This window comes from Electrona antarctica, assembly GCF_951216825.1.
Source record: "Electrona antarctica genome assembly, chromosome: 2".
Taxonomy (NCBI): domain Eukaryota; kingdom Metazoa; phylum Chordata; class Actinopteri; order Myctophiformes; family Myctophidae; genus Electrona; species Electrona antarctica.
The window spans coordinates 42,516,060-42,626,059 of record NC_136807.1 but is presented as its reverse complement, the minus strand read 5'-3'; the positions used below and the strand labels follow the sequence as shown (position 1 = coordinate 42,626,059).

The 110,000-nt window shown below is 41.2% G+C and overlaps 10 protein-coding genes across 12 annotated transcripts in view; 6 read left to right on the top strand and 4 right to left on the bottom strand.

Moving 5' to 3' along the window:
* Positions 1 to 26,173: 26,173 nt before the first annotated feature.
* Positions 26,174 to 35,300, top strand: spsb1 (splA/ryanodine receptor domain and SOCS box containing 1). Its single transcript, XM_079513327.1, has 3 exons — positions 26,174 to 26,394; positions 31,347 to 32,229; positions 33,742 to 35,300. Exons 2-3 carry the CDS (start codon positions 31,536 to 31,538, stop codon positions 33,867 to 33,869), a joined length of 822 nt encoding a protein of 273 aa, XP_079369453.1. The 5' UTR covers positions 26,174 to 26,394; positions 31,347 to 31,535; the 3' UTR covers positions 33,870 to 35,300.
* Positions 35,301 to 44,279: 8,979 nt separating this feature from the next.
* slc25a33 (solute carrier family 25 member 33) lies at positions 44,280 to 53,004 on the top strand. Its single transcript, XM_079526485.1, has 7 exons — positions 44,280 to 44,649; positions 47,434 to 47,613; positions 49,440 to 49,517; positions 50,406 to 50,506; positions 50,995 to 51,061; positions 51,722 to 52,002; positions 52,158 to 53,004. Exons 1-7 carry the CDS (start codon positions 44,609 to 44,611, stop codon positions 52,355 to 52,357), a joined length of 948 nt encoding a protein of 315 aa, XP_079382611.1. The 5' UTR covers positions 44,280 to 44,608; the 3' UTR covers positions 52,358 to 53,004.
* An 8,087-nt stretch (positions 53,005 to 61,091) lies between these two features.
* LOC306917887 (uncharacterized protein) lies at positions 61,092 to 66,385 on the top strand. 3 transcript variants are annotated; one of them, XM_079496002.1, is made up of 8 exons: positions 61,092 to 61,482; positions 61,896 to 61,931; positions 62,039 to 62,350; positions 62,511 to 62,819; positions 63,216 to 63,530; positions 64,145 to 64,294; positions 64,462 to 64,540; positions 65,009 to 66,385. In XM_079496002.1, exons 1-7 carry the CDS (start codon positions 61,449 to 61,451, stop codon positions 64,503 to 64,505), a joined length of 1,200 nt encoding a protein of 399 aa, XP_079352128.1. In that variant the 5' UTR covers positions 61,092 to 61,448; the 3' UTR covers positions 64,506 to 64,540; positions 65,009 to 66,385. The 3 variants fall into 3 exon arrangements, with proteins under 3 accessions (XP_079352128.1, XP_079352129.1, XP_079352130.1); XM_079496003.1 differs by having other exon boundaries at positions 64,993 to 66,385; XM_079496004.1 differs by lacking the exons at positions 64,462 to 64,540; positions 65,009 to 66,385 and having other exon boundaries at positions 63,216 to 63,535; positions 64,145 to 64,290.
* Positions 66,386 to 66,625: 240 nt separating this feature from the next.
* LOC306913871 (uncharacterized protein) lies at positions 66,626 to 72,041 on the bottom strand. Its single transcript, XM_079490684.1, has 7 exons — positions 71,750 to 72,041; positions 71,312 to 71,410; positions 70,762 to 70,799; positions 70,615 to 70,640; positions 70,472 to 70,522; positions 70,314 to 70,367; positions 66,626 to 67,492 (listed from the first exon to the last, which is right to left on the bottom strand). The coding sequence occupies exons 1-7, from the start codon at positions 71,832 to 71,834 to the stop codon at positions 67,258 to 67,260; spliced, it is 588 nt and encodes a 195-aa protein (XP_079346810.1). The 5' UTR covers positions 71,835 to 72,041; the 3' UTR covers positions 66,626 to 67,257.
* A 304-nt stretch (positions 72,042 to 72,345) lies between these two features.
* LOC306935637 (uncharacterized protein) lies at positions 72,346 to 73,467 on the bottom strand. The gene is made up of 5 exons (XM_079518742.1): positions 73,257 to 73,467; positions 73,028 to 73,097; positions 72,867 to 72,936; positions 72,673 to 72,774; positions 72,346 to 72,551 (listed from the first exon to the last, which is right to left on the bottom strand). The coding sequence occupies exons 1-5, from the start codon at positions 73,447 to 73,449 to the stop codon at positions 72,447 to 72,449; spliced, it is 540 nt and encodes a 179-aa protein (XP_079374868.1). The 5' UTR covers positions 73,450 to 73,467; the 3' UTR covers positions 72,346 to 72,446.
* A 2,373-nt stretch (positions 73,468 to 75,840) lies between these two features.
* dnase1l1l (deoxyribonuclease I-like 1-like) lies at positions 75,841 to 77,636 on the bottom strand (the record flags this gene model as incomplete). Its single annotated transcript, XM_079490741.1, has 8 exons — positions 75,841 to 75,945; positions 76,154 to 76,250; positions 76,412 to 76,569; positions 76,721 to 76,833; positions 76,922 to 77,043; positions 77,122 to 77,208; positions 77,305 to 77,393; positions 77,493 to 77,636. The coding sequence occupies 8 exons, from the start codon at positions 77,634 to 77,636 to the stop codon at positions 75,865 to 75,867; spliced, it is 891 nt and encodes a 296-aa protein (XP_079346867.1). The 3' UTR covers positions 75,841 to 75,864.
* Positions 77,637 to 81,219: 3,583 nt separating this feature from the next.
* On the bottom strand, positions 81,220 to 88,317 carry traf3ip3 (TRAF3 interacting protein 3). The gene is made up of 14 exons (XM_079527748.1): positions 88,208 to 88,317; positions 87,146 to 87,593; positions 86,646 to 86,796; positions 86,424 to 86,547; positions 86,285 to 86,312; positions 85,785 to 85,814; positions 85,471 to 85,566; positions 84,627 to 84,698; positions 83,708 to 83,848; positions 83,441 to 83,578; positions 83,224 to 83,359; positions 82,647 to 82,798; positions 82,293 to 82,418; positions 81,220 to 81,587 (listed from the first exon to the last, which is right to left on the bottom strand). The coding sequence occupies exons 1-14, from the start codon at positions 88,225 to 88,227 to the stop codon at positions 81,387 to 81,389; spliced, it is 1,863 nt and encodes a 620-aa protein (XP_079383874.1). The 5' UTR covers positions 88,228 to 88,317; the 3' UTR covers positions 81,220 to 81,386.
* A 1,311-nt stretch (positions 88,318 to 89,628) lies between these two features.
* On the top strand, positions 89,629 to 95,068 carry LOC306918141 (ATP synthase F(0) complex subunit B1, mitochondrial-like). The gene is made up of 7 exons (XM_079496032.1): positions 89,629 to 89,787; positions 90,398 to 90,434; positions 90,735 to 90,880; positions 91,183 to 91,346; positions 92,996 to 93,121; positions 93,561 to 93,740; positions 94,840 to 95,068. The coding sequence occupies exons 1-7, from the start codon at positions 89,760 to 89,762 to the stop codon at positions 94,906 to 94,908; spliced, it is 750 nt and encodes a 249-aa protein (XP_079352158.1). The 5' UTR covers positions 89,629 to 89,759; the 3' UTR covers positions 94,909 to 95,068.
* Positions 95,069 to 95,508: 440 nt separating this feature from the next.
* Positions 95,509 to 104,946, top strand: eps8l3b (EPS8 signaling adaptor L3b; the record flags this gene model as incomplete). Its single annotated transcript, XM_079515562.1, has 19 exons — positions 95,509 to 95,538; positions 97,447 to 97,486; positions 97,588 to 97,652; positions 98,096 to 98,254; positions 98,616 to 98,765; positions 99,114 to 99,211; positions 99,315 to 99,448; positions 99,579 to 99,703; positions 99,921 to 100,047; positions 100,291 to 100,370; positions 101,061 to 101,135; positions 101,472 to 101,617; positions 102,455 to 102,665; positions 103,223 to 103,263; positions 103,418 to 103,511; positions 103,825 to 103,941; positions 104,332 to 104,438; positions 104,544 to 104,676; positions 104,821 to 104,946. The coding sequence occupies 19 exons, from the start codon at positions 95,509 to 95,511 to the stop codon at positions 104,869 to 104,871; spliced, it is 1,983 nt and encodes a 660-aa protein (XP_079371688.1). The 3' UTR covers positions 104,872 to 104,946.
* A 2,864-nt stretch (positions 104,947 to 107,810) lies between these two features.
* The window catches only part of LOC306933354 (cohesin subunit SA-3-like), a gene marked incomplete at its 5' end in the record, with an annotated part of 27,682 nt that continues 25,492 nt past the window's right edge, over positions 107,811 to 110,000 (top strand). The window contains 4 exons of the mRNA XM_079515546.1: positions 107,811 to 107,836; positions 108,981 to 109,077; positions 109,177 to 109,386; positions 109,838 to 109,934. Of these exons, the coding sequence (XP_079371672.1) occupies positions 107,811 to 107,836; positions 108,981 to 109,077; positions 109,177 to 109,386; positions 109,838 to 109,934 (430 nt within the window). The remainder of the gene's footprint in view (positions 107,837 to 108,980; positions 109,078 to 109,176; positions 109,387 to 109,837; positions 109,935 to 110,000) is intronic.

The following is a 110,000-nucleotide window of genomic DNA, read 5'->3' as shown; positions in this document are numbered from 1 at the left end:
ACCTCTGGTTCACTCGGGGCCAGATCACAGCGCAAAGCGGACTTTTTTTCAAGGTCTTAGCACAGTTACCTGAGGTGAACTCAGGTCTGACCCACTCTGCACACACACAGGCCGAATGACCAGGCCCGGCTCATGATCCTGTCATCCTAGATGCACAGTACAATACTCCATGTTAATGTAGCTGTGAGAGTGTAAGATTGTACCCAAATTTACCCACAGTCGCGCAGTTTCAGGGGTCCATGTCGATAAATATGTATACTACCAGAGTTAAATGAACGCAGAGGATTTAACTCTGCGTGTTTCACAACACACCTCAGCAATTCACACGTACAGTATTATGGTTTACTTATATAAGATATTCGCCATCTTTTATGTGACCTCTTAAAGGTAAGTCCTGGGCCCGGCGGTGCAATGGCGGCGCAATGGCGGTGCAATGGCGTAACAGACAGACTGTCCTAATATAACAAAGGGCAGGAGAGTTGATTTCGCAGAGACATAATGTCTAGAATAAGAATTGCACTGAGATATATGACTCACTTTCTATTGTTTTGTTCATTAACTCAATTTTAAATACATTTCTAAGAAACAAAACATTCACAATCAACTGTACTGCATGTTCTGCCTCTCGACATCTGTCATATGTTTTTTTCCCTCTGTCCCTCTCTTTACACACACCTGCACACAAATAGATTGTGTGTGCCACTTTGTGTGTCACTGTACATTTTCTGAAGAGCTGCACTTTGCACTGTCCCAGCATCCACTTTTAGGATCGTGGCAAAGTACTCCCCCTCACTAGAGCCCAACTTCATGACTGCACCATTGCTCTGTCCTGTCCCATGAAGGCCACAGCATAGCCTAATTCCTGTTTGCTCAACTACGCACTCACACAACACACACAGGAACCTGAGTGGCCCAACCAGGACAATTCATGTCCTTACCAGCATCAAAGATCATCTCCAGTCAACAACTAAGACAGAGAAAAGTAGAGAGCTCAAGGACTTCTGCTCTCTCCCAAAAGCCAAGTCAGCAGAGAAACATAATAATATACAACTCTTAACACCCTGACTGGACTTTATGTCTTTGGTTCATTTCGTCCTATCAACCAGCTGTTATCTGACACGCTTGAGGCTATTTCCAGCCTGTACTGTGCGTTAAACATGGATGAGAAAGCAGTGGAAGCTGACTGCAAACTGACTGACTGAAATGACTGTCTGTCTGGCTGGCTGTTTCTGGTGCAGGGAAGCTGACACTGATGAGACTGAAGCAGCCGGGGGCTCCCACACTGCAGGCATGCATACTGACAGATAATACTTTATGGCTCAACTACTGTATGGCACGCTTACAAAATACGTAAAACAGCATCACTTAAAAACAAAATGTAGACATGAAGCAGGATAAGATGAACAAATGGGTAGATGTGGATAGATAAGAGAGACATGTCTACCTTTTGGATGAGTCCTGGAATGCACCGTAGACAGCCAGAGAATAGGAGAGAAAACTTCTATGCACTCACTCTGAGCTCCTTGGTCGCCGGTGATGTGCCTTCATGGCAGCGGCAAAGTTGACTGCAGCACTGCCTCCTGAACAGAATGACATTGTTTGCACTCTCTCTCTCGCTCTCCCTCACTCCTCCTCCTCTATGCTCTCGCTTCCCTCCTCCTCCTCTCTCCTCTTTGCACGCTTGCTGGCAGCGCAAACTGCACAGCTCAGCAGTGTTCCCCCATTGCCGCAGCACATCCTGCATGAGCTCTGCGTATCTGAGTGGGACGGGACTTTTAAAGGGGAACACAACCTCCAGGGTCAGCGTGCATGCGTGTGTGTGTGTGCGCACACCGTCAGTCCATCCCTCTGCTCTCTCCTCTCCTCCCCGTTCTCTTTATAATACCCTCCTCTGTCCCCTCCCCTACCCCCCCTCGAGAGACCCAAGTACCATTGGGGGTAGAGCACTCCTCACGAGAGAGAGACCCCAGACCCCCCCTCCCCCTCGAATCCCATCTTATTCTTTTTTACAGCCCCTAGATGTGACAGTGTGCTGATCTCAATGGGGAGCACACTTTTCTATAGAGATGTCAGTCTTCACATATAGGAGCTTATGTCATAATATCTACAAACTCTAGCTGCACCTCCTTTGCAGGATGTCTCCACGTGCAGTGATATCTATCTATCTATCTATCTATCTATCTATCTATCTATCTATCTATCTATCTATCTATCTATCTTCACGCACTGCCATATAGGTATGTACTGTATATACAGTATTTATTTATATGTATAGTATATACACGTACAGTATATACAGTATTGTGTGTGTGTGTGTGTGTGTGTGTGTGTGTGTGTGTGTGTGTGTGTGTGTGCGCTCTTGCATGCGTGCATTCATATATGTGTATAACGTGTAAGCTATATACAGTGAGGCCAGATAAATGTAAAACAAATGAAGAAAAACAACAACATAGAATCATGTAAGTGAAATAACAGCAATCATGGAAGTTGGTAGAACAAAACCACGTGGACAGTCATCATTGATGTGTTAGTACATTGTACATACATTGTTCATATATTTTGTAGACATAAAAAATAATAGGCAACAGAAAAGGAGCAGTGCAGCACAAAATACACAACTCCCTCCCACCCATGTCACCGCCGTATAGTTTAACTGAATCAAGAGTACAATAATGATGTAATTATTCTGTGAATGGGACTTCCTGCTCATGTCCTCAAAGTCTCACACCACCCATAGGTGCGAATCTCCCTGGACACAGAGAAATGCCCTTAATCTGCAATCCCTGTCACCTACTGCTCATTACCCACCATGCACCACTTTACTGGTGCTATTCTGCAGTGCGCTAAAATATAGAAATTACTCTTTTGCACGTTGCACAACTGTGTGAGAGAGACCATCCATCATTTAGTCAGTCAATAAGGTTACACTTCTCTCCCTGCAATGTGTTCGCTTCACAGAACACACTTGGACACACATGTACGGATATTCCTTCATGTATTCATCTGAGCTGCAGAATAATGAGATTTGCAGTGCTCTGCATGGGTTCTGAGAGATAATGGCGGCTCCATTAGAATGCCTGTGTGCTTGAGCCAGCAGCGGCTTGGCTCTTTGCTGCAGCAGTGCAGCGTATCCCTGCTTCTCGCTGCAGAAGTGAGGCTTTTTCACATTGCTTTTTTTTCCTCCCGGGCCCCCAGTTGAACCCTGTGAACCTCCCCACTCGACCGCTGCTGGGAGCTGCACGTGTCTCACAGTAATCCTTCATCCATCAAGACAAGGTGTAGACTTACCTGAAATAGCATATCGGCATTTAGAATGTCATATGAAGGCCTTTCTCACTAATTAACGTGTATCACTCACTACCACTTGCATTTACAAGACGAGCCTGCATTGGTCCAGTTTGCCGAATCAGCAGAACTCCCATAACGGTTGTGCGGTCAGCGTCAATGACTATTAGAGGTCAGTCACATGTCAGGCATACAGTGCATCCTGCAATAACTAGTACAGTGGGCCAGATACCATTCAACTAAGAATGAAGCCAGGACACATAGGGACACCTTGGTTTCAATTCTGTTTCTTTATCTGGCTGATCTGCATGCAGTACTGCCTCTGCATCAGTCTCCCTAGCCTTGCCGCATCTGTCTTGTCCGCTGTACTCTCTGACACCAGGGAAAATGCCCCCGCCAGCAGGTCCCTCTTATGGCCCATGCCAGTAATGGCATCCCCTGTGATGAATAAGCCATGAGGAGGGGCCCATTTACGTGTCCTATCTAATTACCTCCCTAAGCTTACCTGCGCTTCTGTCACTACATTGCCTCTGGCTCTCCTCTCTTTTTTTTAATATTCTCCCATTTGAGCGACACCAAGGGCATAATGTGTGAATTGTGCAAATGCTCACAGCATAAGAGCACAGTCAATGCAGTTCACTAACCAAGTGTTGACACAATATGGTGGCTCTCAATTGTGCTGATGCCATCCATGGTCGTGCTTAAAATAGAAGTGAAGGGAAATTGCTTACACAGGCATGTTATTCCTACAGCTTGGATACTGTATGATTGACAAACGGTAGGCCATATCTGTTGATTGGCTCTATAAGCAGGACGTCAACACTGATTGATTTATTAAACTAGAAAGTGGTCAATACCAATGAAGAAAGGATACCGTACGTGCCTTGTACTCTGAGACATCCAGATAGTAGAGTTGAGCCTAACCAGAATGGCTGTTGAATTCTATTTGCTCTGTCCCATTGCTCGACTCCATTGATCCGACCGGAAAAGATAATAGACACATTGATTCACGGGCTCAGCAGCTTGCTTGGTTTACACATCAACCCAGGCACAATTTCAATAGTCCTCAGTAGTCAGGGAGAATTGCCTTGACTGACAAACATTGTTGAATTAGAATGCAGCCTGTATTTTTAACACAGTGTTGGATGTTATTTTCTTGATTTTTCTGTCACAACTCAAAAAACGTAAGTGACATAAAAAATAATGCAACCATGGTTATAATTAGTTTTTCCCCATATGTATTTTAGGCGTAAACAAAAATGTATCACTCAAAATGTGACAAAGCTGAAGAGTAGTAATTTGGTTAGAAAGACATTTTCCTCAGAGAAAACCTGGCATTGTTAATGAAATGTAGTGAGCAGGCAACGAGACAGTTGCAAAGAGACAGTTGCAGCGAGCGTGTGTTAAATGACCATCACTGAAACCTACTGCCTGAGGACCCCCCCCCCCCCCCCCCATCTTCAGTTCGATCAGTCACACTTGTATAGAGATGAAGTGAATGATGGGCTTCTGACTTCAGTTCAGCAAGGCGCGCGTGCAGTATTTCACTGCACCAATGCTTCTTTGCTGACCTCATTTTGTAAAGCTGAGCAGATTTCTCCCAAGGCCAAGTAGACTGAAAAAAAAAAGCGATACTGTCAAAGACAAATGAGGTCAAATGAGGTTGTACAAGGATAATATTTTAGGATGACACAACACTACAAGCAGATTAACCTTTTTTTATTATTTTTTATTTTTTTACAGTGAATCCAAACAGAATGGGATATCCATGCTGTAGCTTGGTATTCTTTTCTCACTGACAGTTAAAAGGGTTGTCCTTTGGCTTTGAGGTGTTCAGTGAGCTGGAGGCACCAGAAACAAATAGGCTAGGTCTAGGCTACCTACCTGCCTCTGTTTTAGATACAGAGGTCAAGTACTAATCCGTAAACTGTGTCTCCCAGTGTGGAGAGAGGTAAAATAAATAAATGGTGCATTTATATAGCGCCTTTATCCAAGGCACTTTACAGAGATTGTGCATTACATTCACCCATTCACACACACATTCATACATCGATGGCGGCGGAAACCATGCAAGGCACCAACCAGCACATCAGAAGCAATTAGCGGTTCAGTGTCTTGCTCAAGGACACTTCAACACTAACTCTGGGGGAGCCCAGGTTTGAACTGGCAACCTTGCGGTTACCATCCAGCCACTCTACCCCTGAGCCACCAACGCCCCTAGGTAATTGCAACAATGGCCAAACTACATTGGCATACATTTTGTGTGATGTAACAGTATATTCATAATGTGTAGTAATGTTATGAAGATGAATGCATGTTGTGTATTCAATAAACTGATTTAAAAAAAAAAAAAATACGTGGAATTTCTTCCTCTGCCTAGTGAAAATGTGCGTGTATAATTTCACGGAAATCACACGCTATGTTCATGATTTGTGGCATTGTTTTCGAAACGGACCAATCATGCGAGCTTTGGAAGCCAATCTTAGCCAATCAAGATGGAATATGGGAAATGGGCCAGATCTGTGTTGATCACATGACTATAGAGATAGTGTGTACCGATTTGCGTGATGTGTGGATAAAATATGTACGAGTAATGTAATGAAATGTGTTTAGCAAAAATCGGCCTCATGGTGGCGCTATAACAGGCCGTTCTGAAGAATTTGTGGCAGAGATTAGTCGTTGGCATCCAGGGAGTGTGTGTGCACAGTTTGGCATCGGCCAGGCCAACGGTGCCGGAGATTAGCTGTACACGGACACACACACACACACACACACACACACACACACACGGACGGAGTGCAAAACATACTCTCTCCCCAGGCCTTCGGCATGGTGGCAACGGATTCATATGTTATCACTGCATTAAATACACGAAATCAACCGTGCTGGTGGAGACAATAATATAACACCCCCCATGGGGAACAACTATAGCAGAGCCCACTGGTGGTGCTGCATGCGGTGGGAGTAAACAGGCGCATAACAACAGTCCAGGGACAAATGACAGCAGGAGGATGACAGCAGGAAGAACAGAGACTGAGGTGAGCTTAAACAACCCGGAAATTGGTCAGCTGACTACCACGTCATGGCGTATGGAGTATGAATCATGTGTAGTTATGATTCATACGCACGTATGCGCCCATGAGCATAACGTGAACCCCTCAAGTATACCTGACTGAACTAACTCTGCAAGCTACGTATCATTTATTATTATTATTGCATACATACTCTAAGACAGGGGTAGGCAACCTTTGGCACAGGTGCAAACAAAGGAGGGTGATCAATGGCACACTGGCATAAGAGTGAGAGAGATAATTCTACATTCATTAAAACTGACTGGAGAGGGAGTCTATTAATTATAACAATGTGAAAGAAAATATTTAAAAAGAAAGGAAAAGGTTATATTTGTGGACAAGTGGTTACAATTAACTAGACCGGTGCCCCGCTGTAGAGCACCGAGTCGGTAACGATGGAAGTTGGAGATCCACCCGGCTATGCAATACCCGTTGTACCCATGTCTGAGTACCCATTCCATCCATCTGTCTGTGTACCCGTCCCTTTTATACCCATATATGGAGATTTATGTATCTGTCTCTCGGCAGAGGACTTTTGTGGCGCTTCTAGATGGGTCTGACCGACTCGACACCAAGCACTGCACTTATAATATTGTCAGGACCTCTTTATAAACAACATTGCTGAGAAACTGCCACTTGTTTGTCTCTTCATCTCGAGCAAGAATACGCAGCCTGCTTGATTTGCCAACCCTACTGGCCGCCACATAGAACTGGCCATGGCTGAAAGAAGTCTCTGGTGCAGAAGACCCCAACACGTTGTAGTGTCTGGTCCTGAAGACCCCAACACGGTGTAGTGTCTGGTCCTGAGCTGAAGACCCCAACACGGTGTAGTGTCTGGTCCTGAGCTGAGACTCTCGTGCAGAAGACCCCAACACGGTGTAGTGTCTGGTCCTGAGCTGAGACTTATTAAGACCCCAACACGGTGTAGTGTCTGGTCCTGAGCTGAGACGTATTGACAGAAGACCCCAACACGGTGTAGTGTCTGGTCCTGAAGACCCCAACACGGTGTAGTGTCTGGTCCTGAGCTGAGAAGACCCAAACACGGTGTAGTGTCTGGTCCTGAGCTGAGACTTATTGACAGGCCATGCGTGCAGTCGCTTGCCTGTCACTCCGCTCACATGTGTGCCGTCTCCTCCGCCCTCATGTTAGCAATGCGTGCAGCATCGCTTGACTGTCGCTGTGCTCGATTGTCCGGCGTCTCATTCTGTCATGCACATCTCTGTCGTGTGATATCCGCAGCTAGGCGTGCATCTCGTGCTTGGTCTGACTCAGCTGCACACTGTTGTGCGTCACGCATCCAGTTGCGGTAGGCTCGGGTACCTTTGGGCATATTGGCATGTAAAATAGGTGATGTGTAACTGCCATCTATTAGCTAACTTATCATTCTGTTGAGCTGGTCAAGTCATCGTGATGTCCGAAGTGTTGTCAGCGGTATCCTTTTTTATGCCCATATATGGAGTTCTTTGTCAGGCATGCCCAAATATGGAGTCTATGCAGATGTCAGAAGTCGATGGGACGAACCCGTATTTAGGCATGCCCAAATATGGAGTCTGGCCCAGGCAGAGGCCTTGTGATGTCAGCTGTTGCCCGGGCAGAGGCCTTTTGTGGCGGTTCTGGACAACCGTGGGTCCAACCGACTCGACACCGGCACTGCACTCCCTGTGGGGGTGTGGAATGTGTGTGTCGAATTTGAAGCAGGTGGGGCGAACAGTTCTCGAGTTACATGGATTACAGACGTACACACACACAGAGACTTGGTGCATTAGTTAGAAGAAGATACTAGAGCGGTGGCCGTTGGGCACTGGCCTACTTGGAACGATGCAAGTTGTAAATTCATGCCCCATACAGTTATCTCTGTGTCCCTTTTATGCCCATATATGGAGTTCTTTTCAGTCATACCCAAATATGGAGTCTATGCAGATGTCAGAACATCATCGTGATGTCAAAACAGGCCAGCTCCATATATGGAGATATAGGGGTGATCAGGTCCAGAGCCCAGGCAGAGGCTTTTGTGCTGGTTCTGGACAACAGTGTATCCGACGGACTCGACACCGGGCACTGCACTCCCTGTGGGGGTGTGGAGCGTGTGTGTCGAATTTGAAGTTGGTGGGGCGAACTGTTCTCGAGTTATACGTGGATTACAGATGCACGTAGAGAGACTTGCCGCATTTATAGATAGATGTTGACATGGGACACTGACTATCTAGAAAATAAAAACATGGCACTTAATTTGAAAAAGGATTCAGACCCCTGCTCTACCATATAGATTGGTTAATTGATTAAATAAGTCCCATATTGTATCTGTATCTGTATAAATATTGAACGCGCTTTTGACTCTTCTTATCCTATAAGGCCCAAACCACACCAATGATTCGCCATGCAACTCCTTGAGACCAAGCGTGTGCGAGTGCATGTAGTTGGCAGTTGCAAGGAATTGCATTGGTGTGACATGTCCTTAAAACTGTTTTGTTGCAAGGAGTTGCAAGGAGTTGTGACTAGTTGCATTGGTGTGGTTAGGGCCTTAGGCAGAAGCGTAGCATCCATTGGGTCACTGCTAGTCTAGCTTCTGAAAGACGTAGGCGGGGGGAAAAAAACAAAACAACAAAAGATACATTGGCAGCCCCTCGCCCCTGTGGATGCAAATGTCTGTTGTAGGCAAGCTGCCTTTGTTTTAGATGCCCCCCATTAGCAAGTCGGAGTTGCACAAATGTTATCCATACTACGCGCCTGGCCGTAGGTAGCATTATCGACGACACAGCTCACTGTGATATTATATAATCTCTATATAAAATATATAAATAAATATATGTGTCGGCAGCCATGAGTTTCTCACTCGGTATTACAGGGATTGGGATTGTTTTCCATACAGACCGTAAATGAAACCTATTTTTCAGTGATTTCAAATCCGCCATCTTTCTATATCCGGTCCCGGAATGGAACAGAAAATGAATGCTAGTGGCTTCGTGATATGATGTCCTGTCTCGAGTTGGAGATGTTAAGGTTTTCAATTGCCGGCTCTGAGAAAAAGTTTTACAAGACCTGGGGCCCGTTTATGACATTCTACCACAACACACAAACTGCATAGTGTGCCGTGCCTATGCCTCGGCCAACGCCAAACCACAACAGAAACAAAATCTGCTCTGCTATGAAAAATCTGCATTTTATTTTATTATATTTTTATTTTTTGTAATTATGTATGCATGTATTTTGTGTATGTGTATATATATATATTTATTTTATTTCCTCCAGACTGTTTTTCCGACTATCCTTGGGATTGTGGGTGGGGGGAGGGTGGGATAGGGGATTGAGTTTTATTTTTATATTTTATATGTCTGTTTAATACTTGCCCCTGGGCTACTGTTACAAAAACCTGAATAAAAAGATTTTGAAAAGAAAGAAAATGAATGCTATTGGTTGGGTGAGCCCACCCCTCACACAGCATTCCCTATTGTATCATCACATTTTAAATGAATGGGACAATAATTTACCAAAACGCATATCATGGTGATTGAAAAAAAGACTTTAAACTAGCGCCTGGAAGCATAAAGTGTAACACAATGTTTATTAAAGTAATAAAATCAAGTGTAAAGTTTGTCCAAAAACCCATCCGCTTGAATAGAGCGTTATTGCTTCTAACTCCAGCAGGGAGGAAACGGCGAGACTACCATAGACAACATGGAGGCAAGCTTTCCCTTTAGTCAGTCTTTTGACTACAATTTAATTTAGTTTTAGTCATATTTTAGTCATCAGAAATGTGCTGGTTTTAGTCTAGTTTTAGTTGACTCAATATCCTAATCTAAATCTACAGTTGATTTTGTCAACTAAAATGTATTTTGGCGGGCCTTGATGGCGTCATAATGCCTGATTTTACACTTACAAATCACGCAAGTGAGATCTACAAGCTCACAATGCGTCACAGCTTGCTATTTTCAGAGCACAACACCTGAGCGCAACGGAACATAAATTGACCTGTCTTTTAGTTGTACTGGATCTCTTCTGCATTAGTCTCTTCCTAACATTTTAGCCTACTTTATTTTTTTGGGCTAGCACCACCATGAGACAATATTGAAGAATTGTGACAGAGCTTTGCACGCCTACTGGGAGTCAGTGAGTGTGCATACAAACTAAAGGTTCATGCCGGGTGGACTGCACGCTGGTCCGACCACCCGTTAATCCCACCTCCCGTTAGTCCCTAACCTGACTCCGCCAGATGGGGCAGCAGAGAGTACACTGGGTTCCCCCCTCCTGCTCCCATCTGGGAACTCTCAGGCAGACTTGATGCCCGGCCACAAAACGGCCTGGCCAATCAGCAGCAGCTTCTAGCAGCTTCTAGCAGCAGCTTCTAGCTTCTAGCTGCTGCTGATTGGCCAGGCCGTTTTGTGGCCGGGCATCAAGTCTGCCTGAGAGTTCCCAGATGGGAGCAGGAGGAGTGTACTCTCTGCTGCGGAGTCAGGTTAGTTAGTCCCACCAGTCGGACTAAAGAGAGCTCCCACCAGTCCCCATAGCCCGGTCGGTCCAGTGGTGCCCGAGATTATTTATGGACAGATAGACCTACCAGACTCACACGACCGAAAACATTGCCTTTGGCCGTTCCGGCCTGGCGGGGATGAAAAGAGGATTGTGTTCTGACAACAGAATTATGCTGTACCTCATTTGAATGTTGTGTGTGTGCCATTTTGATTGCAAACCCTGGAGGAGGCTTAATTGTAGTCTCCTGTTCCTTACTGCTGTCTTTCTGTCGTGTTTTCTAGGTTCTTGGATGTGTGCTATATGCTTCCCACAACATCCCCTGTCATCAGGAGCTATGTTTTGACTCTTGGCCTACATTCAGCGCTGCCATTTGTTACTGTCAAAAACAGGTATGGCACACAGGGACAAAGATAACTTATAGCCTCCTCCAGAACAGCTGTTGATGGCTGTATCTTTATTCTTTTTATGGGAGCCTTTCAGTCGCAGCATCTCAAGTGTGTTTCCCAACATATCATGTGCTGTTTTCAGCAAGGCGCTGCACAGTAAACTGCCCAATGTACATTTAACGCAGACGATTGTACAAATGGAACCAACCAGTGTTGTTTTTGGCAGCAAATTTTGATTTTAGTTTTAGTCATAGTCTCTTGAATAGTTTTCATTTAGTTTTAGTCACATTTTAGTCACCCGGAATGTTTTAGTATTAGTCTAGTTTTAGTCGACTAAATATCATAAGATTTTAGTCGATTTTAATTGACAGTTGATTTAGTCGACTAAAATGTTTTGTCGGGCCTTGATGCCGTCGTAATGACTGATTTTACATTTAGTTTTCGACAGTGAAAAAAGGTAGTCGACGAACATTTTTCGTTTTAGTTTTAGTCGACGAAAACAACACTAGAACCAACTTACTTACTTAGTCCTCTTGGTTCCTGGTGGAACATAAGGCTGTGACTGTCTGCTTCCATCTGGTCCTATCCCGTGCAGCATGTTAGGTTTGCCATCTTCCGTTCTGAGGTCACAGTTCTTCGCCAGGTTGGCCTCCCTCGTTTCCTCTTTCCTGGTGGGGTCCATCTTATAGCATGTCATGTAGACAGCACAATAATTGCATTGTATGTAGTCATAGCACATCATAGTACATATGTATAGCATAGTATAGTATATATGTATAGTTTATATGTATAGTGTCATTATATATATGTTCTAGTTACGTTCTTAGCTTACGCATGTTTCATGATAAATGCATTTTATATATGTGATGTATTCCCATGCTTTTGTTCTTGCCTAATGTAAGTCACTCTGGATTAAGAGCGTCTGCTAAATGCCTAAATTGTAAATTGTATCTCTCAAGGCTGCTTTTTAGGAATGCTGTTCTGATCCATTCGGAGGACATGTCTGAGCCATCTCAGCCGACAGTTTATCTTTTTGTGGAAATGGAACCAATTAGCCCTTAAATGAGGGGATTTCTTTAATTGTCCACACCAACGCATGATGAGAATTTTAAACTGGGAGACAGGATGTACAGTAGGACACTCGGATGTGATGTGCTAAAGAGTGTAAAGGGTTGAATAATTGATTTGAATATAATTGGATTTAAGCATTATAATATAATATGTATAATTTGCTCATATGTATCTACTGTATAATATGATTTAGCAACCATTGGCACCAGTGCCAACATTGGCACAAAGGAGGGTGATCACTGGCACACTGGCATAAGTGTGAGAGAGAGGATTTTTGGTTTAAAATAATCTATTTAAAAAACTTTTGTCACACATTTGTGTCTAAATTACATCCTGCACATAAAACAATAATGTTGTTTTAATTAATTTAATAAAACAATGTGTAAAAAATAAAAGAAGGGAGAAGGTTTTATTCGTGGGCAATCTATCTACGACAGAATGTTTTGATGTGGTGTCATTAAAATGAGTGTTGACATGACATGCTGACTCTTCATTTCAAAAAGGTTGCAGACCCAAATCTTTTTCAATCCGCTTAAAGCAGATTGAAATGAACACAAATGGTTGATTTTCAACCTTTTCTATCTAGTGCAGATCATTTCATAGTTCGGCAATACAGGTCTGCCTGCCAGGAAATCATCAATGCCTAAGCGATATAAATCATCAATGCCTAAGCGATATAAATCATCAATGCCTAAGCGATATAAATCATCAATGCCTAAGCGATATAAATCATCAATGCCTAAGCGATATAAACTACAACAAGTCAAAAAGTTGACTTTCTGAGGATATCGTTATTTACACTAACTGGGCAGAACCTTTTAGCAGGGTGTAGTCTAGTGTACTACAAATGACTCCTAATCTGAATGTATTCTGGGACCAAGTCTTGTAGGAGCCGGTCCGTCCCTCTGATACACGCTGAGCAGCTTTGTTTGAACGAAAGACCCCTAATCTGCAAATCACCTAAGGAGACTGCATCATCCACCTGGGACCCCTCCCTGGAGGTGAGCTGTTTCAAAGCTGATTGCCGCTGTGTTTTAGCAGCAATGCACCATTCAAGTCTGCAGGCAACTTGACAAATGAGCAGCGATCTAGGCAGAGGGGATGCTTCTACACTGCACCACCCGCTTTATCCCACCCCCCTTCACTGTCCCGCAGTGGTGCACCTCTCCTAACTGATGCCCTTTCCTCACTTTTTCCATCTTTTGCACACTCAGATATTGGGACACAAGCACGCACGCACACACACACACACACACACACACACACACACACACACACACACACACACACACACACACACACACACGCACACAATACACACGCACTGCACACACGCACATACACACGCACATACATACGCACATACTGTATACAATGTGACAGCAAGCACACGTTCGCCAAAGTCATACAAGCACATATTAAGTACATGCTTGCTGACGCATGCACATACAGTACAATAAAAGGAGGAACCAAAAGGAGCACATAGACAAACACAATCCTCTTATCTCAACATTATAGCACTTGAACATTTATACCATATTTTACAAACTGCCTATACAGTAGCATATCAGTGCATATTATAACTGTGTTAATGTTTTGATCTTCCCTCTGCATATATTATAGATTACTGTAAATTATGATTTTATTGTCCGTACACTCCGGAGACAGTTTTTCAAATGTTTATTAAAACCACTCGCAGTAAGAACAGGTTTAAATACATTTGGGATTTTATTCCATTGTTCCTCACCCGAATAAAGAAATGTACTTGTCCATAACCTGTTTCTTAAATTGGGCAGTTTCAGGTGACACACATTAGCCCTCATGTTAAAGCTATGGAATATTCTAAAACTTCAACTCTTTAAAAGGGTTTGGACTGTTGTGTGTTCTTGGGGAAAGCTAAAGAACTACCCTGATTATTTTATTCTATGCTAATCTAATTCTGCGCTTATTGGATCTTGTTTTTTTGTGTGGCTTTCGCCTTTATTTTATATTTTTTTATGGAGGGACAGACAGTAGGCTGACAGGAAATGGGGAGAGAGATGGGGGGAAGACATGCAGTAAAGGCCGTCGGGATCGGGAGTCGAACCCGCGACACGCTGCCAGACTGGATTACCAGCCAAGGTGCCTGGACCACTGAGCCATGGCCCAGGCTGGATCTTGTTTTTGTTTAAAAAAGAAAAAACACTTTTTGAGGGGCTCTAGACCCTCCAATGCATGGCTTTCCAAAATGACGTCATAGACCAGCGAAGTCTATGGACTTTTAATGTTTGTTTAGCCTTTAGCGCCTTATTATAAATTCCCCGTCCCCAGCCACGAGTGTGATTTTTTTTAAAACATCTTTTGTTCCTTTTTTGTACAATATACAAGTACAAGTATAAGGCAGACCAGCTCAGTGATCTTGTCGTTAGATTGCCCGTCCCAAGACTGAGAGGTTAAATCCCTGGATGAGTCATACCAAAGACTAGAATGGTACCCAATGCCTCCCTGCTTGTCTCTCAGAATGCTAGTATACGAATACGAGACTGCTCGCCCCTTTACCAACTCGCCCCGGGCGTACAGCCAGCGGAACAGCGCGGCCTGGTATTCCTAAAGTAATCTAAGTAAATTATGCTTAAACGGTTAAACCTAACCTTATTCCTAACCTCAACCTCAGTAAAACGATGCCTAAACCTAACTCATGTTTTTGTTTTTGTATTGTCTTGGTGTTATGTGCTCTGTGTTGTTTTTGATGTGGGTGTTGAACAGATTGTGAAGACAAATATCCTTCGGGACAATAAAGATTATTATTATTATTATTATTAACCCTATTCCTAAACTTAACCCCAGTAAAACTATGCCTAACCCTAAACTTATTTATAACCTTATTCTCAGTAAAACAAAATAAAGAATACAAGAACCGCCGCACCGAGCTGTCGGTGTGAGGTCGGCGGAAAAAATCTGGGGCGAGATGGAATTGGGGTGACCTGACCTGGTACCCTAGTATACTAGTGTCAGGGGCTGTACTTGTACATCAAGCTGTCTCATGCTAAGGAAACAGAGGATTGGTTCTTGACCTATGGGCCACATGACTTTGGAACTGTTGGCTCCCCCAAGGCTACTTAGTTTATTTTACTTATTGTACCAGTGTAATCAATATGATATTGAACTGATTATGTAGAAGCTAATGTCCTCAGGGTATCTTTATCAAGGAAATGTGATACTCTTCCTAAACATTTAGATTTTGAATGAACCTTCCCAATAACAGAAATGGTCATAGATACACATAGATATAGGATATTGGTCCAGCAGGTCACAGGGAAACATAGAACCCGGGAACCATAGAACCTGGGGAACATGGGGATCTAACAACCCTGTGTTTAGACTCAAAACATACCATTTGGATTAGGGAGTGTCTCCATTGCAATTAATCACAAGTAAATTCTACCCATACAATTGTACAATAGTACTTGGTGTTCCACTGTATCAATTGCCTTTTTTTTTAAATCAAAGCTGTCAAATAAAGTAACCATTGATTGATTTAATCAAATGTTTTATTGAAGAACTATTCTTATAGTACAGCATTATTGTTTCCATATTGTAGTCCATTAAACATTCAACAATAAAGAAACTGGACAAACGACAATGCAACAAACAAACCCAATGAAAAATATCAATACCAGTACATATAGCAGATATACAAATATGCAAATCTCCGTTGAAGACTTATCTCAAACCAGATTGAATCTTTTTTATTACATTGGTTAAAATATTAATAAATTAGAAGTGTTTATTTTTTATTATAAAACACTTAAAATAGACACAGGTCAGTAGTTGCCTTTTTCTGCCTTACTGCCTTTTTTATATAGAGCAGTAACTCTGATGCCCTTACGGTTTTATATTACAAGCCACCTACTGAAATATGAGATGGCAGCATAAATCTATTTGAATGCTCAAACTGCAGTACAATCAAAAAGATGTAGAGGTGTGTGTGTGTGTGTGTGTGTGTGTGTGTGTGTGTGTGTGTGTGTGTGTGTGTGTGTGTGTGTGTGTGTGCGTGCAAGTGTAAGAGAGAGAGTGGGGGAGTGTAATGTAAGCCGTTTCAAATGCAGCTCCACTATGATCTTGAGATGCACCTTTACGAGTCAGCCATGATCTTTTCGCTACCTGAACCTAAATATAAGTAACCTCACCTCCTCCCGGTTGCCCTGCAAAGGCAACTGTCAGTCGGAAGCGCAGGGGAGAGGCGGGGGCAGCACCCAATCCCCGGTCCTGCACAGAAACTGCATCTCAGAACAAGTAAGAAAGTGTCTGACGCAGCACGCAATCATTCACCTTGGCTGTGTGTGCTCTGCTTTGACTTGTCTAGGTGCCACCGTCCACACACGCTCCCCCGTCCCCCAATAGAAGCTACCAGCCGTGGAGTGGGACGTAGCCTACTATCGATCCTGCTGAGCAGCTGAAATGATGGTTTCTAAAAAGGCAGGCAGTAAGCATGTCTATGCTCCCCCTCCCGCCCACCCCCATTATGGAGCGGCCCAGAGATATCACCAGGCTCAGCACATTGCACCATCACCACCGCACAGGAAAATGGGATTTTCACTGTGAGACAGCTGAGGGGAAGGTAATTCAAGTCGCCGAGCTATGTTCCCCGGCAGCGATGTAAAGTGAGCCATATTACCTTCAGCCGCCTCTCTCTGTGGACAAATAAGGTCATTTTGAACATCCATTCATTTGCAGTCTTTGTCAGGAAAAGAATGTAAAGCCTGTTAAGCCTTTAATATCAGATGGGAAATATTAAATCAACGTTTAAGTTGTCCAAATATGATGAAGATGTGGGTGCCTGGTGGCTCATCCAGTTAGTACAGACAATATCCTCTTTGTGAGCATGGGGACCATGGTTTGTCTCTCTGCACTGGAAATAACAAAATAAAGTCTTAGTAAAATAAATAAATAGAATCTAATAATAAATGGGTGTCTGCTGGTACAGAGGCCTATACTCTTGTGAATATATAAGGACCTGGGTTTGAATAGGCCTACAACACAACGCCTCTCTGCCTTTTTCCTGACACACACACACACACACACACACACACACACACACACACTGGAGGAGACCATGCAAGGCACCAACCTGCTCATCGGGAGCAATTAAGGGTTCAGTGTCTTGCTCAAGGACACTTCGTCACTTACTCTGGGGGAACCCGGGATCGAACTGAGAACCTTCCGGTTCCCAAGCTCTACCTCCCGAGGCACCGCCGCCGCTCTGCACTTTCTGAAAATACTTATTTAAAATTTAAAATGAGGATGTTATATGAGCTTTGAACTTTGGTCCAACTAAGCAAAACTAACTTAGAGGATATTGGCTCTTCTGACGTTTGTATGTGCTGTACGCTTCACTTATATGTCAGTTTGCTATACATACAGTAGGCCTACTTCTAACTTCTAAGCCATTCTAAGTTCTATGTGTAAAATGACAAAAATACAGGACAGTGCAGAGTGGGACAGAAGCTGCCAGAACCTTCCCTAAAACATCCGGGACAACACTCCACTCCACGTGTCCCAGACTCTTCTCCCTTCTGGCTCCTGTCCTGTCTCAAACTGTAGAAAGAACTCCCCCATTGCAGAAGACTCGCCTCTTCAGACTCCACCTTAGCCCGTAGTAGCACTTGCCGTAGCACTTGCCTTAGCTTTGACGACCTTGCAGGCTTATGCAAAGACTAAATGTAATATGTTATATAGCATGTTATGTTGTAGACAGATATGCCAGTTCATTTTGTAGATCTGGCATCCTATAATGTGTATAGTTTCAATGTACATATTATAGATTTTTTGATATTATAGGCTACTATTTAGACTGATGACCTTCTTTTTTTTTTTTTAACTTTGTTTTTATTTCAAAAAATGAAACACGAACAATGAAACAGAAATCAAACATAAAAGTGAATGCAAGAAAACAAAAATACATAACAAAAACAGAGACAATAAAATAAATCCTGATGACCTTCTTTGTTTACCTATAATACTAGATTACTATTTCTATGCATTTGATGTATTACCTCGCGTTTTCCTTGCTTACTGTAAGTGGCTCTGGATTAAGTATAGTGTATACTATAGTGGGAAACTGTGGGATAGGGGCAAGGGGAAGCTTGTACTCTACTGTACAAAATACAAAATTGCAGAGGCACTCCAGCACCACTAGATGGTAGCAGTGCATTAGTATTTTACTGACGAACATCCACATTCTGTTATGAACTGTTTTCTTCTACAGTGTATCCTGAAAGTATTCACACACTTTCCACATTTTGTTTTGTTACAGCCTCATTTCAAAAGGGATTAAAGGACTTGTTTTCCCTCATTAATCTACACACAATACCACATAATGATGAAGTGAGTATTTTTTTCAAATATTTTGTTAATTTATAAAAAATAAGAAACTGGAAGAACACATGTACATAAGTATTCACACTCTTGATTTAGTACCTTGTTGAGGCACCTTTTGGCAGCCATTACAGCCTTAAGCCTTTTTAGGAATGCTGCTACAAGCTTGGCACACTTGAATTTGGGGTATTTACTATTTTCCCATTCTTCTCTGCAGATCCTCTCTGTCCGGTTAGACGGGGAGCGTCGCTGCACAGCTATTTTCAGGTCCTTCCAGAGATGCTCAATGGGGTTCAAGTCTGCTCTGGCTGGGCCACTCAAGGACTTTCATAGAGTTGTCCTCAAACCACTCCTTCGTTATCTTAGCTGTGTGCTTGCTGCTTGGGGTCGTTGTCCTGTTGGAAGGTGAATCGTTGACCAAGTCGGAGGTCCTGCGCGCTCTGGAGCAGGTTTTCATGTCGCTGTACACTGCTCCATTCATCTTTCCCTCTATCCTGAGTTCCTGACAAGTCCCCCAGTTCCTGCCGCTGAAAAACATCCCCACAGCTTGATGCTGCCACCACCATGCTTCACCATAGGGATGGTATTTGCCAGGTGATGAGCGGTGCCTGGTTTCCTCAGGACGTGACGTTTGGCATTCAGGCCAAAAAGCTCTATTTTGCTTTCATCAGACCAGAGAATCTTGTTAATCATGGTCGTTTAGGTGCCTTTTGGCAAACTCCAAGCGGGCTGTCATGTGCCTTTTACTGAGGAGAGGCTTCCGTCTGGCCACTCTACCATAAAGGCCTGATTGGTGGAGTGCTGTAGAGATGGTTGTCCCTCTGGAAGGTTCTCCCATTTCCTCAGAGTGACACTGGAGCTCTGTCAGAGAGTGATCATGGGGTTCTTGGTCACCTCCCTGACCAAGGCCCTTCTCCCCCGATTGCTCAGTTTGGACGGGCAGCCAGCTCTAGGAATAGAACTTCTTCTGAACTTCTTCCATTTACGAATGATGGAGGCTACTGTGCTCTTCGGGACCTTCAATGCTGCACAACTTGTTTGGTACCCTTCCCCAGCTCTGTGCCACGATGCTGGAGGGTTCCTTGGACTTCATGGCTTGGTTTTTGCTCTGCCATGCACTGTGAGCTGTGGGGCCTTATATAGACAGGTGTGTGCCTTTCCCAATAAAGTCCAATCAACTGAATTTGCCACAGTTGCACTCTAGTCAAGTTGTAAGAACATCTCAAGGACAATCTGTGAAAACAGAATTTTTGAGTGTCATATCAAAGAGTGTGAATACTTATGTTATGTACAGATTTCAGTTTTTTATTTTTAATACATTTGAGAAAAATTCCACTTTGTGATTATGGGCTATTGTGTGTAGATTGATGACGAATTTAATCCCTTTTGAAATGAGGCTGTAACAAAACAAAATGTGGAAAAATAGTGTGAATACTTTCCGGATGCACTTGTATATCCCCTGCCTCCCAGTGTCAGGCTATAGGGGAATTCAGCTCATGAGGGTGCATTCTAAATGTAGCAACTATTTTATAGTTCAATCAAAAGCATAAAAATGTTCTCGTTAATAAGGTTATACCTAGTTGTTAAGACATTACTTGGAACGGTTTGTATGTTACTTGCTGCAATCTGGAAGCATGCATGATTGACTTCTTGTCATGATGAGTAGGCTTATTACACTGCAGTTGTCACTTCCTGGGGGTTCAAGAAAGCGTAGGCCTTCCTTGAGTGACCACATCAAACACGAGGTGGATACTGGAAAATACCGTGGCATGGTCATGCTGGACCTCCAAAAGGCTTTTGACACCGTGAACCACTCCATACTGGTTAACAAGCTAAAAGAAATTGGTTTTGATAGCAGTTAGCTGGATGCAATCCTACCTGGAGGGGAGAGAACAGATGGTGGAGGTGAACGGAACACTGCCCCCCCCCCTTCCAGTGAGCTGTGGCCTTTATATTCCTAATATATGTAAACGACATGACTTGTGACTGCAACTTGTTCCTGTTCACAGATGACTCAGCACTGCTGGTCTCGGACAGGAACAAACTGCAGGTTGAAAAGGCCCTCAGCTGAAAAAATATATATATAAAAAAAGAAAAGAAAAGGCCCTCAGCTCTGAACTCGGTAGAATCTGCACCTGGCTCACTGATAACAAACTATCTTTACACCTGGGAAAAACTGAATCCATTCTTTTTGGATCAAATAGTAATCTCAGCAATGGCTTGATTGGTTAGAGTGGGTGACAATATTATCACACGAAAAGATGAAATTACCTACCTAGGTTCCATCCTGGAGGCAAATCTTTCCGGTGATAAAATGGCCACCAACCACGTAATGAAAAAAGTCAACCAAAGAACAAGATTCCTATACAGGATCTTGTCACTGGTCAACAAAAACACCATGAAGACCCTAACAGGAGCCCTTGTACAAGGTTTCTTCGACTATGCATGCACCTCTTGGTACCACAGCACCTCAAAGGCCTTTAAAACAAGGCTCCAGACTTCCCAAAACAAACTGGTCAGGCTGGGCCTCACCCACCGAACCCACCTCACCCCTGCCCACTTTGACAGGCTGGAATGGCTTAGGGTTGACGACAGAGTACAGCATCTTGCAATGGGTCTGGTCCACAAGATTTGATACACCACCAAGATACCCATGTACCTGTCTAAATCCTTCCTTAATGTCAATGAAGTCCACACCCACAACACCAGAGGGAGTTCAACAAACCATGTGCAACCCAGATTCTGCACAAACAAGGGAGGGACTCAATTCATTTCGCTCCTATGCCACAAAAATGTGGAACGCCCTACCAACTGTCATTAAGACATGTGAATCCCTTGACTCCTTCAAAACCGCTCTCAAAGGGCACCTACGGACGGCTGCAATTCGAAACTGGCCCCCGTAAAATCTGAATCCCCCACCCACCCATTTTCCCCTCACTGTATATGTTTCTTTCCCCCTTTTTACCTCCTTTATGATGATTTCCTGCATGTTTTTGGCTATATAATGTAGAAGTGTATATTTGTACGTCTCTCAAATGTTATGATGAATTGAAAACGGTGGACCCTCTTGTAAACAAGTGTAATGCTTTATGGTGTCGTTCACTCACAGTTAACAGTTTTTGAGTGGTGCAACCACTCCAAGGAACAGCAATGTCCGTGTCCGTGTGACACCTATGTGACTCGTGTTAACCTATGTTTGTGTGTGACTCATGTGTGACTCATGAGTACCAGTAGGGGCGAAACAGAGAGAGAGAAATAGTGCTGCACTGTTGCCTGCTAATGAGAGCAAGAGAGAGAGAGAGGGGGGGGGGGTGTAAGGGGGGGAGCTGCACCACTCAGTTCACACGGGTGTGAGTTTTGTATTGAGTTGTGCTTGAAATGTAATTCTGTAATAAATACTTCAATCAATCAATGACCCTGACTCTGGAATGTGATTTTAACGTAATCACTCAGGGAAGCCCCAGTCCCACGGTATAAATGAGTGCACTCTGCGCCTCAGGACTGGAGTGATCAGAAATGTAATGACTGATGCTGAGGCTTTGACCTGATCGTTAACATCATGGTTTCAAACATGATAAGAAACTCCACAGTATGAAAGTCAAGTTGAATAACATGAACTGCCAATGTGGCTTGAGTGATTGTTAGTTCACGGGTTAGATGTAGTAAATTAATCGACACTCTCGAATCACACATACTGATAAAATGTCCTTTTAACTTTTTTCTTTTCATCCATTTTTCCTTTTCCTTTTGTTTTGTTACCTTGCTGCTTGTGAGCTGTCTGCTGTTGGGGGAATACCTTTATGACTTCCCACGGGCCGTGGGCCACGGCTAAGCACAAATGCATGTAGGTAGGCAATTCAGAATTTACCAATCCGCTTCCTACAAAGTGAGAATAGAATGTCTGCATATCTTATTCTCTTCAAATAAAACATGTCCAAGTATAATTATCCAACGTGTACATTTCACTAAAGTAAGGTTATCCAAAATATATGGTGATATATTGATCCCCTGTGTGATAGATGCCGCTCGGCCCCTGCAACGTATATAGCCTACATATGTTTTGGGCATGCCCTTCTTTGAGTAGATATTGGACTGAGATCTTTGACACCATGTCGAGGAATTTTGGGATACCATTTGAACCAAATGTAATGACGGCTATTTTTGGAATTTCTCCCCCTACTCTATCACTGCCAAAATACAAAGCTCACTTGGTGGCCTTTACCACTCTTTTAGCTAGGTGTCTAATTTTGATGAAATGGAAGCTCCCCCATCCCATCTCACTGGATTAGAGATGTACTCCACTTTATTCAATTACAAAAAATTAGATGTACCTTGAGAGGCTCTGTATCCAAGTTTGAGGACACACAGGCTCCCTTCCTCGCACTGGTAAATAACTTACAGTGAGTTTAAACCTGAATCTGAGCATGCTAGACGTGATCTCCGACGCAGCTGGGTTGTTCAGTATATTTATTATGAGGAACTCTATGTGTGGGTGCACTGCTACGTCCATTATGTTTTTGAGGGGTGACATGTTGTGTGTTGTCTTGTCTTGTCGTATGTTTGTCTTGTTTGTTTTGTTTCAAAACTTGATTCAGGTTATGCGGTTTGTAAATGTCTTCCCTGTTCCCTTTTTCATGCTACCACACTATTTTGATATGGTGTTGTTATTTGATTTACTGTATACCCTGAAATCTTGAATAAACAAAACTGTGAAAAAAAATGTCCAAGTATGAATATGAGCTATATATTGATATAGTGATATCAATGGTGGATATACTGTATGGGTAACAGGTAAGGTGGGCACCAAACCATCTGGGCACTAGGGGGCACCTGGACGAGTGGCACCTAGGGGTGGAGATAACTGCTCACCTGGGCTGGGCACCAGTGTTGTTTTTGGCAGCACATTTTGATTTTAGTTTTAGATGGCATCATGGCAACAGTGAGGAGTTTAACATCTTGGCTGGGGTACTGCAAGGGGACACCCTAGCCCCCTTCCTCTTTGTCATAGTCCTGGACAACTCGTTAAAGAAGGCCATCAATGGACGAGAGCAGGATCTTGGCCTCACCATAACACCAAGGAGGTCGAGACGACACCCAACAGTAGTCCGGACTATGCGGATGACATCAGCCTGCTCTCTGACCACGTGGAACAAGCTCAGGAGCTCCTGGCCAGAGTGGAATCAGAGTGTGCCAAGGTTGGCCTCCGGCTGAATGCAAAGAAAACTGAAGTTATCACCTATAACATTCCATCAGAGCATCCACCTCTGACAACAACAGGAGGCACTGCTTTGAAGGAAGTCAAGGACTTCAAGTATCTGGGCTCATGGGTCAACTCAACCGAACAAGACCTGAAAGGGAGGAAGGCACTTGCATGGAGAGCCCTAAACGGCATGGCCATGAGACTAGCAGGACACTGCCAAAGACACCAAGAGCTGCCAGCCAGCAAACTAGTGCTGTGGGAACCAACACGCGGGCACCAGTCACGAGGACGTCCCACATTAACATATGTGGATGTACTCAAGAACGACGCAGGAGCGCAAAGCACCAACGAGCTGGCCAGATGTATGGAGAACCGGGATGACTGGAAGCAACGATGGAGGGCTCGTCTGAGGACGACCTAGAGAGATACTGGATCTCTTGTCCACTAGTCCCTTCCTAACATTTTTGTTGACGAAATCATCATAGCTTAGTTTTTATTTAGTTCCCATTTAGTTTTCGTCAGTGGAAAAAGGTAGTCGAAATCAACACTGCTAGGCACCTGGACAATTGGGCACTAGGGACCTGGATTCGTGTCCACTAGTGTTTTTAACATTACATAGCATGCTGCTTTGATGTTGGTAAATTATATTTTTGATTGATTCAATACTTTATTAACAGTTTGAAAAAATCACAATAAAGTACAGTTCAATACAAGGTCTGCTAAGAGGAGTTAAAACCCAAGAAAGCTGCTTGTTTCAATTCGGGTCCTTCATATTCAATTCATCAGAACATTTAATGACATAAAAAATACAGTACTATACAAAAACATCATGTAAATGGAAATCAAAAATAAATAATATACAGTAAAGGGGGGGACTTTGACATTTTACTGGGGCCAGTTTCGAATTGCAGCCACCCGTGTGCTCTTTGAGAGCACTTTAGAAGGAGAGAAGGGATTTTCATTCCTTTACGACTGTTGGTAGGGCGTTCTACATTTCCGTGGCATAGGAGCGAAATGAATTTAACCCCTTGTTTGAGCCAAATCTGGTTTGAACGTGATAAGTGGAGCTCCCTCTGGTGTTGTGATTGTGGACGGCGTTGACGTTTAAGTAGTTTGACAGGTAGTAGTTTGTCTTTGTGGTGTTACTGGTGTAGCATAGCGTGTAGACCAGGCCCATTGCACGTTGCTGTACTCTGTCATCTACCGAGGTTAGGATGGCTTAGGGTAGACTCTACCCTAAGCCATTCTAACCTATCAAAATAAGTAGGGGTAAGGTGAGTTATAGGAGTAAAAGTAAGACCAAGCAGTTTGTTTTGGGATGTCTGGAGCCTTGTTTTTAGGACCTTTGTATATGGTACCATGAGGTGCATGCATAGTTGAAGAAACCTTGAATGAGTGCTCCTGTCAGACAGCGTGTTCAGAGTATTCTTACTGACCAGTGAGGAGATCCTGTACAAAACTCTTGTTCTTTGGTGGACTTTTTTTTATTACATTAGTTTTATCACTGGAAAGATTTGCCTCTAAGATGGAACACAGGTAGGTAATTTAATCTTTTCTTGTGATAACATTGTCACGCACTTGAACTGAAGCCGTCGGCCTTGATGAGCTTTCTTTCCTATTTGACCCAAAGAGAATGGATTCAGTTTCACCCAGATCTGATAGTTTGTTATCAGCAAGCCATTACATAATTCACTGTTCTTTAAACCCCAAAACGCAACACAATAACGAGGTCAAACGTGTGTGTGTGTGTGTGTGTGTGTGTGTGTACTGTGTATATATATAAAATAGTACTGAGGTCAAAGGTACATTATAACAGAGTACAATATAAGAAACTCTTATATTGTACTTTTGACCTCGTTGTTGTTGTGTTTGGGGGTTTAAAGAACAGTGAGTAAATACCAACAACAAAGCAGCATGCTATGTGAAAACAAAAACAAACAAAAAAAACACTAGTGATGTCAACTCGTCCAGGTGCCCATATGTCCCTAGTGCCCACTCATCCAGGTGCCCACACGACCAGGTGCCCATATGACCCTAGTGCACTGCCCACTCATCCAGGTGCCCACATGTCCCAAGCATAGGTCCCAAGTAGTAGTGCCCACTCGACCAGGTGCCCACATGTCCCAGGTGCCCAGTAGTAATCCAGAAAAATATGGTTCCCAGTCAGATGTCCCTATAGTGGTGTCCACCTGTCTTTCATCATTATAAGAATTAATAGATCTACAAACGTAACAACGCGTTGCTTTATAGAGCAGTAGTTTGTACTTTCTGGCGAGGAGCGGCACCGTCGTACGACGAGGAAGTAAACGCTGGGAGGTCCTAATCTAGCACACAGCAGCTGGGAGCGATTTAACCACGTGACCCCGAGAGATGTTAGAGAGAGCAGCCATCATTTTACCTAATTCATGTCCAGCCTAAAATGGAATGAGGTAGAGGAGGCAACGAGGGGAGGAAGACGTTCACACAGGCATGGAGGAGTATTAGGTCAACAACTCGAATCCTCACCTTCCCTCGACCGTTCTGTTGTTCTTTGATAACACAACAACTTCGTAAGGTGAGTTTAATGTCTGCTCTTTTTTTTTTAAAGAATATACCACCCAGCTCTTGTCTTAACCCCGGCGTGTTTAGCTTCCCACGGTGTCTCTTGTTTCGGCTTTTTTACTTTGGTCGCCCCTTTTACATAATTCTTATTTTAATATAACCGAAATTAAAATGTAAACACCTTGTAACGCTCGAAGTAGAAGTGTTGTCTGGTCTCAAGAAGAAGCGTCTGGTTGCCATGAGTTTAAACGTCGGCAGTTATTATCTTTGTGTTGCTTCGCCGCGCCTGTGTTGTGTTGCTGAAACGTTTGGTGCTTCCTGACTGTGTGTCACATAACAAAGTAAACATAATCCAGCCTGGAGATAAGAACCTACATTTCTGTTACATCAACATTATTATGGACACTGTAACGTGGCGCGCTGTTCGTATGTTCGACCTGGGTAGACCCCCAGACCACATGCAAGATGGCCCACTATCATAGCCAATGTAAAGCTTAGTCTGGATTTACATTAGCTAGCATTACATGCTAAATGGGTTAAGTCTTCAGTGTGGGCCTGCCATGTACCCATTGCAACAAATCACGGAAAAGTAGACTAAGTACTGCCCAAAAAGACAATCTATTAAGTACTAAGTAGCCTAAATATTACTGCACAAAGCTATTAAGTAGCCTAAATGTTAAGGCGTCTACACAATGCAGGCTTACTTCGTTATTAGTGTGAGTTTTATAGAGCTGGACAGGTCACAAAACTGGTGGAGGCTTGAGTTCAGGTGGGACCAGTTACCACTGGGTCTAAATTGGACCTCACAAAAGAGACAAGTGTTTCCTTGGCTCAGCAAATCCAGGGACCCCCCCCACCCCCACCCCTCCTGCATTTTAATCAGCACCAAGCACAGGGGCCCAGGCACCCCAACCATGCGTAGCAAGGACACCAGCACACAGCAACACAACTTGCAGCATGCCACCCTCACGCAAACAATGGAGACATTTGAGTTTTGAAATCCAAGGAAAATCTGTTAAGACCTTTTACTGTTTAAAATTGTATTTATTTCTGGGTCCTCTTGTGTGTGCAAATAGGGAGGGCAGCCTGCTGCCAAGGGGCGAAAGGGGAACGGTAAAAGCTTAGTACAAAGAGTGTGCAAATTAACATGTTTCACTCTCCCTGAAGGCTGGACAGGCATTGAAAAAAAGATTCAGATGCTGGCCACCCGCTGCTTGCTTTTTCTTCCCTCCTGTTTTGCTATCACTGAGGAGACATGACCCATTTAAATGGTTGTTTACTTGCATTAGAAAAAGAGCCAAAACACTTCTCAATGAACTCTTGTCTACAATTCAATTAGAGTGGCCTTCGCAACAGCCCTTTTTTCCAGCATACACAATGCCCTGCAAGGCCTTGTGGCAACATGAGCAGAAATACAAAAGCCAGAGTTGGGGTTATCACACCTGCACACAGGAAACAACCTGTTCTGCCTGTTGAATTATAATCGCCTTTTTAACGACGATTCAAGGGCATATCCTGTAGCAGTAGCTGTGTACATTTTTTCCTCTGACAACTGCTACTACAGAATATATATATATATATATATATATATATATATATATATATATATATATATATAAAATATTAGCCAACATGTCATGAATCCTGTAATGCTGTTCAATCTATGTATGTCATGGAGTCAATGACATTACCTCTCCAGTAATTAAATTATGAGTGCTATGGTGTCTGGGCCAGCCCTTTGATCTGGATTTTAAATGTAGTCTATTGTAGGCTATAAAGTGAAGTGCATCAGACTTTTACTGTCAAGTTTCTGTGGTCCTGAGCTCTCCTCTGTCCATTGAAAAAAAGCTGTGGTCCGGCAGTGTCTCCCTCAAACAAGACAAGCAGCATGTTTTATATTTTAAGCCAGACGTTTTATTATTGCTTTTCCTGTTGCCCTTCGACTAGACAACCATATAATAGGAAATGGCTGGAGTTTTTCCCCTCTTATTTCCTATTTTTGGAGATTGTGGGAATTTCTTTTTTGTTTCAGAATAGTTGTGTGAAGGGATGGCAGTGTTGGGTCTCACTACTGCCTGTCCACTAAAGGCCTGTTATACAGCTTTTTCAGGGCTGTACTTTGGGATTCCCACTTTAGGCCTGATGTGAAGCAATAGCCTTGTTTATGAGTGGATGATTATGTCGCATATTACGCATAACCATGTATGTCTCCTGTTCATTTCTTGGTATCTTCCCTCATTTATAAAAGGCTCCTTTGTTTCCATGTTCAGTATTCCTTGTAGGACTTTTTTGTCATTATTGCACACAAATATGTTTATATAGTTACTTTAAATTGAAATTGCATGCAAATCTATATTTGTGAAAAGTTTTGTGTTAATGTATAACAAGAAAAAAATGCAATGCTTGGAAGCGCTGTGGTTACTAGTAGACATAATTATCAAGTAATTATCAACAAAATTCTGTCAAGTGCAACATCATGTTATTGTCATTATCTGAAAGATTATTTCATGCAGGAAAAGCTGGAGCCTGGAACTAAAGTTAACATGAAATGGATAGCTAACTAATCACATTAGATTTCCAGAGTCTATTTTCAAAGAATCGGTACACCATAATGTGGAGCACATAATACCAGAGAAGAGAGCTTTGCAAGCTGTATGCAATATGCATGTCATGTAGGAATTGACAGGAACATGCTAATCAAAATGAGCCTAGGTTCCCTAGAGCAGCACTGCTTTTCACTCTGCTATGGTTGCCTTGCCCTTATTATACTTGCAGAAATATCAGTTCAGTTCCTATATGTAGACCCATTCATTTTTACACTTATGGAATGTGACCCATGTTGCCATCTGGTTATGTACTAGGATTTGTAGTTGTTTGGGATACTAACGAAAAGTACACACACACACACACACACACACACACTATGTAGTATGTGTGTCTATGTCTATACAAATTTTCTGTTTTGGTATTTCTATTTCTTGAGAGTAAGGATGATGTCTGTCACATAGGTCGTGAATCGTGAGTGAGCCAAATGAAAGCCCAATATGTTGTGTATAGAACTGTGCCTATATGTCTTATAACCGATTGAGCTTCCAGGATGACCTAGAGCTAAATGGAATATAGCCTAGAGGCCTACCACATGTGGTGTTAATGCAAATATACAGCTAGTATGTTTACTCTACATGTCAAGTAAGCCTACATTATATAGCATGTGCATTTGTACATTTTGAGGTAAATCAAAATGAGCTATGAAAGCTATGACAAGGAAGAACACTGTTCTAGCCACTATCAATTTGGATAGCCAGGATTGGATTGGATTCATCGAAATGGGGATTTCTAGAGTGTAGAAATAAAATAAAATGTTGTTAAGCTAGTTAGTGCACAAATGAGTCACTGGATCAACATCAAGTGGTGTTTTTAGCACTTTGTTTTTGTCCTCCTAGAGCTAGACCACTTTATAACATTTGTTTTGAAAAGTATAAATAATGGGTTAATGCATACCCCAGTGTTTAGTTCATACATTTTTATTTAATTCAAAATGACTTTTGGGGGGGAGATACTGCCATACCGTCGGTAAACAGTGATTTAATATTGACTAAAAATATTAACTAAAAATCCATAATCCCAGCCATAGGTGTAACACTGTAGAGGAGGTCTGCATAAATTACATACATTTTGTATTTACTTACCAATATGTTAAGCCTTTTTATGTGATGATCCTGCCAGAAATGTGTAATGTTTAGATGAAAATGGCTGAATATCAATTTTAACTTGAATGAAAATAAATTGTTCTCCCTTTTTATTATCGGATTCGGGATGTAGCTTGACATGGGCCATCAGATCTTGTTTATTACTTTGTGAAATTAGATTATATATATATATATATATGCCTTTTCTTTTTTCTACAGTTGATTGTGCTGCTGAGCACAATCTGCTGTGAGTGAATCTAGGTTATCTCAACATCTAGGTCCTGGAGATAAACTAAATGTATACCGTCACCTACATGTAGACTACGTAAAATGTCTTTACTCTGCAAATGGTGCTATGAAGACACTGGGGAAAAGAAACAAGTCCCTGGTCAGCTCATTTGAGCTGCTCTTATGTAACATGATACTGTCTGTTATCAGTTGAACCTAAAGGAAAAAAAATCACTTGCTCTTTTATGACCTGCCTTAAGAAAATGAATATACCGGTACAAACAGAAATTCACTAATCCGTTTACTGTTGGGGTCACATGAACTCAAACCACTGCCACTTTGAGGGCCTGTGAGGGTCTGCTCTTACTATCAGATGTGGTCCATTGACTAAAATGACTTGGGGTTAATGCACTGGCTGAACCACTTATGAAATGCAAACATTGACTAACGTCAGCAGCATGATATGATTATAGCACTCAATGTACAGTACTATGCTGCCATCAGAGATGGGGATGGGACTATTAACTGTTTTTACTATTAACCACGATGTAAAGCATCACAATTAATTAACTGTAGAGGCTCCGTCCGTATCATCAGAAAAACATTATGTTCAAAATACTATTTGATCATCAAAATCCATAATGCATGCCGGGAAACATTCCTGTAATGGAAGGAGAGAACCTGCAATTTACAAAAAGATTTTGATTAAATTCTTTGATCTATCATGGTTGATTTTATTATCTTCTGATTAAGGTGTCAAAAGATGTTGTAGATGCAATTCTTTTTTGTTCTCATTTTAGGGTGTCTTGTGTATCTTGTCTTTTTTTTCTTGTCTTTCAGTATGTCTTGTATGATGCATTGTCAATAAATAAATCTCTAATCTGAGTGCTAATCGGCGAGCAGAGTAAAGATTTCACACCCTTTAACCACAATGTTCCTCAGATTTTATAACATGCAAACTATCTGCTTCAAAACTGAAACTAAGCTTATTTGCATATTAATTAAAACACTTACTTATTCTGCTTCATCTTTCCCATTATCTCTCCAGGTGGACTTTAACCAGCACCTAGTCTGCGAGCAGTGAGTGACACAGGACATAAGCCCTCTCCCTGATTAGAGCAGCACTGTGGCGGAGGAGGGGGCTTGAGGCTTATTTACTCTCCCCCTTTTTTCTTTTGATTAGTCGGAGGAGGGGAGAGGAGGAGAGGAGGGTGGTGCCGTTATAACCAGCCAGAGCATGGGGCAGAAAGTTCCAGGTGGCATAAAAACCATTGACATGCGGGACCCGGCGTTCAGCCCCCTCAAGCTGGAGCTGCAGGCCCTAGACCATACCAAACCATCGCGCCTGGACCTTCTGCTGGACATGCCGCCGGCCGGCATGGACGTGCAGGTGCAGCACTCGTGGAACAATGACGACCGCTCACTCAACATATTTGTCAAAGACGACAACAAGCTGGTGTTTCACCGGCACCCTGTGGCCCAAAGTACGGACGCCATCCGCGGCCATGTGGGCTACACGCGGGGACTGCATGTCTGGGAGATCAGCTGGGCTATGCGCCAGCGGGGCACCCACGCCGTGGTCGGGGTGGCTACGGTCGATGCCCCGCTGCACTCTGTGGGCTACACCGCACTGGTAGGAAACAATGCTGAGTCTTGGGGCTGGGACCTGTGCAGGAATAAACTCTACCATGATGGCAAAAACAACGCGGGAAAAACGTACCCTGCCTTCCTGGAGCCAGATGAGACCTTCATAATACCAGATTCATTCTTAGTAGTGTTGGACATGGATGAGGGGACTCTAGGGTACGTGGTTGATGGACAGTATCTAGGGGTGGCATTCAGAGGACTGAAGGGCAGAAAGCTGTACCCCGTGGTGAGCGCTGTGTGGGGACACTGTGAAATACGAATCCGGTACATTAATGGACTTGACCGTAAGTACCAAGCTTTGCCACACTTGCATCCTAAGCCACTATTCATTCTGTCTCTCTTGGGGATAAGGAAAACTGGTTGTGTCTGGACAATAGTGCAGACACGTCTAGCAGGGTTTCAGACAAAGTCAAAGTGTTTATTGTTGCAATAAACCAAGTTGTAACATTCTACGGCTGGTCAAAGGGGACATATTAGGGTTACTTACTGTAGAGCAACACTATGGTTTACTGACTAGATTTGGGTCAGTCGGACCACAAATCCAACTATTATGTAAAGGAGCCCGACACATCTGATAAGGTGACATGACATCATTTTTCCCTTTGCCCTATATCCCAGAAACTGTGAAATGTAATCATTAAACTCCCATAATCATACTTTCCTCGGAGGGAATGATGTTGTTGTGTACTGTGTACCATCTTGTAGCACTGTCTTTTTAGATTTTAATGAACAAAGCAAAGACATCTGTACACCGTTTACCACTTAAACCCTATACGTATAGAGTCCCCCAGGGCTCTATACTAGGTCAGCTAGTATTACACCAAATGGCTGATCTACAAGCAGCTTACAATGTGTTATGATTGTACATCTGATATTTTTGATGAACCTGTGATGAGGCCTCAGGCTCTCCAGCATCAATGCAGATCGCTTTGAAGTGTGAAGTCTGGTCCTTGTCCATGTGTAATTTATACAAACAAGCCGCTTGTGATTTTCCAGACAAATGTCAAATTACTTCCAGTAGACTCTCCTCCATGGCTAAAGTGTGAAGGTTCATGTGCCATCACTAAGAAAAATGATTGCATCAATGTTCCCCGCTTCAGTCATTGGAAAAGTCTGGTCATTTAATATAGAACTCTATACTCTGTTTTTATTGCTCGTAGAGCAAATAATTCATTGTCCACATTGATTAACAACAATGTAATCATTATACCATTTTCTTCTCTCTAGAAAGCCATAATTGTCAAGGCTTTTAGTTTTAGAAATTTGGGCAACAAATACTATAGTTGGTTTCACTGTACACTTTAAGCGGAAGCCACATACTGAAATGTCTTGTTCCGCAGCTGGCGGGAAAATATTTAGAAATCAAAACTTTATTTATAAAGCACATTTAAAACAACCGAGATTGACAAGTGCTGTACACTGTACAGAATGAAAAACAGCATAAACATGTACACGTGCGTTCACATAGAACAAGACATACAGTTCTATGCAAAATCTATTTCTATCATATCGTATTTTTATGATTTGTATTCATATACACTTAATATATGTTTAGTTGATAACTTGATAATCACAAAATGTTGGCAGATTTGCTATTTTGAAAAAATATTTAATTTCTAGCAATAGTCTACACTACAGTATTATTGAAAACCTATTTTTGTATTTCATGCCGATCTAAGAGAAATGAAGCTTCTCGTGATCATTACTTTAGATCAGACAATTCATCAGTCTTAACATTTTGGCCACATTTACTGGGCCCTCTGCTTACCACTCTTCTCTTCTTCTCTTCCTACCAGCGGAGCCCCTTCCTCTGATGGACCTGTGTAGGCGCTCTGTGAGGGTGGCTCTAGGAAGGGAACGTCTAAGCGAGATCCATGGGCTGCCCCTGCCGGCCTCGCTTAAGAACTACCTGCTCTACCAATGACCAATGACTTGAGCTGATAATCACGCATAGCACACACCCTCCTCTATCGTATGTCTCTGGGAATCTTAACTTGGGTTGAACTGGTTTGACCACATCACTCCAGCCTGTAGAGAACTGACTCAGCCCCTCCCAAAGGGCCTTTTCAAAACGACGCCAATCAGCAGCATTATATTTTACCTAAGTGGGAGTCTATTAGAAGTGTCTGGTGCTCCTTTTGGCTTTTCTAATCCTATTTTTTTAGGACTCATCTCAGTTATATTGGGGGACATTTTTAATCAGGATTTGAACACTATGCAGACCCGATGGTGACCCAGGTGCACCACCTCTAGGCAACATGATGTGAAGTCGGATGAGTTTTTTCGGTACCTCTGCTTTGACCTCCAGACCTCTTGATATTAATTATGATTTGTTTTTTCTCCTGTCTCATAGCCTTTTTAAAAATGAATTGAAATTTCATAAATTGATGTGGTGATGACCACAGTCTGCTGTACTCGACTCTTGGCTTTGAGGTTGTAGTGCAGTTCTGCACTTTCTGTCTGACCACAAGGTGGCAACATAAACACATTTCATCATTAATGTCCCCTGTCTGTACAACAAGAGGAAATCCTAATGGCTTTTTAGAAATCATTGATTTTAACTAGTCTATAGATAAAAAGTTACTGCTCACAAAACGGGAGGAGATGTTGACCGCTACACTGTGAGTCGACGATGCAGTGTTTGTGAATGCACTGCTAGGTAGCTCGACAGAAGTGCAAGGCTTTGACTTTGCAGATGCGGTGCAACTGTCAGACTCACCAGCTGTGCCCCTCCCCACCCCCCACTCCCCTTGATTCTCTCTTTTGCACTCTCTACACACTATCAGGTTTCTCTGCAATATGGAAGTGCCTGTTTGTTTGCCATCGGGGCTTCAGATATGAATTACAATTCATTCCCAGAGATTTTTACAGAAGGATAACGTCACTGTGATTATTTGTAGCATACATCTGCAGGAGTTTTTTCCGCAGTGCAATCACATGGTCACCTATCTTTTTGTCACTCCCTGCTTTTTTCCCTTGTATTGTAGTGTTTGTATTTTAGGATTTTTAGGAAACTGGGTGGGAGCGTTTGGGAGACATGTGTAATACGTTAAGTGGTTGGTATGGTGCCTTTTTAAAATGGTAACACTAGTATTTGTTTTTAATGTGCAAACTTAAGCCAAATTTATACTTGTGTTGCATCACAGTGTTGCGTGACGAAAATAACTGATAAAACGTGATATGCTGTTGTGCAACTAAGTATAAATTAGGCGTTTGTCCCTGCTTGGCACTATGCTGAGGATGGACACACTGTGCCACACCTTGTTTTTCCTCCTTGCTTGCAACTGCTCATTTTATTTGTATACTTTGATGTAGATTTATTTGTAACTACCTAATAAAGTTTATTTCAATGTAACCTTTGCTTCCTGTGTGGTGTTGGAGCCTGGAGGAAATAATTGGTATAATATATTATTTGGTATCACTGCTTTTTATTGTGTAGAATTTGTACATTTTTCACGATGCATTCATTACATTTTGAGTGCCCTTTCGATTTTGACTGGTGTTAAATCAATGTAGTTCATGTAATGGTACTTTTAAAGAGCATTAAAGACTATTTTCAAATCACTATAATCCTGGTTATCCAGGGTATAACTTTTACTGAACATTGTAAACTTTTTTTTTTTTAATCTTCTAGTCTTAGCTGGACCCTATATTTTCCAATTGACGGTAAAATACGATAAAAGAAAATTATCCAATATGTGTATCCAAAATTACTGAAACAAACTACTGTCGAGGAAAGGAGCAACTCAGACATTGCTCCAGTGCCTCCTTTCCTCCTGTAACCTGTCCTGCCTCTGAGATGCACCAGACTGGCCTGCCATAGGCTAGAGACGCGGTTGGAACTCCCTTCTGCTTAAACTACTGTCCACACCAGAGGAGGATGCTGCAGTGCCCGTGGTCTGCCAGTAGAGGATGCCCCTGCAGTATTTACCAACTACTGTGCTACTAGTATTCAGTGACTAATCCATTCCAAATTAATTTGTTTTAGCCATAAGCCAAATAAATTTACTTGCACATACCCAGATACAACATGGACTCAAAGAGAAGAAAAAGATCGAAGAGACTTGTGGCGTATCCGCAAGGTGGATTCACATGGTTCACCCTTAAGACATTTTATTATTTTTTCCCACAGGTCTATTGACATTTCATTTCCTGATGTAGTTCAATATGTGTTTACGTCACTTCCCATGCACCATGGCTAGTCGTACCCGGCCCGTCCCTACTTTATAACACAGTTAGAGCCTCTAGCGCAGCCAGTGACTACCTCTAAAGTCTAAACTGTAAAAACAATGTTGCACAAAATCATAATTAATATTCCTGACTGTGAAGTGAACTGTAGCCTACAAACTGACCTGGTCTCTGCCTGTGTGTATTCAATGTGATATTCCAACTCCGAACTCCTCATAACCTACTGTATCAGTTAGGCCTATCCTTTAACTTTAACATGGGTTGCTGCCATAATATTGTGAAGTACTAATATTATATAATATTGTGAAGTATTTGTTAAATTGAATGCCCGATAAAACTAAAAGTGAAAGTGTGCAGCTGTTCAATATTCAGTACACAAATCCCGGTATTAGCCAAAGTAGACCTGGTCAAATATTACTCCTAGTGAAAACGTGCTCAGTCAAAAATGTATAGTCTGTTACTTGCTTTAAAAAAAAATACACATTTCTTTTACTTTTTCTTTCCTTTCTTTTTTTTAATATTGCATTGTATGATTACTTTCACAGTTTCACAACGTACGACTACAGAACCTTAAATATATCTTTCTGAAACCACCTAGGAATACCTTTGCGGCTTTGCCCTCATCTTATTCTTGTAAATGCAATCCAATTGACAATGAATAGGCTACATGGCAGTGTTATTCTGATACAGCTGTATGGTAAATAAATGGTGCATAAGCGCTTTACTGTGTGTGTGTGTGTGTGTGTGTGTGTGTGTGCGTGCGTGCGTGTGCGTGTGTGTGCGCGCGCGCGTGGGGTAGGGTGACCAGATCCAAACTGTTCATTTGAGGGATAGAAGTATCGCTTGTGTGGGACAAGCGATACTGGAGTATGGGGTTAGCAACTTACTCAAGAAGTCCCTACCCCACTAAGAGCTATTATGAACTACCGTGTGGCGATTGTTCAGTAGAACAATTGAAGTGGGAGCAAAACATTGCCCGTCTCCGCCGGGTCCGCCCCTCCCTGACACCCTCAGCAGTTGAAACCCTCATCCACGCCTTAATTTCATCCCGACTGGACTACTGCTCATTTGAGGGATAGCAGTATCGCTTGTGTGGGACAAGCGATACTGGAGTACGGGGTTAGCAACTTACTGCTTGAGTTGCTATTAATGCCTTGATGTCATATTCGACCATAGGCCTATTGGCTATCATTTATAAACTCATCTGGTGTCTCACATTTGTTTTAAAATCATGCTTTATTTTTATGCTATTTTAACAGGCTTAAAAACACATCTTGCAGGAAGAGACAATGAGAGAGCTTTACAACAGAAGGCCAACTATTAGGGGACTAAACTACTATAGGGCATTTGAACACTGATGCCTGTCAGTCACAATGTGTGACAGACAGGGTCTCAATTTGTGGGACGCCTGAAAAGTCTTGGAAATGAGGGACTGTCCCACGCAAAGAGGGACATCTGGTCACCCTGGGGGGGGGGGGGGGGGGTAAGATGTAAGGTTGCATCATTGTTTCTGACCCAGCTTTACCACAGAACAAAAATAACTTTCCTCCCTGACTACATACGTATAGTAGCCTATACAGTAAAATACAGGAGGCCTATTATGTAATTAATGTCAGCGAAAACGTTTAGACAGCACAGAAAAATACCCCCCAAATAGGCTTAGTCCATGAGCGAGAAAAAAGCTTGAATCTTTGGTCAATAACTTGTTATTGAATGTTATTTACATGATTTCGTATAAAACCTATGCTTGACTTTGTATTCCTATTTTTATTCTATGTCCATGATTGTATGCATATTCTGTGTCATTCTTATGTTAAATAAGCCGTCGGCTTTCTTGCATTTATCCTTTTGATAGTGAGGTAACTATGTGCATTTTTCTGTACATGTAAACATTGTCAATAAACATCAATCAAAACTGTGAAGCATTTGATTTCTGTCCTGCCTGTGAAGCACTTTAAACTGCAACTCTGTATGAAAGGTGCTATACAAATAAAGTTTATTATTATTATTATTGATAATACTGAGCTGCCAGTCATGCAGGACCTTTACACCCAGACGGTAGGAAAGTCAAGATTGTGTCATGCTGGCTTTCTCAATCACCATCAACAAAGGTCAGGGGCAAGACAATGAAAGAATTGGTATTCCTGCCATCCCATGACCTCTCCAGCAAGTGAAGCATTCGTTCGAACACATTTGTTTGTTTTGATAAAATATATATAAAATAAATGAAATAACATTCTGCAGTCTGCAATTCTGCAAAAGAAATCTCAAACTTCTGCTTTTCAAAAATAAAACTCTATGCTGCTGACAGTGTCAGGGTGGAGTACGGGTGAGGGGGCTTTTGTTTAGTTCAGAAGAAGAGATCCAAAAACACGCTTGTGTAAACACATTGTTTTGCTACCGTTTCCTATGACTAGTTTTGAGTGTTTGTGTATGAGATGAGATGAAATGAGATATACTTTATTGTCCCACAAGGGGAAATTTGTCTTGGGCAAAAGCGCACTAGTACATCAATGTTTAAAACACACACAAACAATAGCAGCATTGTACAAGGTATAGTATCACAATAGTATCACAAGATAAGAACTGCAAATTTGCAATCAGAAAGTATGAATATAAAATGTACAAGAGAGTATTCACCAGGTATAAGAGAGTATCACAAGGTAGAGTATCACAAGAGAACAATAAGTAACAGACGAAAGGTCAAGAAGTCCCTACTAAGAGCTATGAACTACCGTATGTGGCGATACTTCAGTAGAACAATTGAAGTGGGAGCAAAACATTGCCCGTCTCCGCCCCTCCCTGACACCCTCAGCAGCTGAAACCCTCATCCACGCCTTCATTTCATCCCGACTGGACTACTGCAACAGCATCCTCTACGGCACCACCACAAAAACCCTCAATAAACTCCAATATGTTCAAAACTCACATCACACCAGTCCTTCAGTGGTAAAAAAGGAGTGAGAATGAAAGAGATAGTTTTTTAGGGGTTAGAATAGTATAAGTGCGAAAAGAACAGTGTGTCTCTCTACCCATGTGTGTATGCAGAGTTTCAAAGTTTAAACAGCTGTGGAGCTGTTTCCTCCTTGTCTCTGTGACGTGAGTGGTGGTCTGACTCTGGTCTACCAGTAGAGGTAGTTGGGAAATACTGCAATATTGCACTACTGTGGGAGGGTTCATTAAAACTAAAAGCAGTTAAACTGAGAAAAAAGTTTAACTCAGAGAGACCAACATTTTCTCTTAGTTTTACATACGAAAATGCATTATGCTAAATTAGTGTATGGGTGAAAAGACTGAAGACTGAAGGTTTTTGATTGATTGATTGAAAATTTTATTAGCAGTTTGCAGAATTACAGTACATTTCAAGCACAAACTCAATACAAAGGCTGTTAACTGTGAGTGGACGACCCAATTAAGCATTACACTTGTTTACAACAGGGTCCACCATGTTCAATTCATCAAAACATTTAGAGACGTACAAGTAGACACTTCTATACAGACAAAGAACAGTACAGGAATTCATCATAATGGAGGTAAAAAGGGAAAAGAAACATATACAGTGAGGGGAAAGGGGGGGGGGGGGGGCGGTGGGGGGGGATTGAAACCACCACAGATTGAAACCACCACAGATTGAAACCACCACACAATGGAAAACAGGGAGGAACTGTTGGAGGTGTTGGAGGTGAAGTGGAATAGAAATGTAAATTGGAAAGTCTTTAGTAGGCTACAAATGATGTCCAATTGTTGTGTGTGTGTGGCTTTGTTTCATAATAGTACAGGGTTGAAACCCAGTCTGTCATTATCTGCTGTACTGTACAGCAGATACTGACAGACTGGGTTTCAACCTTTTGTAGTCACTGTGTTGACCTCTCAGGTAAATGGTGAACAATTAGCATTAAACATAAATCCAACAGAGCCTGTGGGACTGCCTTTGACCAATTTAGCTTGTGACAAACTACACCTAAACAGCATTATGTAATTGTAACTCAAGGAGTAGGTGGCAAAGGAGTGGGGGCCTAGGTTACATAATAATATAGCATATTTTAATGTAAATCTTGTGTAATTGTTATTCTTTTACTCTATACATTGCATGAAACTTTCAAATTTAAAGCAACTGAAGCTATGTGAAGGTTTCATCATGTCAGTCCAATGGGTCACAAAGTAACTGAACGCATATACTGTTAATGAAGACAGTCCCAATAAGGACAGTATTACAGACATAATTAAAATCTATAGAATCTATAGGCTATAGAACAGTTAATAGTCCATAGGCCATAATTATGTATCTTACAACAATCTTCAATTACCACTCAAATTGTACAGTTGCTTGGTACAGTATACATTATTTAAATGTTGGTTGTATTTACTTCCCATGTTTGTTTTTGTTTTTTTGGTATTTTTCATTATTTATTATTTGCGTTGTTATTTTCTACTTCTGTCCTACGTTTATACTGTATTTAAACATGTTCCATCTCGGCACCACTGAAAAGAGGACTGAGTCTGAACCCTCACATGTTGGCATGGTATTGCAAAAGTTCTGCCAGCCCTGGAAGAAATCACTAAAAGGTCTAACAAACATATAATACTATTTAGGACAATTACCAACAGCATAAATGTATTGTAATTATTCTGTGATAACTGCGGTGTATATTCATATTTCTTATTGAAGACCAAAATACATGACCTGAAATTATTTGTGAATAATAATAATAATATTTAAAAACGTGTGAAAAGCAAGGTCAGCAGTTGACTGTTTTGACACAAAAATACTTTGTTATTGTACTTCTGTCCGGACAAACAACCCCCCAAGGTGACTGAACAACCCGGTTATCTGTCTGCTTGTTTAGATCCTAGATATCACCGCAGGGTGAGAATGTAAGTCAAATTCCAATCCTGTTCACACACCTCCAACTCCTATTGGCTGACAGAACATAACTTCACTTGCTAGTGACCAGTGGCCAGTTACTGTAAGTTACAGTACCATGTTCAGATGCCCTGTAGCGGATCATGCATGGTGTCATGTTTACCCCCTAATGACCTAGGCTATACTGTATCTTTGCTGCTCTTCTTATCTACAGTATATGATATGTTGATGTTTCCGGTCTTCGTATCTAGTTGTATAGCTAGCGCCCCTCATTTTTGAGGGGCGCTAGCCCCTCCTATAGCCTAGCTATAGTGTAGATTTTCTCTTACACAAACATTAAATTCCCATTGACAATGAATGGAGAATTTACGTCATATGTGGACGAGCAAATCGTCTATTTTTGTCCTACACAAAGATTGACAATGAATGGACAATTTACGTCATATGTGGACGAGCAAATCGGCTATTTTTGTCCTACACAGTCCATCACGCCTCGTGACACGTCACACCACCATATATGGTCGTCAATCCGCCACGCCTTGTGACACGCTATATATGGCCGTCTCCATATATGAAGATCATGACACTGACCTCATCAAATCCTGCATATAGCCATACATGGATCATCACCTAGATCTGCATATATGGAGCTGGCTAGCCGTCCAGCTCAGAGTGCTCAACAGGCCCGAAAATTAAGGCCCGGTCCAACCTGGGCCCTCATCAAACCCTGTACACTCAAGACACTGCCCCCACTGCCACCATTAGATCTCCATATATGGAGCTGACCTGTTCTGACATTCCATATGTTGATCTGACCTCATCAAACCCTGTACACTCAAGACATGCCCCTATATGGCCAGTACAGAATTCATTCTGTTGATCTGCCCCCCATGCCAAAGCGGTAGCGCTCGCCCAGCAGTCTGTCGTCACCCAGGCGGATGCGTGCACATGACCTGGTCGCTTCTCGCCCTCAGGGCGTCTTTACTGGTCAATAATGGTAAATTATGGCTTAGATAGCAGACCAAACATGGTATCTAATCAATAATGGTAAATTATGGCTTAATTTACCATTATTGGTCCATGTGGACTCACATCCACATGGACTAATAGGATCTAGGCCTACTGACCCGTAATGACTTATTTTAATTATGTAATATATTCATTATTGTTGGACTGTACATGACATGAATAGTGCTGTTTATTTTACACGGAAATTGTGCAGCTGGTGTTCCCTCATTACGTCTTGAGTTTTCCAAGTCCAAACAGCTTTGATCAGTTCAGACAAAGAGGTGTCAAACATGTTCACTCTTCTTTCCCCCTCTGACGGGAGATGATTGTCTCCTCTTTGAGTCATTTGCACCTGAATTCAGAGATCTCCACTTGTTGATCACCCAGGATGCAAATGGATGAAAACACTGCCCGTAGATACCCAGTATTTGAAATGCAAAACGTGGTCTATGCAGACAGAATTACTGTTCTGTACAAAACAACAACAGTCCTGTACAGAAACCAGACCACTCACTGTCTTCAAAAAGTACAGGGGGTGGAGTCGTATACTTCTACAAGTTAAGATGTCAAATATAGGCTACATTAAAATATCACATCGTAACTTAAGTTATAGAAGTAGTTCTTTTATTCCTCTTTTAGTATGATAATAATCAGTGGATACGACTTTCACTGTCCATGTTATATATTACCCGGACCTGGTGTCCCCATCACACAAAGGGTTAATAATGAGAACTGTACATCCATACACTAGGCTATATGTTCTTTAGAATTACAGATCATGAAAAGGAAGGGATGTCCGCACACTGTTTCTCTGCTCCCAGGAAAATCTTTTATTGAAGTCAATAAAAGATTTTCCTGGGAGCAGAGAACATCCCTTCCTTTTCATTGTACGTATATTTTTGACCAGCACCTGTAGAATTTCTGGAGATGTGCGTGCTTCCTGTTGGATGCTATCTCTTAGATAGCAGATCAAACATAATCAATAATGGAAAATTAGGCTTAGGTCATCTTCTGTTGCCTTGCTCATTTAAATCATTAATCATCATCATTAATTCTTCACCTGAAAACGGAGTGCCTCAGTAGTACCTTTTCCCTACACCTGGTCTACACCTGGTCTACACCTGGTCTACCTCACCACAAGCATAACTTTTTGGCTTAGGTTGGGCATTCCATTATTATTTTCAGAGATTATTTTCAATTCATTAATTTGACACGTTTTACTTAAGTGAAAGTATCGTACAAGTTTCGACATTTACTTGAGTAAAAGTACAAAAGTATTGGCTTCGAAATGTAATAAAGTACCAAATGTATAATAATCTTGTATGAATAAACTCAAGTAAAGTAAAAAAAAAAGAAAAAGAAAAAAAGAATACCTCAAATTTGTAAATGCACTTAGTTAATGCACTTAGTTACTTCCCACCACTGTGCCTAATAAACAAATCTTAATCTGTCCATATTTTTATATTTCAGAAGCTCTGTTGAGTAGAACGGTAACCAGAAGAGTTACATTGTTAAATTGGCTATTTGTCCAAAATGTAAAAGAATAAAGAATTGAGTAAATTGGTCTAAAATAGGCCTAATAACTTTGTAATAAATATAAGTATACATGATTTGAAGCAACATAAGAACATGCTTGAACATCTGACATTTAAGGCCTAAGATCTGTTGCAAATAATCACTCCAAAATCTGTTGGCCTGTCAGCCATTATGTATGGTAATAAAAAATAAGTTAAAGGGAATATTTAGGTCTGATAAAGTATTCTTGCAGACCATTTTCCGAAATCTTACAAAAAACCCTAACCTGCAATGTTATAGGTGCCCACTTTCCTGTATCCAATGGAACAACATAAGGTCTACATAACCTTTGAATTAATGCAGCACTTTTGCAGTGTCTGTTTTTAAACCCACTACTAGTGGGTTTAAAATACAACTAAACCTTAGTTAGAATGGATACAGTGGCAATATTTAACACCACAATACAACAGGAATACGTGTGTGTACTGTTTTGTTGTGTTGCGGTTCTGTTGATGCTTATGTAACAAAAAAGGTGCAACAGGGCTCTCAAGTCATCAAGTGTAACAGAGAAGAGCAGAAGGCCCCACACAAAAAAACACAACAGATCTACAAGCTAACAACGCCTCGCTGCGCGACGCGTTGTTAGCTTGTAGATCTGTTCTGAACTTCTGAATCTGATTCTTTTGACGAGCGTTTGGTTTTGCTACGTCATGGACACACCCCCGTGTCCGGCCCCTCATCATGACGCAGCTGCCAGCTCACAGACACACCAGATCAGCAGAGTGACTCGTGAGCAGACAGTAAAGCCAGAGCTAACCGCTAAAGCACACTGCAGCAACCAGGAGGAGTCGACCGCTTCACGGAAAAGCCGGTTGCTGGAAAAGAGGAGGACAGGACGTGAGTCAGACAGCCCAGCTGCTGCTTCGATTCGGTGTGGTGGCAAGCCTTCCTTCCCCTCCCTCCCTCCCCACAGACAACCCTCATCAACTCTCGCTGAAACATCCAAATTCTTTTTCATTTACAAAGAAGAAGAGCATGGTGGCGGTGATTGTTTAAACTAAGGAAGGAAGGAAGGACGCAGGGCAAACATGGCACAGAAAGACACGCTGTTACATCTCTTCGCCGGGGGGTAAGTTTAGTGACATTTTATGTGTATTACGGTTTCTCCGTTTGGAGGAGGAGGAGGAGGAGAGAACAACGGGGTGGACGTACTGTACTCTGCGGATCTTTTTTTCCCCGTCGGGCACGTGCATGGAAGCGTGAACTCTGTCCTTCACGTGTTCGACGTTTTGTATTTTAATGTATTTAAATAATAACTAGTTATGCTTATCGTACTGCACCAGTAAGCTTAGTTTTGCTTAACTTTTGTCCTGGATAAGTTAAAATATTATATGAACACTGCAGTAATCCTCGTTGTTTAGTTTCTTGGGGTGTGTGGAACACACGAGAAGAATCTTTATTTACACAATCCCAAAACCGGATAAACTAGCTGTCATTCCTAGCCATGCTAGCTCTCATGCTAACGCCAGACAGCTAGACAGTCACCATCTACTTCCAGGGAGTCCTTGTTAAGTTGTATGTACTTACGGGAAGGCCCAATGTTGGCTCCAGAAAACACATTTGAATGTTGGTATTTTGTGGTAGTTTTATAACGGTGAAAAGCATATTATCCTTTCACATTAAACCACACTGGCCATGTAATGGTAGCTCAATGGCAGGACGACACTATTTCGTTCCGCAAATTAGTCAAATCCACCTCGGAAGTCAGCCATCGCTTTGCTCGTTTGTCAGTAGTCTGTGATGGTTTTGATTCTTATCTCGTGTTGTGTTTTTAACAATGACATTGACAGTTGACAGACACTTGAGGTCAAATTAATGTCAAAATAAATAAATATAATATTTTGTTTTCATAGTGGTCTCAATGCCCGGCATAATTCGAGAGGTTGAAAGTGTCGCAGTCATGAGACTGACCTTAGCACAATGTCCTCTGCTGTTACATAATACTTACAGTTCTAGTGCTTCCATGACAGCCGGCCGGCCTAGCCTGGATCTGTACTGACTGAGCATGGCCGTGTTATTTAAATATCATATGGATGCGAAAGTAGCCGGTTTTCTGCATATGTAATGTCTGCATTACATTTGAATGGCTGTTATCGTTGATCAAGAACGACATGTTCTAGTTCTACTCTGTGCAAACAAGTCTTAGTAGGCTTTCAACACGGAGGAAAATATACCGTAGGATGTAAATCTAATGAGATGTGTATATACACACACCCACCATACTTGTTGACTATAAATTGGGAAGTGGTTAGTATTGAGCTTTTTTATGATCCCAATTGTTGTGTGCGTGGCTTTGTTTAACAGGTACTGACAGGCCGGGTTTCAACATTTAGCAGCTGTCACTGTGTTGACCTATTGGATGAATGAATGGTGAACAATAAACGTTAAAGATAAATCCAACTGAGCCATGTGTGACTGCCTTTGACCAGTTCAGTTAGTTAAAAAACAAACCGGCAGGAGATGTGGGCATAGTGCCATGATATAAGTTTAGTGTGTGTGTGTGTGTGTGTGTGTGTGTGTGTGTGTGTGTGTGTGTGTGTGTGTGTGTGTGTGTGTGTGTGTGTGTGTGTGTGTGTGTGTGTGTGTGTGTGTGTGTGTGTGTGTGTGTGTGTGTGTGTGTGTGTGTGTGTGTGTGTGTGTTAATATTAACATGTGTAATGTTGTTCTCAAATGTATAGAATACATGTAAGGCAATGTTGCAGTTTAGATTTTTTCTAGATTAGGTTATGTTTTTTTAATGTTGTAAGCCTGAAGGGAATTTGACTGCAACTTGTTGATGAGGACAGCTGTTGTTGATGAGGACAGCTTTCCCTACGGAGATTAGAACCAACCTACCTAACCTAGTGCATGCTGATGTGACATACACAGTCATTTCAAAAGTGTGTAACATACAGTAATTTTAAATGTGTGTTACATTATTTCACATGGCCTATAATATATGCCCTATATCATAAGGAGAAACAGGAACTTCTCTTGAATGCATGCCATTATCCCATCTTTGGGATCGGTGTCATGCGCACAACAGCTCTTCTTTGTCACCTCACTTCAGCATCAGCACAACATTTGTTTGTCAAAGTAGCTTGTGTGTGTGTGTCGTATAACAAGTCCACATCCAAAACCATGATCAGATTTCGGACCATGTTCCATTAGATGGAAAAGGTGCATTGTTTACAGATGAATGGGTTCATGGCTAGGTCAGCTGTATTGGACAACTTTCTTCAGACACAGCCAGTAGGCCAGTACAGTAGAGTAGAAGATAATCTGACTAATCTGATTTAAACGGGTCAATGGCAAGGTGGTAGATCAGATTGCTTATTAACACTACACTAGTGGGAGGGGAGCAGGCATTATCTAGTATAAAACAAAGGAGTTTTAACTGCATAATGTGGCCCTGGACCATAGCTGTGAGTAGACTTGTCAAAAGGTGTTTAAACCGGTATGGTCCTTTGACTCCTCTCTATAAACTGGGAAAGGTACATCTGAGATGTCCCTTCTCACAGCAGCAGTGTCTGAGCCCTCAACCTTTTGTCTCTGATGTGTTGATTTGAAACAGTGGCAACAGCAGAGCAAATGGAGAGGAGTCATTATTTTACCACAACTGTTCATGACCTAGAGCTTGCACAGCTGTGTTTTCATGGGAAAAGAATTTCCCTCTGCTGATGTTGATAGTCTCACAATCACAAATCTCAGGAACACACTGTTCTAAGAAGTTTAGGCGTTGTCTTAAATAGTAAACTATATGTAATGTGATATGTAGTATAGGTTCATTGCATTGTGTCACTCACACATATACCGTATTCCACGTTGCAGTCCCTAATCCCCCATGTTTGTGTAATTGATCTGTTGTTTACAGATGTAGTGGTACAGTGGGAGCAATCGTGACCTGTCCCCTGGAGGTACTGAAGACCCGGTTGCAGTCCTCTGGCCTTAATCTACGGCCTGTCTTCCAGGTCCAGCTGGGTACTGTGGGTAGTACCGGAGTCATCCGACCAGGGCCAGGCACTGTTACGCCTGGTCTGTTTCAGATTTTACGGTAAGACTGATGTTGGTGCTGTTGCCGTGCAAGGGACACTTGCTGTCTCTTGAGGTAGTATTTTTCCACTTGCAGACAGCATGTTTTCTTTCTTTCAGCAGGGTACACCTTTTGTTCGCCAAAACTATTATGCTGGGAAGGGCATAATTATACAGCTGATGTCTTGCTATAGTCAATAGGCACTGAGAATGTGGGAAACACCAACGTTGCTGTTGTGTAGGAGCATGCCATGTAATTGGGATGCAAACATGGTAAAATAACATGTTTTGGGGGAACTTGTGTAAACTCCAGGGTTGCATGTTTCAGGTCCAGGGTATGCATTCAAGGGCTTCTTCTCTGCTTTCCTCTGCAGCCTTCATTTGTAGGCCATAAAGCCTGTGTTATGTAAGGAGATGAGGAGATTAAGTATACAGTATCCTGCTATGATGTAGTTCTCTTTAACAACTGTGGCAGGGAATGATAAGATATTATGCCACCAAGTCCAGAGAGACTGAAATGTAAGAGCTCTTCTGGCTCTGAAGTACTTGGCCACATGTGCGTTGAGCTGTTTTGGGGTAGGGTAGCTTGCACACATGTACCATGGAAGGAAGTTGGGACATGCAGTGCAATGACGTGCATGAGGTTTTAGGTGTTATGTTACAGTACATGGAGCAGTGGTTCCCAAACTGTGGTGCGTGCACCCCTTGTGGTGCGCGAGCGCCTTCTAGGGGGTGCACGACATGAAAAGGCTAATGGTGGTGCTATGTAATTTTAAATATATTATGCCAATATATGACAAGTATATGCAGAATATAGCCTATGCTGCATATATATATGCCATATTCAGATTCATATATGTGGATAAATAGGAAAAGTATGTCACTCTCATTATAGCTTATGCAATTAATACTGTATTTCCATGTGGGGGGGGGGGGTGCATCAGGGGGAGTAACAGGGGGTGCATGACCTAAAAGGTTTGGGAACCACTGGACTAGGGTGGTCTCAGTTGAACTGGAATTGACTGGCAGTCAGTCTGACAGCCCTGTACCTAAAGGCCTACTAAATGTGACTGATGGCATGTATTTATATTATTATTTTGAGGGGCGCTAGGCCGCTAGCCCATCATATGCCCAGCTTTGAGTATTTGTGTAAACAAACATTGAAGACAAAATCGGACCAATCTGAAGTGAGTGTCGCAACAGCGCCCCCTGTTGGTACCCTAAACATAGGGACACAGAGACACCACCAGGGACAGACAAAGCTGGGCATTGGAGCTCAAAAATGTGTAAACACAAACATTGATGTATGATGATAAGAGCGCTCCTCACTTCACACGGGTGTGATTATTTACTTTAAATCCATTAGAATGTCCTAAACTGTAAGGATGCTATTTGTGCATTTCACAGAATTGGGATTATAAGAGATAAACACAAGATGCAAACTCTGATATTGTATAGAACAGGTTTAGGTTTATTAGTAAGTACGACTTGTCTACCCTTCCCCCTCCTTCACCTCGCTCCAGTCTGGCCAGTTTGTCTGCTTGGAGAATGAGGGTCACTCTGACAATAGTTGAAAAGAACATGTGGCAATGGCCTCCACATGACAAAACAAGCATACAGAGGAGACATGTTTCATGGTGCATTACCTGGGCCAAAGACAGTTCAAGCAAATATTAGGAAGAGGGGGCAGGATGTTTGGAATGGATTCATTCCAGTAGTAGTGACGTTTTCAGACTCTTTGTGAACATAACACACTTTGTTTATGTAAAAACATATAATAAAGTCCTGGTTGGCAGTGTGTCCTGAACTAAAGCTAAAATATTTTTTCAAAATGTTGTTCTATTTCAGGTCTATTCTAGAGAAAGAGGGACCAAGATCACTCTTCCGTGGCTTAGGGCCAAACCTTGTCGGTGTGGCCCCCTCCAGGTACAGTAACATCAATGGTTACAGAAGGCATATACACATTTTATGAAGTCCATTGTCCACTGTCTATCTTTGCTCGGATCCATTTTGTTGTGGTTGTTAGAAGAAAACGATGTGTCTGTTAAGTTTTAAGTGTTCCTGTAACAGTTTCCTGCCATTGCAGCATAAAGTTAATACAGGCTAGACTAGATTTAGATTTTGTTTAAACAGTGGCTTGTGAAAAGTGATGTTCCCTTCCCTTACAAGTAGTAAGTGAAGGTTCAGCATTTTCTGGGTCTGATAAAAGTTTGACCCTTGTGCTTATCTGTGGAAAATATTAACACACAATAACAAACATTTTGCTATGCTTTTCTTATATTTTTAAAGTTGTACTTGCGTGGAATGCATGCACTGGACAACTAGGAAGGAACACTGCTAATGCATACGATATAGTCTATACCTCAACTATAAGTTAACATTTGAGACTGAACTGAATTACCCCACCCACTCACCCGCCCGCCATAGTTAATGAGTAGTGAATGTATGCTTATTGATGAGTGAATTGGCTACTGGTCTGATCTACTAACCACTTTGGAAAAGCCAACGTTCAGACCGGCACCAGGCCCATCGCTGCAGCCTAATGCTTATTCAGCCCATTCTGGCACTTTAACAGGCTGTTCCAGAAGCATAGCAGAGAGTGCAGACAGAGGATACAGATGACTCTGGACACACTCTGTCAAAGGCTCACGTGTGATCTTTACATAATCACATGGCAGTTCTAAAACGACATGGCCTTATTAAAGATGTATTAATAGACTTGGGCAACACACGTTTGTCTTGGCAACAGTTTTTATTTATTTGTTGCTGTGCAGATGTCTCATTGTTTTCTGTTTTGTTTTTCTTCTATTTTAGAGCCATCTATTTTGCTGCGTACTCCAAGTCTAAAGAGATGTTCAATGGGGTGTTTGTTCCCAACAGTGGACCGGTGCACATGTCTTCTGCTGGGTTTGCAGGTGAGCCATGTGAATGTTGCCCTTTGTTTGTACATGTCTGCCTTATCGAATGTGAATTATACCACAGGTCGTTTCGAGGAAGCAATCTGATTGGTTGAAACGGCATTAAACCAGGTTAAACCAGCACCATTCACCACCTAATCAAAACAAAGAATTCAGCTGCTCTGTTTTCCCAGAGCACTAGCAAACTCGGTGGCTACTTAGTTTTAAGGGTAACTGTTGTATAATTGCAATATTACACTTGAGGGTGTGGTTTAACGTGATTATTGCCACTTCAGTGATGCTTGCTCATTCCTCACCGCATCACTGTCGTGGCAATAATCACGTTAACCCACACCCTCTCGTGTAATATTGCTTAATTAGACACAGCGTTGTGTAACATAGGTCTCTCCATGTTGGGTTTTTGCTACCAGTGTGAATCGGTTTTGGATGAAAACCTTGCTGTACATCACGCTGGTGAATAATTCAGTTTCCCCCCCCATCCATAGCCTTTGTTACAAACTCCCTCATGAACCCTGTGTGGATGGTCAAGACGAGGATGCAGCTGGAGAAAAAGTAAGTACAACGCTTAACTTCCACTCAGCCTCTGTGCATCCATTATTAAAGTGTGCAGAGATTCCAGACTTATTTTAATGTTGCGTAAGATAAAACGGCATGCCTGGGATTTCTTGAGACTTTGACGCCCCCTGGTGCATTGTGAACTTTAACGTGGGCCTTCTCTACGAGGCTGTCCTTGGTTTATGCAGTGCATGCAATTTAGCATGTGACCATGTCTGTAAATACACACGCTGACGCATTTTGGTGCGCTCAGAAGAAGAGTCTATATTTGCACTGCCAGTGTCCAGTACGTGCACAAGTATCATGTTAGGTCACACGATTAACTCTGTTAATGAATTAAAGACACACAAGTGTGTGTGGGAGGTCAAAAATAAATGTGTCAAGTGATTTTTATGATCATCTTTGTCAAAGATGCATCTAGAAGTCCCTTTTGTCATTAATGTTTTCCTGTTATGCTAATGTCAAGAAACAAACTTTCAAAACGTATTCTTGAATAAAGCAAAATAAATCTGCTATAACCAGTGAGTAAAGGCTGCAAGAACTTATTCCTTTATTTTTTAGCTTGGAACCCGAGTATAAATACAAACACATCATCATTCAGCATCTCTGATATGTCTTGTTTTGACACTGACACCTCTTACCTGTCTCACCCTTTAGAGCCAGGGGAGAAAAGAAGATGAACGCACTGCAGTGTGCCCGCTATGTTTACAGAACAGAAGGTATGAGGGGCTTCTATCGGGGCCTGACGGCATCCTATGCTGGCATCTCTGAGACGATGATCTGCTTCCTTATCTACGAGACGCTGAAGAAACGCCTCGCTGAAAGACAACTCAACTCCGCAAATGGTGTAACGGACAAAGGAGCAACGGACTTCTTGAAACTTATGATGGCAGCTGCTGTTTCAAAGGGTTGTGCTTCCTGCATAGCCTACCCACACGGTATGCATAATATATTATATCCTACAATTTATAATATTGTTGCATTACATATTTTATTTGTTCATCCATTACAACTGGTGATCTCTCATTTTCTGATCTTTGAAGTTAAATGCATTATAGTTATTTTATTTTTTTTACCTTTCTGTGTCCTGCAGAGGTCATTCGGACGAGACTGCGGGAGGAGGGCAGCAAGTACAAGTATTTCTTCCAGACGGGGAGGTTGATAATGGTAGAGGAAGGCTATGCAGCCTTTTACAGAGGACTGGTTCCACAGCTGATCAGACAAATCCCCAACACAGCCATCGTTCTCTCCTCCTATGAAATCCTGATCTACCTGCTGGGAAATTCAAAGTGACGATGCATTTTAAAGTTTGGCCCATCAATTGATGGGAGGCACACAACACCCAAGGCACATTGGACGAGAGACATTTGAAAATGCAGCATGTTGCCTTTTTTCACTTTTTTTTTTCTTTCAATGGGCTGCTATAATGACTGTTTTTTTCTGGTGGAATTTGAAGCAGGTTTTACTGTTATCCAAAGACCTACGTGTATTTTTATTTTATTGACGGCATGTCATTAGAAGGGTATCTGAATAGCTCAACAGTTGCAGTACTGTAGTGTTAAGTTAACTAAATTATTTTATGTATTTGTTTTTTGTTTATTACCACACTTGTCAGTTTTCTTTGCTTATCAGTTGTGAATGTATAGAGAACCATCGTTAGCAGGTTAATACAATTGGGGAAGGCATTCAGAAAAGTACTGTTCTTGGAAAACCACCACCATGAGACTATAGTGAGATTTTGTTTATAATTTCATTGACACAGAGTGGTGGATTTTGAAGTTTGAATTCTATCAGAGTAATTAATTTATCATATTTTTCATTATCTACAGGCTTATCTGTATAGTTCGATTGTTAAAAATATGCTTATCTTTTACAATATAATACGAACTTGAATGCTTATTTGACCAGTGGCTCAATAAATTGCTTCAAGAAATTGTCAATCATTTGTTGGGATAAACCTATTGTAAGGTTGAAGTGAGTGCTATTATATCAGGCTTCTTTACAGGGAGCCAAATGCTTGTTTTTAGGTAATTTTATAGCATTTTTGACATGGTCAGACATGCAATAACGTCCCATTGTAAATTAGACTGCGAAACAGAATTAAAATAAGGAAATTGGTGCATCTAGTACTCGGGATATGTAGCTGATTATACATTATCTGGACTATGCCTTTAACCCGGTCGATGCCAAACTTTGCACACACACTCCCTGGATGCCAACGATGAACCTCTGCCCCGCATTTTCCAGAACGGCCTGTTATAGCGCCACCATGAGGCAGTTCACATTTTTTACCTAAAACTGCACCGATCTGTGCATGCACACTCCATAGAGGCCAAGGACAAACCTTTGACCTGCATTTTCCGCATCTGCCTTTTATAGCGCCACCAGGAGGCCGACTTTTGTAAAACACATTTCTTGATATTACTCCTCCAGATTCTGTCCAAAAATCTCACAAATCGTTACACAGTATCTCTATGGTCATGTGCTCAAGTCGGATCTGTCCGATATTTCATATTCCATCCTAATTGGCTATAATTGGCTTTCACAGTTTGCAAGATTGCCCCGTTTTGAACAAAAGCCTCAAATCATGAACGCAGCATGCAATTTACGTGAAATCTTTCACACATTTTCTTACTAGGCTGAGGAATATATCCCACCCTTTTCACATTGGCCTGTTATAGCGCCACCAACAGGTTGATTTTTGGTGGAGACCTGTGCCCAGAAGGGCACTTTTTCTAGTTTGTAACTCAAATGGAGTGTACAAATGATGGTTGCAACTTGCATTAAGGTCCTTGCAGACTGGACTTAATTAAAATACAATTGTATTGTGTACAAGAAAATGTATTCTATATCAATGCTTGAAATGTACTGTAATTCTGCAAACTGTAAATAAATTCTTCAATCAATCAATCAAAACGAAATTTCAGGGTTTACTTTGCAGTAAATCTGACTATCATTACATAACGGGGGATACAAATTATGTTCAGGATGTCAACCTATTATAAATTGCTGTAAGGAAAGTGATATATTGGGATGCTTAATCAGCTGCAGTATTTGGTGCTCATTGCTTATCATCTGCATTTATAAGTCATGTGTCTCAGAGAGAAAGGCAAGAGCTGTGTGTGTGTGTGTGTGTGTGTGTGTGTGTGTGTGTGTGTGTGTGTGTGTGTGTGTGTCTGAATGAATGTGAATTTAATATTACTGGATTTAAAACATTCAAGCGATTGAAGAATTTATTAACAGTTTGGAGAATTACAGTACATTTCAAGCACAAGTCAATACAAAGACTTAACTGTGGACGACACCATAAAGCATTACATTTGTTTACAATAGTGTCCACCCTTTTCAATTCATCAGAACCATCTTGAGAAAATTAATTACAGCAGTAGATCAATGAACAGTCTGCCGTTGAATCACACTGTTCTATTAATGACAGTTCCTGCAGTTGAACACTGAACAGGGCTGGGAATGTCAGCCCATGTTGGTGTTCTTGGTCACACACCAGCAGGAGTTGGCTGCTTGTATCAGCATACAAGCTTAAGCAACAGACATGTTGGGGTTACAATCCTTTTAAAACCAAAAGGACTGTTAACCCCTTAAACTCTATACTTTGTTGACTGGTGTCTCCCAGGGCTTTGTCCTTGGACCCCTCCTTTTATCTCTCGACTCCAAGTGTCCCAGTGCAAGACATTGTGGGTGTGTAGATCAGCTATTTTTGCTGTTCACCTATTTTCGCAGAATGTTCACTAATCATGACATGTCCAGAATAGCCGCTAGTGTTCATGTGGTTAAGCACTCAATGCATCTTAATGATATATTGAATTTAATTTATTGAACACGGAAGACATTTGTCAAAGTGAATAGCTCTTAAAATATGTGGTGCATTGCATGGTAGCCTGATTGGATGGCCTGTCCAATGGGCACATTAGTTGAAGTAAAGATATCATGATTGAATGCAGATGAACCTGGATAATTTGGAGATGAGCCATAATTCCACAATGTAGTTTATAAATTATAAGCAGGCTTTTCATGCATATTCTCCACAGTTTTGTTTATTCAAGATTTCAGGGTATACAGTAAATCAAATAATATGACAGTATATGTGACACACCCATATGGAACATACCAAAGAGATATTTTCATGCATATTCTCCAACAAGCTTCTGAATGCCTGCTCAGCAGTGCACTGGATAGAGGCTCTGTAGTTTATGATAAATACTGTATGAAATTAAATAGAACAAAGTGAAACACTGACATCAATGTTCCTTTCTTTCCCTTCCGTTTAAGTGTTTGCATGCTTATGATAAGACCAGCTCAGTGACATTGTGGTTTGAGTGACCGCCCTGAGACTGGGAGGTCTCTTCGATCCCCGGCCGGGTCATACCAAAGACTCTAAAAAGTGGGACCCCAATACCTCCCTGCTTGGCACTCAGCAACGGTTGGATTGGGGGTAAGTCCTTGCGACATACTAGTGTCATGTCCAGGGGGTGGACTTGTACATCAAGCTGCCTCATGCTACAGAAACAGGAGATAGGCACTCCTGCCCTATATGGACCTCATGGCTCGGCAAGGCTTACTTACTATGCTTATGATAAGCAACCACAGCTAAAGAAACTTGAATGAAAGTAAGAGGACTGTCACACTCATAGCAAGAAAGCTCACATTTACACTGGTAGGCCTATACATTCCTGGTCTGGAACACCATGGAAGTATATTGTATATTTTATTTTATAACAATGCTTTTAATACTACCCTCCACCCACTCACTAAATCAAGGGAAACAACACAGTCAAATCCAAAGTGTTAATTATCTATTAGTGTAAGAAATCATTTGTCGACATGGCCAGAATTATTGCAAAATACTCTTGCTATGCTCCACCACCCGATGTACTATGTGGCTCCACCAACCAGAACTAGATTCTGCCAGTTATTGTAGCAGTAGCTGGTGCAAGCTGGGTGTTTTCTACATGAACAGGGAAGGAAAGCATACTGTAGGTGTTGATGCGCACATCTTTCCTTAAAACCAAAAGAAAGAATAAAAAAAGATGTACATGTTATTTTTGGTTGGTTGCCCATTTAGAGATTTCCCCCCCCAAAATATACTTAGGCCTATTGCATTGCAAGTATAACAAAGATAAATGATGAGGAAAAGACATGCATTATAATACATTATAAAGAGCCAGAAAGGGGAGGTATAATAATTACCACATTACCATAGACAAGTTACAGAAGTTGAAATACACTATTAATCAAGAAAAACACTTGAAAGAGTTGAATAAGCCACTGTGTTATTAGAGAACCGAAGGTATGGAGCCCATATCTCCATGAAGAGTGAAGCATACAGGTCAAGTATTCAAGAGTAAAACACTCCATAATCATCCTATGCCAACTAGTTTTAGTATGAGCTTTGTCACTTATCCAAGACACATTTTTTCTAGCAGCATTATGCAAGGATGCAGTGCTAGCAACAATAGTTGCATCTTGAATCGGTGACCCAGAGTCAAAGACTTCATATGTAACACCACACCCAATGTCTTGCATATCTTGCAAAATATCCATCAAATATGCCTGTATTTTATGACAAGATCACCAGAGTGTAGATCTCTACCGAGATTTTACATTTAAGGCACATAGACGATAGCGGTGGGTTCATATAGTCTTCTATTAGGAGATATTTGCAATCGGTACAGGATTTTATACTGCTGCAGTCTATCATGAGTGCACACATACATTTTCTTTACCATTTACAGAATATTATGCACAATATTTGTCCTCTATCAATCCATCCACCCACCCACTCACCTACCTACCTACCACCAACTTTAGTTTTTTTCAACCAAGGTTCATGTTTTAGGTTGTTATTAGAGAAAGTAAAACATGAGTGTTCATTTTTCTTCATTTGCTGCTTTCTTTCGTTTTAGGGATTTTAGCATTTTTTGACAGGGGGGCGGGGGCATTCGAGCATGGGGCTAAATATGTATTTTTTTACAAAATTTTAGAGCGATTTATTTTTTTATTATTTACTCTAGTCCTACTAAACCCCAAGAAATTCTGGCCACCAAAGATCACGAGATCTACTGAATGTGTCAAACTGCATATTGAGCCTATAACACACAGGGATGGGGCATCCCCCCAGTAGGCTACCTTCACATTCAGTAGATCCTGTGATCTTCTGTGGCCATATGTAATTTCCTGGGGTATATTAGGACTATAGTAAATAATCAAATAAATAAATCGCCATAATATTTTGTAAAGAAATACATATTAGCCCCATGCTCGAATGCCCCCGCCCCCCTGTCAAAAACCTCTAAAATCCCTAAAACGAAAGAAACCAGCAAATGAAGAAAAATTAACACTCATCTTTTACTTTCTCTAATAACAACCTAAAACATGAACATTGGTTGAAAAAAACTAAAGTTGTCCTTTAAGTACCTACCTACCTACCTACCTACCTACCTACCTAGTACCTACCTACCTACCTACCTACCTACCTACCTAGTACCTACCTACCTACCTACCTACTGTACCTACCTATGTTTTTGTTTTCAAACAAAACATTAGCCATTTCAACCCTTGTGGGCCGATAAACATTTCCACCTTAGAAGTGGTAAAGTGTACATTTTATGTGATCTTTTTTAAATTCTGTGAGTGATTTCTTTTGCTTTTTTTTGTCATCAAAGTTTTTTATTGATTTTACAATAAAGCATACAAAATACACATGACTTACACAAAAGAAAGAGACAAGAAAAACAAACAAAAAACAAAACACAACTAGCAGTCAAAAAAGAAAAACCCCAATGGACAACACCCCTCCACATTCTGTTGCTGACAATAGTGATTATATCTGTAATGTATTACCAATTACAAATTGTTAATGCGAGTGATTTCTTTTGCAATAATTGGCAATGTGGCTTTATTTGAGTATTTCCCCAAATAGCTGAACTTTTAGTTTATTCCTGACTGCGTTACTGAGGTTTGTGAGTGACCTCTGTCTGTAGTAAGGAGAATTTATTTTCTCTCTACCACACAATAATGACACAAGAGGCAATGATACAGTTTACAAGGATAAAAACCCATAGTTGTGTCAAAATAAGAACAGGCATGTTCCCTTTACGTTTCTTAATTTATTTACAAGCATTTTGTCTCATTTTGAAAAGGTCAGCAAAGTAGGAGAAGGGACACATCCGGCCTGATATAATCAGATATAAAATTAATATAATATTAATATAGATATAATAATAGTAACATCATAGCTTTCACAGCCATTGTGATGACCTCAGTGTGTCTTATTTCATCATTTACAAAAAAACTGTAAAAAAAAACCCTAAAGTCTCATATTCTTCCCTCAACTCTCCATTTTACGTGATAATATTCCCCATATCTTGACTGTAGTAAAACATACATTGTTATATACTGTATAAGATATTATAGGCCTACAATGATATTGATATAATATACACATAATATATACAATACAAGTCTTATTGATTGATTTTTTTATTTCACAGTATGCAGAAAGGGTACATTTCAAACGAATGCACAAGTACAAAAACTGTTACTTTGTGGACAATCCATGATTAAGCATTACACTTATTTACAACAGGGTCCACCATTTTCAATTCATCAGAACATTTAGAGACGTACAAATATACACTTCTATAAAATCATCTAGGAAATCATATAAAGAAATTAAAAAAGGGAAATACATGTACAGTATGGGGAGAAACGCAGACTTAATTTACAGGGGCCAGTTTCGAATTGCAGCTGTCCATAGTTGCTCTTTGAGAGCGTTTTTGAAGGAGTCAAGGGATTCACATGTCTTAATGGCTGTTGGTGTTCCACATGATGTTAGTGGCATAGGAGCTAAATGAATTTAATCCCTTGTTTGAGCCGAATCTGGGTATGCACGTGGTTTGTTTCACGTGTGCATGCAGTTCAGAATCTGAACTGAATTCTTTGTTCCTGTTAGGTAACAACTTTGTTGCACCTGCCTTCATGGTGGTCATAGCTGAATGGGTATAGAGAGGCCATCTGGAAATGTCAAAATGTCCCTGGGCAAGACCCTTAACCCCTAACTACTATATTATTAGCACCTACTGTTAGGATGGGTCAAATGCAGAGGTACAGTGTGTGCTTAGTGTGATCTTAATGTACTTACAGACAATTTATTGATTTTTCTTTACAACATAGTATTTTCAAAGCAATTATTCACATATATTCCCCCCCCCCCCACAACCCCATGGCAGCACAAATACTAAACAAAATCTTCGAAGAAAATCAGGAAATGTCCATAAATACAAAACAAATTAAAAAAAAGATAATAATAATAATAACAACAACAACCACAAAAAAACACATTACATACAGTTAAATCTGTTTACATTGTTGACTCTGCATGTGGGAGAGGTGTTTACCCAGTGTGCATCTGTTTTGCAGCAGTGTCAGAATTCTGGCATCTAGAATTCTTTAAAGGTCGCTGCAATGGCTCTATCACTGCTGTCAAATGTGTCCAATTCTGGGCCATCTGGACATTTACTTACAGGGTTTCCATCAAGTGACCTGGGTGACTTTTGCTCATAGATCAATTTGTTTTCAATTGATTTACAATAACAACACCGGTAGGCCTACAATAAAGCAAAGAATAGGAAAAATAGATCTTTATTGTCATTGTAACATGTACAACGAAATTAAAAGTGCCAACCGATATCTTACCAGTACCACCCATATTAAAACACTTAAAACAAGGTTTCTCAGGGTGCAGTGATGCTGATGCAAGAGGGGTGCCTCAGAATACTTAGGTAATATTTAGAATTGATCAATATTACTTTAGTTTAACCACTTAGACCCTCTAGTCTAGATTTTGGGATACAGACCTGGGTTGCATTGTACTTGCACGACGTACAATCTTTTTCGTTATTTTTGGTTGGGTTTTAATAAAAAATGCAAAGTATAAAAAGTTATTTTCAATCTCTCCTAATCTGGAAACAGATATATTCTGTCCAGTTTTCCTTGTGTCATTGTATATGTTATTGGGGGAAAGATTTACAAGGTGGGGGGGGGGGGGGGGGGGGGGGGCAAACAAAGCAGTTGACCTTCCCAAAACAAACTGGTCAGGCTCCTACTTGGCCTCACCCCCCGAACCCACCTCACCCCTGCCCACTTTGACAGGCTGGAATGGCTTAGGGTCGACGACAGAGTACAGCATCTTGCAATGGGTCTGGTCCACAAGATTCGATACACCACCAAGATGTATGTACCTGTCCAGATACTTCCTTAATGTTAACAAAGTCCACACCCACAACACCAGAGGGAGTGCAACGAACCATGTACAACCCAGATTCGGCATAAACAAGGGACTAAATTATTTCCGCTCCTATGCCACCAAAATGTGGAACGCCCTACCAACAGTCATTAAGACATGCGAATCCCTTGACTCCTTCAAAACCGCTCTCAAAGGGCACCTACGGACGGCTGCAATTCGAAACTGGCCCCCGTAAAATCTGAATCCCCCCCACCGCCCAACCCTTTTTCCCCTCACTGTATGTTTCTTTTCCCTTTTCTACCTCCTTTATGATGAATTCCTGTTCTGTTCTTTGACTATATATAAGTGTCTATTTGTACGTCTCTAAATGTTTTGATGAATTGAACAAGGTGGACCCTCTTGTAAACAAGTGTAATGCTTAATTTGGTCGTCCACTCACAGTTAACAGTCTTTGTATTGAGTTTGTGCTTGAAATGTACTGTAATTCTGCAAACTGTTAATAAACATTTCAATCAATCAATCAAAAACCCAGAACCACCCCTGACCTTAGAAGTCCTTTAAACCAGAGCTACCCTGACCGTTAATGGTCACCTTTGACGCGTCGCGTCCTAGGCTATTGCTTTATGTGCATTTGCATTACTGTAAATACACTAGAGACGATTAAATCCCCACACACATACTGTAAATCACTTTGTAATCTAATTTTACCTGTCCTCGTTAAGACAGAGGGACGGCCGAACACGATGACGTCACTGCGACGCACCCGGAGGCATGTTGATAGTTTACTTTTTCAGCGCGATGCTGCTGGATGATGCCTGGATGGATCCATCCATCATGAGCTTCCTTGGGCTGTGTAGCAGCCGCTACTTTAGTGCATTATAGCGTGTGGATTTATTCCATCCATTCTCGCTAAACTGTCTATGATGCCAGATATTAGATCGGCTGGTTAGCTGGAGCAGCAGAGCTGTTAGCCGTGTTAGCCAGCTAGTACGGAAGCTAATGTGTTTTGCATTATAACCTTATTTGAGAAAACCCGCATTGGGCAGCTGTCATCATTATCATCATCATCGGTGATCATCGTCACCATCCCACCCATCCTGCGGTCTAATGGAAGGGTGAAAGATGCTGAGGATTCTCCACATCCTTTCAGTATTAGGTAAGAGCTTGGCTGGGTGGTTAGCTATAAGTTCGCTCTTGAGCTGTTCTGATTACGCAATGCCCGTCCCCGTCTATTACATGCTGTAGCGTCGTTTAACGTGACACCGACGCGACATGCACTCACGAGTCACATACCATAGGAAAGGGCATGCATATGGAAACAGAACTTTATTTACAGACAGTCCCACACACACAACTGTAGTTGTACATTCCATCCACGTAAGGTCCAGGGACTACAGATGGCATTTGATGTTTTCTGTAGCCAATTCTGGGACAGTTACTGAATTGTCCATTGTCTCTGCTATATAAACACAATAACGTAATGGTGAGAAAGGACTGTATGTCATTTAATTATACATGACCGCATGATAACATTGCTATTTTTCTTCTGACCTTCCCACCCACCTATAGGTTTTGTCCTGTGGGATGGAATCGATGCTTCTGGTGGTAAGGAAATTGGAATTCTACATACATTTTACAAACATGTACAATATCTATATTCATTTCTGCCCTGTCCTGTCCTGCTTCTGAGAGTCGTGTTCTCTGGTCGGCAGACGGCGTGCGTGTCAGACTGGTGAATGGGGACGAGTGCTCGGGCAGAGTTGAGGTACTCAAGCACTACCAGTGGGGGACAGTTTGTGACCGTGGATGGAACTTGGTGGATGCTGACGTGGCGTGCCGAGAGCTGGGCTGTGGTCTGGCCGAGTCTGCCCTTCAGCATGCGGCATTCGGTCCGGGCAGTGGGGTGATCTGGCTGTGGCATACGCTGTGTTCCGGACACGAGACCAGTCTGACAAACTGTGCCACCGTCCTCCACAGTGAACACCACTGCACCCACAGGAACGATGCAGGAGTTATATGCTCGGGTGAGTGCTCCCAATTGCTTTGATATTCAGAAGAATGATGACCATGATATGGGACTTAATATATTGTATTGTTTGTGTTGAACTCATTCGACGCAATGCACAACACAGAATCAAAATAAATTCAGACAGTGTTCTGTATTTAACCTGGATCTGCTTCCAGGTCCTCTCTTGTTACCCTCCCTCTCCCTGCTGACGCCCAACACCGTGTTCGAACGCGGGGAGTCTGTTCGCTTCAGCTGCACTGTCCCACAGGGTCGGCACCTGAGTGACTTCCACCTGTACAAGCACAGTGTGTCCACGCCACTGGTGACTCAGAGAGTGGACCAGAGCCAGACCAGAGTGGAGCTGACGCTATCTGAACTGGAGACTTCCCACCAGGGCAGCTACAGTTGTCTGTACAGGATCAAGGGCAGCTTGCCATCTCAGTTGCTCAGCTCTCCTCCTAGCAACTCCATCAACATCACTGTGGGTGAGTCATTTCTGCACTGTAGCCTACTATGTAAGGGTGAGAACATATATGGTTCCATTGGTGTGTGGAATAAAAATGGGCCAGCTAATTGCAGAATATTGATAGTCAACATTGCTCAAATAATAGTTGGTGTTGCTCAATACAGATTATTTAACTTGCCAGAATACCTTGTATATTATACATTTTAATTGGGATAGAATTCTGCCCGTCACTTATCACTTATGTTCCAAGTGATGGCCTCTTGTCTTAACCTTAAATTAAGTTTATTGTCACATCACAACTTTTCATCAGGTATTAAATAGTGGGTGAAATTACTTTGTGCAAGCGTGCCACAAACTCCAGTTACATTTTCTTAACTGAACAACAGACTAACAAACTCCACTCTCCTGCTCACAGTGGATCTCCTGACTCCCCAGCATTGGTACAACACATCCTCTGAGGCCCCGGCTGGCTCTGTCATCAAGGGGCATAGTTTCAACATCACCTGCACCAGCCAGCAACAATACCCTGGAGGCTCCTTCCAGCTCCGCCTCATTCGCTCCAATGGCACTGTTCGCCAGTCCCTGCCCGCCCTCACACCCTCTGTCACGTTCACCTTCGCCAGTGCCCAGAGCTCCAATGAGGGCTACTACTACTGCCAGTACCGGGTCCAGTTAGGGGGACGTACTTTTGTCTCCAGACAGAGCCAGCCCCTGCCTATATCCATCAGAGGTGAGGTACTTACAGAGAGCTTACCATACTTAATGCAGTTGATATTTACAAAAGACTGTGCGCAAAATGTAGTTCCTGGTAAAGACATTTAATTACTGTTAAACAGTCAATAAGCTATTGACACATTCTTGTGGTGGACAAGATTTACTTACAGTAAATCTCAGAGGGTAGACAATCAAATTAATTATCCACTTAAAGTTTACTTGACTGGATTCCCAAGGACTCTAAACTTGGCCCCCTCCCATAATGGCTTATTTGTCTGTGTTCTATGTTAATCCATTAATGCAGGCTGTTTTCTCCATCAATAATGGTAGTGATGGACAGTAGTGTAATGTCTGATGTTAAAAGTAAAAATATTTAGGAAAATATTCTACTCTATGGCTCCTAGACATGGACACTTTCAAAGAAACTAGAGAAACGGTTGGATGGCACTTACACCCGCCCTCTAATGAGAGCGCAATCTGTCGTTCCCTGATGTCATCGCTAGGGACACATGCATCAGTAAGCAGGAACTGGGGATGGCAATGAAGGACCGGAAAGTCTGGCGTGGCATTGTGAAATCCATGATCTCGACCGCGGTGATGATGTAATGTCTGTGGTTTTCCTCTCCTCAGACCCAGACCCAGTGTTGAGTCCCATGGTGGTGAGCTGGTTGGTGTCTGGTCTGATATTTATGGTAGCTCTTATCGTCATCATCACCATAACCATAGTGCTGTGCAAGAAGGAGAAGAAGCCTTCTGAACTTGAGAGGGAGACCAGAACCTGTAAGTTATTAATCATTCGTTGTAGTGTCATGGTTTCCATTTGAAAATGTGTTCTTTTTGTTAATAAATTGATATGACTTATAAATTAGGCTTAATCTACATAAGACGAGTTAACTTTTAGCTCTCCTTCAGCATTGACTGAATTCAAGGTTTGGTTTATTCTACAGGTGTGGATAACACTTACGTTGCCTTATCCATTAATAAGATTTGATGGGGATGTGCAAACCACACTGGAGACACCTAAAGGTATGGCATTGTTTACGTTTATTCATAGTAGCACATAGTATCCATGTGAATACCAAACGAGTCGCCCCTTTACCAACTCGCCCCGGGCGTACAGCCGGCGGAACTGCGCAGCCTGGTATTCCTAAAGTAAATTATGCTTAAACGGTTAAACCTAACCTTATTCCTAAACTTAACCTCAGTAAAACTATGCCTAAACCTAACCCTATACCTAAACTTAACCCCAGTAAAACTATGCCTAACCCTAATCTTATTTCTAACCTTATTCTCAGTAAAACAAAATAAAGAATACAAGAACCGCGGCACCGAGCGGTCGGCGTGAGGTCGGCGGAAAAGAATCCGAGGGGCGAGATGGTTTAAGGGCGACCGTACCTGATACCATCCATGCATGCTCCACTGAATGATGTTGTATTTGAGTATTCAATATTGTGCAGAAGTAGCTCATTGCAGTGTAGACTTGTGTTATTTCAGCTTAAGAACCAAGCTGCCAGCGAGGATGACCCTCTGGAAACAGCGGCCACTGACAACCCTTCTTGGCTTGGTAAGGAGGGAAACATAACCATGTTCCAAAGAACCAAACAGCTTCGTCTGTAACTGTTGGAAATGGCAACGGCACAAGTTGGAACAAGACCTTTTAAGGACAGTCCAGATAAGGCACAACTCTTTGCTGACCTCTAACGTAAACACTAACCCTCTTCGCCTCTTCATACTACTGTACGTTTCAGTACTGGCAAAGACTGGATCCGATGATTATTCTTAGTATTATGCACTGTATTATCTTCAAGATCTTAACTCTACCTAGAGGCTACACAAGACTATGGGTTGGAGTCACCATTGGACATGCTAGACTTCAGATTCACTCAGGCTTGGCTACTACTAGAACCCCAGATGTAGGGACTAAAAAATACTATTGGTACAAAAAGCTTGACTGTGAAACGTGTTCCTCAGGTCACTGTGTATAGACTATGTATACAATTTCTTTTTAAAATGATTACCAGGTAACACTGTAATGGCGGGCGCCACTAGCTTATTATGTCCTTGCTTCCATTGATAAATTATCCTTAAAGGATTAGGTGTTTTATACTTTTTAGTAGCCCTTCCATGCATTTTTGCAGTCATTGGCAGTTTGTTATTAAACATGTAAGTGTTTAATCTCCGTTAAACGGAGATCCTTTCCATTACCAACTGCTGGTTTGCTTTGGAAAATGGCACGGTCGTTGTAATTGATGTTTTTCTTTTTCATTTTTGTACAGCTAGTTTCAATTTGTTTCAATTTAGGCCTACCGATGAATAGCTTTTATAGATAATGTAGAAAGTGGTTTACATCAATTGGCTGCCCTTTCTGTGAATTAAACGGAACGGAATAACTGGTATTCTCACTCAAGTTTGTATACAGTACCAAGTGATCGATGTGATCTTACTTAGAAACCAAGCCCTGATAAAACAACAGAGAAGAGGGTGAGTACATGATCAATATAACTTACATTAAAAAAAAAAAAATTGCACCTAGTGGCTAGAGTGTACTCTTGTGTATGAAGAACATTTTTCCTGTCAGTTTACTGAATTTCCCTAATGTATAGGCCTGCAGTATTTCTTGTATAAAAGATTTTTTGGTGCAGCATTGTGGTTGGCTGGTCATTGGAACACGTGATACTGACTAGTTTCACATGCGGTGACATGACAGGGTATGCTTTGGGGGTACCTAGTTTTACAGGGTATAAAAACGCTGCCTTTCTACAAGGACGGGCCTGCTGTAAAGATGTCAGGTCTGCTACTGCTCTCTGACATTATGGTGTGGCTGATTTGCGTGGAGTACCAAATAAATGCTGATGCTTGGGGCTTTTGAAAGTCTTTGTATTTGCCTTGTCACTAAACATTCCCAAAAGTGTCGTCCATGAATGATTAGAGGGGCCGCCTGCCTGGGAAACAGAAGGTCCCCAGTTCACGTATCGACCTATGTGTCAAGTGTCTTTAACGCCTTTTTTTCAAGGCGTTAAAGTGTCAATACACTTTAACGCCTAACTTCACCCTGGGTGACGTTAGGGTAACCTAATTTCACCTCATTTTAAATCAGACAAACAGTATTAGTCATCAGTATTAATCAATTTTAATTTATTTATATTTTTAATCTTTCCAACAACACATTGGACAAAAATTGTAAGATTATACAAAGAGTGATCTGGGGAAAAATGAAAGCACTAGGCTCAAATACTGTATGCATATGGTACGGCAAAAACAAATACTGTATTGAGAAATCAGTGCAAATTATCCCCCCCAAATAAAATCAAAGTATCTAATACAAATGTTAAGGCACTTGAGATCCGTTTTGTAGGTGAACGACCCATCATCATCCACATATAATTTCACTGGACATATTGTGTCAGGTTGTGGGTCATCCGGCTTCCCTGCCTGAAGTAACTCGTTGAGCCACTGCCCACCAGGCACACTCAGTCACTAGTTCTGCATTGTTCTTTAGAGATTTTGCCATGTTCACAAATTGTAACCGAACACCAGTCTAAGATTATATGAATAACACCAAAATCATCAAAGTCAATAACCTGTCATTGCATCAACAATTATTAAAGGCATGCATTATTTACACAGAAGTGCTACAAAAATAAACAGCACTTATTAATTCATCACAAATGTTTCATAAAAACGGACATGTCACATATAAAGATGAACAACAACAAAATACCCAACACACTAAAACATTTAAATCAATCAATTTGTTTGAAAGGTTCACTATATGATGCCTCCATGGTGGAGAACACGTAGTAGAGAAAAGCCGCCACTGCCAAGAAGACCACAAACTGAATCCACCGAGGGATCAGACTGGACTCACGGGGTGAGACTGCAGTGTCCTTGGTAGCATCCCCGCTAGATTTCATTACTGGTGTTGAACAGGAGATGTTTCTGTATGTGGATGGTGGTGGTGTATCATAGAGGTGGCGCCTAAAAACAGGAGGTAAAAGAAACATCATGGATGGCTGAGCTGCTATAGAGTATGCGCATGCTTAAAGTGAATGGCACATCGAGTGGCAAAGCAACAGGCAAAGTGAGTTTAACATCGTTTAATGCAATCAGATATGACTTTTCTGTGTGGATGTATGGGCTGTCAAGGCCAGAAAGTCGTTTTTTGCCACTCAGTAGGTGTTCCTGCATAACTTCCTGGTTTGATGATGTCACACGCATACCCTCTAGTCTATTCCAAAACAAAATAGTGCATAACTAGAAAAAGTGCCCCTCAGGGCACAGGTCTCCACCAGGCCAGGTCAGGTTGTGGCCTCCAGGTGGTGCTATAATAGGCCAATGTGAAAAGGGTGCAATTTGTTCTTGGCAAGTGGATGATTTGAGGCATTTTCTTCCAAAAACTGTGTTTTGCAAAAATCCACCTGTTGGTGGCGCTATAACAGGCCAATGTGAAAAGGGTGGGATATATTCCTCATATCAGCCTAGTAGGAAAGTGTGTGAAAGATTTCACGTAAATTGCACGCTGCGTTCATGATTTGAGGCTTTTCGTTCAAAACGGGCCTGCATACTTTGAAAGCCAATGTTAGTCAATTAGGATGGAATATATCTTTGGATGGAAAGACGCCTGTGTCTTTCCCCCCTTTGGTAGTTTTCAGAGAAGCCCGGGAAGAGGAAGCAGCCAGACCAGAGATGAGATAAGAGCTAAGCAGTCGAAGAGATCGAGGACTGCATGAGTCCATCTTTTACTGTATATGGAGAGGGAGGAGTTCTCCATCTTTTGCCGCCGCCGGCGGGTTTGAGGCCGATGTGGGGGTGACACCTATGAACTGATGTCTGCTGGCCCAAAGCCAATCTGGGTATCCATTGGCAAAACAAAGGAAAATACTAGATCAAAGCTAACCTCTGTTAATTACAATAGACTTATCCCGCTACCAAACATGACAGGTTGAGGTCAAAGAGAGTCAGTAATCATAGAAACTTAATTTACTGGAGAATCATCACATTTAAAACGTCACAGTTAAGATATTACTGCAGTACAGTAGTAAACACCATGACAATGACATTCTCAGATCACAGAATATAATAGCATAAGCAGTTTACTTTTAATCCCCATTTGTTGTTCTCCCCTTGTGCTTTGGTTAGGGCCAATACTGTGGACGCATGCACTCAACATGTTGTAAAGTTTACAACAGAGGGGAAAGGAGAGAGGGACCATCCAGACTTTTCTGTGAAAGGGCACTATCTAGATTTGTTGTCTCTTTAAGTTGACTTATAGACGAATTCAGAAACGGGTCTCATGGTCGCAGTTTACGTATTTCCTGTAGGTGGACTCGACATAGCTGCGGGGTTTAAACCCTCACCAGGCGACCTCTTCTACTACAGTAAACGGTAGAGTGACTGATGTTAGTCTGCCTCAAACGTTACTCTTTTACCTACCTCTTACATTGAGAGCCCACGCAAAACTGCCCAAAATCACTTTCACCTAGAAACTCCATTCACATTTTTTATAATTCAGTTGACTGTGGAGACACATGCTGGAACTTTTTACTTTGAAATGTTTTATAGTTTGAGTTATTTAATTTAAACGCCAAATGATTGTTTTGATTTTTCTGATTTTGTTTAATAATAAAAAAAAATATATATATATATATATATATATATATATTTTTCCAAAGACGTCCACAGACGTCTTGGGCTATGCACGTGCGGTAATACCCAGGACGTCCACAGATGTTTTGGGCACAAAATGTGTTAACACTAACATTACAAAGATGCCCAGAACATCGAGATGAACCTGTTTAGTTTATGGCTGCTCCAACAGTAGTGGCAACATTCCAAAAACAAAGAAGAAACCGGAATGTCGAAATATCCACCGCGGGGTCTGAGACCAGAGCCATTGAGTAATGGTTGAGACGAAGCAGTGAAAGGTCCTGAAAGATACATAACGTCAGTCTTACCCAATACCCAATCTTTCTGTTTTATGAACACAAGGCTGCTGTACTTTATACCTCATACTTTAAATGCTTAGTATGAGGTATAAAGTACAGCAGCCACATCATCTCGATGTTCTGGGCATCTTTGTAATGTTAGTGTTAGTAAAAAGCAGGTAAAAGAGTAACGTTTGAGGCAGACTAACATCAGTCACTTTACCGTTCACTGTAGTAGAAGAGGTGCACCTGGTGAGGGTTTAAACCCTGCAGCTATGTCGAGTCCGCCTACAGGAAATACGTAAGCTGCGACCATGAGACCCGTTTCTGAATTCGTCTATGGAGCCTTGCATGGGCCTTTTACAATTGGTCAGTGTCCGGCCAGAGTGCAGGACTAAGGATTTACTTATCTCCAACAATTTGTAAAATTGGGTAAACAAATCACATCTTTGTCAATGTCCATTTTGAAGAGGACAGGTCGGTCTTGATATAATTATAATATCGATGCCCGATATCCCGTTACATCGCTACAATGCCCTACTTCATCATACAAGTGTTGCACAAAAGTAGTGAAAATAGCAGATCTACACATGACGTGTCGTGTTGTGATGATCTTGTAGATCGGCTATTTTCCCAATAAAATACAAAAGAAACGGTTTGGATATAAAAGGTTTCCACCTAACAGCAGTGAATTATTTAACACAACATAAGAGTTATTCTTTTTTTAGTAGGACTAACGTCTCCAGAACCAGACTGTATTGTGGAATCAAATGTATTGTGTATACAGTACATTGTACTGTATTCGAGTCCCGACATGTTGATACAATAGTGTGAATCTCATTGAGGAGTCGGACTGCCTTAATTGTTACACTTACTCATCGACATAATCCCTTCCACCGTATTCAGACCGTGAGCTGGAATAGGATCTCCTGTTTGGAAGAGAAGTATATAAGTATAAGAATGTTTTTATACTGCTGATTAATTTAGTGAAAAACAATGATTGTACCAATCATGACTTGATAAAAGGACTTACTCATCGTCAAACTCCCTCTCAGTGTATTGCGGTCTTGACCTCATGTAAGGTCTGTGGATAAATGTGATTTATTTTTAAATATATTACACAAATTAAATATCAATAACAAATGTGAACCATAGGATTAAATTGGGAGAACTCACCTGTTTTCCAAACCGTCATTTCTAACCTGCAAAATTGGCAATATTTATAATGAATGAACATTGAACTGTATTATATGACTATTCAGTCATATAATACATTTTATTATACCATGCATATTCATAGAGAGCTAATTCATAGATACTTACTGTAGGTAACTTATATGTGACATAGGTGACTTCCTCTTCTGAAATGAGGGCATGAAAATAAGGTCAAACGTGGAATTAAATGTTCATGTTCAACGGGTATGACTACGTTCTAAATTCATTTCGCTCCTATTAGTGGAATATGCCCTACCAACGGTCATTAAGACATGTGAATCCCTTGACTCCTTCAAAACCGCTCTCAAAAGGCACCTACGGATGGCTGCAATTCGAAACTGGCCCCCGTAAAATCTGAATCCCCCACACACACCTTTTTTCGCTCACTGTATGTTTTCTTTTCCCTTTTTACATCCTTTATGATGATGATTTCCTGTTTTTTGGCTATATAGAAGTGTATATTTGTATGTCTCTAAATGTTATGATGAATTGAACAAGGTGGACCCTTTTGTAAACAAGTGTAGTGCTTTATTGGATCGTCCACTCACAGTTAACAGTTTTTTGTATTGAGGTGTGCTTGAAATGTACTGTAATTGTTAATAAATACTTCAATCAATCAATTGTAAAGTTATAATCGTCATGACATGTATGTACTCACCCTCTTCTCTGTAGTATGTTTTATCAGGGCTTGGTTTGGCTTTTTTCTCTTTGGTCAAGGCTTCTCTCAGCTTCTTTTCATACAGACTTCTGGTACTGACTATAGTATAAAGGAGTGACATATGCAATAATGTAGTTAACTGAATAACGTGATCTTGTTGTAACTCACTATAGTTCTGGAAAAAGTTGGGTCTTTTGGTAAAAAATAAGATCCTGTCTGTGTAATTAATTAATTGAAGCATATGTGACAGACAAATATACAACTACTACTACTAAAACATAATGTAAACTAGTAATAATCAAAAAGAAAGATATGTACAGTAAAGGCGTCCGGGCTGGGGCTTACTTTAAATAGCCGTGTTAGCCTAATGTTAACGTTAATTAAAAAATGAGCGCTAAATTTAAGAACAAGATTTAAATTTCAAATCGACCAACTCACCGACCACAGGACCGTGTTTTATGCCATAATCGTCAAGCATGTGGCGTATTTCTTCATCGGACTTGCTACTCAACGAGGAGGACATGGTTTGGAGGTTTAGCTTCGATGTCTGTTTTTGAAGCTAAAACACCTATGTTGTTCAAATTGTTAACGGCTTCGTAAAGACAACAACGTTGACAGAAACCGCCCACTGCAACAGATCGGTGGTGTTCGTTTTGTAGAACGGAATGTTAAATGTGACTGTCGGTCAGAGATTAGGGATTAAAACCAAACGCTCCCTTCGCCTGTTTACTTGAAATACATTTCCTTTCCGCTTCCGCTTGGATGGACTGGTTTTTGGATGGATGCTGAGCATAGAGATGGTGAGCAGCGTCACCTGCTGGCAACAAGACTGCAACACATAACTGTTAATCTATTTTTTACATTAGACACAAATGACATCATAATAATAATAATAATAATCAGACCTTTATTATGAAAAACGTGTTTGTATACAGTAGATTGTATACATTTAATTCACAAATCAGAATCAGCTTCACATAGTCACTCACATCACAGTTTTACACAAAAGTGGGTGAAATTAGCTTTTTGTGCATAGTTCCCATATAGTTTCCAATCCCTTTACCAAATGTGCTCCCAATACATTACAATGTTTTTATTTATTTATTATTATTAGAAACAAATAAGCTAAGGCAATTTAGCTAAGCCAGTCTAGTTGGTTGTTGTTGGCCCACCAGAACATCAATAGCCCCATCAGAACCACCAAGCCCATTTGCAGTATCAACTTGAGTATGCCAAGACACTGCAGTAAAAATGACAGAGAAGTTGAAGGCATTGGTAGGCATCTGTCATTTGGTGAGTGAAAAGGTTAGTTTGAAAAACAATGATTTGCATGTAGCATCAGCCAATGACAATTAACACACCTTGGTTGTTCTGTTGAGAGTTTGCACGTTTTCCGGTAAGAGGTGTGGGGAATAAGGGACATTGTTCATTGTCAATGCGTCAGAATCGGGCTCCATCAGCTCCTGAAAGAAGCAAAATCGTTACGTAGGCGTGTGTGCGTACGAGTGTTCACAATTCACAGTATAAACTATTCACATTTCCATGATGTACTTACCATATCTGTTTCTCCAGAGCTCTGCAGGTCTTCCCCTTCTGTGGAACTACCAGGTGATTCTCTACCACTGCTGATGAGTTGAAAGCACATTTGACCGTATGTATGGCAATTCATCTTTAATTAATAAAGGAAATGCCTGGCTTCCTACGTACAGTACTTACCTGTCCGAGTCATAGTGAATGACCTCAGACAATAATGGCTCAGAGCAAAACTGAACTTTTATTTTCCGCCCTATAAAACCATGAAAGAATAAATAAATAAATATATACTCTGCTGCATTTAATAAAATTATGTAAAAGCATACAAGAGTTGGAAAATATTAGTCGAACTCTCTTCAATTTTATTATCTCATGAAAATGTTCATTGTTTCTCTACTACACTCACGCCTACCTGTGGAATTCGCCCCTTCACTGTCATTGTAGAAATTGTAGAAAGCCTCAATTCTCTCCTGCTCCTGCTCCCAGTTCCTCTCTTCTTCATACTCGTCATCTCTAAACTCTCCTGACTCTGTGATTCTCAAGGCCTCATATGCATCGTTGAAAGAAAAGCCATCGTCCACAGACTCTTGGTTGGGAGAGTGCATGGTTGTGTGAGTGTTATCCCTGAGCTCCTCCTGTGAAGAAATCACAGGTGACGTTTCTTCTTTTTCTGCATCTCTATTTCTAAGAAGTTCAAAGTCCCCAAAGGTCGATGCGACCGTATCCAAATAAATGCCCAAACCTGCTGCATCTGTAGCAGCAAATTCACCAGAGATGCCCATGCCCCCCCTGACAAGCACAGCTGTGCTTTCACCTTGAAGGTGAACATCATCCTTTGGTTGATTATAGTTTTTGGAATCACGGTAATTGCATTCAGTGTTCTCCCCGTAACCTTTCATCACTTGGACATCATCATCACCATAACTGTAGCTGTCACACTCGGACAGAAGTTGATGCCCCATAATGCTGTAATCTTCACTGTTATGTTCATGCTGAGAACCACAGTCAAATGTTTCACCTGACGTCAGAGATGTTGTTGTTTTTATTGTTTGAATTATTGTCTGCTCTTCAGTATAGGTGTTATCCTTTGTTTTTAGGCATTTAGGTGCAGATATCCCATCTCCAGTTTCATTCTCTGTCAAATATTTGTCACTCTCTATTCCTCCCACATTGTCTATCTCTCCAGCCGGCAAACCTAGAGACACGATTCTTGCCAAATCAGCATTTATCCCTGTCCATCCAGCATCCGGATCCTGGTCTTTCCTCTCAGCACTGAGAACCGATATAATCTCTGTCAAAGATTGTCCCAAGTCTCTGCTCTCTTTTTTGCTCAGTCCACTCTCAGAAGTATATGGCGGTACGTGCAATTTGCTTTCTTCGTTATACCCTCCATATTCCATATACTCACATGAGAAGTCGGAGAGGTAATCTGCAAAGGTCTCACCTGCTTCTTGGTGGTCATCCCCTGAGAAATCCTTGATTTTGTCTATAATAATATCTTCATTGTCATCGCCAGTGATGAGGTCCTGAAGAGTTTGTGTTGATATTTCAAGGGGACACTGGGTGAGTAAATTCACTACCTTCACTTCATCATTTGCGATTTGTTTGCCCTCACTCTCTGAATTACTCCCAGTCCTGTCACATCTTTTTTTCAGCCCACTGCCCCGCATGGGGACTTTCCCAATATAGAACTGACTCTCATCGTCATCCTTGTCACTCTCACCTTGCTCCTCATTTCTAACTTGAGGATTTGCAGTACCATCAGGGGCTGGAGGTTGTCCCTCAGTGAGAGTCCCGTTCTGGTTATTGTCCTCCAGGGATTCTTTGCTACAGTGGACAGCCATAGACAAACCCAGTTTATTTCCCAGTCCAGTATCCTCTTCCTCTTTATCTTTGCTGGACTCAGAATATCCATGTACAAAGTCTTCATCTGAGCTGTAATATTGCTCTTCTGGTGTGTTATCCATGTGCATGATACTAGACTCCTGTGCCTGTGGAAACCTCTTCATCCATTTTGGAGGCAGCTTCCTCTTCATCATTTTCAGCTATGTTTGTAACTTTGTATGAATAGTTTGTGCGCTAGACAAAGTTATGGTTTGGTTGGTTGCTTCCTTATGCTGAACCTCTTCTTTCTCTGTTATGTTTTCTTTGGAACTGTTTGTCTCTGCCCCCTCAAACCTTTTTATTTCATTAAAATCTAAAGTCTCAAAGTCCAACTCTTCACATATGGTCCGAGTATGGTGGAAGAGATGTAAGAGGTAAAAAAAACATTGATTACTTTTGTAAAATGAGGAACTGAGTTGAAAACAGCCAAGCTGTTTTCCTTACCTGAAAACGTATCACCATATAGATCTGCAAAGCTTTGCCCCATTAAAAAAAGGAAAGTGTAATGAGTAAAGCATATGTTGTAGGAGTTAGCTCAGGAAAAACGGCAACTGAATCCTCAAATAAAAGATTTTTCTTATGAGACACTTCTTTGTACAAGTCTCTTGAACTGCCAGAAAGGAAGAAACGGCAACATCTGTTGTCACAGCTAGTGGCTTCCTGTCTAAAAGAAGACGCTAAAAATGCAGAACAAGGATGACGCTGGATGGAAATTAAAAAATATATAAAGAATACAAACATGATTAGGTTTATAATTATGTTCTTAACATCTCTGAAAGTTACATCGTATATGTTCTTTTTTCCTTTTTTTCTTTTGCAGCGTGGAAACATTCTGTACCTCTGAGAACACATACTGTAGTTATGTCAGCTTTGATGTGGTTTTAGATTCAGATGCACAACACAAAAAAAACCCAGCACACATACATATTTCTTTCATGCTGAAACAACTGATATTTATTAGCCTCTGAGATGACAGAGATGACTGTAGAGTTCTTATGGTGAATTAGTTTCAACAATCTGATTCTGAAAGAACAATATTCATAGCTGCATTAATATCTATTATAAAAAAAACACATGAAAAATCCAGTTAAAATCCAATTAAAATAAAATGTTGGGCGTGTTGATAGCTGACTGGTCTACAGCTCATGGCGGAGGAGGTAGCGATGGTTGGGTTTGAGGTCAACTTCTACAGGGAAGTGATCGCTTACCTCCAGAGCCTAAAATCCAGTTAAAGGAAGAAAGTCAGTGTTCATGAGAAATAGAGTTAACTTAAGATATCTTTATTTATAGAGCACTTATCGAAACAAAGTTTTGATACATTTCCATATCTTTATTTATAGAGCACTTATCGAAACAAAGTAGAATCAACAAATAAAAAAAAGTACAGAAAATGATAAATGTTCTCTGTAAACAGAGCAAGTTTACCTCCTCTTCAGTTAAATGGTAGTTCTCTTTAAAGTTGAATGGTTGAGCTGAACCTGGGACTATACTGGAGAAGATTTCTTTTCCATGGACAACAATCCTGTTAAGGGATAAATTAAGGAAGCATATTTTAAATGCACAGCAACTAAGTAGTTGTGATAATCTTAATACAATATGGACCAGTATGTCATTGTGCATCTTGTGAATACTACATTTAATTGAACACTTAATCATTCTGCTAAAATGGCACCCATCACTGACCTATCATAAGCACAGTGTGTTTTCTGACGAACAGTAGTATCCTGCTCATCTCCAATCAGCCAGCGGAACTTGGGGTCACTCCTCAAGCGGACAGCTCTCCATCCCTTGATGGTGACATAGCTGCAACCAGCATTGAGGTCCCCTAATATGACCACGTTCTAGGTAAGGGAAAGAGGTTAGTATAAAATAACTAACATTTACTCATGTGTTGTTACACCACATTGAATCCGAAACCCATATAAAGTTATAAGCTGTGATGCTTTGAGGGTAAGCTATGGATCCTAAATTAAATGTGGTGAATCAACTCACGTCTGTTTTCCACTTCTTGTAGATTCCTTTGAAGACGGTGTACAGTTCATCCATCTCTTTCATGGCTTTTTTGGGACAGGTATGCTGACCAATCAGGACAAAATCCTTGACCACTGTGAAAGAGGTACATGTGTAACACACCATGAACAATCTGCTATCCTTTTCCCAAAACACTACAGATATTTTATGAATGTCTCTTACAAGTGGTTGGAGAATGAAAACGAACGATGAAAGGCTCTCTGGAGAAGACGTCTGTTTCGTTGGTTCCCTCCCCTTCTAGTTTAGGGTACTGGTAATGCTCTTTGACCTTTAACACATTGTCTCTGGTGACAAGAAGACACATAGGTGAGGAGATGAACAGCTAATCTTTTGTGTTCATTATCCTCATTTGATGTATTTACCTGTAAATATAGACATATTGCTCCTTGTAGGTTTTCCTCCCAAGCCTCTCACTTTCCACGTAGGAATAGGAGTTGGATTTGTCAAACCTGGTGATATATAGATGTAATTATAGCTGATGATGGAAGTCTACTATCTATATTATATGAGACAGAGATGTATATGAGACAGAGATCAACTGTTACCTGTTGAGGTCCTTCACCAGTGTTGGTATGGCTTCTCCTTTGGAGTCTCGGACCTCTTGAATCAGACATAAGTCACACCGAGCGAGGATCTTGGGCAAGAGAAGCAAATTACTTATTGAGTGTGAATGTCATGTTAGCTGGTCTAAGTCGTGTTTTGTTGAATTAAAAACAAACAATAGAACAAGTACCTTTAGTAGAATCCCCATAACCTTCTGATTGTTAACTTTTGCTTCTCCAAAACTCTGGACATTGAAAGCACAGATTTTCAGGGAATGTGCGGTGTTGCACAGACACAGCCCCACTAAACACAGCAGGAGAACTGGAGGCCTCATCTTGCAGCAGGTAATCACACTATAAATAAAGTTGAAGTTTGTCAAGACTCAAGATTCCCATTTTCATCTTTTTCATCTCCACCTGTACAGCCATTTGCCATTTCATATAATTTATCATGAAATAAATATATATCTTTACGATAACAGGTTTTATTTAATAGTGCAGCCTTCACTTTACAGACTCTTACCTTAACCGCTGGATTTCCAGGTAAACTGACCTCAGACCAGAGAAGAACCATCTCTTGAATGGATTGTGGTCTATTTGGGGAACATACAGGTAAACCTGGGTGAAAGACAGTGGGCAGGGATCTGTGTGGTGAATATGCAGTGTCAGTAATAGTATTCATTGAGAATGGAGCTTTATCTAGAACGGTTAAAACCACAGAATTCATTGAACAATAGGATCTGTCCCGTTCAGAAGGTTCAGTCAGTGAGGGTTTGAGGGATTGTTCTCCAGGTGTATCTGATCAAGCAACAGAGGTACTGGTATATTATTATGACATTTCTATGTCAAATTTGTATGAAACCCTGCAACATTCTTGTCAGTTCCCCATGCAGAACCAGGGAGGATTCTACCACAAAGTAGTGTTAATCATCAACGGTGGACTCTAACGAAGTACATTTACTATATTGTACTTAAGTATATTTTACTTTATTTGAGTATTTGTATTTTTCGATATTCCACTACATTTCAAAGACAAGACATCTACATTTCTGTTTTCTTCTGGAAAATAAGATGTTTTTCAGAAATGCACATATGTGCTTTGTAATTTGTACTTTTTGAAGTATTTTTTATAAAGCATGTATCAACATCAACATCAGATCCTCTGTAGGTGAAGATAACCTGGATCCCTTTTTTCTAAAATTATCTGCACCTTTTATTGTGGATCACATTGCTTTTATATTTAATTTGTCTCTGTCATCAGGTATAGTCCCCAATGTTTGGAAATCAGCACATGTTGTCCCACTGCACAAAGGTGGTGACAGTAATGATCCCAATAACTACCGGCCAATTTCAAAACTACCCTGTCTCTCAAAAATGTTGGAGTCAATAGTAAATAACCAGTTAAAACCATACCTTGCACACCAGTCAATTCTAAGCCCTCATCAATCTGGCTTTAGAGCTAATCATAGCACGATCACAGCTGTCACCCTAGTTCTGGATCACTTACTCACAGGTTTAGACAAAAACAAACATGCTGCAGCCATTTTTATTGACCTCGCCAAAGCTTTTGACACAGTTCACCACTCCTTACTATTAGATAGACTGCACATATCAGGCTTTGATACAGATGCCTGCAACTGGTTTAGGAATTATCTGTATGGTAGACGTCAATGTGTTAGGATGGGTGATGGACAATCTGGGTTCCTACCAGTCACATCTGGCGTACCACAGGGTTCCATTCTAGGTCCTATCCTATTCACTATATATATCAATGAAATAGTCTCCTCACTATGTGATTGTCAAATTCATCTCTATGCCGACGACACAATTTTATACTGTACCGCTGACTCCACTGTACTGGCCATTGAAAAACTACAACTCGCATTTAACTCATTACAAAGCTCTTTTAGCAATAAAACAAAATTCATGGACTTCTCTAAATCAAAAAACATAGACTATTCTAATCTCCATATCACCACCACCAATGGATCAACAATAGAAAGAGTCTCGGAATATAAGTATCTTGGTATATGGCTGGACGACAAATGCAATTTCAAATACCACATAGATAATCTGGTTAAAATACTACGTCAAAAAATTGGCTTCCTATACAGAAATAAAGCAAATTTTCCCAGGATCTGTAGAAAACGGATTATTGAAGCCACATTTCTATCCGTACTGGACTATGGAGACATAATCTATCATCATGCAGCTGCCTCCACACTCAAGCCACTGGACTCAGTTTACCACTCGGCTCTGAGGTTTATTACTGGAGACAGCTATGATACTCATCACTGTACCCTTTATGAAAATGTAGGCTGGTCTTCTCTGACTGAAAGACGCAATAATCACTGGTACCTCTTCATATATAAAGCCCTGGTCGGGAAATTACCATCATATATTTCTTCCATGTTACATCAGAAACCTAGTCGCATTGTAACTCGCTCCAGTGATTGGCTAGGCCTTCTGGTCCCTTTTGCCAACTCTGAACTTGGAAAGGCTGCTTTCAGCATCGGTGCACCTGAGTCTTGGAATGTCTTGCAACAAGAACTTAAACTTAATACCCTGGCATCAATTGGTCATTTTAGAAATGTACTCAATAACCGTCCATCACCTGTATGTTGCTGTTTTAACTGATTGCTGAATTTATAATTGTATTAACGGTTTGTTGTAACTAATATTGTTGTATTACTGTGTTTTTTTTCCTGTATGTAATCTCGGCATCATTGTAAATGAGGGGTTCCCTCAATGGTCTCTCCGAGAATTTAAATAAAGGTTGAATGAAAAAAAAAAAAAAATGTACTCCAGTACTATAAGTCAAGCGAACCTTCAGGGACAGAGCGTTCAGTGTGGCAGCCCCCACCCTTGGGAACTCTCTCCCAATAGAGATTTGCCATGCTCCAACACTGGACTCTTTTAAGGCTGCCTTGAAAAGACACTTATTCTCTCAGGCTTATGGCATATAGTTGATTGTTGTTGGTACATTTTGTAAAGCATCCTTGGGTTCATGAAAGGCGTTATATAAATTAAAGCTATTGTTATTATTATTATTATAACTCAAGTATACTTTTGACTGAGAAACTTTCACTTGTAATATTTGACTAGGAGTATCTATACTCAAGTACTAGAGTTGAGTACATTGTCCACTACTGATATTCATTTGTGAAAGGTGGAATTTACCTTCGATATGAACCAGCGATATGAACCAGCTTTGCATTCATGGACTGCAATGTCCTGTAATCTTGTGTGATACCATTTGATAACCTTTATTTAACCACAGAGGCAGTGATTAAAATGTATTGCACTTTTTGTCACTAACACATTTCATTTGTCTAAAGTTGTGCTTCTCAAACACACAGCCAAGTGACTTCACCAGCCAGTGAAGAATGCAAAAAATATCCGTATTGATGTTTCTTTTCTTTTGTTAATTGTTCTATTTAATTATGTATGTTTACTTTCGGTACATCTTAATTGACCAACATTTTGAGGTCTCTTTCCATGTTTTGCATCTTTTGTTTACATGTTTGCTTGCATTTTTTTTTGCTTGCACCAACATTTTGAGGTCTCTTTCCATGTTTTGCATCTTTTGTTTACATGTTTGCTTGCTTTACCATTATTTATTCAGAATAGGTTCAGTGAGCAATAAAGCAGTTTTCCTGCACAGATTTTTCCTGCCCGTCTGGGGATCAAAGCACAAACCACAACTCTTAAGCCTAAAGTTTTACTTAGTTGTGTGAGGGTATCACGGTGTGTGACATCTGCATGCTATTAAGTCCGGCATAACATTTAAACCACCACTCCCCCTAATTCAATGGCAAACACAGTGACATGTACCATATCTATATAGTGTTGGGATGGTGGTGTTATTGGATGTATCCATTTGAATATAAGTACATAAGTAGGGCTGTCAAGACATAATCAATGTCACATATTTCTCATGTTTTATTAATTACATTTCTAAACAAATTCCAGTCCCAGGTTTCTAAAACTTAAACATGAACATAAATACATCGGTCTTATACTTTCCACATCGGCAACAAAGGACCACTGAATGAGAAAAACAACATCCCTGAGCACTGCTAATTTTATATTGGTCTGAAACATCCTGAGACTTGAGAAAAGTCCATTCCCATTAGATAGTTGTCGATGCGTGTCTGTATGTCTGTGTAAATGTCTTCCACTTGATCCCTGAAAGGAGGATGCCACAGCCACAACATCATGGCAACGGCTATGACCAGAAGCGGAACCAGGAACATGCATAGCCATCTCCAGGAGCCACATAGTCCCTAAACGGTAAAATGGGAAAAATGTTGTTATACACAGTAAAATCTTCAGTAGGCCTATTAACTGTATTTGAAACTCTGTGTGTATGAATGTAACCAAATGGACCCATACACTCAGCATAATACATTACAATGTACACAAGCACAGCAGTATCACAGGCAATGCTTTAATCACTACCACTACCACTAAACCCTATATAAACCTAGTTGGCCATCACAATGCATAGCTCTATACCTATTTGCTCAGAGTCCTCCAGGGCTGTATACTAGGACCTCTTCTGTTTTCGCTCCACTAAATATCTTTGCCAAAAATAATGATGATCCGATGATCAATCTCACAATGGGTTGCGTTTGCAATGTGTTGTGAGCATGTAGTTAACTAATATTCGCCCCCCAGAATAGGGGCGGTAAGGATTCATGTGGTTTACTGGCTTGCATGTAGCCCTGGTTTATGCTGCAGCATAGAGCTTATCACTGTGAATGTGGCAAAGTGCAAAACACACCTTGTTGAGGTGGAACATGTACATGTAATCAGTAGTCATAGTGGTAGACAATGTATGGGAATAGACACACTTTCAATATGTGTAAGGAGATATCTCACACGCACACGCGCGCGCGCGCGCACACACACACACACACACACACACACACACACACACACACACACACACACACACACACACACACACACACACACACACACACAACCCAGCTGCTGCTGCTTCTGCGGTGGTGGCTGAGGAGACAAAGCTCCTCTCTGCACTGCGTCAGCCGGGCCTGGCTGGACTGACACTCCTGTTCCATGGCCCCCAACTCTGTCTGCAGCTCTGCACACTGCGCGCACACCCACACACACACGCGCGCGTACACACACACACACACACCCACACACAACTGCATTATTCGCTGCACTATAATTTTGCTTTGCTGTCATTATTTTGGAACTACTTGAATGTATACATGTAAGAAAACAAAACATAATCTGTATGGTATTGTTGTACATTGTACTGTATATGATAGCAGTGTGAGTTGGGGGTTAAGTGACATCCTCCTGAGTCTGACCTCTTTCTCCTTCTGCTGGAGTCTGTCTTGAGTATGCCTGATCTGTTCCTCCGCCTGAGAGGCCTCTTTCAGTCTGAGCTGCTCCTCCACCCGAGAGGCCTCTTTCAGTCTGAGCTGTTCTCCCATTAAATTCTTGCACTCGGTGCTGCAGTCTAAGAGAAGAGATAAGTTGGGGTCTTATTTACCCAAACATCCACCATTCTCACACATGTCACCCAGAAAAATAAATATATATATATAGCCTATATATATATATATATATATATATATAATAGAGCCTGGCCTAATTAGAGGCACAAGATGTGCACACAATCCTCTGTGAACTGTACGACATTAAAGACATCTGAGAGATCAGAAATACATCTGACGGATGTTCTGGCCCGACACTTCCGCCGATACACTCTCTGCCTTTAGGCTTTTCTCTTCGCAGATGAGTAAGGCTCGGACCGAGGCTATCCCAGGCCAGAACATCCGTTTGATAATCTGAGTTTCAAGGTCGACCCTGATCATTGATGAGGTGATTTTAAAATAACCCCAGATCACCTGGGTTTGACTTTGACCTAGAAGGAATTCTGACCTCTAAGGCTCTCCGTCTCTTCTCTCAGGGTGAGGTTGTCTGCCTCTAGCACGGAGACGTTGTACCGTAGCTCCTCGTTCTCTTGCTGCAGTGACCCCATCTCATCTCGCAGTTCCGCCTCTCGGCCCCTGGACAACTGTGCAGGACACATGTGCAATTTTTAACAACTCGTGTTAAAATGTACCCTTTTGACAGTCATGCTGCTGTATTACTGTACCTCCAGTTGACCGTGCAGCTGTTGCAGCTGTCCAATGCTGAACTCTTGACTCTTCTTCAAATGAGCAGTGCTCTGTTTCAACTCCTCATACAGACTCTGCCACCTCTCTGACTCAGCCTTGGATACCTGCAGCGCCTCCTGGTGGAACACATAGGACAGTATGCAAACCCCAAGGAGTCACTTGGAACACTATTGAGTCTCATTTTGCAGATTCATTTTGAACTGCATACATTTATTTATGTGAAAGCAACACGTTTATATCCTAACCTGGAGAATATCAGCATCAGTGAGGGCCTCTGTCTTCTCTTGCATTGCCCTTTGCAAGGCAGCCAGAGCCTTCTCCTCATATAACAGCTTATGCTTCTCCATCTGCAGTGCAAGCTTCTTAACTCCATCCTTGGGGAACTTCTGCAGGAGAAGAACAGAACAACACCTTGTTAAATGTGCACACGTTTGACCGGTTAAAATGCAGCCTTAATTGTTTATACAGCCAATGGATGCAGTCCACGGTAACTGTGTAGAACCAGTCTCAATGTGCTAAAACAACACAGAGGGATATGGTGAGATGACAGAGTCTGGCTGTGGTTGAAGTAAAGAGGCAAAGTAAAGGCAAATGTATACATCATCATATGACTATGTCGCTTGCCAAAAATAACTTCTTTTCACCCAGGGAACAAAAAGTTTGGAGTTTGAAGAAGAGGTTACGTTTTCTTTTCTTTTTTATTGCAAGCAACACTACAAACGGCGGCGGTGGCTCAGGGTTAGAGTTCCCGGATGGTAACCACAAGGTCGCCAGTTCGAACCCGGGCTCCCCCAGAGTTAGTGTCGAAGTGTCCTTGGGCAAGACACTGAACCCCAAATTGCTCCTGATGTGCTGGTTGGTACCTTGCATGGTTTCTGCCGCCATTGGTGTATGAATGTGTGTGTGAATGTAATGCACAATCTATGTAAAGCGCCTTGGATAAAGACGCTATATAAATGCACCATTTACCAATGCACCATTTACAAAAAACTTTCAATGATGCTGTGACGTAGCTGTGGAGTGGAGACACTGCTCCTACAACCTAATTAAATAGCTCTCACCTGTGAGACAAGTGAAACATATATAGTAGTCTTGAAAGGAGCTGAGCCTCACATTCCGACGGCCCAGTAGCTGTACATTGTGGCTATTCTTACTTTACTTTACCTGTAGGCAGACTTGCAGCTGCGCTTCCAGAGCCTTGATCTTGATTCTCAGCAGGTCCTCATTGCAGCGGGCCTGTGTGGGTTAGAAAGGAAATGACTGTCACACCGAGAATCCTGCAGAGGAAAACGTAACGCTTGATAAACCACAATCTGATAAAAAAAAAAAAAGTGCCTCCACTGCCTGCACCCACTGGGGCGCCAAAGAAACTTGCAGCATCAGTAATTCTAAAGACAGGTCGTGTTTAATGTAACACTATACTCTTCACGAACAGTAAATGGCCCAAGTATAGCTTACAGTAATATAAGTTGGCTATTGGTAACATACCTGGACAGGAAACTGTTTACACAGATGAGAAAGCATATATTTAATCTAATTTTACTGTGCAAATGTAATTTCCTGCAAAAAATATATATATATTTTTTTTACCTTTGTACATCACCAGCATGTCAGAATAATGGAGACAAAAGATAAACTTAATCGACTCGAGGACAGTGGGGCTTTTGAAGTAGTATAACCCCTATGAGTAACACCTATAACATCTGACACTAGCTTCCTGTGTGTGAGAGTGAGAGAGCTTGCTCTGCCAGCATATAGAGAGGGGCAGGAAGCTCTAAAGTCTAAACCACATGATTCAGTTGTCTTCTTTACGCTCAAGTAGACATAGACATACAACTACAGTACTTATACTTAACAAGAACCTATTGTTTTGTGCACCACAGTCAAAATACAATCTTATGAATACAGTACCGGTAATGTGATTCTGCTGTTTGGCAGTTTAAATGACAGGCATTGATGCTTCTATTTCTGAGGAAATCCAACAAGTAATACAGGAAGAGAGTCTTACTGTCCATATGTTGTTAGAGGAGTTCAAGATGGTGGAAGCTCTGTTGTGCAGGACAGCTAGTTTCTTCTTTAGAGCCTCTTCCCTCCATAAAGCCTCCTGATAGGAACAGGAAAAGACATATAGTTAGATGCAAGAAACTTAATTGTCAGTCACATGAATCCAAGATTTCAGTAAATATAAATTAGTGCTGGAACACACCACACAAAAGATTGCTAAGCAGACGTTTGACTATATATAATGATGCAAGTCTTTACCATAAGTTAGAAAATAAGAAAGCACCAGAAACATGAATGCATTTGAAATAAGTGGCATACCTGCAAGTAATCAGTTAACTGTTGAACATCCTGTTATTATGGGAGAGATGATGGACAAGTTTAAGAAAGAAAGGCACACAACTCATATATTCTTATCGTTAAAAACCTGAAGAAAAAACATTGGTTGGCTCAGGATGTAGAGTGGCAGTTGGGAGACAATTGAACCCATATCTGCTCCCGATTAACAGGCTGGTGTCTTGAGTGGTTTCCTCCGGTCGTGAATTTGATGCACATTGTAAAGTGCTTTAAAAGGTGCAATATAAATGCATCATTTATCATACAGAGCATTAAAAGTGAGCTGTGTGGGCCTTCCTTTCATAAGCTGATTGATTTAGTTTTGCTCAGCACCAAGATAGGGGGATTGTGTGAACTGAATTCAAGTTATGCTATTTGATTATACAAGCGTTATTATCATTCTGAATGCTAAAATGCTCAGCTTCATCAATGTGAATCATTGGCAATTAAGTACATTCAATGATATTACTTAAGTTGCAACTCACCGCTTCCTTGACAGTGATAAAGCCAGACCTGTAAAAGAGAAATAGAATTATTTGTAGCTTTTGTAAAGATGCCGCGAAATGGACATGCAATCAGATATTAATGATAAGGTTTGGGGGGGGGTGATGAAGTCAAACTCACTCTATCTGTGAACTGGCATCTTGCTGTGTCTTTGTTTTGAGAGTCGTTTTAGTCTGGAGTGAGAATTGTTGAGTGTGAAGAATGTTTTCAGTTTGCATAGAAGTTCTGATGCTTGTCTTTTGGGCTTCATGTAAGAAGAAAAAAAATGTTAGTATCTATTAAAAATCATTCTTCTGACAAAGAGATATGGAGCCAAGCAATGGAAACTGTTGAGACTGTTACCATTAATGATGTTCTGTCTTTCTTCTGGTCCTTTCACCCTTTTCTGGGGTGGTTTCTTTATTGAAGATATGACACTAATTGGAGCTGCTTCTTTTCTTGTTGAGCTTTTATCTTGTCTTACTGGTGTTACTGGCTCTGACCACAACAAAGCCTGATGAGAGGAAATGGTCAACACAATGCTATAAATAGATTTACTTACAGATATACGAGTGGAGTTAATTAAATTACTATTTTATGTGCAGTATTTCACCGTAAAATCTTGAGTGATTTTAGACTCTTTTGCCTTTTTGCATTTTCAGATGTTAGTATAGGCTAAATACGGTAGTTCAACATTAGTCAGGAGAAGTGGATAATGATATTTAATTTGTATTGTCTTCCAACATGGCAGCATGTCCTACATGTAACAAAACATCTCTCCAACTAGGCCTACTCTGTGACAACCACAGGCTTCAAAATACCACACTCAAAAATACAGTATTTTAAAGTAGTCAGGTTCTTACCCATTTACTATTGCTTTGGTCGTCATACACTTTGCCATTGCTTTGCGTCAGCTTCACCATTAGAGGCCGTCCATTAGAGCTGGGAGTCAATTGAATATCCGATTGGAATGTTTTTGACTGAGTCTCTGGACTGTGAGGTTTCACAGACATTTTCACAGATTTTTTCTTTGGGGGACGGTAGTGTGCCTTCATACTTGGGTCTGGACTCACTGGTCTCCTCTTTTGAAACTCCAGTTGTCTCTTATATTGAAGCTCACTCTTGATCACATTTGTGTCAAACTCTCTTGTAGGGCTCCGACATGAAGTCACATTATTGCGTCCTCGAAGGTATTCATGCTTCTCTGCTCTTTTTGAGATTGTTTCATCAAAGTCTTTCGCCACAGATGACCTTACCATGCTGACATCCTGTGTGTCCATAGTAGCTCTTCCCTGCACTAGTGCCTCAAACCTACAATGGTAATGTTTCAGAAAAGGTATTATTATTTATATGAACTGAATATATGCACACAAATCAGTCAGAAACAAATCATTTACTAGGTAGTATAAAATGTATTATGACATGCAGTATGATTAGCATACTCAGGATACATGCAGAGAAAACATGTAGGCCTACTGTAGGCCTATACTTGTTATATAAGAGTAATATAATAGCAAACATAATATATTAAGATTCTAGAAACAATTTATGAAATATTCCTTAATGTTTGATCTGTATAAATGGGTATTTTGAAAGCATAGGAGTGTTAGTGATCAGCTTCATTCATTAGGCAAGTAACGGGTATGTAGAAAAGGCTATTCGACTGGTAACAAAACAATATGACATGTTCAAAGCTGAGTATTGCTCAACGGTGTAAGCAATGTGGCTCTGTTATCGTGATAATAGAAATATGAACTCACTTGTCATTTAAATAATATAGCTATACAATACAATACAAGCTATACAATCAGGAAAACCTTCACAAATACTAGGACAGGCCTGCTCTCATACTTGCTGTAGTCTGTAGAGGGAAAGAGTATAATGCAAACAATGCAATATAACTTAAGAGACATTAAGTAACTTACCTGCCATTAAGCCATTTCATTCATTGGGGGAAAGGCTCTAACAAGTGTTATAAAAAATAAATACACAACACATCAACATGTTTCCTCTGCAAAAATTGCGGTAACAGCTTCTGTGTTTCTCATATACCGTTTCTGTCAAGCATTACAGGAAGTGAAGGGAACGTCATCTGTTCCTCTATCTCAGCCACCACGCGTGTTGCACTGATGCCATACACGGGTGGGCCCCAAGATTACAGACAAACCCTGCCAATTCCATCTCAATTTTGGACAAAAGAGTACCACTTGGGACAGCTAGTGTTCTAAGCTGTAGACTGTCGATAGATAGAACCATTTGTTTCTCCTTAAAACTGGCTCATGACTCTTACATCCAACATAATTATGTGAAGCATACTCACTCAGGATGTGTTTTGGTGGAGTGTGTGTGTGTGTGTGTGTGTGTGTGTGTGTGTGTGTGTGTGTGTGAGAGTGAGAGGAGAGATTGCCTACACTCTCTTCTCTCATGTTTGTGATAGTTGGCTATATTTTACAGACTGTACAGATATTTGGATATTGTATGGCTATTATGCTTTTATGATTTTTGAATCCCTATTATTATTATTACTATTAGGCCTTACATATATATAATATATTATACATATATATATTATTTATTTTGTATTTATCTACATTGTTGAGGAAGCTTACAATAATTAGGGGTCCAGGTCCTCAGAGGTAGGCTACTACAGAGAGTGCTTATGTCTAAAAATACAACATCCAATATTAATCCAACATATTAATAGGCCTAAACACTTAATTTACACAACACTGACGATAGTGCTGTCAAATCTATGAAGAAGTTTAATCTGCAACAAAATGTTATAGCCTACAATAGGGGAGGTCTCTGCTTCATCTCTCTCAGATAAAGGGTCTATGATGTGGCCTGGAAAACGTTGACGACCCCATGATCTAGATTCTAGACCTTTTCACACTAGATTTCCTGTTACAGTTTTACTGAGGGTTAGCCGGGTTAGGCTGTCAATCACAGCGACTGGCCAATCACAGTGCGCCCTTGCACAACCCGGATAGGTTTTGGAATGACGCTTGGCTTTTGTGATCAGTTGCTGACAGGAAATAAACCCAAATTGTTCCCTAGCAACGCACCGGCTGCTGACAATAATGAACAATGAACCTTGTGCATTTAATTGAATGAATGCAGAATAGGAGTTGCAATGAGAATATGCTGTAATTGGGTAGGGTTACAGTAACTTGCAGCCAAGCTGTAACCCAAATCACCCTTCAACTAAAGATCATTATTAGGCCTGTTTCATTCATTGAAATCTAAATCCAATCTAGCCATGGTTCACATCAGAGACGTCATGTTTCAGGGCTAAAGATAAGCATACACTGCCATCTAGTGGAAAGGCAATGTATAAGGCCAACATACTGTAATCTCGCGTTATTTGACAAGGATTTCCTGTGTGTTTGCCATCCTCTTTGCAGAAGGGCACGAAAAGTCCGACACAAGGGTGCCAGTTGAAGTTGTAGCAAGAACTTGGCATTTCATCCTTCAGACATGCTGTCAAGGGCCGTTATCCTGTCAGGTATGCTTTAATTCAGTCCTTGAGAACGCATCTAACATCTCATTTTTAATATAGTGTAATTGCAATGGAGTAAGCCGTAACGTTGCACCGAATGTGTATGAAGGGTAAAGTGAAGGCCACCGCACATTGAATGGGTGACGGCTGGAACTATGCTAAACTAAGCTAAATGTAGCTAGCATGTAGGCTGTAACAAATATAACAACATATGTTATCCAAAGCTGAGTGCAATAATGCATGCCTGGTTGGATAATATACGTTGACATTTCTCTCTGCGCGTTTATTTTCATCTGCTGTCGGTAACTAACTAATACACTCTAGCTAATAGCCTTAGCTAACACTAGCAGCTAGCTAGCTAAAATATACATGCCTGCAGATGTCATTTTCACAGCTTGGTTGTCTGAAACTGTCATTGCATATTTGCCGAAATGTTATCGAAGCTGGGATACATGTTTTTATGCAACGTTTCTTATGTGCACATTACAACCGGGCCAAGCAAGCTGTCAATAACGGATCTTTTAATCGGTGGTACATAATGTTCTGTCAATTTAGAGACAACCTGGGCTTTATGTTAACTTTTTGACATTGAATGTGTCAATGTTTTGTTTTTCAGCCAATGCCTTGAAAGGCAGAGGTCACTTTGGAGCTGGGTACGTATTTAATGTTTTTTTTAAACATTTTCTGTAATCATTTAATTCTAGTTAAGATGATCTACTGCTTGAACAACAATGAACAATAGACATCAGTAGTTTTATTATTAGTATTATTCAACACAAGATGATGTGCTCATTGTGCTGTTCCCATCTGTACAGTATGTTATTTTAATCACCTTTACCAACATTGTATATGCCACACACTTCACAACTGTGCAGTGTCTACTTGTCCCTCCCCTTGCACTATGTGTGTTTACTTCCACACAGTTTCATGCATTCTTTTTGTCCATACCATAGACTGGTCCAGGCATCCCGTTCCCTCCACACAACGTCGCAGAGTCTGGCACCCGTACCCCCTCTTCCAGAGAAGGGAGGCAAAGTCCGCCATGGAGTCTTCCCTGAAGAGCTGTTCCAGCTTCTATACCCCAAGACTGGAGTCACAGGTTAGCTGGCGTAGGCCAAATATAACCATAGGCATTTTCAATAATGTCTTGCCTACTTGGGTCAGGTTATCGATTCTTCCTTGCAACTGGGGTAGAACTACCTACATCTATTGATGAACATGGTGAAGCACAACACTTTAAATATTGTACGATCATTCTCAAGTCAAGTTTAAACAAGGGCACAATTACATATAGGCTATACCATGATACTATATTATGTCAATATCCACTCCATGTTTCTACATTTCATGACTGAACAGTGACATTGCCAAATTTAATGTACTTTCATCCCTATTTCCCAGGCCCTTACATGCTGGGTACCGGTCTCCTCGTGTACCTGCTTTCCAAGGAGGTCTACATCGTCAACCCTGAGTCCTTCGCTGCTCTTTCCATAACTTCTGTCATTATCTATGGAGTGAAGACATATGGCCCCAGCGTTGCAGCTTTTGCTGACAAACTCAATGAGGTGGGCTTCTCACTGAGACTATTGCGTTTTCACAATGTGGCTCTGCAAGAGTCTAGCCATCTATGAGAGGGGAGAGAAGACACAAAATGGACTAACACAATAATGGCCGCAATAATAGGAACTATAATAATAGTGAGATGTGGAGAGGGGAGGGAGATGCAAGGTGGACAACAACAATAATAGCCAATAGTACACAACTATAATGACAATCACAATAATAGCAGCTGTAATAACGGTCTGCAGCCAGTCATATTCCATGGAATCCCCATGTGCTCTGTCAGCCATGTGAACTTGGACCTTTTGCAACCAGATCTTATTTTAATGATGTTTGGGAGACAAACACTTTCCTGGGGTTTTTTATGTGTGTTATGTGTTTAGATATTTTAGAATTTCAAAGTGTCCATGATGTCATGGACACTGGTCTCACGTCCTTCCTGGACTACAAGTTGTCTCAGTAAGACAGCCCTCTCCCTCCACAAGGTGGGGTGAGTGCACCAAGCATTATGGTAATTTGACTCCAGGAAGGAAGTGAGACCAGTGTCCATGACAAAACGGACACTTTGAAATACTAACATATCTAAAAACACATTGTAGCCTTGCCGAGCCATGAGGGCCATAGGGCAGGAGCCCATCTCCTGTTTCTGTAGCGTGAGGCAGCTTGATGTACAAGTACACCCCCTGGACATGACGCTAGTATGTTGCAGGGACTTACCCCCAATCCAACCCTTGATGCTGAGTGCCAAGCAGGGAGGCACTGGGTATGGGCACATCTAAGATTCCATGCACGGCCAAAGGAAGCTGACTCCCGACGTCTTTTCCGAGTTTTTAGACAGCTGGTGGATGGAAAAGAAGCTCCACCCATGCGGCAGGTTGCCGCGTCGGCCAGATTCCCGGAAAAGCTTGCCCCAGCGGCAACCTGCCGTGTGGATGGAGCTTCTTTTCCATCCACCAGCTGTCTAAAAAAACGGAAATGACGCAAAACACAGCTTCTTATGTCCGCGCATGGAATCTAAAGTGTGCCCAGGCTGTCTGGGTCCCTTTTTTTCTTTTCTTTTTTAGTCTTTGGTATGACCCGGCTCCCAGTCCCAGACTCACACTCTAACCACAAGGCCACTGATCTGGTAAATAAATATCACACCCGTGTGAACTGAGTGGTGTAAGGTCTTATATAGACTGATCAGCTGTGGTCTGACGTAATGAAATCACACCCGTGTGAACTGGGTGACCATAGCAACCGTGCTCATTTTTTGAGCACAGACAGACAGACACGTAAACTAACAAAGCCAGTTGTAGGAGTGGTTTACACCACTCAAAAACACAAATTACCCAAATAAAAACCCCAGGAAAGTGTTTCTTGTTTCCCAAACCTCATTAAAATTAGATCTGGTTGCAAAAGGTGTGAAGTGTCTTAAGTAATTTTGTTTTCCAGTCGCTTAAACCTTTTGTGCTAATGTATGTGGAGAATATTGACCTATTACTTTGTTAGACCTAACTAACTACCATCAGGATTTATGACCTGACTAATTTGGCTATAAACTGTAATAAACAAGTGTATTACTGTTTTCAACCCTTCTGGCAAACGATTGTTTCCATGTACTGTATACAATCTGAGTGCACATGTGATCAGCTGTGCGTGTGTGGCTTTGCAGGATAAAGTAGCCAAGGCTCAGGAAGTGAAGGACTTGGCCATGGCCAGCCTGGCTCAGGCCATTGAGGATGAGAAGAAGGAGCAGTGGAGAATAGAGGGAAGAGCACTGCTCTTTGATGCTAAGAGGGTAAGCAGAAATGATCATTTTCCACTTGTATCCAACCCTTATCCAACCACAGTTTCCCTGACATCACACAGACATGCATACGCATGCAGGTTGCAAACAAACCTGCAGCCAAATGCAGTTTTCCTCCCAATGCGGAGGAAGAAGGCTTAGAACGTATACGGTGTAAATATGTACTCCTTGGTTTCTTTTGTGTGTAAGTGATTCCCAAACCAGTTGTTGGGAATGAATCACTTGCATGCAACCTGTGTGTGCGTCTATATACAGTACACATCATGCTCTTCTTCAGCAAGCAACCTGATTAAATAGAATTCCAATTTCCACTTCAGATCTGGGCATTATTCAGTACTAATGCAGCTAATCTCTGAGCTTTGATGGATCACTCCGGTTTTTAAGTAATTTGTTGGTGAAGTAGACTTGCATCCTCTTATTTCTCTCTTAGAACAACGTGGCGATGCTGCTGGAGACAAACCGCAGAGAGAGGATACATATGGTGAACAATGAGGTGAAGAAGCGATTGGACTACCAGATCGCCCTCCAGCAGCTTCACCGCAATATGGAGCAGGAGCACATGATCAACTGGGTGGAGAAGAACGTTGTTGGCAGCCTCACCCCCCAGCAGGTCAGTAGTGGAGAGCACTCCATCAAGGCAGACAAATGGAAAATCTGCTTTTTCTATTTATTCAGACAGAGCAATATAGTGAATTTCAGTATATCTCTTCCAATTTACTCAAGTGGGACATTTTGATCGTGACATTTGTCACATCAGCAAGGGATTTCTCTTAGTAAACTATTTAACGCATCACACTTAGATCAGTTCACAACAGTGTAAAATAATATGTATTTATTTACATTTTCATAATACAGGCGTGGTTTAGCTTTCTGCTGTAATGTTAAATCAACATTTGACTCTCCACTAGAGGTAGCCACTGAGTCTTAGCAGATGCTCTGGTTGATTAGAATATAATGTGAACGCTCCCAATCCTGTGCCATGGAGGGGGCAGGCAGAGTACTCGTCTCAACTAATCATGAGTGAGAGCTTTTGCAGCAGTATGTGGATCTGCCTACACGTTTGAGATTGTTATTTTATGTTTATTTGGCCAATCACAAGAGGTGTGTGAAATATAACAGGCCGGAAGTGGTGTTCAACTTCTTTCCGTGAATTGATTTCAGCCGGGTAGTTGTCCTTCACTCACCAAAGTCGGCAGGGTGCCTTTGAATTGTGTTACTAATAGGGGCCCCTCTCTGAAGGTTTCATAATGGGTTAAATCCCCAGGTGCTGTAGCAAAACACTGCACCCAGGTCGGCACCATAGACATAAAAAGGTAGACGCCTCCTTCGTTTCTGGGGCGTGTGTCTCTTGAAGGCAACATGGAGGCCAGCTTTCCTGAGATTCCTTGTGAAGCATAGTGGAAGCTGGAACACATCACTCCAATGAACTGCAGTGGCCAATGAAGCATTTCTTTTTATTATTAACTTATGGCACATGTTTGGGCTCTTCTGAATTAACCCTTGTATATCGTCAATGTCAAACAAAAGAAACGGAAACAAGAACCCATGTTCCAATGGATCCATGTAGTTCATTTAGCCACAAGCTCTTGTTAATACTTTTCATTGGTGCGATCTCTATACTATATTATAAATATAATAATTAGAAAACCTACAGACACACAGATGTCACACTCGTATGACTTTGTTTTGTGACCCCTGTGTTCTTGCAGGAGAAGGAGAGCATTGCCAAGTGCATCACAGACCTGAAGGCGCTGGCGCTGGCCAAGGCTACAGCCTAAGTCTTCAGAGAAGACCTTCCTGACTCGTACTGCGACGAGACTCCCCCCTTTTTCTTTATAAAATAAACTATTTCCCCATAAAGATGGTCTCTGTCAATATTATGAGTGTGTACATAATATACACGTCAGTCCATAGTAAAATAAATGGTTCTTCACCAAACCTCTTTGTTTGTATTTTTGTGTGAACTGAGCTGATAAAGCTCACATATTTAGTACATTATACACCATATATGAGTATTCATCACAGCATAATGAGCATATATAAGGAGTGTATTTTCACCGCCATCGAACTACAAAAACAATGACGTGTATAATTACATAAAGGCACTTAAAACATGTGTTGTCAGGGCCTTGACCACCTGGAAAATTGATATCGCTAAGCATTTCTAAACCTTTGGACTCATAATCACCTGGAGACTTGACACATTAAATTCTACCCATATCATATATTTTGCAATCCCACTAGCCCAACCCTCCTGAGCAGTCATTTCAGCCGTTTGCACTTTGATCCTTCTGCCTTCATGCAGGAAGTTAAGAATCTTTGCACTCTATGGAGGGCAAAGAACAGTACTGATGGAATCTGTATGAAGGAATGGAACCATGAGATCAGTCAACAGAGACGACATTAAGGTAAAGACTAAATTAATGCATTCAAAAGTGGAATGTGCTGCACTGACTGCTGAAGGTTAAATGGGACATCCTGAACTGTAGCATATCTTGCTGAAAAATGGAACTGCGAAAGAAAAGGCTGTCGAAGAACAGGCTCTTAAAATGTGTAGCGCGACAGGGTAGAATTCCAACTTTTAGTCAATATTGTAATTGGTGTTGGCTTTACCCACACAGATGGGTAAAGCATTTATAGAATAACATCCTGGCATCAGTCTAGTGAGTTGCTTGTTTCAGGTTTAGTCATTCAGATGTGAAGGGGTCTGTATTTAAATCTTAATTAAATGACTGAACATTAAGTATTTATTTAATCAATGTATGTGCAGTTATTTTCCTGCACTGAAAAGAGCCACTTTACTCCTAGCTATTGTGTGATTCAGTGGACTGGTCATTATGTCAAGTGTGCAATAGGTGTCGGTTTGCCTCATATAAACTAACCACACAACAATCGGGTCCATAAAGGTAGAGTCCACCCTGGACTCTTAAAAACAGGCCTCAGACTTGTTTTATTTCGGAAGGCCTTTTCGTGTTAAATTGTTATTATCTTTCAGCAATATCCTTTTGTGCTTGACATTTTTAAACCCTGCTTTTAGCATTCTATGATATGTTTTAACCATGTAGCACTCTGGGATTCCCTGTGAATGTGAGTACATACAGTAAAACATTTATAGAATTAGGAAATATATTCTTAGTTTTCCAGTGATTTCTTCAATCCCAACGTTCCGTTTCTCTCTATACCAGAGGTCTGCAGGTCATTAATATTGCTGCTTGAAAATGTATGGAAACAATGGAAACAACGGAGGACCGTTTTCTTATTCCCCGAGGTCAGTATTATTAACCATGTGGATTGTGGTGGCAATGTTAAAGTGGGTGAAGTACACTGTACTGTTCACACCCTTTCATGTGAGTTCACTGATAACACGGTACCTCATGTCAGTGATGTCACCCAACAATGCTTTATCTTAATTTCAGTGTCATGTATTATTGGAATGTGTTATTGACATGCAGTGGTGGAAAAAGTACTCACATTTTTTTTCTCTGTTACAAGTAAAAGTCTGGAATTAAAAATGTACCTGAGTAAAAGTACAATAGTATTGACATCAGAATGTACTTAAAGTATGTCCCGTTTCAAGTTTTCAACTGTATAAAATTCTTTAAAAATCTTAAAAATAGCAGATCTACAAGCCCACAAGCATACTGTTAATACAATTGTCAATCAATCTTTCTAGATTGTCTATTTTCAAATGGCGAAAATGTATATAGGGCTTAAGTGGTTAATGTATGTTTAGTAATATTAATCAAAACTACAAATTTGTTTTCAAATATATGTAAAAGTACAATATTTGGATCCGAGATGTAGTGGAGTAGAAGAAAAAGGAAATTGCAAATACTCAAGTAAAACAAATATCTCTCAATGGTCCAGGCACCTTGGCTGGTAATCCAGTCTGGCAGTGTGCCCCGGGTTCGACTCCCGATCCCGACGGCCTTTACTGCATGTCTTCCCCCCATCTCTCTCCCCATTTCCTGTCAGCCTACTGTCTGTCCCTCCATAAAATATATAAAATAAAGGCGAAAGCCACAAAAAAACATTAAAAAATAAAAATAAAATCTCAGACTTGTACTTAAGTAAATGTACTAAGTTACTTTACACCACTGTTGTTGACATGTTACGTTGCCCTAGGCAGCTGAGCATTAATATGCTATTTCTCCTGGTTGATTTGGGTGTTGTGTTTTAGGGGATTTCCATCAGAAGATTTTCTCCAACAGAGAAGAGAAAATCTTCACCAGCAAGATGAAACAAAAAGTTCCCAATTCCAGAGAAAAGGTTTTCAAAGTCACCAACATGATGAAACGAGGAGTTCCCATTTGCAGAGAAACAGCTCATCCAGGCCCAGTGGCAAATCTATATACAGTATGTTCTTTACAACCCCTACACCATCCTATATATATTCTAAATCTAAAATACTTTATATACAATTGTTCTTATAACCAGATGTTGCCCTGTTATTTCAGTGCAAAGAAAGGAGTACTCAGAAACACTGAACAAACAATCTGATAACTTTCACTTCAGAGTGGAGGTAAGAGCAAAATAAATATGGGTCTCTGTATAGATACTTTGGTTTCGGTTGGCAGCTCATAGAAACACAAATACATGGTATCTCCAGCTTTCCTACAAAAACTATATAAGCAACAAAACAAAAACATGTATTTAAAACAATGTAGTGTTCAGTAGTAGACCACATGACTTAGTTATTTATAAACATTATCCACTCGAGGTTGTCATCCCCATTGGGTTATATACAGTACATGTAGAAACAAAAGTAAAATGTATTCAAATTTTGGTAAAGTTTTTTTCTTTTACACATCTACCATTGACATGTGTTTGTGAATTGTTGGATAGGCCACTCCATAGATCTCTGGCCGCAAAACCCAGGATGTGCAAGGAGGTGCATGTGTGTACTTACTATATTATGTTATTGTCCTCACTCTCCACAATGACATGATATGTACTGTATTGTAGCACCTGTTCACCTGTGAATTGGATGGCCAGGAGGTGAAGAGCCTAAACGACTGTGTTGCCAAGCTGAAGAGACTGGACACCAAAAGCCGTGTGTGGCCTCAAGATATGATCATGGAGCTCCAGGGACGGGATTTACTGCTTAGTGACATTGAGACCAAGGTTTGTTGAAGGATTTTCAGAACAGTACTTTTACATAGCAGATGTGGAATGCAAAACCAGTGGACTTGCAGTTGTGTAGTTCCCAGGATTTTGACTGTCTTTATGCTTATGGTTTTGTTTAGTTTTTTTGTTTGTGTACTATTTATGAATACTGCACCATAAACACATTTTATTGAATTTTGTAGTCACAAAATAATGTTGTCACGCACAGCTTTAACCGTGTCTCTAAAAACATGGAGATATTTACAAATATTACTCATCTGAAAACGTAGACACATTTTCCTCTGAAGGTTTCAATTAATTAATTATGAAATTGAATAGAAAACTATCCTTTTCTTCTTCTTTTTTTGCGGTTCCACAGGTGGCACTAGAATCACTGCAATTAGGCTGCATCCTGGAAACAAAGGCTGTGTTGGACAGCTGTGCCTATAACTCACTCCTGACCATTACGGTGCAGGAACCAAACAGGGGCCCTCCTAAGGTCTACATGTTCCAGTGTGAGGAGGTTGGGGTGAGTCAAATCTAACTACTGTACAACTTCAACCCTCCATGACCTTCTCAAGATGCCCAAATTGCAGGTTAATTGTGGTTGGCTACTGATAGAGGAGAATGAGATAATAAAGTAACTTGTATCCATGGCTAAATTGCCACAGTATGTTTTGGTCTAATATTTATAATTTTCATCACGTCAGGTTGTGGGTTGTTCCGTCCCACGTTACACATATCACTAAATCTAGATGAGAGATGTACTCATGTTTATGTAACTATAGAACTGTTTTATACAACCTTCGGACTGCTTTTCCAGTAGTATTCGTGTTTACATTGACATACGCCTAAAGCATCACACCTGGTTCATCAGGCAGAGCATATCAGTGGCGATCTGGACAAGATATTGCAAAACAGAGGCCCTAACACAGAGCCCCCCAGAGAGCCCCCCAGAGAGCCGTATGACATCAGGTACCGTGGCTTTTCCCTCAAACGTGCAAAGTAGTTGACAACGATCACGTTTTCTTGATTGAATCGCTTCATGTGTAAACTGTTCTGTCTGGGGCGTTCTCAGGAGCAATCTAGAAAACATTATAGGCCAACATGTTCCAGGAGGTGTCCGGCAGCCTGGACTTCGTGCTGTGCTTCCTGAAAGTGCCCCGCCGCCACCAGAATATCCGCCCCCTCAGTGGACCACGAGAAGCTCAGGTGCAAATATTCGAGACTCGAACCCGCAACAAACTGTCATGCTGGATTACCAGCCAAGGTGCCTGGACCGCTAAACCTATGCTTTCATTTTTAAGAATATTAATGACTAATTTATGTTTGTGTCTCTTAGACAATATGTTTCCTCCACCGGTTTACAACCAAGATGAAAGGCTGTATAATACTGAAATGAATGGATCACGCAATCAGCAAGAGGTGCCTCAGCAACCCCAATATACGGAGACAGATAGACACATAGTAAGTTGTATTTATAGTTCTCCATCCACAATAAGCCACCTGCCAAGGAACAAGGACTAAATATTTCCTCAAATTGTTGTTACATAAGGATAATGTATCATAGATTGTTGTCATCATTTGAATAGAACATAAATTATATCATACATGCCACTAAATGCCACTAAGTTATTTATACATATACTACAGTGACATGTGTTATTTTCCCCCTTCCCCTCAGGACATTCTTAACCATGTCTTAAATGATGTGGAGGTCTTTGTGGGAAAAGCATCTGCTGCCGCAGATGGATCTGCATCCAAAGAGGGGAAAACTAAGAAGAAGAAAAAGAAAGATTCAAAGAAAAAATGTGATTTACTTTATTGATTTTTTATTCCACTGGCTTAAGCTAATCATTTTATAACATCAAATATTTTGTCATTGTTTACATCTCACTAATAGATTTCACTATTTCTGTCTACTTTCGCTGTGTCTGAGAGACCTGCCTACCAATGACATCAGTTGGCAGGTTTGGTAAGGTTAAAAATGGTTGAGGTGCTCCTATAATATCAACATGCATACTATATTTGACCCCTTTCTCTAACCTCCCCAGCTGTACCAGAAGTCAATCTGCCACCTTGGGAGGAATACGTTTCCTGTCTTCAGAAATTCAAATATGGGTTCAATCTTTTGGTATGTCTTGAAGCTCATGTTGTTGAATGAATGAATGAATAGTTTATTTCGATCTTTGTCAGTGAGACATTTCAAAAAATATTTTTTTATTTTTAACGTGATTGAAAAGGTATAGGCGAGCTGAATCTAATTATGCACTGATTACCAGGGACATATATATATATTTTATCCATATTTTGAAAATTCCTCTAATCTGGTGTGCAGGTGATGACATGCACATGACATGCACAATAGAATTACATTTTCTTTCTTTTATTTATAATGGGCTTCGGTGGCACCGAGGACCAAAACTGGTGTCCACCAGGTGGCACTGAAGGAGTTTTAAGGGTGATTTGTACTTAGTTGCATGCTGGAGAAAATGATCCACAGGCTCACAACCTGCCACAGTGCAACGCATTGTGAGCTTGTATATTTTCAGTACGCAACACCAGTGCACAACTATAACTATAAATCAGGCATTAGTGTGTTGAAATAAATGTGACAGTTATTGCACCCCATTATGAAAAGTTTAAAGGCTAATTCATATTTTGTCACATGACCCTCAAGTGTCTTTAGACAAGTACTGTAAATGGTAAATTAAATGTTTTTTCACTTGACAAAAATAGCATATTTTTAACTGAAAATGTGTCACTCTGGAAAAAGGACGCATTGAACTCTAAAAGGTGTTTTCTGCATTATGTGATGTTGCAGGGTAAACTGAATGGAGAACTGAGCAGTCCCTCTGCTCCTGATTATGTCCATTTCCTCTTCGCTTATTTACAAGCGGTGAGTTCCTCTTCTTTAATAGTCTGCACTAGCATTTCATTTTTAGCTGTAGGCTACTCACAGGAAGGCCCAGGGTACAGTAGTTAACAATACTGACCATCTTCTTCCTTCTAACTGTCACTTGGAAAAACCATTAGCCAAATGAAATGTGTACAAAAGGTAATTTGTTCCTAGTCCGATTAGTCTTCTCTACAACGTGATGATTGTGATTGTTTAATTATTTGATGTATTCTATTGAAGCCTACTATCTTTTTAGCATTTTTATGAGGGGTGTGGCTGTTGATAAGTGTCTCATAATAGATTTGGTGATGGTTTAATTCCTTTATCTTTCCACAGATAGTGCCTAAGTATGGCCCAGACCTGCCCCCATCAGTCCTCAGTCCTTTGCTTACTGAGGCTGCCCTGGTGATGCTCAGCCAGGAAGTTAGCCCAGAGGAGGACCAGCTCTGGAGGTCTCTGGGAGACTCCTGGAACATCCCACGGTAGGTGGCCTCATCAGTCCTGATGCTATATGATCACTTCAGCAGGCAGGCAGTAAATAACATTCTTCCCATGGCTACTAGTGCTTTCTAGGTGGATGTACTATTGTATACCTGCCTTAGAAGTGCAATTCTAAGGCAATTGCAGTGACTCGGGTCAAATTGGGCGACCTTGTAGCGACCGGACCCACATATTTTTGGCAACCTACACCCCCTGACATGATTCTGTCCTTATCGGGATGTAACTGTCTCTCGTGGCTCAAGTCCGCTTCAAATGGCACGCCTCCGTTGTTGTAACGTTGTACGTTTTTTTGCCTAACTACTTCATAACTTAATATTAGGGGCTGTAGTTTGTAGTCATGCCATGAAGCAAGCTGCTTGGTTTGCCTCGCTGGGGTGTGTTTTAGAGTGAGTGTTATGGTTACCATTCTGATCATCTGTGAGGCAAAAAATTTAATTATAGAGTGGTTTGACCTTAGTGGTTGTTCGTTTAAGTTGGTATACCAACTTGGTACAGCACCTGTATTAAGTTTAATCACTTCTATACATAGTCAAATGGACCTGAGTTGGCTCTGTATTTGATCTGCTCTTTTTTCTTTTTACACCCAATCTCTTCGCTGAAAATAACCACTCTATACACATCGCAGTGTTCTGAGCTTGTAGATCTGCTATTTTTGGCGAATGTCGTCGCAGAATGAGGATTCTATGGTTGAAGTGGGATATTGTTATTATTATTATATTGCACCAGTCAACTCGGGGACCACGCAAGCCGGGAATGATGCAAGTAGGTTATTATTTGTTTTTTATTTGAATTCTTACTTGATTCTTGTCATGCCATAGGTCTAAGTGGCCAGTTGGTATGGTGATCCCACCCTACATCCCAGAATTCTATGATGGTTGGCAGCTGCCACCGGTACCTGCCCCACCTCCTTCTCAGAATGGATCATTGAGCAGGAGCAACAGCCAGCGCTTCTCACCTGCCCCTCAGAATGGACAGATGGGTGACAGCCATGGCTACCCGCTTAGAGATACGCAGCAGCTACCTGAAGAGGTAAAACACTACTACACAATCGGATCACCATAACCCAGTATATGTAGAACTGTATATGATGCTAAAGTTAACAGGCATCAGCATATAGGCTTTTATTGACATCATTGATTATTAATAGGATGGAAACTCCACCAATTATCACATTGATGACCCTGACGCAGTCTGTCCTGCGCTATTAAGATTCTAGAAAGAGAAACGCTTAGTTTAGAGTCCAAAACATGTCTTGAACTCAGACACCATAAACTTCTCAAATGATACACATTTAGGTTTACAATGTGGGAGTGTAGGAGATAATGATAACCATAAAGCAACTAGGTATAGAGGGTATGCGTGTGACATCATCATCAAACCAGGAAGTTATGCAGGAACACCTACTGAGTGGCAAAAAATTACTTTCTGGCCTTGACAGCCCATACATCCACATAGAAAAGTCTTATCTGATTGCATTAAACAATGTTAAACTCACTTTGCCTGTTGCTTTGCCACTCGATGTGCCATTCACTTTAAGCATGCGCATACTCTCTATTCATTCAGTTGTGTCACATTGCATTTTACAGCCAAGAATGACCAGCCCCTGGGGTCCCCCACCACCAACACGGTACGCAGTAAACTTACACTCCAGTCCACATACTGTACTTCCGGCCAATATGGTTGTATTTCTTTGTACTTAGTTCACTTTGGCTCCATATTCAATGCAATCTGTGTTTGTTTCCACTGCCGTTGCTGTGACACTTTTGCTATATCCTTTGCAGCCGCAGTGAGCCGCCACTGTACATGCGAGTCATTTATGACTTCATGGCCAGGAACAACCAGGAGCTGAGCATCATGAAAGGGGATGTAGTTCAGGTACTGAAAGACATTTGATGTCTTTCATCAGGGCTACAATATATTAATATGACATTAATTCACTATATGGATTGCTTTGTAATTTACTTCTTATTGAAAATAAAAATGTTGTATGTAAATCTTCATGACGTTTTTACACTACACTAAATATATTGTTATAGATTGTTATTGTCAGCTTTGTTCCATTTAAATATTCACAAACTGTATTAGTAATAGATTGGTTCCAGTACTTATACAAAGATAAACACCACTATACATTTGCATTAGTACATTGGTTTATTCTCAACCTGGGTTTTTATTTGTCTTTTCACAGGTGGTGGATAAGTCCGGGCAATGGTGGCTTGTTCGAAATGCTCGTGAGGAGGAAGGTCACGTTCCTCAGAATGTTCTGGAGCCTATGGATGGAGTCCAGCCCATGGAAGATTCACGGGTGAGCCAAGACTGCACAACATTCTACTGAGGAAGTGTACTTGAACTTCTATCTAGTGTGGAAGTCCTGGCTGCATTGGTTTATTTGGCCACACCCGACACTGCACCAAAAGCAGCTGAATCACCACCCAGAGCGTAACATCATAGTCTCCCGAGACTATACACACACACACACACACACACACACACACATACACACACACACACACACACGCACACACTATGCTTGTCTTTGATCATTGTGTAAAAAAAAGACCTCGAGTTCTAGGAAACACAGAATGGGGGGACTTTTTTTTATTATTTCCACACAACACCTCTATGACATACCGGTAGTAAAATGTTGAAAATGAGTGGAATAATTAATAATAGGTGATTATTTCTCTTGGTCCAGGAGTCACGTGGCCCACACCAGGAGTCACGTGGCCCACCTCATCTGGATGCAATGTCCACACCTGCAAATGTAAAAGCCTGGTTAGCGTACAAAGGCTTTTCAAAAATGTAAGTCAAGTAAGGCCTGTGGATCAAAAATATTTCCCCACAAAAACTGTCCTTTTTTAAGTTGTGGAGCACATAACAAAGAAGCTGTGCTTCATGCCTTTACAGAACCGTGCGGAGCCTGGGCGTGTTGAGTGGACAGCTGCTGCTGGGAATGTCCAGAGATGATATTAAGACTGTATGTCCAGAGGAGGGAGGCAAAGTCTTTTTCCAGCTTCAGGCTGTCAAGTCGGCCATTGCAGTGAGTAATCTACCATGTACCTTGTAAAGTTTACCTTGTACCTTGTCAATTTAAGTCTTGAAGTGTACCTACCTATGTACTATGTCTGAGAGCTAAATGTAGTGTACATATTTACATACAATATTTCTTTCCCCTTTCCCACAGCTTGCCAGTGAATCAGCATACAGTTCCGCTCCCTACAATGGCCAGTACTAAAACCCAACGTAAAACTGAGATGCCTTCATCACTTTATCCATATCAGGCACTGAAATGTTCATGTACAGTAAACAGCATGAAGGTATTCTAATATAACAAATAAGTTACAAAAAGTAAAATAAAATGTCAAAAACGTTTATGAAGAATCTACAGTAATAATTACTTTATGCCAACCTGTCTTGACTTTTTACTTCAGCAAAACAACACATTATCAAATGAATTGTTGCATTTGATTGTCAGAAAAGACAACATGCTTTAAGATAAGATATTTTTGATTTCTTGCAGCAAGATCTTTGAGATATGGGCATGACGAGTTTTGGTTTGAGGTTTTGTGGCAGCTGGCATTTTTCTATCAATAGTCGGAGTAGTAGTTTGTTTGTGAAAGTTAAACACAACACAACTAATGATATGAGTAAGAAATTGTGGTTATAAATTCCATACTACTGTATATCTTCACTGTATTTTTAGGCTATTAATGCTGCTGTATTGTAAATTGTATTTCCCCTCTGAGTTTTTCCAATAAAGGTGTATATTACTTTATCTTTAATTGTATGTCTGAGAAAATAATGAATGTATACTTGGTTGGATTTTCATTGTTATTGTCTTCAGTTGGGTTTACATTACTGAGTTATATGGTTTAGCAGACACAATGGCTTCTGTGAAAATAAATAGGCCTACTCCATCAGGGGAGGAGGGTGTTTACATCATGTCTACCATTGATTGATTGATTGAAGTAACAGTTTGCAGCAGAATTACAGTACATTTCAAGCACAACTCAATACAAAAACTGTTAACTGTGAGTGGACAACGTTACCATAAAGCATTACACTTGTTTACAAGAGGGTCCACCGTTTTCAGTTCAGTTCAGTTAACATTTAGAGACGTACAATATACACTTCTATATAGCCAAAAACTTCAACCCTAAACCATTCCAGCCTATCAAAGTGGGCAGGGGTGAGGTGGGTTTGGGGGTGAGGCCCAGTAGTAGCCTGACCAGTTTGTTTTGGGAAGTCTGGAGCCGTGTTTTAAGGGCCTTTGAGGTGCTGTGGTACCAAGAGGTGCATGCATAGTCGAAGAAACCTTGTACGAGGGCTCCTGTTAGGGTCATCTTCAAGGTGTTTTTGTTGACCAGTGATGAGATCCTGTATAGGAATCTTGTTCTTTGGTTGACTTATTACGTTGGTGGCCATTTTATCACTGGAAAGATTTGCCTGAGGATGGAACCTAGGTAGGTAATTTCATTTTTTCGTGTGATAACATTGTCACCCACTCTAACCAAGAAGCCATCTGCCTTGCTGAGATTACTATTTGATCCAAAAAAGAATGGACCACAACACCACAAACGAGAAGACCGAGAATTGAGAAGACCTGAGGTGGGGTCCCCCTGGTGGGGTCACACCATAGAGTATATAAAAGGAGGGTCACACCAGGTACAAAGCCTGGTGTTCATTCGGAACCCAGTGGGATTCGGTCCTGAGCTGAGCCTGATTAGCCTGGCTAATAAACCAGACTAATATCACACAACACTGTCGCGGGTAGGCAACTTTTTTTTGCCAACGGCTGATTCGGTCTGGTTTATTAACCAGGCTAGAGCCTGCTTGCCGTTTCCTGTAATTTGCACACACACACGCACACGCACCGCTACCGTATCCATACCGCGTGCAGCAGCAACCTGCAACGTGAATCGATCCCAATCTAGATCCCATCGTCCGTATGAGAAGAATTAAGAAGGTCGTATTGTGATTGGGTAGAAGCTGAGTGTCCTGGTTGTGGATTGGCTTCGTTTAATTGGCGCTCTTTGTAGGCAGAGGGGGAAAACATTGTAAGCATTTTGAGGAGGAATCATCAAAGTAGCCCACACACTTTAACGCTACGATTAAAAAGGTATGCTTTACACAACCAGAATTGTTAACGCTATGTCTGACTGTATGTTTTTCGCCACATTACTACTTTATTATTTGTTTTTTGTTAAGTGAACTTACTTTGCCAATATGAAAATATGAAAGGCTAAAGTGTCAGATTTGTAAGATAGTGAAAACCATATTTACGCATCTCCTAAGGTTCAAATGTGTATGTGAAGAGACAGTGATGGGTTTTAATGACGAATTTGAGTGTTTAATATTGAGTTTAAGAAACGGTAAAAGTCCAAATTTGAAGGGCTGTTCTTGTAATGGCAGCTGCCTCCTTAATATTAATATCAATCATTTGAAGATGGCATTCGCCTCCTTGTGTACTGAACACAGAAACATGCTTCATGCTTATCCACGACATTACTATAGACAAAGGGTTTTGTAAACTTTGTGAACAGCTAATTTTCATTAAGTTTTATTTCATTACTTGGTGCTGAAAAGATATTTCCATTTATAATATTGTTTACTCTTTATATTTTTGGAGTATTAGGTGCTTAAATGTTTTATTATTGATTGATTAAGGGTTTTATTGCAAAAGTGCATTTATAGAGGTCCACACTAGGAACAGTCAACTACTAAAAGTAGCTTTTAGCTAAAGATAATTAATGTATAGGCTATTCAGTGTTGCTCTTCACACTAGTAATTTCAACCTTTTGCATGTGATGTAGCTAAATGGGAGACAAATGCAAATACTGAAAAGACAAATACAAATACTGAAAAGATGCACTTGGATTTATTTCAATGTGATGCTTTGATGTTAAAAGTGAATGATGAAGTTAATGAGATATTTTCGTTATACTGAATTGTAAATGACCTGTGAGGCATTGAACCCATCATTCAATATTGTTAATGTGGTATACCCGGCCTGGCTTGGGACCCATAACACTAGCAACCTCAATGTAACTTTATGTGCATTGCATTGCTAACGTTAGCAATGCAAATCTAACCATGCTGGCCCGAGTTCAACAGGTTTCAATATACAGCAATTATTTTCTTTCCTGCACAGCATCATTTCTGGATGCTGGAACAATGGACAGTCAATCAGATGTTGACAGGTAATATTAGCCATGCCTTATGTCGATCACTCGCAATAATTCATGCCTTTGTCCCTTCCCAAGTGTGATGAAGACAGAGACTGCCTTTCTCACTTTAACTTTATGTCACCATTATATACTAATTTCATGCTGCAGCATACTCACCATTCCCATGTTAGAACTTATTATCACAATATATTCATCACCATAACCTTTTGTCACAGCCCATATATGGTCAGCACCAAGCACTGTTTGCTATATAATGCTAGCTTCAGTATGTTGATAATCAGAGAGTTGGTATTCACACCTTGACCCAGTTCAATACATTTTAACATTCATGTCATATTAATTTCATTTTACAAACACAAATACAATTGGTTGGTTGAAACATGACACCTTTATTAATCTCAACAGTTTAAAGCATAGACATAGAAAGGTAGACGCCTCATTCGGCTCTGGGGCGTGTGTACTCAAGCTTACGCGTTGGTGCTTCACTAGTCTTGCGTACTCCAGTCAATTGTTGCCAGAGGCAACAGTCTGGCGACGCGAGACTAGTGCTTCACAGAAGCTTCCGCATGAGTCACATGAGCAGACGTTCGGGGCTGACAAGTCCTGGAAATGACGCGTTGTGATTGGCCAGTATTCACTTTTAGTGGCAGCATGGCGTAGCGTGCCTTCTGCACTTCCGGTGCACTTCCGCCCTCACGTCGATACAGGTTGCTCCATTGAACTGCAGCAGCCAATGACGCATCTATTTTCGAGGGCCGCTAGCCCCTCCTATATCCAGCTTTTAGTGTATGTATTCTACACAAACATTAAATTCCCATTGACAATAAATGGAGAATTTTACGTCATAGTGTCTGAGCAAATCGGCATAGTGTCTATTTTTGTCCTACACAAACATTACATTCCGATTGCACAGTGCTCCTTATATAAGGTGTGTGGTAATTGGGACATACTACTGTACCACTTGCCAGGGGTGTGTGCATTCTTCTGTGTAATATAATGAAAGAGTTGTGTTTCTAAAAACATGATTAATTGTGAATGCTGATGATTTAAGGTTTAAGGTTTGGGAAATGTTTTTTTGTTTTTGTAATTTTCACTACGGGTGAATGTATTGAGTGAACCTGTCCTTACGATGGTTAATTTTGTCCATATTTATCAGTCTTGAGGAGCTGGATGAGGTCGAACCCAAGTCCAAGTCTAGGAGAAGGGGCCGGGGGAGAGGGGCAGCTAAGCCTCAAACTACGCCTCAAACTGTGGTAAAGAAGCCAATCCTTTTCTTACTCTTTTATACTCCCATGATGTAAATTTAGTTTTTTTTAATGAGCTGCCATCCGATATCTCTTTCATCCTTCAAGCCATCTACAAGACCAAGAAGGAGCAAAGCTGCATATGAAGAGAATGAATCTGTCATCATACCCGCTCCTGTAGACAGTTCGTCCAACTGGCAACAGGAGGCGTCCAGGCAGGGTTCCCCTGTCCATGGGAGCAGAGAGACCCAGGAGAAACCGGGTATCACACCAAAGGACATGTTTGCAGCCGTACTCTCTGCAAAGACTGCCATGGTGGTGAGAAAAGCATCATTAGAAGGGGGGAGGGATTGTTGCGAGTTGGGCTTGCTAATTGGAAATAATGTTTTAGGAGAATGAGCAGCTGTTGAGGTGCAAATAGAAAGATGAGTGGCGATATTGAAGGCCAGCCAGGTTATGAATATTGGGACTATGGGTTCTATTGATTGATTTTTGGATAATGTGTGGTCTGAGGTAGTTCTAAATTTGTTTGTCAAGTAAGAACACATTCAAATTAGAAAACATTGAAGAATCCCGGATTTGTGCTTAAAATGTTCATATTGCATGAATGGTTTCAGCACAGATTTGTGTGTACACGGTCTGTTTTTTTGTGAATGAGGGCCAATGAGAGGACGATGAGAGCAGGTTAATCGGCGTACAACTGACCAAATAATAATGCCACCACAAACTGCAGACATCTCATTGGCTACATCTCTCTGTCCATCTTCAGACAGTGGTGGACGAGTGGTTGGACAGCTATAAGCAGGACCGAGAGGAGGGGCTGCGGGTGCTCATCAACTTCATTGTGATGTGCTGCGGGTGTCAAGGTCAGTTGGAGTCTGAGAGGCAGGGGTTGAAGTTCAACAGTTCTTCTAACGTGATCTCAGTGTACT

Excerpts from the sequence above, each read along its gene's own strand:
- spsb1 (XM_079513327.1), top strand. The coding sequence starts at position 31,536 with ATGGGGCAGAAAGTTCCAGGTGGCATAAAAACCATTGACATGCGGGAC. Across the intron at positions 32,230-33,741 it reads GTACATTAATGGACTTGACC|CGGAGCCCCTTCCTCTGATG; the intron begins GTAAGTACCAAG and ends TCTTCCTACCAG.
- slc25a33 (XM_079526485.1), top strand. The coding sequence starts at position 44,609 with ATGGCACAGAAAGACACGCTGTTACATCTCTTCGCCGGGGG. Across the intron at positions 50,507-50,994 it reads GTCTTCTGCTGGGTTTGCAG|CCTTTGTTACAAACTCCCTC; the intron begins GTGAGCCATGTG and ends CCCCATCCATAG. Across the intron at positions 52,003-52,157 it reads CTGCATAGCCTACCCACACG|AGGTCATTCGGACGAGACTG; the intron begins GTATGCATAATA and ends TGTGTCCTGCAG.
- LOC306917887 (XM_079496002.1), top strand. The coding sequence starts at position 61,449 with ATGCTGAGGATTCTCCACATCCTTTCAGTATTAG. Across the intron at positions 61,932-62,038 it reads TGGAATCGATGCTTCTGGTG|ACGGCGTGCGTGTCAGACTG; the intron begins GTAAGGAAATTG and ends TCTGGTCGGCAG. Across the intron at positions 62,820-63,215 it reads CTCCATCAACATCACTGTGG|TGGATCTCCTGACTCCCCAG; the intron begins GTGAGTCATTTC and ends TCCTGCTCACAG.
- LOC306913871 (XM_079490684.1), bottom strand. The coding sequence starts at position 71,834 with ATGTCCTCCTCGTTGAGTAGCAAGTCCGATGAAGAAATACGCCACATG. Across the intron at positions 70,800-71,311 it reads AACATACTACAGAGAAGAGG|AAGAGGAAGTCACCTATGTC; the intron begins GTGAGTACATAC and ends CCCTCATTTCAG. Across the intron at positions 67,493-70,313 it reads GGAAGGGATTATGTCGATGA|GCGCCACCTCTATGATACAC; the intron begins GTAAGTGTAACA and ends TCCTGTTTTTAG.
- LOC306935637 (XM_079518742.1), bottom strand. The coding sequence starts at position 73,449 with ATGCACTCTCCCAACCAAGAGTCTGTGGACGATGGCTTTTCTTTCAAC. Across the intron at positions 72,937-73,027 it reads ATTCACTATGACTCGGACAG|CAGTGGTAGAGAATCACCTG; the intron begins GTAAGTACTGTA and ends TCAACTCATCAG. Across the intron at positions 72,552-72,672 it reads CTCTCAACAGAACAACCAAG|TGTCTTGGCATACTCAAGTT; the intron begins GTGTGTTAATTG and ends TTTTTACTGCAG.
- traf3ip3 (XM_079527748.1), bottom strand. The coding sequence starts at position 88,227 with ATGAAATGGCTTAATGGCAG. Across the intron at positions 86,313-86,423 it reads GATGCCAGTTCACAGATAGA|GTCTGGCTTTATCACTGTCA; the intron begins GTGAGTTTGACT and ends TCTCTTTTACAG. Across the intron at positions 82,799-83,223 it reads AGAGACGGAGAGCCTTAGAG|ACTGCAGCACCGAGTGCAAG; the intron begins GTCAGAATTCCT and ends CTCTTCTCTTAG.
- LOC306918141 (XM_079496032.1), top strand. The coding sequence starts at position 89,760 with ATGCTGTCAAGGGCCGTTATCCTGTCAG. Across the intron at positions 91,347-92,995 it reads TTGCTGACAAACTCAATGAG|GATAAAGTAGCCAAGGCTCA; the intron begins GTGGGCTTCTCA and ends GTGGCTTTGCAG. Across the intron at positions 93,122-93,560 it reads TGCTCTTTGATGCTAAGAGG|AACAACGTGGCGATGCTGCT; the intron begins GTAAGCAGAAAT and ends TTTCTCTCTTAG.